Here is a 144179-nt window from a genome sequence, read left to right as displayed (position 1 = left end):
TCGTGGCTGGCAGTGTCTCATACCTGCGTGTGTTTGAAGGATTATTCTTCAGCGCCACGGCGTCTTCATAACGGGAGACATTCTCCGAAGTCTGGAGGTGCAGGGGGACTGAAGCGATCCCGGCGTTATCTTCCTCTGACGTGTGGCTACTTGCTCGGCTCTTGCTCGAATGGTTTTGCAAGGGTTCGCCAAGCGGGAGTTTTTTTCTTTCTTTTCTCCGCGTCCTGGGCAGAGATCAAAGCGGAGCTGTCATTGGTGCGTTCCACGGCAGCGTTGTTTGGAGGCTTCCGATAGGGCTGGATGTCATTTCAACGGGAGCGTGATTCTGTTGCTAGGTGATGTGAACGCTATAGGCTGCAGTCACGAAGAGCGGACTTCATTATGGTTGTGAGTTGTGTTTAGCACGGAAAACTGGAGGTTTCAGCTAATTCGTTGTGTCCATGATTTACTGTGTCTAAATACACGGCAGCGTTGTTTAGAGGCTTCCGATAGGGCTGGATGTCATTTCAATGGGAGCGTGATACTGTTGCTAGGTAATGTAGACGCTATAGGCTGCAGTCACGCAAACCGGACTTCATTATGGTTATGAGTTCTTTTTAGCACAGAAAACTGGAGATTTCAGTTAGTTCGTTGAGTCCATGATTTACTGTGTCTAAATACATGATAGTCTTGGCTTCCTGCTTGGACAGATTGTTGTCTACATTTTGACCTTTTATTTGTCTAACCACAGTCCATTTCAGGTCGTCTGGTCCATGGTGTTTTTCAATGAAGTGGGACACCATGGGTGCATTTTCCTTTTTGCACCTAATTCTTGAGCGGTGCTGGGATATCCTTGTTTTAATTGGTTGACTTGTTTTGCCGACATATGCGAGTCCGCAAGGGCAGATGGCACAGTAAATCACGTTACTGGTGTTACAGTTGGTGAATGTATCGTGTTTGATTTGTTTTTGCCCATAGTGGAAAATGGTTCCTTCAATGGTACTGTTGCATGAAATGCAATTTCCGCATTTATGATGTCCCTTGACGGGCGGAAGGTTCAGGAGTGACTGAATTGAGCTGTCTTGTCTCGGTGATGTTGTATCGGCTCGAACCAGTTTGTTTCTTACACTCTCGTTCTTTTTAAGTGCGAAAATGGGTGGATTTTCAAGTGGTTTCAGGCTCCGTACGGTGTTCCAATTTTTAGTGACTATTTTCTTAATTTCTGTGGTGGCTCCAGAAAATGTTGTCACACATACAATTGGGGTCTCATCTTTAGTCTTGTCTTTTGGAGTCAGAAGGGTGTCTCTCGGTATATACCAAGCTCTCTTCATGCATCTCTTGAGCAGTTTCTTGGGGTACCCTCGGTCCAGCAGTTTGCACGTCAGCTCCTGCGCGTGAAGGAAATAGTCAGATTTCTTAGTGCAATTCCTGCGCAGTCTCAAAAATTGGCTGAGTGGTAGATTTTCTCGGAGGTTGCGTTGATGGAAACTCGAGAAGTGCAGAAAGGTGTTGCGGTCTGTTTCTTTGGTATATAGTGTAGTGTACATAGCGCCCTCTTCATGCTTGATCATGAGGTCCAAGAAGTTTATTTGTTTTTTACTGTATGACAGCGTGAATTGGATGTTAGGATTGCGATCATTGAGCCAGACGGTGAATTCTTTCAATGTGAGCTCGTCACCTCGCCACAGCATGAAGACGTCGTCTATGTAACGTCTCCAAACTTTTATATGTCCATCAAATGGGTTGTTATTGAAGATCCAAGTGGCTTCATATAGTGCCATATACATTATGGCCATTTCCGGCGCAAAGGGACATCCCATGGCCGTCCCCATGATTTGCAGGTATTGTGTGTTGTTGAATTTGAAAAAATTAAATTTCAAACAGGTCTCAGCTAGTTTAAGTAGGAAGTCAGTTGGGACGTTGTGTGGCCGTTCTCTCTTTTCGAGGAAGAGTTCAAGTGCTTCCAGGCCATCTTCTTGCGGGATGTTAGAGTATAAACTCACGATGTCCATCGTGACCAGAAAATCCATTGCTTCATCAAAGGGTTGGCCATCTACAAAGTTTATCGCTTCCATGGTATCTTTTATGAAGCTAGCAGTCTGGCCGACAAGCGGTTTGAGAAACGTATCAACATATTTGGCCGGTCGTTCCAGTATTGAGTTGACCCCCGATATAATCGGGCGGCCAGGAGGGTTCCTTGGGTCCTTGTGGACTTTGGGTAGTATATACATTAGGGGTGTGCGAGGATTTTTATTTATTAGATATTCACTCTCTTTTTTAGATAGCCATCCTTCTTTTCTGCCCAGGTTGACCAGTGTTTCTAGACGATTTTTCAATTTGTCATTCCAGTTTTCATTCGTTTTCTTGTAGTATTTTTCGTCCGTGAGTTGACGTAACACCTCAGCTTCATACATTTCACGCGGGAGGATAACAATCCCCCCGCCTTTGTCCGCCGGCTTTATGATGAGGCTCTTGTTGTCTTGAAGTCCCTGTAGTGCTACTTTCTCTTCTAATGTTAGATTCCATTTGATGTATCTTTTCTTCTTTTTCTCTAACGTGTCTAGATCACGTAGCACGTTCTTCTCGAACGTAAGTAGTTCTACGGGCATCTGGCTGGAATACGGAAAAAAGGTGGAAGGGTTTTTCAGTCCAGAATAGTTTCTGGTGGGTACGTCTTGCTGGTTTTCAAAGAAAATTTTTAATCTCATTTTTCTAAAAAGTTGGATCATCTCCAATTTAGTTTGGCAAATATCTGGACGGACAGTTGGAATGAATGTGAGGCCTTTCTGAAGCACACTTTTTTCACTATCGGACAAGGTATGGTTGGACAAGTTGAAGACTGCGTTTTCATTCGGGTTCACCATCTGTAGACTCGTCTCCTCGTTGTGATCTCACCTTAGTATTGTTTGATGGGGCGATTGTACCACCTGTTGCCTCTCGGGCGGCCACGGGATCTGCCTCTGCCTCTGTCGGAAAAAGGTGCCTGGTAGAATTGGCGGGCTTGGTCGTCTCTATTACTGGTGGAGGCGTCAGCGTCACTTGAGTTGGTTGATGCGGAGGAGTCTTCTGAGAAAGTTAGAAATTGTCTTCTACTTCTGCCCCCGTATGTACGTAGGGCACTGGTGTTCTGTTGTTGTTTGTAGTAGTCCTTGTCCAGATAGGGGTAAGTTTTTTTCTCAGAGAAGTTGGTAATGTCTTTCAATAATTTCTGTTTTTTGAAATCTTCTGTTGTCTTCTGGAAGATTTGATTTTCTTTTTCTAGTTTCGTTAGTAGGGCCTGGGCGTTCTCAATTGCTTTGTTGTTCTTAAAGGCTTCTTCCAATTCTTTAATTAGCTCCTATGTATGTAATATGACATTTTAGGCTGGCGGTTTCCTGCAGATTTTGCTAGCTAGGTGATCACCCTAGGAATATGTTTGGACATCAAAAAATGCAATATAAGTTTGGCTAGGAAAAGTGAGTGATTCTTAAAACAATGTTCTTACAATTGAGATATGTAAACAGATCTAATAATGCATTGGAGTCACTATCCAAATCACAATGATTTTGTCTATGTACCTTCCCCAGTAAAAGATATTATCTAACATGTGCAGTGCAGTTCAATAGGTAGTGTTCTTCAAATGGGCCATATACAAATTGCATCACTTTGGGTGTGGCGTGTGACCACTCCCTGTTTTGAAACTTGTAGGTAGCAAGGATGTGGTCCAATGTCATACTCACTAAAAGATATTTCTGTATCACTACACAGTGCGCTTTGTTTTGTACAGACTTACAAATTATTGGATGTGCGGGGCATGGCCGAGATGGAAAAGGGAGTGGTAGCATAAATATGAGCTCTGTCCTTTATCTTGAAATCTGCCTCGTGTTCAACACCCCGTTGCACTAGTGCTGACTCCACTTGGGCTGCCTGCTTGCCTGGAGCCACTGAAGGGGACGTTACCCACCAATGCAAGATACCTGTGGCACAGGAGATAGCGAGTTGAGGTTATAGCTGGAAATCTACAGCCCACAACAGGCAAGCTGCCAGAAGCCCAGCAGCCCAGAAGTGCTTCCCAGCAATAAAGAGACCTGTGAGGATGTGCTCTGGCGAACAGAACCCTCTGCAAGATTGGATTAACCCTAGATGGCCACCAGGACCCATGCTGATCTTCGGTTTGAAGCTCGCTGCCGCAGCTTGGTCGGCAAAGCCCATTCAAACCCTGAAGGGTTCGAGAGGGAAATTATTGCCTTTTTACTGATTGGCAGCTTCATCTTGAGAGGTTTCTGGTGGGCGCTTGATCCAGAGAACAGGGACCTCCACTGGAATCATTTGACCCTCGAAGGTGGGGGCGCGGCCTGCAGTGCTGCCCTGATAATTATGGCTGCCATTTCCTGCGGTTGCTGTGCTGTGCCCCAGCCCTCGGTGTGCAAAAGACAGGCATCAGTAACAACTGCACTGCTGCTGGAGGCCCCAATTGTGCACCTGGGGGTCATCTTTGAGTCCCGCTTAGTGGATATTTGCAGAGTGGGTTACGATCTAGAGGTAAGCAACCCCTCCTATTTCCTTTTCCTGCCCAAGTTCTGTTCACAAGGATCCTGGCCTGAGACTCTTGCATCACTGAGACGCAGACCCACAGCATTTCCAAGTCCTGAGCAAGGTTGGCCTAGGGTCGCTACCTGGGCCACATTGCTTTGCCTCACATCTTGCGAGGACCATAACAACAGTCAGTGGCCACATACGGAGCAGGTGCGATCCACCTGTGCATGCTGAGGTCTTTTATGCCATGATGGTGCACCGTAAAGGATCCAAGCCTGGAGATGCCCAGCAGGCTCCTTCCCTATCTGATTCGGGGACACCCCCAATGAGTATATTCCTCCGTGTTGATCATGTGTTAAGGAAACTAATGCTAAGTTCATTGAACTTTTGGCAGCTCTACAGGGATTACAAGCGCCACAAGAATCAAAACTGGATTCTTTGATCATTGGCTTGGGTCACATGTGCGAGGAACATAATAAACTGAAGACCATAAAGTCGCCACTCATAATGTGACCATAAAAGTAGATGCAACTGGCTCTAGCGGATACACAGGCTGAACTGATGGCTCTGCAGCAAGAGATAGACCTGCTGAAATGAAGGGCTGAGAATGCTGACGGAGGTCGAGATTGAACAACATGTGGGTGGCGGGCCTGCCCGAGAATACTGAAGGCCAGAGCATGGACCTTTACCTAGAACAATGGCTAGTACAAACAGTCTTGGAGGTAGGACATCTACTTTTTCCCATTTGAGCAGGCTCATCGAGTTCCGACCCACCCACCGTCGCCAGGAGTGCTCCCACATCCGATAGCGGCTCGTCTTTTCAATTACCGAGACAGCGATAACATACTTCAGATTGCTCACACCAACAGCCTATGGCAAGTAGCTAATCAGACAGTCACTATATTACCGTATTATACAGCTGACATCCAGAAGTGTAGAGCATCCAACCACATGGTAAATCTCAAACTTATATAATTGAGGATCAAATACTAGTTAATCTTTCAGGCTACAATCTGTGTTGTGGATGGTGATGCAGTGCTCTTTTTAAATCCACCCATTAGACCTGGAACTGGCTGGAGTATAAAGAGGAGCATCTTCAGTCGGATTGGCAAGCAACTGAAGAGAGTTGGCATCCTGTTCAGAATCAATGCCGCTCAAACTGTGAATACTGCTCCTGCCCCTTCCGGGACCAGACCCCGCGGGAAAGGGCACAGGTGGTCGTTGCATTGGTCTGGGCGGCATCCCCCACCTCAGGGGTCAGAATTGGTGCAATAGATGTTGCAGACTCTCGGTCCATCAATGGCTTCCTGCGGGACAACTTGTCAGAGGCACTGCTGTAGAGTCCTGTAGGTACTCGGATGACTTCTGATTACATTGGTTGATTCTCTTGTGTCCATATCCTTTTCTTTCTTATGTGGGCGTGCGCTGGTTTGGTTGATCTGCTTTCAAATGTAAGGCATACTTCTAGGAGGGCGGTGGGGTGAGTAATGACTTATCTTTGTTCTGGCTTACAGTATATGCAAAGGGATTTTTTGGGTAGTAACAACGTATGGTGACCACGTATGACCCCCTATGGTCTGATGGACTTTTTCCTGATATGGTTCACATGAGTTGTGGGGTTTTTAGCCTGTTGCTGCACTGTTGCGTAATGGCCTAGGGAAGGGAGTTTGAGACAATGTTGGTGATTGGGAACATGTGTGTGTGTTGCTGGGTGCTGTTCTCTTCTGACTGGCTTCTTATCCTGAAATGAGTACACGTACAAAATATTACTTTGTTTCCTCATGTGGAAAGTGAGAGGAATGAGTTCCTATGCTAAGAGCCACAAGAAATATGCTTACCAAAAAAGACAATTATTATTATTTATTGGACCCGTTTTTTCTAATTTGTCCCATATTAACTGCCCATCTGCACTCCCTTTATGCTGGTCTGATCATTTTTCTGTCAAGTTTCAACATACAACTCCACTAACTTCGGCCATATGGTTACCTGATATCTCTGCCCGATCCAGGAACTGGGGGAAATTGGATATAGGAAAATGTAATCAATTATTGTTAAGTAATGTTCCCAGTCTTAATTCTATATCTCTTTCTTCCTTAGAAAGTATTTACAATTGGATTTCTACTGCAACTAATGCTTGTTTCCCACCTTCTGCGAAGAAATTTAATAACCACCGTCCACCTGCCCCTGGTTTACAGAGCAGTTAAAATCTCAAAAAAGTAAAGGCAAGGCTATGGAAAGAAGGTGGAGAAGGAATTACTCCTCTGAATCGAAATGTTGTTATAAAGCTACGTTGAAAAAATATCACGCTTTATGCAAAATAGCTCGAGCGGAGTATGTTTCTTCCACCATTTTGGGGCGAAGAATTGCCCTCGTACCCTGTTCTCTATGGTCAAGAAGTTAGCTGGCTCAGGTACACAACCTAGCCCGCTTGTTCTTGATGAACTGAAATGCAACACTCTCGCTAATTTCTTTATAAATAAAGTAGAGCAAATTTACATAACATTAGGGGGTACCAGTGTGGAATCCCCTGCTCAGCCTATTCCTTCTTTAGAACCCACTGCAGCAGCTGGTTCTTTGATTAAACTAGAGATATTTAATAAAAAAAATTAGCGAGCATCAAATCTGGCTCGCCTTGTGATCCGCTTCTGGCCTCGGTGCTTCTGCTAAGTGAACAGCCTCCTCTGAGAGTTGTCATGGAGTTACTTAATGCTTCGCTTAGCGAGGCAGTGATGCCACCTGTCTGGAAACATGCTATGGTCCTGCCTTTGTTGAAAAAGCCAAATGTGGATACTGCAAAGCTGACTAATTTTAGGCCTATTTCCTCCAAGGTTTTGGAAAAACACGTGAACTCTCAATTGTCTACACTTGTGGAATCTTCAAATTTTCTGCGTTCCTCCCAATCGGGTTTTAGAGCAGGATTCTCAACTGAGACAACCCTGCTGGTTGTTACTGAAATGTTATGCCAGCATTTGGATGCAGGTAATACAGTGGCCCTTATATTATTAGACCTAAGCACCGCATTTGATACGGTTTCTAATATCGTATTAATTAAATATCTTTACTCTTTGTGCATTTCTGGTTCGGCACTTGGCTGGCTGTCCTCTTTTTCATCTGAACGGACTTTCCAATTTTTTGCCCCTGGAGCGGCCTCAGAGTCTTACTCTTCCCAGTATGGGGTGCCACTGGGTTCAATTTTAAGTCCTCTTTTCTTTAACATCTATGTGCAACCGTTGGCAGTCATTTCTGAAGAGGCAGGGTTGGCGCTCTTCTCGTATACGATGATACCCAGATCATTTTTTCCTTATCGGCTGACAAGAGATCTGGTCCTTCTACCCTGCAATTGGGCTTGAGCAATATTGCATCGTGGATGCAATCAAACTTGCTCAAACTCAATGGGGAAAAGACGGAAGTCCTCATTCTTGGGAAAAACAAAGATCGTTGGCGCCCTCAACATTGGCCTGCTGAAATGGGGCCTTTACCTATGCCCTCCTCTCAGGTCCGCAATCTTGGCTTTATCATCGACAATAAACTGTCAATGAAACAACATGCAGTACAAACTGCAGCCACCTGTTTTACCATCCTCAAATGGTTAAAGAAAATCATTTGGATGCTCCCTGTTGCTACCCAAAGTACCGTAGTTCAGGCACTTGTAACATCTCGCCTGGACTATGGAAACGTCCTCTTTCTGGGTGCAAACAGGGATGTGCTGTGTAAGCTCCAGGTGATGCAGAATTCTGCAGCCAAATTGTTGTGTAGACTTCCTAGAATGTCCAGCATATCTAATGCCCTGAGAGAACTGCATTGGCTCAGGGTGGAAAATCTTACAAAATTTAAAGCCCTGAGCTATATGTTTAGAATCAAGAACGGTACTGCACCCAAACACCTACAAGACCTGGTATGTCCATATCAACCCTCTCGTCTGTTACGCTCTTCTATTGAAGAAAAATGTGAAATTCCGAGGATTAAATTAGTGAGAATGGGTACTCGCTCCTTCTCCTACCGTGGTCCTATCTTGTGGAATTCTCTCCCTGATGTGATGCGTAAAGAGAGAGTTTAGTCTGAATTTCGTAAGCAATTAAAATCAATGATTCTAACCTAGGTTTTCAGAGTTTCTTTCTGGGTCTGCGCTGGGAAAGCCTTTTTGGGTAGCTGTGCGCATTACAAAAATAAATTAACATACCATAACATAACTAGGGCCCATTTTGCTTGTCTACCGGAAACACGTCTTACATAGCTCAAACTCACTAGACTGGGTAGACGATGGTGAGTTGGGCTCTATAGTTCAAAATATTCTAGTTATGCGAGGGGGGTACTGATATGGGTGTCCCCAGGGTAGCCCTTTACAATGTCACACACTAAGATTGACCCAGATGGGCACCATGTCATGATGAGGGATGCTTGATGAAATACCTAAAACACTTGTAGCAGTTTACACCCCAACTGCGGGTCAATCCACATTTTACTCGACCCTAACACCCGTCCAGCTCCCAGACTTTGGTGCGGGGACTACAATAGGGTGCTTGATTTAGAGATGGACAGATCCACTTCTCCCCTTCCAGTGGCTCACCCTTGCTCCATCTCACAACACCTGAACATGTGGACTCATTATCTACAGATCGGGGACATTTGGTGCTCATTGCATCTTAATGATAGGGAATATTCACATTTACCCAGTGGTACACAAGCTTCATTCCAGACTAGATGTGATCTTCGCTCCTCCAGTGATAATTACACTATAAAAGCAAGTTGAGTATTTTGGTAAGACCCTGTCGGACCACAATCCCTTACTGGATTCAATCAGGTGGGGGAGGGCCAGACCCAGGATTCCCACTTGGCACTTACACACTGATGCCTTAGTCGACAACGGGTTCAGCTTTCAGATCAACAAAGCAATTGACACTTACTTCTAGGACAATGTAGGGACAGCATCAACTGAGGTGGTCGAATGGGATGCAATCAAAGTTGCATTGCATGGCTTATGTATGAAAACAGTATAAGGGATATGTAGGGGGCTGAATGAGGACATGACTGCTATGTAGGGTTGCTTGGGTGAGTTGGAACGAGACTATCTAACAGACTGTAACCAGTTCCCAGCTATCTCAGCCCTACGAAATGGATATAGGTAATTAGTCAGTAGGTTATCCAAGTTTGATATTAAAGTATATACACAACAACAACACGAATATGGGGATAACGTGATTCGCCTATTGGCGTGGCTGCAACGTTCAAAATCCCCCAGATATTCAATCTCCATGACCCAACAACATTTGTGGCAGATATTAAAACATGCAGGAGGACATTAATGGGGAATTTTAAACGTATTACCAGGGTCTGTATAGTGAGCCCTCTGTGATACATCTGGATACACTTACTACATATTTGACAAATGTTCATACTTCTTTAGTTAACCCCCTTCAGAGGCAGGAGCTCTATAGTCCAATCATATTAAAAGAAGTGCAGGAGGCGATAGCCCAGAGAGCTCAAGGAAAGGTTCCGGGTACCAGTGGGTTCCCAGGCAGTAGAGCATATAACAGGGTAACAGAGTTACACATAATTAATTAAAAAAGGGCATATCCCATGCACATACCCCACCTATACATTATAAAAGATGGCTTTGGGAGTGGCGACCTATGTTCATTACATCTATGAGCAGAGAGAAAGGGAGCGATTGCCCAGGCTGACCAGAACTACCTTGCGGGCATGAGACAGAGCCATAGTTGCCCTGGGCAGGAAGGGGAATCACACCCAGGTCACTCCACCCTGAACAGGCACTATACTGAAAAAAACTGAAAAGCTAGCAGGCGACCGTTCTGGGAAAGCATTGGGATCAAAACACTAGGAGACATAATCATGAGCGGCAGCATCATACCCTTTCAGGCAAAACAAAATATGACCTAGCCTAGATACAATGATTTAGATACCTTCAACTGGTACATGAGCTGTGAGGAAATAAATAAGTGCTGGAAATGTGTGTTAATGTATTGGAGGTAGTGATTAAAGTGGTCATTCCAGGACACCCCACTCGATTATCCTAGGCACACCCAATAATGCAGAATGCCCAAGGAAATAATTACTGTTACATGCAGGGTTTTGTTGCGGCTAAAAGAGATCTGGCTAGATTTTGCGGGGGAGTGGTGTGCCCACGAGGGACCTTTGGCAGGAAAGAATGAATCATTGTATGGAGGCGAAGAGAGTGATTTATGAAAGCAGAGGCTGCACCAGGGAACTTGAAACAGTTTGGGGAAATTGGCAGACATGCCAAGGACTAACGGAAGCGGGATGAGATAATAACGTAATGCTGTACATTCCACTGACAAATGGTGAGAGACATACTGGGGGTGATTAGCTGTGTGCCGAGCACTGTTTAGAGAGAGGAGGGGAAATGGGAACCGCTGCTAAGGAATCACGTGTGTACCCGAGTGTGTAAAGCACTGTATTAATTGTTGTTTTGTAAACTGAATATATATCTTTTAAAAACACTGTGAAAATAGCTTTTGGGGGCTTCCCCTGCAGAGAAAAAGTCAAATTAAATTTCTACATGTTCCACCTTTAAATACATATGTACCCTAACTTGTGCGGTATAAGGAATACATAGTGATGAACTATTACTATTTAAAAGGAAGATTTTTCCTAAGTCAAAAAGCTTTTTTTGGCAGGGCAGGCCGCAGATTTAACTGCAGCAACCAGGCTAAAATTGTAGGTTTGAAGCCATGTTTCCTTGCCACACAGGTAAATGGCATAATACGTGCTGTAGTCCAAAGGTGACATTTAAAGATCCATGTCATGGGTGTTCATTCAACACCATATGCAATCCTTTACAGGAACGTTAAATATGGCAATCAAGGATTAGCTAATTTTCACATTTTAAGGTTCAGAGCACATACCCTGGGCGCAGGTCAGTAGTGCTCCCGTGTGTGGAGTCTAAAAACAAACCATAAAAATTCAGAAAAAAATGCCAGTGACTATGAAAACAGGTACATTTCCTTACACATAGGTAAGCAACGTCTAGGGTGGCAAAATGGGCAATAACTATGGTTTTCCTAAATAAGGTTTAAAACTAGCTTTGTTCTTCTAAGTAAAGTATCTGCGCACCAAGGAGTTATATTTAGTGTGGAGAAGTGTGCCTCACTGGTTAGAGCAGGCAGACCCTGAAGCAGAGGTCAGACCCGGGACCAGGGTTCAATTCCCGACGCGGCAGGGTCTTGAGCTCAAATGTCCATGGACTCGATAATTCTCGCTTCGGTGCCTGACCAAATCATGGGTTCACACTCTGCAACTCTGGGCATTAAGCTTGCTTAATCTCCACAATGGCCCCCCTGCGGCGGGATGCCTGGCTTGCACCCTGGGGATGCCCTGTAGGGGCTATCTCACAGGGAAAAGCCAGGACGGGTTCCCAAGGCAAGCGCGGAGATAGCCCTTCGGGGGTCGATTCAGGCGCTATATAAGAAACATAATAATAATAAGAGCTTATATACATTTGGAAAATCCTTGATAATACCAGTCACATTTACATTAGTAAGTGTAGGGGTATCCCAGAGCTGTTCACATCTTTGTACCCTAAGATTGTTTTCATATGTGACAGCCACCTATTTTTAGTTTCTCCCTCAAATTACACCATTTCAGACATAGCTTTAAGATCAAGAGCCTCTTGGACATTCCTGTGCCTGCTGTATCATTACAATAAATGACAACATGCAATAACACCGAGCTGAAAGAGCAAAAGCACAAAATAAGATGACTCAGAAAGTTTCAGGAACTAATTTAAATTTTCTGTTAGAACATAAAAACTGAGAGTCCCCACGTTCTGTGCCATAGATAGTTGCCTCCCTTTCTTCCGTCCATAAAATGCAATATTGTACTTAGTGACTGGCTACCAATCACTTGTTTACATCTCAATGATGCAGCTGCATCAGTTTATCCCAAGATATAACATTGGTCCAGATTAGTTTGGCATCAAAGCAAGTGCCCAGGTAGTCAAATTAAGTCACATGTTCTAACTATTGCCCATTGATGGAAACTCATGTATTAAGGTAACTGAACTTGAACTAGTGGCTTCAAAATCCAAACCTTTGTTTTGATACATTGATGTTGAGCTGTTTCAAGTTACAATAATCATCAAATCTTTAATTACATGGTGAGTGGACAGCTCCATCAGCTACAGCAAGATAGCGTTCTTTGTGAACAGGAACAGGACTAGTGTTTCTTGTTACACAATCCTCAATTTTATTCAAAAACATAGTACATAGTAAGAGGTCAAGAACACACCAGGAACATCCATGCGAGGATTGTGAAACCCTATATATATTCTCCACATTAGACATATCATACTCTGGTGTTTATTTAAGTGTTTAAGACTTGGAGAGTCAGGCGTTAATCTCTATTAGCCAGATCGAAGTCCAGTTTTAAATCTTTCAACATCATACATAGTGGAACTCATCCAGAGATGGCAATTCTTTTAACAGACCAAGCGTAACCCTCAAGGCCTGATCAACCATACAAACACCCTTCCAAAATGCCACCTGCAAATCAATAAGGAAGGATATCTAGAGAGTCGACCCAGATCTTTACTCGAATGTGCAGGTCCCAGCCATAAATGCTCCTAGTGCTGTCCAGCAATGAAAAATATATATAAATGGTTCCATTGGCTTTTCTATCCTTCAGCACATTACACTTGGGAGCTACAAAAAACAGATTAGAACTTGTAGCTCTTTGAGAAAGGAACACCGAGCGAGGAGTAGATCCCACAAATGCCTTTGAATTATCCTCACTAATTAAAAATAACTGCTTAATATGTCTAATCCAATCAAAACCTCTTACACACAGATAGGGACAATTTGCATGGCCGCGGTACCCCCAATTTAAAAGCCCCCAACGTTGCTGTAATTTGATTTATGAGTAACTAGTATCAAATCCTCCCACAGTCTTTACTTCATCTGTCGGTTTTTGTCGACTGATAACTATTCTGGTAGTTTCGAAGCTTAAATAAATCCTTTTTCACTTCAGCAGAGATATGTCGTGCGTATAGAGCTTGTGACAGTTCGACTTCATTAACCAGCATTCATCATCAAACCAGTAATATTTATCAGTACTGCCACTTCCCTTTGGATACTTGGATGTTGTCACTTAATGAGACCTTATAAATCATTTACTCGGATGGCACAATTACCCTTCCCTTATCACCTCCATCTGTTAAATGTATCCTTTCCAGGTTATCATCTGTAGCTCTCATTAGAAACGAGGCGAGGTTGCCATAGTTATAAGCTCTCATGTGATCTCCCTTCTGTTGTTGCTTGGAAGAATTTCAGGTTGGATCATATTAAACTTTTCTGTTGTGTTACTGAATTTGGGCAATCTAGGGTTTTAAAGAAATGATAGGGTCAGGTTTGTCTGGCAACCATAGCACTTTCTCCCATATCCAAGAGAGTGACAATATTAACAATGATATATTCAAAAGGACCTAGGGCCTGATTTATGTTTTTGCAGGCAAAGGGCCACATTTTCCAAAAAGACACACAATCCAGCACAGTACAGCATTCAAAGAGGCTTTACTGTGTTTTGTGAGGGGAAGGGAGCAGGAGATTGCCATATCTACAGATATATGACTATCTCCTCCCATCTACCTGGCGCCTGCGCGGATTTCAGCTGCAGTTTGCCAGGCACATACCATAGTGCCACAGAGCTAGGGTGCATGCCTGAGTCTAGCATGGGTTTTGTACAGGAAGGGTACCCTTCCTGCACAAAATACTATGGCTAGACAAGTTTAAACACTTTCCCCACTTTGTATGTGTGCTGCGCAGTCACATGAAAAGTTGGAAAGAAAGTATAAACAAAAGCTTTTCTCCTTTTAATGCCAGCCTTTGAAGTGGCGTTAACTTTTGCAACTAAACCCTGTCTTCTATTGTTTGTAGATTGGGTTTCACCTCAAAAGACATCGGTGGTTTCATAGGATCGCCCATGTACCACCCATGTATTGCCCTCTTGGCACTAAGTAATGCAAAGCAAAGTTTCACTCTTCTTTGCATTACTTTTACAGTACTTTCTTACCTGAAACAAGTTTTGTGATGGAAAGTAAATTAGAAAAAAAACTGTGCTGGTTAGCGCCACTTTTTTGATGTTAATCCAGTGCACAATATTTGTAAATCTACCCAAGAGTATGTACCGTCTACATTGTTGAGTACTTTACTCCCGCTATGGTGAGTGTACTCTGCTTACCAAATATAGAGATGTCCCAGTGGACATTCCTTGCATTTCCAGGAACAGACGTCATGGCTGAGTTCAGCACACAACCAAATATGCTGTGCTCTGTTGAGTCAAAGGGTGATAGAACACTGGTTTTATATCGATTACTATCAGCCCGTCCCGACCTTGTCCGGGAGCAACAGGCTTCCCTGACCCCCGCCCGCCCTGACATTGTCCAGCAGCCCGGGCCCCCGCCCGGCCCATCCCCCGCCTGCCCCGACCCCAGCCTGCCCCGACCCCCGCCTGCCCTGACATGGGTCCCCTTACCTCAGCCACCGCTCCTCCCACCTGTCCGCTGCTCGCACCGCCGCTGGCCTGTCCGCTGCTCCTCACGTCACTGCTCCTCCCCCGCGCCATGTCCACCGCTCCCTTACCTCAGCCGCCGCTCCTCCAGCCTGTCAGCTGCTCGCAACGCCGCTGGCCTGTCCGCTGCTCCTCATGTCACCACTCCTCCCCCACGCCATGTCCGCCGCTCCTCGTCACGCTCCTGGACGCCGCTCCTCCCCGCGCTCCTGACGTGAGCATGTACGTCGTGGCCGGCGCTATTTCGTTGGACTACTTTTTTTTTACTGTAAATTTTTAAAATAACGTTTTTTTACATTTTATTTATATAGCCTATAACCATCCACACACCCTGACGATTCCAACGGTGTATCAGGTGTGTGAATTGGCGCTGTGGTTCCCGAGTTTACCCGCCTCAAAGTCTGAAAGTTCTTCCTTTATTATAGTAGTATAGATTATATGGAGCTGTTTTTCTTTCACACAGCTTTAGTGCACCTAAAGTTGCGTTTGGCCAATGCACACAACTTTGCACCATAGTCTAGGTGAGAAATTGAAACCAGAAGTGCACAAACCAACTTTCTAATTATCTGTGGAATATCCAGGTTTGCAGAGCTTTCCTCAAGCTAAGTATAGCAAGTTAATCAATAGACTATGGCCTCCACTTTCACTAGGGTCCTAATGGTTTAGCAATACCCTGGAAGGAATACTAAATGTTGTTCAATAAAGAAAACGGAGGAGGGTCCTCTCTTGTGAGACTTACAGCTGCATGTATCTGTAGCATCCCTCCCCGGCCCAGGAGCATGTAACAAACCACGCCACACAAGGAGCTCTAGTTTACACAACTTTCTTTGTCAGCATACAACTTTAACTGAACGCACTACATCACAAACCTAATTAACCACACTCAGACACACTCATCAGATTACCTAATACTTGTAGGGAGTCTGCACAGGGCCTCTAGAGTCTTCATGCTCATAAACGCAGGAAACAACAGTATCCAAACCTAGGTGCACTCTACGGTCTGAAGCGCATGATCCCCCGATCATCCTGCTTGGATGAGCCATTGATCAGAAGTTTGCTCGCCCACCTTGTTAGTACCAGCAGTCTATCACGTATGATTTTTCAAGGCAGCTTGAAACTGTCCCTAGGATGATCACTAATGGGGATCCCTCATTGTACATGCATTGGCTGTGTCTCCAACTCTGTGGATTTGTAAATGGGTACACAGTCAACATTACTGTGACTTACCTACATACATTATGAAATGATATTCTACACGTGTGACAGGGAAACTATATTAATTGTTATATTTATTGTTATTTCTTGATTTTATGAGCTGATATCATCTGTGTTTAACAGACTTAAACAAGAAATCACATACAATAATAAATATGAGATATCTATTTAGTGGCTACGATTCATATTCATATTTTATTTATATATCTCATAGTCCAAGTTCTTAAAAATATGAACATTACAAAACCACATGATTTTTTTTTTACTGTACAAATACAATTTTCAATTCCATATGCTACATAATTAGATTCCTAAACATTTTCGTAGCTGCTGTTTGAATAAAGCAATTGCACTTTAAAAACAAAATATAACACACTATAATCTGCTGTCTATTTAAAAATAGAATCTCTTCCAATGAAATATGAGGGCATGTAAAGGAAATATTTCTTTAAAACATACATTTTCAATAATTGCCCTCGACAATTGATATTAAATCGCCCAATTGGCAACCTAGATTAATCCCTACACTTAATCTAAAAAGGCCATGTCTAATGGATGAAGCAGGGAGGAGTGAATTGTTTTGACAGTAGCTGATGAGCCTAGGTACTTTTACGTCAATATTACCGAATACTTTTCATTTACTTATGCTCGATCGCAATTCAAGCTCTAAAAAGACAGGTGTCTATTAATGAACAAGTCACTTAGTGCAGCACAGCAAGGCATGACAGAAAGGGCAGGAATGAGCCATACTTAAGGCAATATGGCGCATTCCTGCCTGTGGTGGTGTTCTTTTGGCATCCTAGCACCAATGTAGGCACCATGGTGCAAGGGTGCCTACGTTGTATGCAGGATGTCTGTTGTGCTGCAAGGAACACCTTCCCCCACAAAAACAATCCTGAGAGGCATATTCCTCTGCAAAATTCAGTAAACATAGAAAGAGGAACTAACAAGGAGAAAAAGATATTCCTACTAGTTAAGCCTCTCCTTTTGGCGCTTTTCCATTTACCAGTGCTATTAAATCTGGGAATGCGTCAAAAACCATGGGAGTTGCATGGGAACACCCACACAACGCCCATGGAGTGCCTTTAAAGGGTGTCGTAAGGCAATGCATAGATTTGCACTGATTTGCCTTACGCCAGATTTATGGAGCCACTCAGGGCCACGCAAAGTGGCCTTGCATGGCTTCATGAATGATTTAACATTTGTGTCACTCTTGCCCCACGTTGTGTGGTGAAAGAGCGACGCAAACCTGCTCGTAAATAGGTCCCCCAGCGTTGTTTTCATCCATTTTTTCCTGTGAATAGAGGTCATGCCTAGGGTAAGAAGAACAACCAATCATGAAAATAATGTTTTTATACTCTTGGTCAATGTCCCGAAAACACCTCTCAATGATGTCTAAAAGGCAAATTTTGCAGAGTGTAATACCATCAAAATCCTTTACATTTATTAAAAAGATTAGCATAGCCCCAGCTCAATTCTGATAGCTTGTATTATCATCGAAATTGGAAGAGATAAAAAATAAAATCATCACCATTCATTCAACCTTGGAATGTTTTGTATGCTCATCTAACTTGAAAAGTATGCTGCCATTCAGCGCTACTGGTTATTTTTCGGTGCAGTAGCTTTCGGTAACGCACTAAATGAACCCTCGCTCCACACATGGGGGCTCATTTATGAAAAGTGATGCATCGCTGCGTGAAAACAGCGATGCATCACTTTTCATTGCGCCCTAATTACGACACCAATGGGTCATATTTACAGTATGACGCATCATATCGCAAGGAGTTACAGATACGTCAGTATTTCTGACGTATCTGTAGGCGCAAAAGTGAAGCATTGCTGGAGTGTGTCACAAAAGTGACGCAACTCCAGCAATGTGTCCTTTCACACGGGGCAAGCCCCATGTGAAAGGGCTTGCATTAGTCTTACGCCTGCTGTGAGGCAGGCGTAAGATTTTGACGCATTTGAGTCCTAGAAGTGGCGCAGTGAAATCTCATAGATTTCACTGCATCACTTCCATGACCCTTTCTTGCGTCAATACGCCCCCCTTGCATACATTATACCTAGCCGGGTATAATGTGGTGCAGGGGTTTACAAAGTGAAGCATCTACCTAGATGCGTCACTTTGTAAAAATGGCGCAACAAGGCGCATTTTTTACGCCACTGGTGCATCACAAAAGTGACGCGTGACGCACCGGTGGCGTAAAAGTGACGCACAGCCTCATAAATGAGGCCCCTGGACTTTATCAAAACGTAATAGGGCTGCACAAATAGTGGTGGCCATGAGCTTTTTTTTCCTCTAACATAGGGTCAAAGTATAAGTTGACCCTAAATATTAGTATTCATTAACCCTCTCCAATTTCCTCCCCACTGATCACCAGGAGCAAAGGTTTTCTTTTGGCCAAAACACATCATTTTCATTGTATTTGTGCCAATACCCAATTGATTGGCGTTGCAGCAAACAAATAAAGCGCTATTTTTTTATGGAGTCATATTGCGGTCTCGTCTATGACGACAAGAACATCAGTGAAGAAGAGTGAACCAACACGAGCACCTCTAATGTTGGATAAATTAGTGTGATTTGCCCGATATGGGTAAGAGAAGGAGGCATCTTGAAAAAGATCGACAAGTCTTGATGGAGAATATGTCACAAACCGTTTTTCAATGTCAAGTGTGGATGCATAGGCTCCAGTTCTCCTTTTGTGTCGACAGCATACGCTTCAATGACTATGCTATTTGCATCTGCAGGAGGCTGTAGTAGTGAGGCCAGAGGTCCAGAGTCTAAGGAACAAATATCTGCAACTATTTGGCACTCAGTTGTCCCATGCATGCCACGCCCTTCACTACATTCACCCTCTTATCGTAAATATTCGGTCAGGGCACAGTGCATAGCTTAGTGAGGTATATTCTGGGTGTTGTTAGTCTGGGAATCCCCTGCCATCTCGGCAGTGTAAACTTCTAAAAAGAGGGATCATTACATCTGGGTTGGGTTGTTGAATGACAAACATCGGGAGGGTAGAAATTTTAGTAGTTAAAGGGGGTCGAAGAAAGAATGGTGTCAACATTATTGAAGCCCTTCAAATCTGTCCATTCAGTTTGTGGAAGACCTTGCTGAAAGCTTGTACTAGACTGGCAAATTGGTCGCATGCTATTTGAAACCGTCATCTATGGGAAATTGTCACCTGCACTTCACAGTTTCCAATTAGACAGCTACACGTTTATGTGCCTGCTGCAGTGGTCTGTTTGTTTAACTTTTCAGGTCAGAGGTTCCAATGTCAGTAAGAAAATGTTATGGGCAAATACAGCTGCTGCACAAAATAAATGTCTGTGTTAGGTGTATGTGTGTGCACGCTCATGCACGTGTGTGTGTGTGTGTGTGTGTGTGTGGGTGTGTGTGTGTGTGTAACTTAAAGACATTTTCAGGTTAGGTATTTGATATATAGCATGAACCTAACTCTAAGGGGCAGTACACTGCTTTTCAGAGAACATTTGTATTCTAGCTAGAGCATCTCAAGTTTGAGATGCCACCCTCAAAACAGTATGCACTGCAAATGGAGGCCAAAAAAAAAATTGATGATGAGGTAGAGGATAGCAACATCTCACAGACTAGTGGGTAATTTGCATTCTATGTGTTCTACAACTCAACTCTCCTACATTAGTAAATGGTGTCTTCCAAAATTTGCATGAACATAAACATGCACATTTGCTGCTTGACGCCTGAAAGTCAGGATTTACGTAATAGAAAAAGAGCTAGGAAGTATGAACAGAAAAATGCATGGAATCTAAGTCTTGGTCATTTACTGCTTCCTGCTATAAAACATAAAAGTACAAGGGAGAATTTTGCCAACTTGTGTCCTACTAGTCCACTTCACATCGGTCTTCTCTCCAAAATACAGGAGTGCTTCTTGAACAGAGAACCATTGGTATCTACCCTGTTCTCTGCTTTGCCATCACAGTGAAGATGTTTTGACATTTTCTTAGAGCCCCCATGTACCTGGTAAAAATTGCTAAAAGAACAGTTTTAGACCTTGAAAGCATAAGCTGAATCAGATCATGTGAGAGGTAATCTGACGTCAATCACCTTTATTTATCTTTGACACAGTGTGTAGGACAGAAAGAGAAGGGCTGCTATACATATGTGTTTCCTCGCTTCAAAGAGACATGGGTCTCTGCTATCATGAGCCCAAGGAAAACCCAACAGAGATGCCACCAAACGCAACTTAGAATCTATGGACCGAACTTTCAAATGAACGTTCCATTTATTACGTGTTGTGACACCCAACAGACACCCCTTGAAGCTACGCCCCTATCTGCAAGGGCACTTCCTTGTCTTACCCGTCGGTTGCTTTCTTTTCTTGTTTCCCCTTGTATAAATTTGCCAGGTCATGTACACTTGCCAATCTAAGGTGCCTTTGATTCCAAGTCAAAGTATGTGACATACATGCGTTTTAGTTATGGTCACTTCCAATTCCTTGCTCCATTCAAATGCACAACCAATGGCTCCTAAAACAGCTTCTTTAGGCGTTAAATCACATCAAGGTATTTTTTGAAAGCATTATTACAGCTTTTTAACTTAATTAGTTCGACAGTCATTGTAGTATGGGTATGATTTAAGGTAGAACTGGAACTGAGGTTCACATGAATTCCATCTGCCCTTTCGCATTTTTTTTCCTTACTCAAATAATACATAGTATAAACAGGTTAATCTCCTCATTCCCCTTTGAAATGAATTAAAGTCAACCAATCAGGAATTACTTCATCATGGCAATTGGTCTTTGATCTCTAATTTTACAGATGGCAGCTCTGCTTACATTGTTTGGTCAATTAAGGCCACTGTGGGGAGCATGTTGGCTCTTAGATGGGTTAGGTAGACACCCTCCTGCTTAAAGGTATCACTTTAAATCATTTCCCCTGAACTTCCTCACTGTTCCTGATAAAAGCATAAAGGACAACAATCACTACAAATAAAATGTGGGCTACAGTGATTATTTGATCTTACAGATGGGTGAAGCCACGTAGTGTTCCAATTCAAATAGGGCCAGATGTACGACCCTTTTTTGCTGCCGAAAATGGGAGATCCTCCTATTTGTGACCGCACAAAAGGGTAATGGCATGTACAAATGCCATTTTGCAAGTCACTGACTCGCAAAATAGCGTTTGCGACTCCCGCTATTAGGAAAGGGTGTCCTAGTAGTGAAAGATCATTAAATTAGTTTGTCACTACTGCAAGGCCCATCTCTCCCATGAGATAACATTGGAGTTGCCTTATGACATTCTCAAATTGTAATTTCCAAATGGAATGAGATAACTGGTTTATGTTTGGTGTCTCTGGAATCCAAATTTTAAATATTAACTTATTGTGAAGTCAGATTTTAAATCACAATTGGGTTTGTGTAATTCTCATAGACAACTACACAAAATGGGAGCTTATATGTGACTGGATGGTCCATCAGTGGCTGGATGGGAGAGAGTAGCTGGGCCCAGCCTCACTTACACTTGTAAAGGCTGTGTCCTTTCTCCACAGTAATGGTCTGTATAAACCCAGTAGTTAGTCTGGAGCCAGGGCCCTTATGCAATAATTGTTAGAGGGTGGTATTTACCACATAATTTAGCTCAGAAATGTGCTATTCAAAATAACAAGACACACATGTGAAATTCAGGAACTGTGTCAAGAGTGGCACCATTTATTCAATAATTTAGACATCAAATGCCAAAGACACAAAATTACACCATGCAATCTAGTAAGTAACAAGTGTCAAATACACTTTGCAGATCAGGAAAAAGAACGTGCAAACATGCAATCTAGTGAGCTTAAAATCACAGCAATGCAAAGAAAAAGAGAGAGATTAAATGTATTTCAAAGTACAATGAAGCATTACAACCTAAATCAAAATGCTAAATAAAACGGGTAACTGGGAGCACCGCTGTCGTGAAAATAGTACACTGTAAGAGGTGGTCAATGAACTGGGGAGTAAGCAGTCCTTTTATACATTTGAAATGAGGAACCGTTGACCACGGCATTTTGGCAGGTGCTTGACCGCAGGAATCTTAAGTTGGAAGCTCCCGATAAGGCTATTGTTTATTTTAAGCCCTGTCGCTATTTTAGTTTCCAAAGCTGCGGTACGTACCAGTTGGCCCCCACTCCTACAGTGCGGATAATGTTAGTACAACCTGTCTATGGGCTGGCAGGGACGATTGAGACTCTCATGCTTCAGATGTGGACAGAATGGGTGTGGGGGGCTATGTGGTAAAACTAGACCCTGCTTCATAATCAAGATTATTGACTTAATTGCCCCACCTCACCAAGTTATTGATAACATATTTTGACACCTTATGAGGCGGGTGCCTGTTTGACCCTCCCATTTACAGTCTTTTAGCCTCTTAAAGCTTGATGATAGGCAAATGTGAGTTGACAATCTGATATGCGAAAGAGAAAAATGACTGACTCCAAAGCTGAAAGTATCTCAAAAAGCAGCCCCTGGATACGTCTTAGCCTGAGCTATTGGGTGATCTCAAAGGAGATTGATCTGGCAAAGAGATGCTTTTTTCTGGCTATTGAGGACTCAATCGAGAGCCAAATCGCCAGAGTGGCCGCTATGTTACCACTCGAGAAGGATGCCACTTCTGGATTGCCATTCCAGTCTCCCACTGGCTCCCCGAATTGCTTGCATCCTAGTGAGAATGGTGACAATGGCCTGTCGGCTAGAAGGAAAAGGAGAGATGTTAGACCTGGCACTGTTGGCGTGGGTCTCCCTTCCATTTTCTTCCCTGTTGCCTCATGTACGTGTGATGGTTATAGATGCTTTGGGCACACTGCCACTGCTGTCCAGTGCCACAGTGCAAGTGCTCCCTGTGGTAAATTGATGTATGGATTAGTGACTCCATTATTGGCTGGTTTGGTTTACTTGTCAGACCATAGTAAAGTGCACTGAGTGTGCCCAGGGCTTGTAGACCAATTGCTGCTGGTGGGCTTGCAGCACTGGTTGTACCACCCACAGAAGCAGCCTGTAAAAGTGTGTCTCAGGTCTGCAATTGCAGAGCCTGTATGCAGTCTGGTACTGCCAAACTGACTGGGCAAGTGCACCCACTTGTCAGTCCCTAAACCTTCCATTTTCTGGATATCAGTCACCCCTATGGTAGGCCCAAGGACTGAGTGTATTGTAGGTAAAAGGTAGGACATGCCCTGGTGAGTGTGGCATGGTGTAATAGTGAATTACAGCCATTTTCGTTTTTCACTATTGCATGGCTACTTGACCCCCATGGGCCAGAATGGGCAGATGGATTATTACATTTTATAATCCTAACTGACTCAGGGAACTAGGTAGAAATTCGAATTTAGTGTACCTGAACTCAGAATGATGAAATGCATCTTTTAGTTGAGTTGGTTTTAACATTCGGTGTCTGAAAATACACTTTTAGAAAGTAGATATTTTCTTGAGAGGAAATGGAAGGTGCACTCGTTGTGAAGTCAATATACAAGGCTCAGGGATTTGTTCTTTTTATTCAATACATCCATTTTTTTTAAACTGGCACCCAGCCAACGCGTTTTGTTCACGATTCTTCCCAGAGGGAACTTCATCAGGGCTCCTATATGTTCAGCTGGTCAACAAAATATAATAAGTATGTGTAAGAATTCTGCTTTGATCAGGTGTTAGGCATTGTTAACATGGGGATGTGGATCTTAAAGCTGAATCCACCCCCCCATATTATCAAGGTACACATTAGTGCATGACAACAATGCTTGTTTTCACACGCTAATGTTCCCTATTGCCGACTATCGCCGGATTTAATATCGCCTACGTGTTGCGCATTGATAATAACGCGCTATCACGGCGATAAAATCTGGCGATAAAATCCGGCGATAGCCGGCGATAGGGAAATGTGCGATGTTCGTTTTTTAACGCACATCTTGATAATATGCCCCTCTATTCTTTGCCTTGGATAGTCTAAGAAATAAATCATATCAAATTATGAAGAGCTTCATCAACAGCTTTGGAAGATTTTGACAGAAAGATAGGGGATAGTTTTTCCCTTTTGGATCCCTAACATCTTGAAGATTCAGGGAGATTTGTACAAGAAAATGCCGGAGAGGGTGTTGGGCCAAATTTAGCAACATTCCACTCTGACATTTTCAAAACATCAGGCATGTGCTATATTAATAAAAATAAGGTGCAATCCTGGTTTCCCCTAGTGCTAAAAAAGCAGTCTAGCGCCTGTGCTGGCACTCTTCCGCAATGTTGCTAGGGTGCGTGCGCTGCAGGGGTTATTGTTTATGTGCAGGAAGTGACACCTTTCTGCACATAAACATTCAATAATGGTAATTCACTCTTTTAATATGCGCTGCATAATGCAGCACACATAGAAAGAGTAAAAAACTGGGAGAAATTAAATCAGTGAGGGGACTGGCTAGCTTGAAAACTAATGAGTTTTGACCTCTGTAATACTGCTGCCATTATGGGGGACACAGGTAATCAACTGACCATTTTCATTGGAATTAGCAGTGGTACTACTATTGACAATGGGCCCGATTCACAGTACTAACTTAAGACAAAATCTTAAACTTACTACTTTTGGTATTCACAGAAGTTAGGATTTTGTCTTAAGTTTGTCTTAAGACAGACTTAAGACAGACTTAAGACAAAATCCTAACTTAAGTCTGTCTTAAGTCTGTCTTAAGACAAACTTAAGACAAAATCCTAACTTCTGTGAATACCAAAAGTAGTAAGTTTAGGATTTTTTCTTAAGTTAGTTTTGTGAATCGGCCCCAATATTTTTAAATCACAACAAATTAGCATGTGTATTTTATCTGGGGTCAATAGAACCAGCAGTTATAGTGATAATAATCCCAACAAATGAGTCTGTAGCCTACCAGTTAATTCCATAGATCATGGTGGGAAGGGGTTAGCTGCAAAAAGGGGGCTCAGGTGGTGAGCTGCTCATATTCACTGCTTGTTTCTAAACATTGAGAAAGATCATTTGTATCGGTTTCACAGTAGTCCTCTATTTGAATCCTGTCCTAAAACTTCATTTGTTGATGCATGTATTTCAGTAGGCCTCTGCATCATTAAATCTTTGTCAGTCCCTAGTAAAATGATCAAATCACTCAATCCTATGGCTACAGCTAATCTTGATACATCGACAAAAGTCCCTCCTTAGTTGTCTGCCGAATATCAAATTAGATTTACATAAAGTTATCACTGCTATCACTCTCAGTTCAGCAAGGAAGGTACCTGGCCCTGATTGGTTTCACATGGACCTTTATCAGAAACAAGTTGGGTTCTCGGTTCCGGTTATCACTTATGTCTTAAACTCAGCTGTCAACTTCAAATTACCACCTCCCAGGCATACTGCGGTTATCGTACCTGTTCTGGATACACAATCCACACAATGGTATTGGCCAATGTATCTGAAGACTGAAGATACCATTTGACTATTTTGTAAAAGTTATGGATAACATTGAATTTGAGACTTACATCTCCAAAAATATTTTATGGCCTGTGATACTATTTGAGAGTAAAAGAGTGGATCAGGTAAAAAAATTTCCCAAAGGGCCACTTTGACTCTGTTAGAACTTGGTCTTTTTATCTTCTAAATACACATCCTAAGTTTAACCAATCAATTAAATCCTTGTTCAATTTTGCAAGAGCAGGAGAAACAAATATATTCTGCCAACCTTAGAAATATGCAAGCGTAAGGGTCTGCTCCTATTCATGAACTGGGCCGCTATTTGGGGCTACCAAAGCATCAATAAATTACAATTAGAAGGGAATAATTTTGTAGGTGGTTATTAGGCCTTCCACCATGTAGCCATCACTACTTCCCCCATGAAGAATTGGGCCACTCTTATGTTTAAGATCTTATCAAGCTGCCACCAATGCTCTTATGAATATGTATATGGTACAACACTTATACCACCATCAATTAAGAGAGTGTCTAGGTTGTGATATAAGTCACAAGATTCCTTGTGTTTGGCACATCAAGGAGATGGCATGTGCCCGAGGCACAACTGACCTATTTACTGCTCCTCATCTGATTGTCAAAGGGGAAGTCCAAGGGGTGAAAAAATATATTTTGGACTAACATGCATCAACAAAGAAGCCGAAGAGACGAGCAAAGTAACCCTCCAGGACAATGCAATTATTAAAACCAAAAACAGCATTGATTCTGAGCAAATCCCATAATCTCCCTATGCCAATGGACAGTGACTGGATACCCTCACAGGTGATAAGATGTGCTGTATAAATCTACAAACTTTAACTCCATTGTTGTCCAGATTTTGTCTGGGCAGTATCAAAAGTCTCCTGTGTGTCACATTGGGACAATACAGCATCTTGTCTATATTATTATGCCCTTGCGATAAATTCTCTGCACAAACTCTTATGCGCTTTGACTGTTTTTGTAATTTTTTTTCAAGCTTTTCTGCAACACTACTTATTACCATTACTTAAACCCTATGGATTTTATCACTGTAAACCTGTCCTTTATTTTCTGTGGATATATCATGTCCAGTGGTTTGCTACTCTGTGGGGCCCCTTTTAAAGTCTGCTATAAGGTACAGTAAAACAATTGTATTTTAACACAATTTTAACATGTATGATCAATGATTGCTGCAAGCTGTGGTTCATCTTGTAGGACCTTTTATGTAACTGAATTTCAAGTGTTCACATGTTTTTAATATTATTGTTTAATCTATGTCGTTTTGCATGTGCATTTCTGATTATCTCTGAATAATCTAATACATTTCAGTTCAGTTCAGACCATGCTTCAACAGTCACCCTCGAGCATTTGCCCTGTTCCATTTGCATTCAGCCAATTCTGGGTAGCCATCCACTTCTAGTAGCCATATTTCAGGCAGTCAGGAGCTCTGGGTGGCATTCCACATCCAGTGGCTGTGCTTTACTCACATTCACTTCGACAGGGTTGACCTTTAGCAGTAGCAACCCCTATCAATGCCTGCCCATTCCTGTAGTTCTTCCTCTGATAGTGTAATTGGGACTCTTTCTATATCTGGGGTCCCTCGGAGTGACATTTCTGCCTGAACTGATGACTGAGCTTCTTGCAATAGTGCATCAGCTTGTATGTTTTGCCATGTCTTGATGTTGACCCCTATCACAGGCCTTTCACACTGATCCCACAGGTTACCAGCAACAGGTAATCTAATACCATATAGTCACCCGGGCCCATAAATTCATTCACAACACACTGGCAATAACCGCTGGGGTCATGTTTGTGTAATGCTCTAGTTTAGTTATCTTTAGTCCTTAACTAAACTTTTCACTAATCAAAAGTTCTTGAGGGGGCTGGCAGAGACAAGGTATAGGGTTAAAAAAAAGTTTTAAAAATACCATACTATAGCCTAATGGCTCCTATTTGGGATTCACCTAGCTCACTGAAGTGGACAAAAGATTTATTGGCTCGACCACTGAAAGAGGCAGGTTTAACAAGATGGGACCATATAATGCAAGACAGTCACTCAATAACCTGGGAAACATGTGAACATGTTTCGGATCATAACGTGCCCAGATTTAAATACCTGCAAATGCAGAGTTGGTTCCAAGACCCAGGTACGATAATAGGAAAACCAAAAGAACTTGAAGATGGACTTTTGCATGAGGCAGTACTCAAGAAGGAGCTTGGAACAATCTACTGGTTGATGGTGGAATTGGAGGATGGTGCCTTCACATTGCCAATGGAACTGTGGGAAAGATGCCTGCCGGAGTCATCGCTGGAATACAAGCAGCAAGTATCTATATCTATGTTGTTTAAAATAGTGAAACCCACACACCTAAGAAGAAACCATATTTTCTCCATCCACGTACCCTATTGGACTCCCTATATGTTGTAAAAGTATGGGAGAGGAGGGGATGTAGCTTGCCCTAAATGTGGCAGTTTGAAAGAGGACGATGTGCATATGTTTGTGGACTGTCCAGAGATCCAGCCATTCTGGAACGCTGTGAGTAGGGCCTTGTCTATTATGCTGATGATTGACATTAAGGTAAGCATTTTTCTTGTTATCTTTCTATGTGTGGATTCGTTGTCGGTCTATATACAGTTGCGGTGCAGTCCAGAGCTATCTGTGCCCACATTAAAACAGTGGTACCGGCGAGGTTTCCCTAATTCCCTAGGGATGAGGCCCAGATTAAATGGGCTGAAATGCGTTGACTTCCATTGAAAAGAAGCCCACATCATTATGATTTGGATTTATAAAGAACATTTATAACACTAGCCTTCAATAGAAATAGGGTTGAGATATATGTGTCCCCTAGTGAGTGTTGTTGAGAGGGCAATCTTTCTAAATAAGCTGCAATTCATAGTTGTTTGTGAAATAATCGGTCACTTGCAGCCACACAACTAGTAGGGCGGTAAGGACTCCATATTATGAGAAAGAAATGTATCGATTTTGTTTGTATCATTATTTGTGTTTGTATGAATGTATTTGATGTAAATGTTCGCAATTGTTATGTTTCTAAAAACATATATTTGTGCATATATGTGTAAAAAATGGATGTAGATCAATATGCCTCTAATTTAATAAGCTAGTGTAAGTGCCATTACAAATAAAATAATTGGCTCCTCGAAAAAGTGAATTGTTTCCTTTAGACTAATTTAGGTTTCTATCAGGTTGAGAATTTAGTTTGTTGGATCTATTCCGCCACATCATACTTTTTTGCCCTTAAGATACGTGGTTCAGCAATTCGATTCTTCTCAGCATCTCTGTCTGGGACTTCTCCGTGCTCTCGGATAGCATCCCGGTCTCTCGACTCTGCAATGCTAAACTAACTAACTAAAGCTACCTCAATTATACCTTTCTGTGTGCTTGTACCACCCATTAATGTTTCAAATTTATGGAACTCCTAACTCTGATTGGACAAGCAAGGGGAGGTAATCATCACACCATGCTTATTTTCTAATATTTTCTTTCAGTAACTGTAGTTGTCATGCATTTCAGTGGATTGTCGTTCTGGTTCCCATGAAAGTAACCACTTTCAGCCTTGGCCAAAGTTCAGGTTGACATCGCGTCTTTCAGTTTGGGTTCACTGCGCATGTGCGGTAGAACGAGAGGGAACAGACTGTGGTTCAGGACTTTAGGCCCACAACAAGCACTATTGAAAGAGTCAAAAAGACAAACGTTAAAATAAAAAAAAATGGTTTCACTATATACCACCTATCTCTACTCTAATCCCATTTACTTATTAATATTATTCCAGTTTTAGCATTTGTATAACAACTAGGTTTAGTTTTATCAGCAAGCAGGTGGCAAGCATGTGAGTTTCAAGCGGCCATTTTTTTAGCTACTGAACAAGTGCAGAAAGTTTCCCTCCAAGCATAGATACGTCATACTACGTAGTTGCAGTAGACGCATGGGCACTAAATAATTCAAGTTAGCGGCCATTTTAGCATCACTCTCGAGTTACTTCTAAGTAAGACACATAGGCAAGCTTCAATCTCATACTTAAATGTCATGTAATTGCATGTTATTTCCACAATACAAGTTTTAATACGGGGTTAGCAGTTACCGGAGAGGATTGCATTCCACAAGTCTCTTTTTCAAAGGTCCTTGCTCAATCAATTCCCTCTCTGATGGCATTTTAATGCCATCAGAAAATTTCCCATCCCTCATCAGATGCCAAATTTAGCATTCTTCAATTTCTTTTCCTTTACCATTCCTGTTCTCATCTTTGTTCTTTATTCCTTTCACTTGCTCAAATAACTTTCCTTACTTTTCTTCCAACTGGATTTCTTAATAATTTCTCTTATTTGCCTTTCCATTTATTTCATATCCTCTCTTTCTTAATTTATTAGTACAACACTTACACCATATTATTATTGATAACACTATTATTGCTATACCTACTATAGGGAGTACTACTTGTCCTAAGAAACATTTCCCTATATTTGAGAACCAACTCCTGACTGAGGATATACTTTGTGTTAGTCTTTCCCATACATTATCAACTTCCAGTTGTTTCAGTTCTTCTTGCATTTTTGTAATATTCTTCATATATCCTTTAATTTCAGTACTTTTATGGGGAATATAAGTGCAACAATGTTGCGCCTTCAACATTTTACAGACTTTTCCCTCTTTGGCTAATAGTATATATAGTGCAAGCCTATTTTGCAAAACCATAGACCTAAACGCAACCATGTCTGTATTAATCATCTAGAAGCCTCCAGCAGTATCAGTGGATAGACGATCAACTACTGTTGACAATTGACAGATTCTACAAGAATTTAGTACGACTCCCACAGAAGGTATCACTGCACTGCACATGTCACCTATTATTTCTGAAAAACTAGCCCTCTCGTTCTACGTATTAGTTCATTAGCATTTTCATTGCTTCCAGTGATTCCTTTTACATGGTAGATCATTGGAAAAACAATTCCAAAATGGCAACTCCCATACCACCTGGCAGGCAGCTTATAATGAGCCTTATTCCCACACACGTAGTAAATTCCGGGAAAGACTGGATTGGTTCCCCCTTTTAGTCCCCAACCTCCCAAAATTAGGAAGTTATGTTCACATTCACTGGAACCAATAAATACGTTATTATAATCTGTCTATAATCTATGCAGGCATATTTTCCCTTTCTTCACAAAATCTAGAGCTATCGCAGCATGTTCTTGCCAGCTGTATAAATTCCCTCTTTTTCTGCCCATGATGGAATGTGATGTTTCTATTCAGTAGTTTTTCTTTGGAAATCTTGCCTCCTTTTCTCAACTAAATTCAAAAACACTTTCTCTTCTTCACGTAATGAATGTTAGATTATCTTTATGTGCCTTTTCTCTATCTAGTGACTTCATTGTTAAGATAAATTCACACATAATCTGAACTAGTTTTCACTGGATTCATATTCTTTTGAACAGGAATTTCTGTAAACACTACATCTATATTAGAATAATAATACTGTAATTTCCCTTTTCTATAAAATAAACTTGACAGTACACTACAAGAAATGCCATATGTTAACGGTTAGTGATGAAATATTACTCCTTCAGCAACTGAAGTAGGTAATTTCATACAAACATAACAATCACTCATCTCCATTGTATCTACATACTCAAATAATAACTTTGGGGCATATTATCAAGGGGGTTTATCTCCGCTTTTTTGGCTTTAAAAGCCAAGAAAGCGGAGATAAAATTATCTCCCTATTACCTAGCTGTCGCTAACACCAGTTAGCAACAGCTAGTAGGAGATAGCGACCATCTTGGGCCCCGCTTAGCATGTCAGTGATATTTATCACTAATGACATGCAAAGTGGGCGTGCCAAGATGTTGGCGACTGGAAACAGTCGCTAACATCGCTATCTCCTATTACCAACTTTTGGAGATATTCGCGCTAAGCTCGAATATCTCCAAAAGCTAACACCTGCCCTGAGCAGTTCTTAGCCATGTTATCCAATGGGAGGTGGATAACATGGCTAAGAGCATTTGCTCGGTAATGCATGAATATTGCTGACTTTTCAGCGATATTCATGCATTTCGGCTGATTTTTATCGCTTAGGAGATAAACCTTTATAATATCAAGGCTCCTAAGCGATAAAAATAGTCGCTACACGGCGATAAAATTATTGCCGCTAAGCCAACCTAGCGATAATTATCGCTAGTTGTTGGTAATATGCCCCTTTGTGAATACATTTAAAGACGTATCATTGTCAGTTACTGTGTGATGTAAATGTATCTCATCTGATGCTTCTAATTCTACTCTATCTCCATTCATGTTAGCTGTTTTCTCATTAACGTTAGTGTCATTCTTTTTTACCTGTTATTAACAAATAAGGGACTGCTATTGTCAAAAATAACCAAACTAACATCACTAACAATAGACTATATATACAATTGATGCAACATTTTTTTATATTATTACTTTTCGGTCTTTTAGTAACTCTGGTCCCAGCCATTTTGATTCAAGAAGATTTCTCTTCTTTCTTTCAATTTGGAATCAGTATTTTAAGTACTTAAAGGAGGTCTCACTTCCCATTCGTCAATCTGCTCTACATTTACTTCTTCTACCGATTCTACATTTAAGTCAAGATTTTCAAATTCTATTAGAATCACATAGGTCCACTTGGGTCGTTTGAACTTATTATTTAATACTTTCAATCTTGGACATTTACAAATATTTTTAGCAATCAACTGTTCACACTGAGTCTGATTTGTAACTTTGTTTACATGTTCTGGAGCTTCATTTATAGTTTTAAATAATATTTTAACCTTTTGACCCCACTTGGCCAATTTTCACCTTTTCTGACCCTTTTGGCTTGCACAGCACATTCACTGTCTTGGTCTCTTTCATGAGCCTTTTGTTTTTCGTTATGTTGTGGCACAACCTGGTTTTCTTTGTTTTCTGAGTCCCTCTCTACATTTCCTTGTTCAGGACTTGTCTGGGGGGCTATTTCAGCCTGAACTCGTTCTCCTGTTCCTACCTGTTCCTGTTCGGGTTTTCTGTCAGATTGTTCTTTTTCTTCTTCTTTCCGAACTTGTTCTTCTATTCCTAACTGGTGGAGAAGTGTGGCTCAATGATTAGAGTGGCAGACCCTGATTCCACGGACCTGATAATTCTCGCCTCGGTGCCTATTCCAGTCATGGAGTGCAACTCTGGGCAATAGCTTGCTTAATCTCCACAACGGCCCCCACAACGCTAAGGATGCCCGGCCTCCACCTTGGGGGTGCCCAGGAGTGGACGCCTCACAGGGAAAGCCAGGATGGGTTCCACAGCGGTATTCGTACAAGCACCTTGAGACCCTTGCGGGTGAGTAGTGCGCTATACAAGTATCAATTTATTCAGGTCTTATTGCACCTTTATCTTTTGCTGCCTGAACGTGTTCTTCTACACCTGTCTGTCCCTGCTCAGGTCTTTCAATTTCTTTACTTGCCTGAGTATTTTCTTCTGTCCCTACTGGTCCTTCTCAGAATTTTCAGTTTCTTTGTTCAATTCTTCCGAGGCTTGTTCTTCTAAACATATCTGGTCCTCACTATTCTCCTGTTCTTCTAATTTTGCGTTTTAATGAAGACCTCGGGTATTGGTATCCAGTCCTCCTGACTTGCTCCAGGCTTTTCGACAGTACAACCTTCAGCAGCTTCAACTGTTTGTGTCAGTTGTGGTCTTTCCTCATCAGGAGCTGGCGCCCTTTTTGTATGACTAGCATGTACCCAATTTGGCAAACCTGCACACTTCACTACTGTGGTAGTGACCAGTATTACTTGCCGTGGCTCATCCCACCTTGGTGCTAGGCATGACTCTCTGGTGTGGTTCTTTATCACCACCCAATCTCAAGGACTCAAATCATGAGCTTGATCCGGCTGCCTGGACCTTGCATTTTCTCCAACCTGGTGAAAGAGTGAACGAACTAGGTCAGCCAATCCTTTGCAATAATCTAGTACCAAATCATCAGTTATACTCAACAATCTATGTCCTGGTATAAATGCCTGTCTCATTGCTCTTCACATGATAATTTCATGGGGACTCAATGCTGTTTTCCTGTCAGGAATACTTCTGAGTCCCATCAGAACAAGAGGCAATGCATCTGGCCAACTCATTGAAGTGGATGTACACATCTTTGCCAATCTCGACTTTATTGTGCCATTAGCACTCCAGAAGCCTCTGGGCCGAATGCACAGTTCAGTTTTAGTTCAATCTTAAATGCTTCACAGATTATTCAAATTATTTCATTGTTAAAGTGAGTTCCTCTGTCTGATTCCAAAGTTACTGGAAAAACAAATCTAGGGATTGGTTTCCTCAGCAATAACTTAGCAACAGTTATGCTGTCATTTATTCTTGTGTAGTATTCCTCCACCCTCCGGGAAAACAAACAAACAATCACAAGGACGTACCTCAACCTCCGGCATGGTGGTAGTGCTATGAAATCTAACTGTAGCCTCATAAATGGTCCTTTTGCTGTTCCAATTTTTCCCCAACTGACCACTGTTTTTTTTTCCTGGGTTTATCTGCTGACAGGTTAAACATCTCTGGCAAAGACTCTGTGACTGCCCTAAATCTTGGAGTGTACCAATCTTGTCTGAATAATCGAATTATTGCGTCCCTGCCTACATGTGTGTCTCTATGGTGCATTCTTGCCTTTTGTGAGAGTAAACAATCTGGCATAGCTGGTCTGTCATCATGTTACACTCACACACCATCTGCTTCTCTTCGTTCACAACCCTGTTTTATCCTATTTTCCTTTTCACTTTCTTCCACATGTTCCTGCAACTGTCTCACCTCCTCCCACGTCTCAAAAACTGAAAATGACATACGTTGGCAGCTGATTCCACTAGTTTCCATTTTCCTATTTATGGAAATATTGTTTCTAGCACAATATTGAGCAACTTGGTCAGCATAATGATTACCATCTGTCACTCTGTCATTTCCTGACTGGTGAGCAGCACACTTGACCACTGCTAGTTTCTTTGGCAATTGCATTGATTCGAGTAATTCTTTCACAAATTTTCCATTTCTAATCGGGGATCCAGAAGAATTAATGTATCCCCTTTGTGACCATAATTGGCCAAAATTATGCAGAACCCCATAACCATATTGGCTACCAGTAAATATGATCACTTTCCAATTGTTCCCAATTTTGCAAGCTTTTATTAAAGCAATCAATTCGGCTACTTATGCAGACTTTACTCCAGGTAAACAAGTTGCTTCTACAACCATAGTTAATTTGCATATAGCATAGGCTGCACTCAGTCCACCTTCCTCAAGCCTAAGACAGGAACCATCCGCGAATAATTTGTGTTCTGGTTCTTTCAGTGGTTCTTCTTGTATGTCAGGACGTGGTTAGGTGCTCATGTCGGTAACATCTAAGCAGTCATGTTCTACCTCATCTTTTACTTCTTCACATTTGGGGTCTGGTAATAGAGTAGCTGGGTTCATCACAGAATATCTCATTACTGTCACATTTTCTGATCCTAGAATGATTCTTTCATACTTAGTCATCCGACCAGGGGTAAGATGCTGTGTTTGAGTTCTTGTTAACAAAATCTCTACTGAATGTGGAACATACACCTTCACTGGATGTCCCATCACAATTGACTCACTCAGTTCTATCCTCATACAAGCACCGGACACTGCTTTAAAGCACCCTGGTAATGCTGAAGCCACAGGACCCAAAGTAGTTGAAAAATAGGCTAATGGACATCAGCTTAACCATGTCTTTGTGTTAAGACTGATAGTGCACAACCTTCTCTCTCACAACAGAACAGTGCAAACTCTTTTGGATAATCTGGCATTCCTAGGGCTGGGGCCTCACGTAAACAGCTTTGCAATTTCACAAAGGCTTCTACACTTTCATCATCCCAAACTATTGGATCTTTCACTCTTTCCTTGTCAATTGGATTAAAGGCTTCACCAGTAAGACAAGCCCAACAATCTATTGTCTATCCTGTCCTACAACCCCCAGAATAATCCTGATTTCTCCCTGTGTTTGGGGTAGTTGCATCTGTCTGAATATTCTGATTATCTCTGTGGTCACTTTCCTCACTCCTCTTTCTATTTGCTGTCCCAAATTTTTCTCTCCATCTTTGCAAAATTGTAATCTTTCTGGAGATACCTTGTGTCCTCCATCATCCAAATGATTTAATAGTGCTATTGAATCAGTGACACAATCATCTCTACATTTTGATGCCACAAGCAGGTCATCAATGTACTACACTAAGACTGAATTTCGGGGCATAACTAACTTTTCAAGACACTTTTTAAAAATCTGATAAAAAATAGATGGACTTTCAGTATACCCTTGAGGAACACGATTCCATGCAAAAACACGATCCTCAAATTTAAAGGCAAAAAGATACTGACTATCAGGGTGTATAGGAATCGAGAAAATGCTTGACACAAATCAATTTTAGCGAACCAGCCAGCATTCCAAGGTATCTGATACAAAATCACAGCTGGATTTGGTACCACTGGACAACATGGTACTACAATTTTATTATTTTTCCTTAAATCTTGCACTATCCTGTACTTCCCACTAGGCTTTTGAAGACCTATTATAGGCGAGTTACAATGACTACTCATTATTTCTTTTAGAATGCCTTGCGTTTTTCATTCGATCAATTTCAGAAGATACTCCTGCTTTAACTTCTGTACTCATTTTGTATTGTCGGGTGTACAGATAAGCTGCACCATCTTTCACAGTCACTTTTACTGCGTCTACATTCGTCATTAGACCTATTTCTTTTCCAGTGAAATCCCATACTTCTGGATTTATTGTAGTCTTTAGCTCTTCTAGTAAGTCATTTTCTGTCATTAATGAATACATCTTGTCAACTTCAGTACCTTGTTAGCTAGCATTATTCTATAAATCATGTCTTCATCAGGGGTTTGGAAAGCAACACCATCGGGTGTGCAATAAATTGTACAATTCGTTTTGCACAAAAGGTCTCTGCCCTAACAAATTCACTGGACTTGAATTGCATACTACAAATTTATAAATATCTTTGAAGCTTACAATTTGTACCTCCATGGGCTTTGTAATTAGGGTTCTGATCAGCTGGTTGGTAACTCCAACCACTTGGATTGAGACTCCCGAGAGGGGTAGGTTTGGGATGTCTGCTGTTCTCACAGTGGAACCAGTATCCAATAGAAAAGTGATGTCATTACCTTTTACTTTCCCATCTACAAATGGACCTGACTGATCTACCGGTAAAGATGTGCCAAGTACGCATTCCTCCCTCAGGCACTGTCATTGCATACACACATCTTCCTCAGAATTATTCTGCAAAAAATATTGTGATACAACTGAATTTTTCTTACTGCTTCCTGGAAATCTGGTGTCCACACTGTACTGTGCCTGATTCACAAAATTTGGCATAGGGACAGGTGGCAACTGATACTTCTGATTAACTACCTGCTGCAGTTGATTCACAAATACTTCATTGTCCCTCTGTGGATTTAAGGTTGGATTCTGGCCATTATTATTCTGGATATTTTTTTCACTTGTTTTTCCAATGTCCAAGCTTTCCGCATCCATGACAAGGAAACTTTATCTTTTGCATCCTCTTTGCTTATTCGTCCCTTTTGTTTACCATTACGTGCCATATTATCACTCTGACTCTGTTCCTTAGTCTGTCCATCTGTTTAACCATCTAATTTTATTCCCTGTTGTTCTGCTAATTTCACTTGTGCCCACATCATCTTTTCTTTTAGTTTCCTATGTCTATCTTCAATGCCATCACCACAATACTTTGCATACTTTAATATCTCATCTATGGTTTTACCAACAAATCTTATGCTGTTGAATCATCTGACTAATCTCAGGTTTTAGTTGTGTAACAAATCGATACACAAAATGTCCCATATCCTTATCTCCAATACTCTCGAATCCACTATACTGCTTAAATACCTGCAATAGCCTTTCGTAATGGGCATGAACAGATTCATTTTGTTCTTGAGTAGTTCTATCTATTTTTATCTTATCTGTTTCTTTTGGAGGTATCTTTCCTTTAAAAATGTAATAACTTTATGATATTTCTTCATCACTTCATCTGTGGGCGCTCCTGTTTTTAAATCCCTTGGATATTCTTCACTAGGCCAATCTACTGTAATTTTACATTCTGACCATAAATCTGCAGGCACCACTATGTCAAATAAGCCATACAAATCTTTCAACAATACTTTCGAAACTTTCACAATCCTTTTAACTCGCCTATACCATTCAACTGGTTTCTCTCTCAATTTTAGGGACTCATATGTAAATGACAAAATATCCTGCTGAGTTCATGAAACATGTTCGTATCCTCCACCAGGTACCTCTCTCATAGGACACAATCTTTTTACTTTCCCTGTTTCTTTCATTAGCTATGTAGTCGATGCTTACTTTGCCTGTGCTTCTTCCTTTTTCTTTTGCCACCTCACTTTCCACTTATCAATGTCTCCCCATTTCTGCAAGATATTCAGCAACTCTTTCACTTGCAACTTTCTTCCAGACACATTCATATTTTCCAAATCCTTGTCAGTAATCTCCACTCAGTAAGGCATCTGTAATAACTTTGATCTCCCTATATCTATTAACATTTCAGAGAATAATTCTGTCAATATCTCATGAAACAGCCCTGCATTTCTTGCTATACTCCTACATACAAACAACAATTCATCTTCATCATAAGTGTTTAGTCTATCTATTACCACATTTCCAGCAATCAATTCTTCCAATTCTTCTTTTAATTTGTAAATATCTAATATTTTAAGAGGTGAACTCTGTTTTTAAATCCCTTGGGCCCATCTCTCTAAATCTTCGGGGGTTACTGATGCGGCACTCCCTCAGGATGTCACTGTCCTTCCTTCTTTTCAACTTCTAAGTATAGCTCGCTTTGGGGTTTTGCTTATATTGTCTCTTATTGGTAGATCCATTAACACCATCAGTGCTGCAGCAATTCATCCCGGATGCTGCACTTTCTTGAATCCCATTGTTCATGACGAGCTCAGCTCGTCATGAGCACACGAGCAGTGTACTGCATGACGAGCTGAGCTCGTCATGAGCATCGAAGGGGTTAATGAAACTGCTGAATCAAACTCACTGGCTTGGTCATCAGTTATTATGATTTCTTTTCTTGGATTAATTAAAGGAGTTGCTGCAACTTGTGGCTTTGGACAATTTACCTTGTCTCCATACAAACGAACAACAGGACGTATGGTTACGGGTATTGTCAATGCTTCAGGATTTACATTTAATTGGGTAATTTTCTGTATTAATTCTTCTCTATTTTTATTCTGAGCTTTTTTCTTTTCATATAGTATTCTATTAGCTGTTGGGTCATGTATAACCTGGGGAATCAATGGAGTTCCTAATACTGGGGCACTTGGGATAACTTTACTTGGTTCCTCTTGATATGGTGGAGGGTTTTTATTAATAACTCATCTTCTGATTCTCCACACCCAGTTGTACTGAAATTTTTTATTTTCTCTTTATGCTTACTCCCTGTTTGTTCTTCAGCCATCAATACAGGATACAACCCTTCAGATACCATCTGTTTCATTAGTTCTTCACGTGTCCCATGCATACGTCTGGTATAAAATCCAGAAAATCTTCCTCTTCAACCCTTTTCTCTCTCAAATGACTTAGTCTCCTATTCTTCTAATACCTCATACTGAGTTAATCTAGGTCTTGGGTCTAATTCATACATCCGCATTCTCAAATTCTGTAAAATTCTTCCTTTAAAGGTATCATGCTCTGGAAAATCTAAAACACCATCATCTTTTGAGTTTTCCATCCAATTTTCCATCCATACACATGTGTGATAACCTCTCTCCATCATCATAAATGAAGCAGGCATTTTAGGTGACGGCATAGGAAGTCCCTTCCTAGTCAAAACAGGTTTATCTTTCTTTCGTCATACATTTTCTAGACACATGGGGCCAGATGTAGGTAAATATCATTTACCGATTCTAAAATACCGAATTTTACTGATTCAGTATTTTAGAATCAGTAAATGATATGTAGCTAAGGATTCTGTAAATTTTACCGAATCCGTAAAATTCGGTAAATACCGATTTGGTATTTACCGGGTCGGTATTCCCCATTCATTCCTATGGGCCTGGAGGCCCATAGGAATGAATGAGAATTACCGATTCGGTAAATACTGAATCGGTAATAGGGGGTAGACCTACAAGGGTGGCAGGGAGTCACATTGACACCCTGTTGCACCCCTGTATAGTGCATGGGTGCCCATGTGGCAGACATACATGCCCTAAGGGCATGTATGTCTGCCACATGGCACTGAATAAAAGCACAAAATTGCTTTTTAAAAGGTACTCGGAATTTACCACCAACTAATAGTGGGTGGTAAATAACGAATCCTTAAATGTAAAAAGCACTCACTTGAGTGCTCTCTACATTAAAGATTCAGTAATTTACCGAATCGGTATGTTAAGAATTCAGTAATTTAACGATTCCTTAAGTTACCAATTTGGTAAATTACCGAATCCTACAATTTGGCCACCTACAACTGAAAAGCCTAATTCCTGTCGATAACGGCCGAAATTGGGTAATTTCGGCCGTTACCGACCGGAATTAGGATTCCTACATCTGGCACTTGGTGAATAAAACAATAATCCGTAAAATCTTGATTTTCCCTGGCAAGGCTTCCCGCACCGACAGGCAAATGTAAATCGAGCATGCAAATTTTCACTAGCCAACCATAATCTAGTTCATATTCAGGCTTCCAATCAGGTTTTCAGGTCACACTCCTAATCTGACCAATGCTAGCATGGCCATTCGAATGACGTCATTTCTCCTCCTTACTACTGACCCCTCCTTTACAATCTGCGTTTGTCACACACCCGCTGTTTTCTGCAAATACCAGCGCAGCTCACTGTGACGTCAGTGCAAGCTCCGGCCACTGACCCTCCCTTCACAAGGTAATGCATAAACTTCTTTCTCTATTTTTTCTCAAATAAAAATCCTTTAATAACAACATGGAAACATTTGCTACTCTGTCTGTTCCACTAAATTCAAAGGATAGAAAACCTTCCCGTCACCCTTCTTTGAGTAAGACCTTCCGTTTACTTTTCATATACTGCGAGTAAAACTTTCCGTTTATCCTTCAATGAAGCTCGAAAGAACCTGCTACTCCTTCTGCGTTATGCTTACAAGGTGATATAACACAAATTTGCACCAGTGAACTCTTTGCTTCTCTATCACTTTCACTTTTACACAAAATACTCCATAGTTCAACACTGCCAGCCCTACCTAGCTTCTCAGTGTTATTCCAACTGACAAGTAACCTCACTGCAGTGTGGTTTCTATTGCGACCCGCTATTCAATTTTCCTGGGAATTCTGGACACCATAAACCAAAACATAACACAAACAAATATTAAAAAATCAATACCTATCACCAAACCAGTCAATAATAACCATAGCTCTGCTATCAGAAAACGAATCCAGCAGGTTCACAGCAACAGGTAACCTAACACCACTTACTCACCTGGGCCCATAAATCAATTTACAACACATAAACAATAACCGCTGAGGTCATGTTTTTGTAATCCTCTAGATTAGTTATCTTTAGTCCCTAGCTAATCTTTTCACTGATCAAAAGTTCTTTCCTATGGTCAATGGACCAATTTTCGGAACTAGTTGATGGTGAAATGACATAGGATTTCAATATACTTATTTTTTATAAATGATCACAGAGTCGGGAAGTCTTTTAAAATTGTATCTTAGATTAAATTCAATGTGAACCACTTACACAGCACAAAACAAACCTCATCGCTCACAGGAAGGAAGATTCAAATAATCAATCAAATTTGCATTTAATTATATTTTGTAATGTAACTGCATGAAAAGGGAGAGGATAGAGAGAAAAGCGCAAAAGCGCATATACAAATATAGATATAATTACCAAGTATGGTGTGGAAACCAACGCCTAGGCCTAGGATTTGTAAAGGGTCCCCTAGGAAAAGCTTTGGCGAACAAAAACTTTAGGACGGGAATTTAAGACAGGATTCAGGACAGGACAGATGACCTTCTTATCACGGACGCTTGCGTAGCTCCCCTCTCTGACATTCTCTTCCTCCTCAAGATTCTTCCGCGATCTTCTTCTAAATTAATTTGCCTAAGATAAGTGGTTCAGAAATCCGATTCTTCTCAGCATCTCAGTCTGGGACTTCTTGTGCTCTCGGACAGCATCCCGGTCTCTCGACTCTGCAATGCTAAACTAACTAACGAAAGGTACCTCAATTATACCTTTCTGCATGCGTGTACCACCCATAAATGTTTCAAAATAATGAAATGCCTAACTCTGATTGGACAGTCAAGGGGAGGTGATCATCACACTATGCTTATTTTCTAATATTCTCTTTCAGCTCTTTGTTTAAAATCCCACAGCTTAAGTTTTATACATCAGTCTTTATTCCCATCCATAAATCACAATGTAATTGTCACATATTTGAAGAAAAAAACCCAGGAGTTCTCATGCATTTCATTGGACTGTCGTTCCGGTTCCCATGAAAGTAACCACTTTCAGCCTTGGTCGAAGTTCAGGTTGACATCGAGTCTTTCAGTTTGGGTTCACTACGCATGTGCGGCAGAACAAGAGGGAACAGACTGTGGTTCAGGACTTAGGCCCATAGCAAGCACTATTGAAAGAGTCAAAAAGACAAATGTTAAAATCAAAAATAAATGGTTTCACTGTATACCACCTATCTCTACTCTAATCCCATTTACTTATTATTCTTCTTCCAGCATTAGCATTTGTATAATGAGTAGGTTTCGTTTTTTCAGCAAGCAGGTGGGAAGCATGTGAGTTTCAAGCGGCCATTTTATTCGCTACTGTGTAAGGGCAGAAAGTTTCCCTCCAAGCATAGATACGTTATACTACGTAGATGCAGTAGACGTATGCACACTAAAAAATTCTGGTTAGTCGCCATTTTAGCATCACTGTCGAGTTACTGGTTAGCTAGACACAAAGGCAAGCTTCAATCTTATACTTAAATGTCTCGTAATTGCATCTTATTTCCACAATACGAGTTTTACTACAGGGTTAGCAGTTACCGGAGAGGATTGCATTCAGTGAGTCTCTTTTTCACGAGTCCTTGTTCTATCAACACTTCCTAAGTCTATCTATAACCAAATGCGGTTAGACCATCCGTATGTTCTGGATAAACAGTTCCATTTCCATATTGGAGAGGTTTGCTCCACCAGGACCATCGTTTGAAAGGACCCTCAGGTTAATTCGGCTATGTCTCATGTAACCCATACCCACATTGATTAAAAATGTAAATATGTCCCCATTTCAGTTTATCCTGGACTCTAATGTTTCTTGTGATTTTGCCCCTTGCCTATGGGCAATCTAGGGCAATAATAATTCTTGAAGCCCAGGTAATCTTCTCACTAGGGAGCGTTTCATCTTCTGCAGCAGTGACCCTGTCTTCAGCGCAAAGTCATTGCCACCCAGGTGTATTACTATATTAGCAGTTGCTATGGAATGTCCTAAGTGAAACTTGGTTAATCCCTACAACATGTTACACTGCATACCTAGCCTATCCATCCTTGCCATTTCCATGTAGATTAAATCATGGTTTCCATAACTATTGAACACCTAGGCACGTTGATATTATCTGTTACTCATATTCTCCTAGTGACTGCAGGCAAAGAAAAATAAACTGGAAAAAAAAAGTTGAACAAATCCCTGTTTGGTTTGGTTACATGAATTACTATTACCAATTTAACCCATAGTGAAGATAAACATTAGGATACTACATACAATGGCACTATAAACCTACCAAAGTCAAACATCAGTTTGATTACGCACATGCACAATAGCGTTCCAGACAACAACTTTAGTTACGCTGATTGCAAACAGCTTGCCTCTACGTTGTCCTCTGACAAGCCTTCTATCACTGTTATAGTGACTGCCACAATCTGGAAGGACTGAGGGGCATAATTACAAGCCCTTTGCGTCACTTTTGTGATGCAGTGTCAACATTAAAAATGCAGCCAAATTACAACATGACACATCCAGCGACAAGCGTCACGTTGTAAAGACCAGCGTCACATTCTAACTTTGTCAGGTATAATGTATGCAGGGAGAGCATTCCCACACAGGAAAGCCTCGTAAAAGTGACTCAGTGAAATCTACAAGATTTCACTGCACCACTTCTAGGATGCACCTGTGTCAAAACCATACGCCTGCTTGAAACAGGCGTAAGGAGTGATGCAGTGTAAGGAGAATAGGCCTTAACATGCATCATTGGAGTTGTGTCATGCTTGCAACACGACTCCAGCAATGTATGACTTTTGCGCCAAACGATGAGTCTGAATTTCTGATGCATCTGTCAATCCTTGCGCCATGGTGCGCCGTATTGTACATACGGCGCATCCAGGGTGGTGCAAGGGTATCGCAGGCTGGCGCAGGGAAACTGAGGTATCTCTACAGATTCATCAGTTTCTTGTAAATTCTGCCCCTGAGTGATTAATCACACTTGCACAGTAATCTCAACTTTTTGATAGTACCATGGTTCAGTGCTCAATTTGTCCGGTGCTTTCCGGTGCTTAGCACCTGCACTTATTTATCAGGACCGGGTCTACACTGCCACTCAGCAATCTCTGCACGTCTTATCATATACGTCCGCTCCTATCCTAGAAGTTTCACGGTGATTCATCAAGCGGGGGCCGAGAAAAAAGGGGGTCCCAAAACGCGTTTTCCCCATGCAATTTCCCATAGGAACTTTAGTCACAGCTACAGCTCGAACTGCTGAACGGAATTACGCCAAATTTGGCAAAGATGTAGTCCTCAGTTCAGACTAGTGCTTTTTGCTGAAATGGTGTCAATCTGTTCAGTAGTTCCTGAGTAAATGAAAGTTAAAACAATTTATATATCTATGGGAACGGAGGATCCGCGGACTATCAGCGGACCATGAGTGTATCGTAAGCGCACTCTTCTGATTACGCACTGAATGCTAATTGGCTGTCAAGTGGTTGTCAACATTTGAAACCAGGAACTGTTGACAGCCATTTTGTGACTCTTTAGAAGCGAGGCTGAAGAAGTCAGTGGAATATATGTGCAAAACGTAGAAAGGGGGCAGGGTAGAAATACTTTTACCCTCTTGACCTGCTTAGGGGGTCCCAGAAGGAGATGTCATCAGTGATGTCATCAGTGATGTCACTGACCATGTCATGAATGATGTAATATGCCACATCATCAGCAGTGCATTGCGGGTGCGTGAGTTATAGTTAGTAGAACTAACTATAACAGAGGAATTTCAATGGTTGTGTATGAGTGAAATGTTGAGCTAACTCTAACACATGAAACTTATGTTTTTTCAGTGAATTTCTGAGGTTTTTTAAATGATAATTCCTAACTATAACCTGCCTGAAACATATGTTTTTTTCAGTGAATATATATATATATCTTAAGCCGATATACCAGAAATGCAATATTACAACAGTAAATAATCTACTAGCATTATGTAAACGACCGACGGACGAATGGGTTTGCTATAATTTCTACAAATTTTTAAAAACTTTTTTAAAATTGTATTGAATATGCCTATATTTTGTAAACTGTTTTAAATTTGTGGTCCTCAGCTGAGTACCAAAGCAAATAAAACTTTTTGACTTGACTTGACTATATATATATATATATATATATATGGAGCAAAATTCTGTTCCCAGTTTAGACCACAGAAGTAACGGACCACCACACGGTTTAGCGAAGTGTCACAGCGAACTTTTATTATCCATTTGTAAGCAGTTCAGGTAGGCATATATGTATATGTATATATATATATATATATATATATATATATATATATATATTACCTACTGGCTATCGCCAGTAGGTATATATAGTTAGAATTTTTTCTCTATGGGACTTTTGAAAATTCTATGTCTAATAACTTTGGCGTTTGTGGACGGAATCGGCTGAAATTTTCAGGAAAATGGCACATTTTGATTCTGAGCAGCCCCTGAAAATTTAGGGGGGTTTCATCAAGGGGGGGCTGAGAAAAAAGGGGGGTCCCAAAACGCGTTTTTCCCATTCATTTTTCCATAGGGCGGTTGGACTCACTTTTAGCTCGAACGGCTGAATGGATTTGCACGAAACTTGGCAAAATTGTAGGGACTGTTAGCCCGATGTGCCTTTGCTAGGTCTCAATATATGTGCTCCAGTAGTTTTTGAGAAATTAACGTTCAAACCAAGATATATATCTGTAACAGCGCTCTGGGCAGCGATCCGGTCCGCTTACTTTTCGCTTATCGGAACTTTGCGCGCAGAAAGCTGATTGGCTCTCCGGTGTCTGTCAACATTCTAAACAGTCCGGAGCGGACGCCATCTTGTCTCTCGGTAGGATCGAGAGAGAAGAAGAGGTGGAAAACGAAAGGGGAATTTAATGAAAGGGGGCAAGGTATCCCCCTCTTGACCCCCTAGGAATGTTGTTGGGGTTATTAAAGGGTCCCGTGGGGAAAATAAAAAAAAAATGATTTTTCACGGTAGAAGCGCGGCCGCGAACTGGTAGCGAAACGGGAATTCGCCATTTTGTGCTTCGTTAATTAAATTACTAGTTATAAGTGGGTGCGGGAGACGTATCCTAATCCCCTATGTTTCCTGAGGGTGGCTGAGGAGGCTGATATATGTTGATACATCTCTTCCAGCGGCTGTGCGTGAGCTTTTTTTTTTTTTGCTGCGTGACAGTCCGGAGCGGCCGCCATCTTGTCTCTCGGTAGGATCGAGAGAGAAGAAAAGGTGAAAAACTAAGGGGGAATTTAATGAAAGGGGGCAAGGTATCCCCCTCTTGACCCCCTAGGAATGTTGTTGGGGTTATTAAAGGGTCCCGTGGGGAAAATAAAAAAAAAATGATTTTTCACGGTAGAAGCGCTTCACGGGCCGCGAACTGGGCCGCAAACTGGTAGCGAAACGGGAATTCGCCATTTTGTGCTTCGTTAATTAAAGTACTAGGTATAAGGGGGTGCGGGAGACGTATCCTAATCCCCTATGTTTCCTGAGGGTGGCTGAGGAGGCTGATATATGTTGATACATCTCTTCCAGCGGCTGCGCCATCTTGCCTTTTTTCGAATGCCACAATTTTGTCGTGCACGGCAGCCATTTTAGATGCCAGGCTGGTCCCAGGCTATCACCTAACCCTGCGGATGTAGTTTATGGCCCCAGCTGTAGAGAATTCAGACATGCCAATCCTCCTGATTCAGGCGTGTGAGTACTGATTTCAGTGCTAGTCTCCCGCCTCCCGATTTCTGCAAGCAAAAACCCGGGGGCATATTACGAACAACTAGCGATAATTTTTGTCTCTAACTTGTTTAGAGACAAAAATTATCGCAGCACTTTGGCGATTTTTATCGCAGATAAACCTTGCTATTATCGCAGAAAAGTCAGCGATATTCATGTATTATCGATCTAATGCTCTTAGCCATGTTATCCACCTCCCATTGGATAACATGGCTAAGAACTGCTCAGGGCAGGTGAAAAGTCAGCGATATTCATGTATTATCGATCTAATGCTCTTAGCCATGTTGTCCACCTCCCATTGGATAACATGGCTAAGAACTGCTCAGGGCAGGTGTTAGATTTTGGAGATATTCGCGCTTAGCGCGAATATCTCCAAAAGTTGGTAATAGAAGGTAGCGATGTTATGGACTGTTTCCAGTCGCTAACATCTTGGCACGCCACTTTGCATGTCATTAGTGATAAGTATCACTGACATGCAAAGCGGGGCCCAAGATGGTCGCTATCTCCTTTTAGCTGTCACTAACTGGTGTTAGCGACAGCTTGGTAATAGGGAAATAATTTTATCTCCGCTTTCATGGCTTTTAAAGCCAAAAAAGCGGAGATAAACCCCCTTGATAATATGCCCCACGATTCCTTGGGGGTTTCAGCTGACAGGGCTTGGTATTGTGTTACATGGTAATTTTTCCATGAAACGTCAGAGGGTCGATGCAGGGGTTCTAGAAGAGGTGATAAACCATTTAAGCCTCATGAACAAGCGCATGGTCTTTTAAAGATTTGTGAAGTACTCGGGGCGGCGGTGTGTGTGTGCCCTCTTTCAGGAGCGGGCGGGGGGGCACTGCCAGCAACTTGCCAGGTCAGGTAGTGTTCAACACGTGCATCACCCTTTCTCTGCCTGCTATTGCGCTCCATGCTTCGGAAAGGTAAGAAAAAGAACGTGCATTTGAGTTTGAAATGTCCGATCCTGCAGCAGCACACTTCCAAAGCCCACACATGACAATAACCCGATTCAAGGCCCCATTCACCCGTTTTAAAAAAAATAGATAACACTCCAACAAAGTAAGGTTATAAAACTTTATTAACAACTAACTTTAACGAACGGAACAAAAACTAAAAACATTTAAACATTTCTCAACACAAAAAGCAACAATGGTTAGAAGCTGTCTTTTGTGCGAATAGTCCCAAGGCAGCACAACGTGCAGAGTTCTGGACGGCACCCAGGTGATGTCGCCTGGGTGCCGCACTGGTTTAGGGATCCTACAATGCTGCTCCGAAAATTGGCGTGGGGCGTCCCGGGTGGGGCGGGGGGAGGCCTCGTCAGTAGCGGTCTGTTGTGCGAATAGTCCCAAGGCAGCACAACGTGCAGAGTTCTGGACGGCACCCAGGTGATGTCGCCTGGGTGCCGCACTGGTTTAGGGATCCTACAATGCAGCACAGAAAAACAGCGTGGGGCGTCCCGGGTGGTGCGGGGGGAGGCCTCGTCAGTAGCGGTCTGTGTCCAGTGTCACATGGCTGACACAACATGTACGACAGGCACCCAGGTGATGTCCAGTAAACTGCCGCACTGGTTTTGGTATCCTACAATGCTGCTCCGAAAATTGGCGTGCGGCGGCCCGGGGGGGGGGGCGTAGGGGAGCCGGCGTGAACGGGCCTCCCCAGGTGGCGGCCATCTAGCTGAGTTGCGCTCGCTCTTGCGGCCACAGCGTCTCGCTCACCATGTTGTTGAGTTGCTCCCACTCTTGCAGTGCAGCGATAGGCGGCTGCCACATGGCTCTTAAAATGGCGGACAGCTCCTCGGTTTTAGGCCTGGTCCACTGAAATGGTCCTGGGACACTTTGGAACTCGGACGCTTGCCTGCTAGGGCTTGGGCTCCATTCTCGAAAAGCGTCCCCTCAGCCGTGAAGATTGTATAAAAGTCTTGGGGGCCCCCGACTCCCGCAGGCTTCCGGTGGGGAGCGGCTGCCATGATTGCTCGCGGAATGACCACGACGGAGCCACGAGATGGTGGTGCTCTCATGCTGACGCCAGCTTCAGTCTGAATGATCCAGAAACAAGGTGGGGCTTTCATCGTTTGGGAAAAAAAAATGTTCTAAACCAATGAAAAGTGTTATTTTTAGGTCATATGACCAAGCCTTCCATCTTTAGGAAACCAAAAGTAAAATGAACCAATGAAAAGTTTTATAAACAAGTCACATGACCTGTTATGCGGCATAGGGCTACAAAAAGCGTAGAAAATCCGTTGGCACGTGAGGCGGCGTCAGTAGCGGACCGATGTGCGAATAGGCCGAAGGCAGCACAACGCGCCGAGATCCGGATGGCACCGAGGTGTTGTCCAGCAAATTGCCGCACTGGTGTGGCCATCCTACAATGCTGCGCCGAAAGACGGCGTGTCCAGCTGAGTTGCGGTCACTGTTGCGGTACAGTGACTCGAACGCGCCGAGATCCGGATGGCACCGAGGTGGTGTCCAGCAAATTGCCGCACTGGTGTGGCCATCCTACAATGCTGCGCCGAAAGACGGCGTGTCCAGCTGAATTGCGGTCACTGTTGCGGTACAGTGACTCGAACGCGCCGAGATCCGGATGGCACCGAGGTGGTGTCCAGCAAATTGCCGCACTGGTGTGGCCATCCTACAATGCTGCGCCGAAAGACGGCGTGTCCAGCTGAGTTTCGGTCACTGTTGCGGAACAGTGAGTCGAACGCGCCGCGATCTGGATGGCCCAGATGTTGTGTCCAGCAAGTTGCCGCACTGGTGTGGCCATCCTACAATGCTGCGCCGAAAGTCGGCGTGGGGTGCCCCGTTGGCTTATGAGGTGATGTCAGTAGTGGACCGATGTGTGAATAGGTCGGAACCAGCACAAGGCACCAAGATCCGAATGGCAAGTCCTGGATGTTGAGTGCCTCAGTTGAGAGTTCTGAGCAGTGCTTGTAAGACTATCTGAAGTTTATTATAAGAATCAGAGTAAGTTGAAGACTGTCTGAAGCTTATTTGCACCTGCTGCAGCTTCACTAGGTCCGGCGGAACTTTTTGCCTTTTCCTTTCTGCTTTTTTTCCTACAATGCGTTTCATCTGAAGACACGACCAGGTCCCTGAATGTGTGCAGGGGGACGCTATTGATTGAATGAAAATGGCGGCTTGACACAAAGCTGATTCAAGCGTTACTGTTGGTGCTATACAGACAAAAATTGGTTTTCAGTTTGTACATTCTTCAGGTTTTTTTTTTCCATCCAAGTCTGATTGAGAGTTTGTAGAAAAATGGCTTCAGATTTTCCACATACTACTCTTCAACATTCTTCCTAAATGTAACAATGTGAAACTCACTAGGAGAACGGCTGTTTCTGTTTCCTTTCAAAATGCTGCCAACAATATTTTCTGAATGGAAGACACCATCTTGTAGAATAAAGGGCCGAAAGGGGTTCTGGTCTGGCCGATGGTTGGTGGAGACATTTTGACTATATCTTGGACCTGCCCGGCCTCGCCCAAAATGGCGCCGGTATAAATGGGACTCGTAACTCCTTGCCCGCAAATGTATATCTAGAAAATGTTATTGTAAGTGGCCCTGTCGTATTTTAATTACAAAATGTACGCCCACCGATTCCGCAACTGTTAGACACCTTTGTTCTTGTCACCTAATGGCCCGCTCGTTACGTTCTTCTACAATGTAAATGTCTCCTCATCATATACGATTTCAGTTTGCTCCGTGGCCGGCCCACGTGGTTATAGGCCCGTATTTGTATACTGACATTTTCACAATAAAGGTTTTTAAAACAAAACACGGTAGTAGTATTTACATTTGTAAAGTTTTTACTTTTAGTGACTGTTTTCGAATCAGTAAAAGGCAAGTGAAATAAAGCAGTCCAATTACACGACGGATAAAAGGTATAATATGTAGGAACGCAGTAAAGATAAATGGTCAAGGGCAGTTGTGTTTTTCATGTCTGCAACATAAAGTGATCGATAAGAATCTGATAATCAGGCGTATCGGCGACTAAGACAGCAGGCCGAATCTCTTTTACTCAACGGCTCCGTCATGGAAGGAAGAAACGCCCTTTTTCTCGAAAAAGGAATATATTTTACTTGCAAGACAGTTGTAAATTTTCCGGGAAAGTACATTAGCCTGGAATATTATAACATATGTTTGAAAAAAAAATATTGTTCGAAAACAATAAAAAGCGTAATTTTTAGGTCATATGACCAAGCTTTTCATCATTAAATTAACAAAAGTAAAATGAACCAATGAAAAGTTTTATTAACAAGTCACATGACCTGTTATGCTTACGTTACGCGCTGCGCGCCGCGCCTCGGATCACTTCCGGGTGCGCTAACGCGGCGTGTCATAAAACGCATTACGCGACAACGTAGGTCAAGAATATAGTCTAAATGTCTCCACCAACCAGCGTTCAGAACACAACCCCTTTCAGCAGTCCAAAAAGTTCTGTTAAATGACAACAGAGGGGACAGGCAACAAGAACCATCAGTCAAAGAGGGGAGGGCAAGTTCTTCTCTTCCGGGTCATGTTGGGGCGCTACCGGAACTGATCGAATTGGTAGTCTATAGTGTTTCTGGATGTTTCAGACTAAAGCTGGCGTCAGCATGAGACCACTACCATCTCGTAGCTCTGTCGTGGCCATTCCACAAGCAATCATGGCAGCCGCTCCCCACCAGAAGCCTGCGGGAGTCGGAGGCCCCCAAGACTTTTGTAGAATCTTCACGGCTGAGGGGACGCTTTTCGAGAATGGGACCCAAGCCCTATCAGGGAAGCGTCCGAGTTCCAAGGTGTCCCAAGGCCATTTTAGTGGACCAGGCCCAAAACCGAAGAGCCGGCCGCCATTTTGAGAGTCCTGTGGCAGCCGCCTATCGCTGCAGCGCAAGAGCGGGCGCATCTCAACTACATGGTGAGCGAGACGCTGTAGTCGCAAGAGCGGGCGGTAAACAGCTGAATGGCGGAAGAGGCACAGTGTAGCAAAAGCGGGCGGAATGGCAACTAAAACGATAAAGGGGCGCCCCACTACAGCTTGTCTTCAGGTCAAACGGATTGTGGGACAAGGTCCAGAATTGAAGAGTCATCAAAAGGCAAAAAGTTCCGCCGGACCCCGGGAGCCGGCCGCCTATGTCGGGGGCGATCTCAGGCTACACCAGTGCTATAAGACTTGGGGAGGGTGTCGGAGCCAAGCGTCTTCTCCGAGTCCATGGCCATCACACCGCCCCTGAGGGGCCTCCGTCAAGCTGTTTAGGAAGGTAACATATCACATTGTTTTCTAATGCAGTCAGGTCCACAAACGACACTCACTTACTTTGAGAATAGTGAAGCTGCAGTAGGTGGAAATAAGCTTCAGACAGTGTTACAAGCACTGCTCAGAACTCTTAACTATGGCACCCAACATCCAGAACTTATGCTATTTGAGAATGGTAGTGACATCGAAGCATCTCAGGGACCAAAACCATTAACGTACTTTCACGTATGAAAATCTTACTTGGGGAGGGGGCAGGAGCGAAGCGCCCCCTCCCAGTCAGCGCCACCACACCGTATGTTGAAAATCTGAAGCCATCGTTCTACAAAGTCAACCAAACTTGGATTGAAAAATCTAGAAAAATGTACAAACTGAAAACCAGTTTTGGTCTGCATAGCATCAGTAGCAACGCTTGAGTCAGCTTTGTGTCAAGCCGCCATTTTGATTCAACAAAGCACAGGCATTGAAAAAGGCTGAAATTCAGAACTCTAAAATATGGCACCCAACATCCAGGAGCTTGCCATCCGGATCTTGGAGCCTTGTGCTGTTTTCGATCTATTCACACATCGGTCCACTACTGACATCATCTTATAAACCAACGTTATGTAAATAGTTTTTTAATAAAATGTTTTACCCTGTTTCTTTGCTGGTGTGTTGTCTATATTTTTAATATTTGCATAGGGTTTGTCGTTATTTTGTGCGGGATGGGTGATGGAGCCGAGCTGTCTTGCAGCCCTCATGGTGTGGAGCTCAGTTCATCTCACTATTTTCGTATTTCTCATGAAGGGTTGTTCCTAATATTTCTATTTTAGCGAGGTCAAAAAGAGATCCAATTAGTGGCCTACTGATTTTGCTCGATTACTTTTATTTTTTTACACGATTTTTCACTATCTGCAAAGACTAAACAGAGTATTGCGACTTTGTGCTTGTTTGTAAATAGAGAATGATCCAAAGAGAACCAATTCTAAAACAGTAAATGCTTGGACAACAATCAATCAAATGGAGAGACAAGCAGGCACAACGGATTACAACGGGGGTAAAGGCCTGCGTTAACTACCCTTCAGTATCTGCAAAGAGAGAGTACTACTAAGACAAAAGAGGGGAGGGGGGGGGGGTGCAGCGTTCAAAGCACATCAGCGTGCATAAATACGAAAATGTTTTTATCTATCACGTACTTGACATTTTAAAGCTTTTCATATTTGCTATTAAAAAACCAATGAAATTCACAGAAAAAACCATAGGTTATAGTGGATATATAGTTAGGAATTTGCATTTAGAAAACCTTGAAAATTCAATGAAAAAACCATTGGTTTTAGGCCATATATAGTTAGGAATTAGCATTTACAAAACCTTATTTTACTCGCATAAAACCATTGAAATTCCATATATAGTTAGAAGCGCTAACTATATATCGCGCACCCGCAATCCACTGCTGATGATGTCACATATTACATCATTCATGACATGGTCAGTGACATCACTGATGACATCACTGATGACATCTCAAATGACATCACTGATGACAACTCAAATGACATCACTGATGACATCTCAAATGACATCACTGATGACATCACTGATGACAACTCAAATGACATCACTGATGACATCTCATTTGTCATCACTGATCACATCACTCATGTGATAATACAATGAAACTCTTCAGACTCTAATATAACCTTACATACACTCAGTATAAACAGACACTCACAGACTGTCACTCATCCATGGAGTTACTCACACACCTAGTCAGTCATGCAAAGAATCAATCACACCTCCATTTCCTCAACTATAAAGTTATACACATCTTACTTATTGAAACATATAATAACACATATTTATTCTCTTATATAATCCCTGATACAAGCTCACAGTGATCGATACAGCCACTCACACATTCACTGGCTCTTATGTTCAGTTATTTATATATCTCAACTCTCACATGTATTGTGTTTTACATACGTACTTACTTGCACATGTAGCAATGAGAAATCCATTCACTCACCAACACACCCATGCATAGTCAACCGCCCATATAGCTATTTCCACATGCACTCTTGAACTCATACTCCTAGTGAATCAACTGCTTACACATCTATGCACAGAGTCACGCACCTCCCAGCCACCCACACACACACTCAGCCTCCCATTCAAATACTTGGGCAACCAATCAATAACCCATATGGCCACTCTTATAGCTACTGATCAACACATGCAGCAGCTTACACAACAACAAACATACTGATGCACAAATTAAGACAGTTTAGTCACTAACCCATGCACTCAGTGAGACACATTTAATCACTCACTCATACAGTCAGTCATGCACCTACTAAATTCTTCATCCAGACACTTATACATCCACTCATTCTTCAATATGTGAAACATATTTAAACTTTACAGACACATACAATCACTGGATGTTGTGATCAGTGATGTCATCAGTGATGTCATTTGAGATGTCATCAGTGATGTCACTGACCATGTCATGAATGATGTAATATGTGACATCATCAGCAGTGGATTGCGGGTGCGCGATATATAGTTAGCGCTTCTAACTATGTATGGAATTTCAATGGTTTTATGCGAGTAAAATAAGGTTTTGTAAATGCTAATTCCTAACTATATATGGCCTAAAACCAATGGTTTTTTCATTGAATTTTCAAGGTTTTCTAAATGCAAATTCCTAACTATATATCCACTATAACCTATGGTTTTTTCTGTGAATATATATATATATATATATATATATATATATATATATATCTCCCCGCGTTGGCTCACAGTTCCCCGGCCATTGAGCGCTCGTTATGGGTGCGTACACCTACGGCAGAAGTGTTGAGATATATATATATATTCACTGAAAAAACCATAGGTCTCACACCAGTTATAGTTAGGAATTAGCATTTAAAAAACCTATTAAATTCACTGAAAAAACCATAGGTTTCACACCAGTTATAGTTACCTGGAAATTTTACTGACATAAAACCATTGAAATTCCACGTTATAGTTAGTTGGACTCACTATAACTTGCTCGTGTAATGCACTGCTGATGACGTCACATATTCTACTAGCATTATGTAAACGACCGACTGACGAATGGGTTTGCTATAATTTCTACAAATTTTTAAAAACTTTTTTAAAATTGTATTGAATATGCCTATATTTTGTAAACTGTTTTAAATTTGTGGTCCTCAGCTGAGTACCAAAGCAAATAAAACTTTTTGACTTGACTTGACTATATATATATATATATATATATATATATATACATATATATATATATATATATGGAGCAAAATTCTGTTCCCAGTTTAGACCACAGAAGTAACGGACCACCACACGGTTTGGCGAAGTGTCACAGCGAACTTTTATTATCCATTTGTAAGCAGTTCAGGTAGGCATATATGTATATGTATATATATATATATATATATATATATATATATATATATATATATATATATCTCCCCGCGTTGGCTCACAGTTCCCCGGCCATTGAGCGCTCGTTATGGGTGCGTACACCTACGGCAGAAGTGTTGAGATATATATATATATATATATATATATATATATATATATATATATATATATATATATATTCACTGAAAAAACCATAGGTCTCACACCAGTTATAGTTAGGAATTAGCATTTAAAAAACCTATTAAATTCACTGAAAAAACCATAGGTTTCACACCAGTTATAGTTACCTGGAAATTTTACTGACATAAAACCATTGAAATTCCACGTTATAGTTAGTTGGACTCACTATAACTTGCTCGTGTAATGCACTGCTGATGACGTCACATATTACATCACTCATGACATGGTCAGTGGCATCACTCATGACATCACTGATGACTCCATCCTTGTGACAGAGTGACAGACCTCCTTTCAGTGTAATGTAACCCTTTAAACACATATTCAAAAATAGAAACTAACATTTACAAAAAAGTGGAGATACCTATACCAGTTACAACAACCAATTCAGTAATTCCACCATTTATATACACATCCACTCATTCACCAACAGTTCTATATAGTCATTCATACATACACTCACTTATCATATGTAGTGAGACACCTTTACATCCGTTAATACACCGACAGTCTTCCAAAAGTTACTCACACACATACTCACACATGCAAATAAACTATTGAACATCCATTTATTTGCATATACAGCTATACACACACTACCACATTACTTCTGAGGAAACTTACACATACTTACTCTCTTAAACAATCACTTATAGAAACACATACTTTTTTAAACAGGAACTCTTTCAATCTCTCACTCTCATATATACTCACTTATATACATCAATACTCACATATACTAGATTAAAACATATGTACTTACTCATAAAGACACTAGTGAGACAGTCATTCACTCACTAACACACACATATACACACTCTTCCACACAGATAATTCGGAAATCTGCAAATCGTGGCTGAATACAAGGCATCGTCTCACTTTCCTCTGGTGCCGACGGAGTGGGTTTCTTTCTTTTTGAGGTGGTGCTTGTGGATTGGGGAGGGTTACTGGCCAGTTCCCTCATCTCTGCAGCAGAATAGTTTATTGGATGATTGTGCTGCATGTGGCGAATCATCGTGTTGTTGCCAAATGAATATTTTTTATTAGGGTTACCCCTAGAAAGTTCCATGCCATAGATAAGGCAAGTCACCTTTGCCGCATTCACTTTTTTCTTCCCCTCTGAGATCGAAAAAAACTCCCAGATAATGTGTGGTCTTGGCTGGTACGGTGTATTTTGTTCCTCAAGCCATCTTCTCCTCCCCTCTTCCTCCTCCTCCTCCTCTTCCTCCTCTTGTTGACCACCAATGAAATGTTGTGGTGGGCCTCTTGGTGGTTGTGGTGGTGGTGGTGGTGCAGATGCACCAGCTGCTGCTGCTACTGAAGCCATTATAAAGATCAAAAAGGTACAGAGAGGTACAAACAGGTCTTCCTAAGTCAAAGGACAAAGTCAGAACAAGGAAAAAAGATGGGGTCTTTCATCCTTTTGAAAAATAAATGTATTGAACCAATGAAAAGTGTTATTTTCAGGTCACAAGACCAGGGGCTTCATCATTATGAAACCAAAACTGTTATGAACCAATGAAAAGTGTTATTTTCAGGTCACATGACCCGACGCACTTACGCTACGCGCCCCGGGGCGCGTCGCGTAAGCGCGTCGGATGCCTACGTTGCGCGATCGTATTCGCTCGAGTGCTTCCGGGTGCGCTTACGCCGTGCGTATCACGCAGACGCGGCTACGCGATACGTCACAATCATGTTTTCGTTCGCGATATTGGCGCGAATGGGACGCTCCCCGGTACGCGCCCCGGGCGCTTCATAATACTACGCTTTCCGGGGCGCTCACAGGGGCGCGCACCGGGAGAGCTCCAAGGCAAAAAAAAAAAAAACAATATACAAAAAAAAAAATTGGCAAAATTGTTAGGACTGGTAGCCCGATGTGCCTTTGCTATGTCTCAAGATATATGCTCAAGTGGTTTTTACGAAAATTACCTTTGAATAAATATATATTGGGCTACAATGGGCTATATATATGTTAGAGCCCAAATGTAGCCCAATGTAGCCCAAAGATGGCCACCAGAGACAAAAAAAAACAAATGTAGCCCAAATATCAGCCAGATGTAGCCCAAATATAGCCCAATGACAGAATGTCCCAGAGTGTTCTAAAGAACAACTAGAGCGCTAACAGTCTAACTTACAAACTGAGACTTACAGTTAGGAATTAGCATTTAAACAACCTTTGAAATTCACTGAAAAAAACATAGGTTTCACACCAGTTATAGTTAGGAATTAGCATTTAAAAAACCTATTAAATTCACTGAAAAAACCATAGGTTTCACACCAGTTATAGTTAGCTGGAAATTTTACTGACATAAAACCATTGAAATTCCCACGTTATAGTTAGTTGGACTCACTATAACTTGCCCATGCAATGCACTGCTGATGACGTCACATATTACATCACTCATGACAGGGTCAGTGACATCACTCATGACATCACTGATGACACCATCATTGTTACAGAGTGACAGACCTCCTTTCACTGTAATGTTACCCTTGGAGATAACCATATCAGTTACAACAACCAATTCAGTAATTCCACCATCTATATACACATCTACTCATTCACAAACAGTTCAATATACTCACTCATACATATACTCACTCATCATATGTAGTGATACACCTATACATCCTGTTACACACCGACAGTCATCCAAAATTTACTCACACACATACTCACACATGAAAATAAAGAATTGAACATCCATTTATTTGCATATAGAGCTATACACACACTGCCACCTTACTTCTATTGAAATTTAAACATATTTATTCTCTTAAACAATCCCTTATAGAAACACATACTTATTTAAACAGGAACTCTTACAATCTCTTACTCTCACATATACTCACTTACATAAATCAATATTCACATATACTAGATTAAAACATATATAGTTTCTGATAAAGACACTAGTGAGACAGTCATTCACTCACTAACATTCACATATACACACTCATTCACCCATACAGTCCTGCACATATGCTGTCTTCAAAACACATACAAACAGAGAGTCACTCAATCATGCATCTATGTGCTAAGTAATACCCCCACCAAACCATATAGACACTCATACTGATACTAAGAAAAACATCTAATAACCCATGTACATACACATGTACTACTCACCAACCCATGCAGCCAATTATACACAAAGTGAAACACTAATACATATATTTAAAAATTTAAACATTACTGACTAATATTTATTTTTCAGAAAGACACACATTCACTGGATGGTGTCATCAGTGATGTCATGAGTGATGTCACTGACCATTTCATGAGTGATGTAATATGTGACGTCATCAGCAGTGCATTGCACGCGCAAGTTATAGTGAGTCCAACTAACTATAACGTGGGAATTTCAATGGTTTTATGTCAGTAAAATTTCCAGCTAACTATAACTGGTGTGAAACCTATGGTTTTTTCAGTGAATTTAATAGGTTTTTTAAATGCTAATTCCTAACTATAACTGGTGTGAAACCTATGTTTTTTTCAGTGAATATATATATATATATATATATATATATATATATATATATATATTACCTACTGGCGGTCGCCAGTAGGTAGTTATAGTTAGGATTTATTTCAATGTTAAATCTCAAAATTCTATTTGGAATAACTGTGGCGCCGGTTGACGAATCTGCCTGAAAATTTCCTCAAAATGGCCTCGTCGAGCTCCGGTCCTTCCCTGAAAGTTTGGGGGGATGCATCAAGCGGGGGCCGAGATAAAAGGGGGGTCCAAAAACGCATTTTCCCCATGTTAATTTCCATAGGGCGGTCGACCTCACTTTTAGCTCGAACGGCTGAATGGATTTACACCAAATTTGGCAAAATTGTAGGGACTGGTAGCCCGATGTGCCTTTGCTATGTCTCAAGATATGTGCTACAATGGATTTTGAGTAATTTAGGTTAAAAAAAATATATATATATGTAAGCGCGCCCTGGTACGCGCTCCGGGGAGTGCTCCGGGCGCGACACGCGACTTGCGCACAGAAAGCTGATTGGTTCTTGGGTGTCTGTAAACATTCGAAACAGTCCGGAGCGGCCGCCATCTTGTGTCTCTGTAGGATCGAGACACAAGAGGTGGCCAAAACAAAGGGGGAATTGACCATAAGGGGGCAGGGTAGACCCCCCTGACCCCCTAGGTTTGATGTGGGGGCTATAAAAGGGTCCTGCTGGGCAAAAAAATAATAATTTTTTTTTCGATTTGCGCGGGGGGAGCGCCCGGTACGCGCACCGGGTAGCGCACCGGGGAGCACACCGTGGAGAAAAGAGAATGGCAGAGTTTAAAAATTTAAGTCATTTTATATAAATGGGAGGTAGTTCTGAAAAGAACTGTTTTTTTTCTTTTTGTTTTATATTTTTTGTTTTGTTTTTTGGAACAATTTTTTTTTTTTGTAGTTTTTCTTGAGTGAAACAAAAGACAGGGAATTGCAAACAGCTCAACTGGAGCAAAAAAATAGAAAAAAATTAAGGTTGCTTGCTGCAGTGATGGTTGTCTGTAGCTCGATTAAGTAAAGTGATGCTCTGCTCACCATAAGATATAGTTTTGTTGCAATATATGCAAACAAATTAAAATTTTGAAAACTTGGTTTGAACATTTTGGGCCATCTCCCTAGCCTTTGCACCCGATGGAGTGGGTTGGTTGGAGGTTTGGGAGGGTTCTTGGTCAGTTGCCTGACTTCTGCTCTTGAATAATTGTTTGGGTGCTTCCTCTGCATATGCCTTATCATCGTGTGGTTCCCAAACGAATATTTCCTGTTTGGGTTCCCTCATGACAGTTCTTGGTCACAGATGAGGCAAGTCACCTTTGCTGCATTTACTTTTTTGGCACCCCTTGGCATTTTGAAAAGCTCCCAAATAAAATGTTCTTTGGGTTTGTATGGGGGAGTGTCCTCAGGCAGATATTGCCTCTCCTCCTGCTCCTCTTCGTCCTCCTCTTCTTCATGACCACCAATGTGGTCTTGTGGTGGTCCTTGTGGTGGTGGTGGAGGTGGTGGTGGTGCAGATGCAAACTAAGTATATTACCTTTAGTTGTCACAATGCAACCCACCTGCTTATCCAGTTGGTTCTGCTGGGAAACTGAAGACTGTTCGACTCACCCTCAAACCCCTATTCCTGCCGCCACTGAAGTGAAGACAGTGGGCCAAGAAGAGGAATTCAAGGGAAGGGGAATGTGGAGAAAATAATAAACAGAGAGAGAGAAACACTGTTCCTTGCTTGCGTCTAAGGCGATTCTCTGGGAACTGTTTGGTGTACCTAATATCACATAGCATACAAAATGCAAACAACAATTACCAAACAGTCATGGGTTAAATGAGCAAACAAAATAACGATGTATCATCATCAATAATACCTCTCTTGTTCTGGTTCTGAGTTCACCAGAGTTTAGCGTCCAAGGTGCTTGTCAAACGAGCTGTATCCTTAAGAAAAACAATGAACAGTTGTAAATAAATCATTAGCATCAAATCTGTCTTGTTGAATTAACTGTGCTATTAGTATTCACACTTACTCCTTAGCGCCTAATGAAATACTGTAAAAATTTTCTCAAAATCTGTTTCTCTGCAAGTGGAGCACAAAGGGTTAACAATCTTGGCTACAGTCTGTCTTAAGAGTTTCTTATGTGCTTTGTTCTTTGAGGTTAAAACGATTTCCCAAGGAGTTGAATTGAAGAACTTATGCCTGCAAAATGTCTTTCTTGTTCATTGCACAGATAAGTTATTGCAGCGTTCGGTTGAATTCCAAAAGAAATAATTCCAAGAAGTTTTGTCTCACTTACTTGTGTCTTTATGCCTTCGTTAGCGCGCTAACCTTTTTGTCTTTATTTTCCTTTTCAGTATTTCCAGGGAAGGTGTTGCAGGCAGAGAGTTCCGACTGGGAACCGGAAGCTATGGAGCCGGACGTGACAGGACGGAGTCTGGAGACGGACCGGGAAACCGAGGTTGATGACTTCTGAAAAAACCGGAGCTGGAAGGAGGGATGCTGGAGCGAGTGAAGGATAGCAGGTAAGCTGAACAGATGCGACGAGCACAAGCATCAGGCACAGCGTGAGGAGCACTTTTATAGGAGCAAGGCGGGTGGGGGCCAGGCGCGCTGCACGTTGCTGAGAAGTTCGTTTTTAAACGTGCAGCGCTTCTTTATATATGCAAAACTGATCTCCTAGGCAGATTTTTCTGGAACTGAGGCACACTCGAATTGGGAGACATTCAGAAGATAAATAAACAAGCCTTGCTAACAGTAAATGCGAGACAGGTTCATTCTCAGGCCTTCAGAGCATTTTACATTAACAAGAATGCAGGTCATTAAACAAAACAATCTTTAACCTATTAAAATAAGAAAGGGACCAAATAAAACTGATTAATGAGAGGAATAAGGACAACCTCTTGGCACTGCACAGACCCTAACATTAGTCCCATTCTCTGGTTCCTCAGTTTACAACTCCACTTTGGAGGGGGAGGGGGCCTGCTCTCTCACCTCAGTTGAGACTATTATTGGGAGGACGCGCCACAGCTGTCAACAATTTTTACCTTAAGTGTTAGACCTCAGACACACTTGGGCAACAAGACAGTAGCAGGCTCACAGAAACTAACATCACTTACAGGGTTTGTTTGAAAGTCACACAAAATACACCGTGTATAAACAGTGCATGAGAAGAAGCCCACAACAATTTAACAAAAACAAACTATATACATACTAAGTACAGGAGCACAACAACATGCAGGTAAGCTCAAGGTTACAAAACATTGCTGTGCATGTCATTGGGAAGCCCCCATGATCAGACCACACTCTCCTTGTTCTTGGCAAGTAGTACAAAAACTGGCATGCACATCCTACCAAAACCCTAGGGTGCTGGTGATGAATGCTCTATCGAAAACCAATGTTGTGAAATATAATATAAAATCCTAAAACGTTTGCTTATTTCTGCATTAGTGTACCATTCACAATCATTAAATCAGTCAAAGTGTCGAAAGTGAGACTGAAATATGTGATATTTATTATTTGTTCTCTTAAAAGCTTGTATATGGAGAACAGAAAAATGTGGGCATGGCATCATAGACTATAACACCATTGTGATTCCTACATTGTCTTATTTTTATCAGTTTAATATGATGAAATGAAACCAATCTAAGGTATACAAGATTATTCTATCTAGTTGAATGCTTATATAGTTCCACTCAAACCAACCACAGGTCATCTAAAGCTACAGGTAAGAACTGTCATTGTGCACTAAAGCACTCTGATTAAAGATTTCAGGTCAATGATATGCTATGCCATAAGAATGACAAATGGGATTGTCTGTTATCTTTCAGAAAAATACGTTTCATGCAGTGCCTAATTTGAAAAAATGTAAGTGCCAATGCCCATCTCAGGAGGCCACTGCAGCCTGCACCACCCATTGTCCCTGTCAGCTCTGCCAATGATAGTACCAACACACATACTTACCATCATACTCCTACAAGCATGGCAATTCAGTCTATTGCTGGCCATCCAAAGCTATCAGTATGGCGAGGGAGGCAGGTATTATTCAATTTTAAAGTATATTGACGTATTAAACATTGCCGCTGTGCTCATCTCAAAATTAGACAGACAGCTCCGCTGTGTGGTGGACTGTCATTAGTGTCGGTGTTGAGAATTAAGTGCCACTGCTGAGCATCAGAAACCACCGCCTCAAAGTTAGCACTGGTTTCATGTAGTTTGTAGAAAGCATCACCTGATTACAGTCATGCATGATGCAGTACCAACACAAATACTTACCATCATACTCCTACAAGCATGACAATTCAGTCTATTGCTAGCCATCCAAAGCTATCAGTATGGCTAGGGCAACAGGTATTATTCAATTTTAATGTATATTGACATATTAAACATTGCCGCTGTGCTCATCTCAAAATTAGACAGACAGCTCCGTCGTGTGGTGGACTGTCATTAGTGTCGGGTTTGAGAATTAAGTGCCACTGCTGAGCATCAGAAACCACCGCCTCAAAGTTAGCACTGGTTTCATGTAGTTTGTAGAAAGCATCACCTGATTACAGTCATGCATGATGCAGTAAAGTTTAGAGTATGTAAGAAAAAGGGGGCTTTGTGCCTCATGGGCAGAAATCATCACATATGCTATAGCCGCACATTCGATGAAAAATCTATAGAACGCGCAAACAGGTAATCAGCTATTAGCACTTCCCCATTCTTTGCATGCGACCAGACTGCCTTGCTGGTGCTGTTAGACCTAACTGCGGCTTTTGACACCCTGTCCCCTTCCATCCTAGCTAGCCGCCTCAGTAAGCTGGGAGTGGCCGGTCCAGCACTTAGCCTCCTCACATCCTTCCTTGAACAGCGGAAGCAAAGGGTGAAACTGGGCGATTTTCTCTCGCCAGTCAAGCCTGTGAAGTGTGGGGTCCCCCAGGGCTCCTCCCTGAGCCCCACACATTTTTTAACATCTACGTGGCCCCACTTGCCAGACTTGTAAGATTCTTTGGGCTGGAAGTTCTTTCCTACGCCAACGACACTCAGATTGTGGTCTCCATATCACATCTGTGAACATAGCGGCCCTAAACTTTAAAAACTGTATGGAGGCAGTCGCAGGCTGGATGGTTCAGAACTTCCTCAAGTTGAATGTGGAGAAAACTGAGGTTCTCAATTTCGGAGGCAAACACGAGAACTGGTCGATGGAGTGGTGGCCCTCTGCCCTTGGCGCCTGTCCCACGCCCTCCACTTCGGCCTGCAATCTGGGTGTTATCCTGGACACTACCCTTACCCTTGATAAACAGGTTAGCAGGACAGTTTCTACCTGCTGTGGAGCCCTAAGGATCTTAAGAAAAATCACCCACTATCTCTCCCTAGAAGCACGCAAACAGGTCGTGGTGGCTCTTGTAGCCTCGCGGCTGGACTACTGCAATGCACTATATCTAGGTATTAACAACGGCTTGGTCCAACGCCTTCAGATCGTGCAAAATGCAGCGGCCCGATTTGTCGTAGATGCCCCGAACCGCTCGTCAGGCTCTGCCATCAGGAGGAACCTGCACTGGCTCCCCATGCAGGCCAGGATTAACTTTAAAGCCCTCTGCCTTACACACCGCGCCCTTAACGGGACTGGGCCGGAAGACATTTGTTCCCTTGTATCCCATTATGTCCCTGGCAGGGCTCTTTGTTCTGCCAACAAAAATCTGCTGACCATCCCCCCCAGTCTTCAAGGCCAGATGGGGTGGAAGGGCCTTCCGTTCCCTTGCACCCATACTGTGGAACACGCTCCCTGACGACCTCAAGGGTCTTGCTTCTCATGCCCTCTTCCGCAAAGCACTCAAGACCTGGCTCTTCCGAGAAGCCTACCTGTGATCTGCCGACCTCTGCTCAAACAGTTGTACCATCTTTTAGAGCCTTGATGCCTATGGGTTTAGTTGCGCTTTACAAATTTCTAATTCATTCATTCATTCATTGGTGCTGAAGCTTGCATAGGAGATCAGTGAACACTGCTGTGATTGTAGAGAAACAGGTGAGGGAACACACTAGCACTTACATTGGAGCAAGTGTGGAACATCTTTGATGAGGGACGTTTTGGGCCGCATTCAATTTACTTGACATAAGAGGATTATAAATATCTAATCCAGGCAGCATTTGGGCCATGTTCCCCTATGAAGCCCATATAAGGATGCAGAAGAGCAATAGAAGTGCAACTGAAAACAAGCCCTGTCTCTCTTGCTCTCTTGTTCTCTTTCTTGTAGATACACATTGCCTGCAGTTCCTCAGGTTTATATGAGACATGTCAATTCAACAAAGACAAATGTATGGATAGATGGCCCTGCTTGCAATTCAAGTCATGTGGTTGCATTGAACAGCACAGATAAGAAGAAGTGTGGCAACTATACCAGCACTCATTAGAAAGTGTCTACACGCACATTTAAGTACTATATTCAGCCACCTGCATCACTGGCCCAGTTATTGCCCAATGTAGGAATCTACATAGGCTGGCAGGAAGGCAGAGCACCAGTGCAGCTAGCAATTACTTCTTTAACAGCAACTGACTGCTGCTCACTTACTTCCCTCTTGTCAGAGGAAGGAAAGGGATATTTTAAAGTCAGATAATATTTTGACATGGAAAGGATGGAGTGCCACCATCACTATTTTTACAAAGGCTATCTTTAGCCAACCCACACACTCACAAAGATAGTATCTTGATTTTGTTGTGGTCAAAGAGAGCTGGTGGACAATGTGTGGGGATGGAGAAGATGTCTGGCCACTGTCTCACCTTCAGCAGCATGGCACCTATACATTGCCAGAGATTGAACTATGGAGTTTCAATTAAATCACTTCTTCCATTTTTACCCAATCAACACTTACAACCTACATCCACCCACCCATCATGACCATGTAGATAGATGGTATTAGAGAAAATTCAGGGACAAGTGCTGAACCATTATTAGCAATATCTAGCAAAAGGCTGGAGACACTGTACTATCTTGTCAGCAAAGCACAGTATTTCGCTATTGTACTCCACACACGTGTGTTGGCGCATTCCACATATGTTAATGTTTAATATCTTCTTTCTGCCTTTGCAGGTGGGGTGGGCAGTGAGGGTGGAGGATGGGTAACACTCATATTGGAATGGTTTAGGTTTGTGGGTGTTTGTATGTGAAGGGCACATATTTTGAATCTATGTCAGTCTCAGTTGCCATACTTCATTCCTGTCCTTGGTCTTTGCCACTGAGTATGTGCAACACCTTTTTATTGGTATGTTTGTGCACGCTGCTTGCGTCCTCTACAATCCACAAATTTAATATGTCTTTTAGTGCACATGTGCCTGCATACCTACAGTTATCCTTGTGTGTGTCTGTGTTTGCATGTCTCTGCTTTATTCAGCCAACTGAACAAACATCACAGACCAAGATATTTTATGACCTTGTGGCCCTGGATGGGTTGTTATTAGGTGTGATGTTTGGATTTTTCACAATCCTCTGACTTCAGTGATATGTAAAAGTTGTATCTTTGAACTCATGACACACAATTAGACTCTGTTAAAAATGGCTTAGCCCAGTATTGTTCTTTCCCCAAATAGGCACTGGAACATTTCATGTGTCCCTTTTCAATGCATTAGTAATTGTAGCTAATTTATTCCAAACTTGTGCTGTAAATGCACTTTTGATTTACTCTTTTGCAAAATTATTACAGGGCAGGGGAACCTCCTATCATAACCTTACTTGGAGGATGGCTCCCCTGCTGGAATTCAGATTGGGTATTACATCTGAGTTTCAGCAGTGCAAGTTGTAGACGTGGGTGGAGTCAATAGAGCAAGTGGGTGGAGCAAGTAGAGGAGGTGGGTGGAGCTGGGGGAACAGGGGTGTGGCCTCCGACAAACATTTGAGCACCTGCACTTCATATTTTACAAATTAAGCACTGCCATGGTTAGTACCTCTGGTACATCATCAGCTGAGCTCCGCCCTTGTGTTCAAGCTAGTAGCAGTCCCCCTTATCCTGTGCCTTCTTGTGTGACTCTGGCACTGTTAATGGGCAATAACAGTAATCATAACACTTCCTAGGCTGTTGATTCTTTTTTTGACTGACATTCTATTAAATTGATGCAAAGTTTTTTCATTCTAATGTCATTGAGACTCAAGGTCCTGAAATTGCTGTCCTCCCTCCAGTTAGCCACCATCTCGTTTGCCACGAAGGCCCAAAAATGGCAATATAAATGGTGCCAGCAAGGCAGAGAGGGTTTACATACCCTCTGCCTCCCCAAACATCCTGCCAGGGGTATGACAAACAATCTTTAAAGCGGCCTAACTACACAGGAGAGCAAGTGCCATTACTCCCTGTGCCTGGGGGACAACTTTGCCCTCCTGGCTGGTTCCAGTTCTTTTCTAGCCTGTGGCAGCCCTGCTCGCCCTGGTTGACTCTTAAGTGTGAGGTTGTCTCCCCCAGTGTACATTGTTAATTAAACCTGGCCCTTTGACCTCCTCTGTTGTGATGGGCGAGAAGCGTAGTTTTTTTGCATATTTGTCTGCACTTTATCTTTGTTCCCCTCATTTTTTTAATGCAGTTTTACTACTGAGATGATGGATCCTGTGTGTAATCGTAATGAAAAAAATGCTATGTACAATTAAGAGTTTCACAATTTCCGGTGTTTGATAGCTTTGACAGTATTTGGAATACTATTCCTAGAAAACAAGACTGTTTTCTGATTTGTACGTTGCAGATAACATTTGCATTGTTCCCGTGCTCATCTGAGGAGGAGAGGGGGCAAGTTGTGGTGAGAGTTCATATGTTGCTTTCTTTTAGCATCCAAGTATGTGCAAACAGTGATTCCTGCAGTCTGATTATGAGGAACTAATGAGTTTATTTCTCCTATTATAGACAAAGCTTCAGGCATGCGTCAGCCCCCAGCACTCCCATGGCTGGCACACATGCAGATTTGAAGGGCCCACAGCTGCATTGTAGTATACGAAGAAACTAGACACTGAATGAACAACATTAGTGGGTATTGGGAATGTTTTCAAGACCTCCTGTGATTGCACTTATATGATGAGTGCTGATCATGTTCCATAAGCAGCAGCTGCAGAGCCGTTTGGTTCTACAAATGTGCTGCAGGTGTCTCACCAAGTATGTCATTTTGTGCGAAAAAGCATGCCTAATGCATCAAGAGGAACTGCAATAGAAGACCACATGTTAGCCTAAAGAGAGTTTGTTTCATGTAGCACTGCAATACACCCTAGCTGACTTTAACATATCTCCTCTGATCAGAAGAATCAAATGTAAATTCCATCTTTTTCGTTAATGCAAATACTCCAGCAAGCATTCTGATCTATTTCCTTACAGATGTATAACCCCCCCACGATTTCTTTCAATAAGGAATGAGGGTATGTATTCAATTCGCTATAGTTCCCTCTTAAATAATGTGCAGTATTATGTCATTTGCTTCCTTAATTAATTTAACAGAACAGAACTGAATATAGGTTGGTGTATTGTATTGTATTGTAATTGCATTTATATAGCGCTTACCACCCCACACTAGGCATCAAAACGCTTTTTGGCGAGTAGCACGCTACTCCAGGACCCATAGAGGGTTAGTATAGTGAAACATGCAAGTACATTTTAAGTGGTGGATAGGTTAGTCAGTTATTTGGATTTGGAAGGATAGCAGAAGGATAGAGGAGGACAAAGGTTTGTATTTATATAGCGCTTGTTGACGCACGCTATTCAGGAAGCCTACAAAGGATTAGTGGTGAATTAATATGGTGAAATATGAAGAAATTTCAGTGGTGGATATTAGTCAGTTACTTGGAGTGAGAAGGATAGCGGAGGGATAAAAGGGAAAGAAAGATTTGCACTCAGATAGCACTTGTTACCCCTGATGGGTGTTGAATCGCTTTTCTGGTGAGTAGCACGCCACTCCGGAACCCATAAAGGATTACTGTTGAAAACTAGTATAGTAAAAAAAATTTGAAGTAATTTGAGTAGTGGATATGTTATTTGGTTATTTGGGTAGTATATTAGTATAGTTTAATATGGAATTTGAGAAGTGAATATGTTAGCCTGTTAATTTCGATTGAAAAGGATAGTGGAGGGATAAAAGAGTGAATTTTTTTTTTTAGGTCTTAGGAATAGGAGTAGGCTTTTGTATGAGTAAAAGGAGTTTTGGAGGGGAGGACCTGGAGGGAAGGGTTTAGAAAGGCTAGTTTTAGGGGATCAGTATAGTAAAAGAGGTGTCAGATGATACAAGGAGGGGTAGAGTAGGAGAGAGTCTAGAAAGGGTTATTTCGGTAATCATAGTAGTGGTATGGGTCTTGGGATAAATGAGAGAGTGGATGTAGAGGATATATTGATAGATGTATAGGATGAGAGATAGGGTAGTGCATTGGAAAGAGTAGTAGAAGAAGTTTGAGATGAGTCAGAAGGTTGGGCTAGAAGATATATTGAGCGAAGTATAGGCTGAGAAATAGGGTAGTGCATTGGAAATGCTAAATTAGAAGAAAGTGATAAATATATAGATCCATAATTACAATGAAAGTATATAGATACATACAGGAGGTAAGAATATGAAGATTAAAGATATTGATAGAGGTACAGGATGAGAAATAGGGTAGTGCATTGGATATGCTTTTTCAGGAGAAAAGTAACAGACACACAGATCCAAGTACATGGAAGGTTCATAGATTCACAATGGAAGTATGTACATATAGACCAAAGATGATTTTTATTTATTTATTATTATTATTTTTTTTCTCAACAACATAATTATTTTACATGTTTATACAAAGTGATACACAAAGGTAGGTACATATCTATAGTGGAAAAAAATGTTTGTATACAGAGGGATATGCTATACATTTTTGTTTGCCTATGGTGCTTATGTGGGGAAGAGCCAAATCTTGAGTAGTTTTCTGAAGATAAGGTGGGTGTCCGTGGACCTTATGTTGGGGGGGTAAAGAGTTCCATAGTTTGGCTGCTTGAATAGAGAAGGATGTGCCACCCATGGTTTTTTTCTTGTATGGTGGGATTTTGAGGCGAGATGCTCCTTTAGAGCGGAGGTTCCTTTGTTAAATGTGTTTGGTGATTTTATTCCTGATGAAGAGCGGTCCCATTCCATGCATTACTTTGTGGGTGATACAAAGCAGCTTGAATGTGGATCTTCTGGCAACCAGTAACCAATTCAGGGCTTTCAAGGCAGGGGAGATGTTGTCTCGTGGTTTGATACGCAAGAGTAGTCTGGCAGCCGAGTTGTGAATCTGTTGTAGTCTTTTCATGGTCGTTAAAGGTGATTCGTCGTAGAGGCTATTGGCGTAATCGAGTTTGGACAGAACAAGGGAGATGGTAGCTTGGACCTTGTGTGGAAATCCCAAATGAGGGAAAATTTGTCGCAGCGTTTTTATGGTAGCAAAGCTTGATCTTGCTAGTTTATCCACTTGGGCATTCATCGACAGCTTGGAGTCCATGGTCATTCCGAGTTTTCTTACTTCCTTCGATACTTTAGGCAGTGATCCCAGTTCATCAAGCCATGCGGCAAGTGGGTTGTAATGTTTCCAATCGCCACACGTGAGTATTTCAGTTTTTGAAGCATTCAATTTGAGATGGTTCCAGGTCATCCACTGATCCACGACTCTGAGACAGCTGAAAATTGGTGATTTTTCAATGTCTGTGGGGCATTCCAGTTAAAGGAGTATTTGCGTGTCATCTGAATAGTTATAGCACGTGAGTTGAAATTTATTTATCAGTACTGGTAATGACCTCATGTAGATGTTGAAAGCATGGGCGAGATGATAGAACCTTGAGGGACCCCTGCTTTTGTGGATTATGGTTTGGACGAGAAAGGTGGGGTATGGATGACATTAGATCTGTTTCGAAGGTAGGATGCTATCCAGTCTAAAGCAGTTCCCTCTATTCCGGCTTCATAGAGTCTTTGTTTCAGAGTGTCATGGTCAACCGTGTCAAAGGCAGCTGAGAGGTCGAGGAGGAGTTGCGCAGCAACCATAGCTAATTTAACTTAATTTTTATAACACAATATGTTGCAATTTGGGCTGGCAAACATTCGTTTATATACGCACGTATGATATGAAGTTACAGAGCCATTTGTAAAAATTTTCCTTGGCTATGAGTCCAGAAGGGTGTCACCTGGGGACAGGTCGAGGGATGTGTCTGGCACTGAAACAGGCACACCACCCAATCATGATGTAATGCACCAGGTTCTGCCCTCTCGAAGGGCTCAGTTAACTTGTGCTGAATTCATACTTAATATGTGATTTATAGTACCTAACTTGAGCTGGTGATTTCCACACTCGGCACCGCTACTTAATTGTCTACACCGGCACTTTTGACAATCTGCCACATGGTAGCGTTTTTGTCTGCTTTGACATGAACACAACAATAGTTGTTTTATTCATTCAACATACATTAAAAGGACCAATAATTACAACTCAACCCTTTGGGGGCCTGGAATACTCTGAATCATCACACTTGTAGGATTGTGATGGTTATTAGGTGTATCGGTACTGTCACTGGTAGCGCTGTCCGGAGCAATAGGTTTTGCAAGCTGCAGTGCCCTCCTGACAAGGGCCCCTACACTTATATTTTTACAAATTAAGCACTGACTTACACAATCAATAGGGGACACCTCTCTGCTTTGTTAACCTTCCACACCAACACTCAGGGAAGACATGAGTATAGGTGTATTTATTTTTTCTTCTCAGGGAACCCTGTCAAAACTCCTATAACTACTCAGACACTCTCCATCTTTAAGTCTAGCATGGCGAGAATAAAAATCTCGATCTCTCTCCATCTCTTTTTTTATAAAAGTTTGAGTTTAATAAAAACAAGAAAAAAAACAGCACTGTAATAAATAAAATAAATCCTATTTGCATAGAGATCATAACAAAAATAAGGATATACAACAGTTATAACTAACAAGCTATGTGCAAAAGGAGATAAATTTGATATGGGACTATAAAAGGGGGAAGAGGAGGGGGAAGGAGGGGTGAGGGGGGAAAGGGAACAGTATACCATTACTCTAGAACGTTGAGAACAAAAGAAATAAGAGATTAAACACTGTAGGCATAATAATATGAACAATTAAATAACATAGTATAAATATATAAGCATAAAACATCTTCTAGTTTGTTAACGAAAAGACAAGATGGTGATGTTATGGTGGCTTCCACACATCGTCTGATGCAGTAATAATTCCGTACATCATCCGATACAGTCATAACTTTAACAGCAGGAAGAAGCGGACAAAGATAAATATACAATAAGTGGAAGCTATAAAAGATCTCTTTTAATCGCTAAAGAAATAGGGGAAACGAAATTGGTTTCAAGTCTACGATGAAAACACACAGCGTTCCACCAAGCTCTAAAAGTATTTTTCTCTTTGCTTCCAATTTGAGGTTATCAAGTGGAAAGCAACATCTAACAATAAATCTAACAGCTTAAAATTCGATGATGACAGAGGTCATTGGGGTGACAAGGAGCATAAGAAAATATGAGTAAAGAATAGGGTATATTAACTTTATTACCATTAAATATCTGTTTAATTTGAGACCACACTAACTGCCAAAATTGGTGGATATTAGGGTATTCAAATAACATGTGTTTTAAATTGACAATAGAACAGGAACAGGACCAACATGTGGAAGATGTGCTTGGTGACAAAGATGCTTATGTCTTCTGGAGAAAGTAATAAGCGCTGATAAACAAAATAAAGGGTCTGAGTAGTATTTGCAGCTCGTGAGGTCTTATGAGGTTTAAGCCATAATTTATCCCAAGTAGCAGTTGGCCAGCATTGTATTAAGTCTTTTTACCAAGCCACTTCAGTATTCGACTTGAGTCTATCTGAGGGTAGTAATAGGCACTTATATAAAGTAGAAGCTTAGGGGGAACGATCTAATATAGGAAAAAGTGTAGCACGTGTTGTAGGAGGGATGGAAGTGTTTCATAGTGAAAGAAGATATTGATTAGGGAAGGAAGTAGAATATCATATTGTGAATTGAAGGTAGCAGGCAATGAAAATTTTGTTTGAAGATCAGTAAATGATGAGGGATGGTTATTTGTTATGAGTTGAGATATCCAAAGCAAGCCTTTAGATCTCCTGGATCTCCAATATATGGTATGATTGTTAATTCGTAATAATTTATTTTGCCCAATGGTTTGCTGGTGAACAGAAATAACAGAAGCATATGAAGATGGTAAGAGAGGAGCTAAACGGTTACTGGTATGAGATATAATGGGAGAATGCAATAAAGAAATATTAATAGTGAAAGCAAGGATTTCCCGAAAGTCAAAGGGCGAGATGAAAAAATTCTCTATATTTATCCACACTGGAGGATGTAGAGTAAGCTCAGAAAGGAGCCAACGAATAGCCTGTTTTGGGAAAAGAGTGATACGTTTTGAAATCAGGGAACTTAAGGCCTCCATTAGATGTTTCTTCTTTTAGGGGGGACAAAGCTATTCGAGGAGGTTTGTTCTTCTATAGAAATTTTGTTAAAAGTAAAGCAATTTTCTTAAAATAATATCCGGGACTATGAACAGGAATTATGAAAATAATATATAAGATTAGAGTGGTGAGCATCATTTTGATCAAATCCATTTGTCCCCACCATGAGAGGAAAAGAGGATGCCAACTTGCAATAGTATCATTTAACATTTTGATAATGTGATCAAAATTGTATTTTAAAGTCTCAAGGAATATCGGAGAGAACCACAAGCCCAAGTATTTTAGTTTTGAGGATTGCCAGGAATAACCAGTGTGATTAAAGTATTGTTTGTGACATAGAACATTTATTCGTATTAAGCCGATATCCTGATAACTAAGAAAATGTATCAACGTGTTGAAGGAGAGGAGGGAGAAAGGTTGCCAGATTAGAACAATATCACAGGATATCATCAGCATATACAGACATTTTAACCTAATGAGGGCCAAATTGGAAACCAGAGATATGAACATCCTGTCTGTTTTTGTTTGAAATGGTTCCAACGTTATGACAAACAATAAAGGTGATAAAGGACACCTTTGTCGTACCCCTCCAAGAAGAGAAAAGTAATCAGAAACGTTACTGCTAACAAAAATTGAGGCCTAGAGACCCAAATATAATAAGGAGATTAAAGTGATCAGTTTAGGAGGAAAACCTATCCATTTTAAAGCATGAAGCATAAAAACCCATCTAATCGTATCAAAAGCTTTTTCTGCATCCAAAGCGATACCAGCAGTAGGATATTTAAACTAAGAAGCCTTGCCAAGGATATTAAAAAAGACTTGAGAATTATCATAGGCAAGCCATCCCTTAACAAAGGCAGATTTTTCAAGACCTATAGGGTCAGGCAAGACTGGGTCGATGCGTAATGCCAGAATTTTGGCAAATATCTTGTAGTCAGTATTGACTAAGGAGATGGGATGTTAACTTTTACAAAGGGAAAGGCCTTTATTATCTTTTGGAATTAAACATATCATTGGTTCTTGGAATGTACCTTAGGAGCCACCATTGGTAATAAAAGAACTGAATAAAAACAGAAGATTGGGAAGGAGGAGATTAGCAAAGTGATCATAGAACTCAACAGTAAACCCATCAGGCCCAGGAGCATTCCCTCGTCGTAGCACTCAGACTGCATGAGTAATTTCCTCTAAGGAAATATCAGTTCCCAGCAAATCAAAATCAATGTGGTGGGAGGAAGGAGAAGTATTGGATTGAAAATAAGAGGATATATCTGATTGGACTGGTTGTATTTCTGGAGTATATAGATTTTTAATAAAGGACCAAAGTCATTTAAAATATCATTGTCTTTAAAAAGAGGAACTCCAGCATTATTCGGTAAAGATTCTATTCTAGTTCTTTCTCTCCTTATTTTTAAATAATTAGCCAATAATTTCCCCATCTTATTTTGACCTCCATAATCGCGAGTGCTGCTTTTCAATAAATAGAAAGAAGCGGCTTCCGTAGATAATCTGTTAAAAGTGAATTTAGCGTCAATATGTTTGAAAGGAAGATTCATTGTTGGAATGGTAATAAGTATAATTCTAGCTGTTTAATTTTAGTAAGTAGTTGAGTAGTTTAAATATCAAAAGATTTTTTCCTTTGCAAAAGAAAATTTATTAGAAAACCTCTAGCGGCTGATTTAAATTAGTCCCAAATCATTAAAGGAGAGGAGTCTGGTAATGAGTTAATAGCAAATAATTAAGAAGCAAAGGAACTAAATTGCTGAAGAATTTAGGGTCTGAGAATAAGGAATTGTTAAAAAGCCATCTACCTGCATTTGGAGCAAATGGTATCAGGTCAAAGTCAATATAGACTGGGGCGTGATCGGATGTTAAAATAGACCCTATTTCAGATTGAAGAACATGTTGTGCTAAGGATTTACTCAGAAAGAGATAATCAATACGGTATTGTGAATGGTGTGGGGCTGAGTAAAAACTTTACTCCCAAAGGTCTGGGTGGCATAGTCTCCAAATAGCAACTAGTGATTTACAGCGTATTGTGGGAGTGAATTGTGAGTGTATTTTATTACGAACAATCTTAACTGTTGAGTGTCTGTCTAATATGGGGTCAAGAATTTGATTGCAGTCACCACCAAATATAATATAATCATCGTCATATAAAAGCAGTTTGTCAGAAATTTTTGTCCAAAATACCTTATCAATGGAGACTGAACCATATACATTAAAAATAACTATGGGTGTTTTATCAATAAAGAGTTTAACAATAAACCAACGGCCTTCAAGTCAGATTACTGATGAACAACTGAAACATGAAATATTTTATGACAGAGAATCAGGATTCCATTTTTCTTTCCTAAAGCCAGAGAGGTGAGCACATAATCTACCCAGCATTTCATCAACTTGGAAGAGTCAGATTCCATAAGATTTTATTCCTAAAGTAATGCAATATCAGTTTTCAATTTAGTTAAATGAGTTAACACCTGTTGTCGTTCAGTAGGGTTACCTAATCTTTAATATTCCAAGTAGTAACTTGAAATGTAACATGAACATAATAACATGATCAATCAATAAGCTTATAGTGATACAATTAATATTAGGATAGAATAAATATCAGAAGGGAAAAAGATAGATATAAGACTTTTGTTTGATATGAAGAGGAAGAGAAAGGGGAACAATAGAATAAGTAATAGAAAGAAGAAAAAGATAAAGAGGAACCGTATAAGGAAATGTTAGGAAATGGAAAACACAACAAGAAACAAAAAGACAGTACAGGTCATACAATTGATGACTGAAAACATACCTACAAATCACAAAGACGAATGGGCTGGGTGACACCAGGCGATGATGATTACAACATCCGAGGCCACCCGTCCACAGGGCAGCCTTGGACTGAATAATGACATCAACATATTGATGAGACCATATGAGGAACAGGGAGCAAGAGATACACCAGCAATTAGAAGTAAGAGAGACAACATAATATGAGAAATAACAACATAAATATTAAACTAGAATAGAACATAATTCAGAGAATTATGCATAAAAGAGAGCAGCAAAAGATAACAAAATAACAGTTAAGTAGGTCTCGAAATGTCCATGAAATCTGCTCCATCTTATTGAAGAAAATCTTTCAGAGCTGCTGGATCCTCATAGGTGGTAGTCTTTTCCTTGTAAGTGACCTTAAAAATACAAGGATGGATTAGGCCATATCTGGCATTGATGGTTCTTAATTGAGTGCAGAGGTCAAGACATTTCTTCCAACGATCTGCAGTGGCTCTAGCTACATCCTGCTTTCTTTGAATTTGAACGCCGACATGACTTGTAACATATCAGTATATTGCAAGAAAAACAGGATGACACCACAAGTATTTGTTGAAACTCTGGGACCAAGCCTGAGAGCCCATTGTATATTAAGTGGGACAGAGGTAGACATGTCCAAAAGCTTAGGTAGAAAGGATTGAAAATAAACTGTTGGGTTAGAAACCTCCATATGTTCAGGGTGACCATAAATAAGGAGGTAGTAGTAGCTTTAGCTTTATTCGATTTAAATATAAAATCATAAAAGCACATTGCAAGATATATACACAATTACAAATCAGATTATTTCAGTTCATTTCAAATCATGTCACGGTAGATAACATAAAATAAAACCTTTTTTTTGTTTTTAAAAAGTCAGGTAGCGAATCAATGGAATGTCCAGAGAGGGTCTGTATATTAAAAGCCCTTCACCCCGGAGGTGTATTGGCCCAACCAAAAGTTAATCTCGGCGATGATCTTGTATGAGGGTGTAGTGCTTCTCTAGGATAAAAATCGGATAAACCCCAGGTGTGTATAGGTCCGGCTCCTATCTGTGGTTTCCAAGATTGGAGGTAAGGGACAACATTGTTATTAATGAACTTTATTAGCACCAGATCACCGGATCTCTCTTTTCGGCGCGGGCCTAACCATCCCACCCTTCTAACACATTTTATTCTACCATCAATGTATGGGGGTAGGGGTCTATTTTTTGTTAGCCAAAATAGTGTCTTATTTCTCAGCTCCTGTTCGCTTTCAGATTTACCCTTTGGGAGTTCCGGCACCCCAGATAGGACACCCACGAACGGAGCAGCCTCCGGTGGTAGATGGATGTGATTAGTTTTCCTTTGCATGTTCCGTATCGTGGGGAGTAGCTCTTTAGGTGGCATTGTAGCATTATTCAGCCCCGTTGTAAAGGAACAGCTAGGTATTGTTTTTGTTTTGATGGGGGCTTTCCCGCTAGATTGAGTTGGCGTACCTGCGCTTGTCCGTTGGAGTTGGGATACTCTATTTTTTGAAGTTGTTGAAGGCTTAACAGTATTACGTGGAGACTGTGATAGATTGGGGTCTGCCACGTTATTTTGGGGGAGCGAGTTTATCTTGATCTTTTCCTCTATTGCCGTGATCCGGACCCCGAGGTCCTTTATTTTTTCGATTAGCGGGTGTATTGCGGCATTGATCATAGTCTGTATCTGGGCCAAGAGTGTTGGTGTGATTGAGTGGGCAAACAATATCTCCTTAGCATGAGTGCCTATATGTTTGTCCGCAGCATGATTCCTTTCACCAGAGGGGTCCTGGAAAGACATTATTGGGTTCATGTTACTTAATTCTGGTGGACCGAGAGGAGTATCTAAGCGGTTTCCATAGGGTGAGGATAAAGAACTGAGGTGGGGGCTTGTAATGGCTGTAGGACAAAAGGAGGCGTTAGTGTGCTCTGATGTCGACTTAACGGCCGCATATTTGGTATGGCATAAGCTGTTAAGTTCCTCCAAGAAGGATAAGTTTGGAGAGGCGACGATAGACTGAGGGGGAGTAATGTCATTATTGGGACGGTCGGTAAACAATTGATCTTGTGCTATTCTTACTGGTTGTTGGACAGTGGACGATGCAGTATTTATTAGGTATTGTACCATTGACCCCTTGGCCCGGTCACTAGACCCAGTATGCAGTTTCTTGGCCCCTTTACAAGACATGTTATCAGTAGCAGCAGGCACCTGAAGGGATTTGAAAGACTTAGCAGAAGAAGTCTTACCTATTTTAACATGCACGTCCAGGGGGGGTGGCCCGTCCCGGCCTTCTCTGGCCTATGATGGCCTTAGATGGTCCCGCCTTGTCCCGGCCTTAGCCCGGCCGCTCCCGCGCGCGACTCGTGGTGCAAGAGTTTCTCCTGTTTTTCTCCCGCACCTCCAGGCGCTCCGCTGACGTCACCCGACCGCCGGGGCACCTGGGGGATGTAGTCCCTTGCCCTCGCGGCTGTCGGGTTGCTGGCAAAAATTTCGTGCTTTCCAGCCGTTCCCCTCACGGCACCAGGGTCTCACAGCAGGCCTCCCCAGAGCGTTTTGCCTCCCTGGGCGTCTGGGTTCCCGGTGGCAGCTTCCCCCGCTGCGCTCACCTGCAGCGCTCGGCTCTCCTGTTTTTCTCCCGCGCCTCCGGGCGCTCCGCTGACGTCACCCGACCGCCGGGGTACCTGGGGGATGTAGTCACTTGCCCTCGCGGCAGTCGGGTTGCTGGCAAAAATTTCGTGCTTTCCAGCCGTTCCCCTCACGGCACCAGGGTCTCACAGCAGGCCTCCCCAGAGCGTTTTGCCTCCCTGGGCGTCTGGGTTCCCGGTGGCAGCTTCCCCCGCTGAGGTTATTCCTGCAATTTTGATTTTCCAAGTCAGCAGTGTGTTTCTTGAAAATAGTTATTTCTGACCGCATAGAGGAAATACAAGAGCATGTAGACTGCAGAGTTTCCCTAGATTATTCTGTAACGAGAACGGGTCACTCCAAAGAAGACCGTTTGTTATCCAGATGTTGCAGAGTCCTAATAGTTTCCTCCATGAAAGGTTTTAATGCACAAATTTCCTCAAGAATCTGATCCAGAGAAAATTAAGACGACTGCATTGGAGACAGAGGGTCTTTTTTTGTTTAATTGGTGGAGCTCGCAGGTGTTTCGGTTGAAGGGTGCAATTTTGAAGTGGTACCTGATAAAGATTCAGGTTTGTGATGGGGGTTGTCCTCCATGCCGTTGCAATTAGAGTCAGAGTCTGAATATGTAATGCACTTAGAAGAAACTGACAGCTTGAGATTCCTTAATCTCCCCATAAAAGGGAAAGGAAATTTATATGGAGCAATATATATTTTGAATCTGCAGTATAACAAGGAAAACTCCATCTTGCGATGAGAAGTATTCAACCACAACTCTGAGGAACCGAAGCAGTTAGGAAAATATTTTAAAAAACACAGGACAGCCTCTCTCTCAAGTAATATAGTGAGGTATCAAAAACTGCCTTCAGTGTTCATAAACCTGGTGCCAATACCTTCTTAAGTGTAATGAAGAAAGTGCTCCATAGAGGGAATGGTAAGGTAAGGTAAAATGTATTGTTCAGTTAATTAAAACCATTACAAACAATCTCTGTTTTACAGTTTCATGCTAAAAAAGAGATAACAACAAATTACAATATTAGTTCAATGCTAAGAGGCTATTTGTTCAGAATACAAGATAAAAACTATAAAACATGAGGTTAATAATTTATAAACCTCAAATAAACATGAAGGCTAGCCCAGAAAGGCCCGAGCAGCTGCTCCTCCCTCCCTCTCCCCCTCTTATGGAGGCTGCAAAGCGGGCGCGCCTAAGCCAAGCCCGTCTGCGCCCATCCATGCCTGGACCGCGCCCAGCGCCAGAACCCCTGGACCCCGCAAATGCCACAACACTAGACTCCGCTACGATGCCAGCACCCTCTGCGCACTCAACGCCGGCCGAAGCCACACCTGCTTCCAAGCCACACCGAAACGGACTCACGGGCCTTTCACCTGCCACACCTGCAGCTTTACCTGCGACAGAACCACCAAACTTCCAAGGACCGGACCCAACCACCTCCGCTGCATACTCCTCAACACCTGCTCCGCACACAAACATGCCGTGGAGCCCCGGGATCTGCTCGACACCTCCGCCCCTGGTGGAACGACTCCTAGCCACCCGACATCGCCATGGCCATGCCGGACGGCTACAAGACCATCCACAGGGATCGTATCAATGGAATCGGAGGAGGAATAGCCATAGTCCATAAGTCTACCCTCAAGGTCGCCACCCAAGCAGACGACACCCTCAACATCGCCGAATACCTGCACTTCCTGATCCACACCGACCCCACCACCACCCTCAGAGGAACACTCATCTACAGACCAACCGGACCCCGAGCACAACTCAGCAACTCCAGCGTCGACCTCACCAGCACCAACGCACTCCCCTCCACAGACTACATCCTACTCGGGACCAGAATTTCCACCTCGAGAACAACAACAACGCCAACTCCGCCACCCTGATTGACAACCTCGGCCTCAGAAAACTCACTGCACCCACCCACGCCGCTGGCCACACACTGAACCTCATCTTCTGCACAGGCACCGACATCCCCTTTGACCACAGCACCAAGCTCCACTGGACCGACCACCACTGCATCCATTTCACCTTCAACAAACCAACCACGCACCACCGCACCCAACAGCTGTCTCGCCGCTGCTGGAGCAAAGTCACAGAAGACCAGCTGATCACCACCCTCGACCAGAACCCACCCACTGACCCCACCAACCAAGACACGTAGCCCGCAACCTCAGACAGTGGATTGACGACTGCGCCAACACCCTCACCCCACTCAAGAAGCCCTCCAACAACCAAGCCAACAAGAGAGCCACCTGGTTCACCGATGAGCTGCAGTCCTCCAAACGCGCCTGCCGGAAACTGGAGAAGATATGGCTCCACGAACGCACTCCGGACAACCACGTAGCCCGCAAGGACGCGACTCGCAGACATCACCACCTCATCAGAATAGCCAAGAGATCCTCCTTCAAAGACAGCCTAGATAACAACGCACACGACAGCAAAAAGCTCTTCAGCATCGTAAAGGAACTCTCCAACTCCAACAACATACCGCCCTCCCAAGAACTGTGCAACTGACTAGCCATCTTCTTCCACCGCAAGATCTCCGACATCCATGACAGCTTCAACACCATGACCGCCCGACTACACCAGACCCCACCCCCCCTGTGAACACCACCAGCTCCAACTGCTGGACCTCCTGGACCAACGTCAACGACGACGAGACACGCATGGTCATGAACTCCATCCACTCAGGATCTTCGTCAGACCTGTGCCCACACAACGTATTTAACAAAGCTGATGCTGCCATCGACCCCAACTACGGAAGGTCATCAACATCTCCTTCGAAACAGCGGCATTCCCGGAAAGCTGGAAACACACCAAAATCAACACCCTCCTTAAGAAGCCCAAGGAGGACCCAAGGACCTCAAGAACTTCCGGCCCATCTCCCTGCTCCCGTTCCCGGTGAAGGACATCGAGAAAATCATCAACACACAACCGGCCTGCCCCCTGGAAGACAACAACATCTTAGACCCGTCCCAGTCCGGGTTCAGACGAAACCACAGCACCGAGACAGCCCTCATTGCCGCCACAGATGGCATCAGGTGCCAACTAGACAATGGCGAAACATCAGCACTCATCCTCCTGGACCTGTCAGCCGCCTTCGACACGGTCTGCCATCGCACTCTAAAGACACACCTCCTAGAAGACGGAATCCAAGAGAAGACCCTTGACTGGACCATGTCCTTCCTCTCCGGCAGAATCCAGAGCGTCCGCCTCCTGCCCTTCTGATCAGAGGCCATCGACATCATCTGCGGCGTACCCCAGGGCCCATCCCTCAGACCAACGCTGTTCAACGTCTACATGGCCCCCCTCGCACAAGTGGCCCGCCAACACAACCTCAACATCATCTCCTACGCTGACGACACCCAGCTTATCCTCTCTCTCTCACCAAGGATCCGCACACCACCAATACCAACCTCCACAAGGGAATGAAGGTTGTCGCCAACTAGATGCAGAACAGCTGTCTGAAGCTGAACTCGGACAAGACAGAGGTACTCATCCTCTGACCCACCTCCTGGTTGCTGACCACACTGGGAACAGCACCGACACCCACCAACCATGCACGCAACCTAGGATTCATCCTCGACTCCTCCCTCTCCATGTCTAAACAGGTCAATTCCGTCTCCTCCTCCTGCTACAGCACCCTCCACATGCTCCGCAGGATCTACAAGTGGATCCTGACTGAAACAAGAAGAACGGTGACACAGGCCCTCGTCAGCATCAGACTGGACTACGGCAACTCACTCTACACAGGAATCCCAGCCAAACACCTACGACGACTACGACGCATCCAAAACGTTTCCGCCCGACTTATCGTCAGCATCCCCCACCACAGCCACATCACCCCCACCTGAGAGTCATACACTGGCTCCCCGTTGACAAGAGGATCACCTTCAAGCTCCTAAACCCATGCACACAAAGCACGCCACAAAGCCGGACCAGCCTACCTGAACAGCAGACTCAACTTCTACACCCAGACCTGCCAGCTCCGCTCCGCCAGCCTCGCCCTCGCCGATGTCCCCAGCATCCAACGAACAACCTCCGGTGGCAGATCCTTCTCCTACCTCGCCGCCAAGACCTGGAAAACCTTCCCTACACACCTACGGCAGACCCAAGACCTACTCGCCTTCAGAAGAATCCTCAAGACCTGGCTCTTCGAGCAGTAGTGGTACCCCCTCCCCTCAGCACCTTGAGACCCTCATGGGTAAGTAGCGCGCTTTACAAGTACTCTAATTGATTGATTGATTGATTGAGAAATTCCCCTATCAGAACCTATTCTACTGCAGGGGATGTTGGGAGGGGAATAATGTACAATTCGTACAGATTATTAAGAGCCTTAGTAAGGCGACAAGGGGGTCGTTGGAAAGATTTCATTACTCAGTGCACAATGAGGTTGTTCTGGTCTTAAGAGCAGTTGGCCAGATCAGTATATGCCAGATTGCCTTGCAGATATATTAGTCAAAAAAGATAGGGCATGATTTACGTTTGTGCTTAGATGCTTAATTTACATATATCTCCGAGGTTAGTTGTCATGAAAATCTCGACCCAGCATGGGCTAAGAAATAGAGAGTACTTAATTCCCAAATTATCCTTAAAGGGGGGTGCAGTGCCTCAAAGGTTGGCACTTGGGGCTTAGCTCGGAATGCAAAGTGTACGTAAATTGCGGATATTTCTAGAAACAGAGCTCCTTCCAAGAATAAGCCTGGCAAAGGACTAAGAAGTGAGAAGGACTTATTACGAAGAAAGGACATTGACAGTGGTTGCAGAGCAGCTAGGATTAGCCCCCCACTGTAGTAAATCTAGCTTGCTCTGTCTCCCTTTCTGCCCTGCTAGTTATTAGAACCTTTGGTGCAAGGGGACAGCATGAGATAGCCCAACACATAATCTCGAGCTATCCTTGTTTCGGACCATCTAAAGTTTAAAACATGTGATACCAACAAATATTCATTAAAACAGAGTACTTTTAAGATCGCAACAGTCGCCCCTTCAGATATTGTTTCTTGGATCGAAAAACTGCAATTGCCGACGCTGTTCTTCCCGTTTATTCGCTGGGGCATTCAGGAGCTTTTCTTCAAGTGGGTCATAAAAGTGTGTTCTCCTCTGCATCCGTACTCCTGTCTACATGAAGTTCTGTTTATTTTTTGAGTCGAGCTGCATCAGCTGCTAAGAATTTTACAATTGGCAGCTCAATTGGATATCATCGCCGCAAAAGCATGCCTGCACCGCTTGCCTTCAAGAACATATTCGTTTTCTGTTGAAGAATGGTTTCAGTATGGCCCGTTGATCTTTAAGTGGTTCCCTGCAAATGGCTATCTGGTGCACTATATTTTCTTTGCCTTCGTTGCAAAGACTATGCTTTACTGGTGTCTGGGCTCGTAGCCAAGGCGTTAGATGATTTGCCAAGGGTAGCAGCCCTAAGCGCAATTTTAAACATTTCTCTTTAGTTTTTTTTGAGAAGCCAGTCTGGTGGTATCCTTGAGGAAAGGGTTTTATGTAGGATTGTACCATAATCCAGCCATGTGCATGCTCTACCAGGGACGCATTATCCTGCCAGTGGGATTCTTTCCGGATAGTCTTGTTTACTACTTTTTGGAAGCCTGCCAGGGCCACTGGGCATTCCCAAAGCTAATGTAGCCACAGCTGGTTGATGGCAGCCTCCAAATAAACAGAAATTAGTGGTGGGAGAGGCACACCTTGTTAAATCAACTATTGAAGCGTGAACAGGACACGAGGAGTTGAACGGGTTTACTTTTCAAAGCGTTCTGTTTGACAACAGATCATTCAGTTTCATCCGTCGGTCAAGTCTTTCATACAAACACGAATGGGTTGTCCTTAGACATCTAATTATCATTTCGGCCAGAGCTCAACAGGCTTAAACCCACCGCACTCTGGTGTTAGATTTGATACACGCTCCCGTTTCTCATATCCGTTGGGTTTCATTGATCTCAACACATTGATGCGCTCGACTTTTTCAAAAACTGAAACACTCACCTTCACATTTCATTCCCCTGCCATCTCTAAAATCCACCAAAGTACATCCCCTGAAGAAGGGCCGTGTGGCCCGAAATGCATTGGGCAAGGGCAATTCGTGAGACAAATCAGAGTTCTTGATGTGAAAATAATACTTTATTAATTCAGAAAAATGATCATTATGACGTAAAATAATGTGGTGATGAATTTTTGAAAGTAAAGAACGTGTACTTATTGAAAAATTCAGTGTGATGGTTTTTTGACGTATGTGTATATGACTAAATGTTCTATATCCAATTTGGACTAGCAACAGTGCGCAGAGGTCAGGCGGTTTCCCTTGATTATATCAGCCTCCAAATAAAGCCTTAAAGGGCAGGTCTCTTTGGCTTGTAGCTCCTTCTACAGGAGAGCATTTAGCGTTTTCGATTCTCCCCTGCTTATTTTGTGCCAGCTTTTTATATATGATTCTTTGAGTGCCAGCTCTTCTCGTTGGAGCCTGAATTCAAGTCTCATCTGTGTGGGAGATGTGTGACTTAGAAAGCCAAAGATCATGCACAGTGCTCTTGCTATGGTCACAGAAACTGTAGCAGCGTCTCTCCCTCTCATAGCCTCACTGCCAAAAGTAATCGCTGGAATTAGTTTTGCTTGGATTACCTTAATAAGTGGAAGGAGGCTTGGACCAGTGTTATTGTTTTTTTATGTTTCTTAAAGCTACTGCAGTAATTAGACCTCTCTTTTTATGGCGTTGTATTGTGGCTTGAAATTGCCCTTGTCATCTACAATGACCCCTCAATATCTGTATTCACAAACGATGTCCAGCTTCATTGATGCCAAGAACCAGTTATTTGTTATTCTCTTTTTATGGATGTTAATGCACATGACTTTGGATTTCTCTTGGCTTATGCTAAGCATATTTGTTGCAGAATATCGTGATGTTATGTTCAACAGCCGCTTTAGGCCTACCAGGGTTCGGCTAATGAGTACCATGTCAACTGAGTAGAAAAGGTTGTACAGCTGGGTAACCCCTGGCTTGGGTACGGGCGAGTTGCTTTCTTTCAGCAAAGTTGATAGCTCTCACATAAATAGATTGAAAAGTGTTGGGGCTAGGACACAGCCTTGTTTAACCCCTGAGTTTGTTGGGATCTTCCTCGATAGATGCAGGAAGATTAGGTGATTTAAGAGCAGTGACAGGATGTTCAACTTTCTTAGTATTTGCCACAGAAGGTTTCTGTTAACCCGGTCGAATGAGGAGCTGTAAATGATTTAGCACAGGAATAGGGGCTGTTTTGCTGCGAGAGCGGCGTCAATCATTAGGGATAGAGCTAGAATATTGGTAGTCGTCCCTGTGTTTTTGCAAAAGCCGGTTTGATTGTATGGAATTGCAGTAACTTCTGTTGCCCATGATGTTAATTCCTGGAGTAGTAGGCCCGCAAAGTATTTGGCCTCGTTGTCCAGTAAGAATACTAGCCGGTAACTTCTTGGGTCATTTATATTTCCTTTTTCATAGATTGGGAAGATGATGGCCCCCCTCCAGGATGTTGGGATTAATGACGTTTGTAGGATCTTGTTAAACATTGGTTTGAGGACAGCGGCCTAGAATTCAGGGTCTTGTTTGAACAAAATGGGGGGAATCCCATTTGGCCCTGGTATACCCTCTTGTGTTCCTTTTGAAATTCTTTTACAGATCTCCACAATCATAATTGAGATTTCATGTTCCAATGCCTGGATTTCATTGGATTGTAATAGCCGGACTTTGGAGTCATGTATGGGATTGTGTAGCCCTTGCCTGGTTTCTTGAATTTCGTTAAAGTGTGAGCCAAGAAAAGTTGTCCAGGCTTCTTCTGTGGCAAAAGATTCAATACTCTGACTCTGTTTGCTTGTCAGAATATTAATCTTCTGCCAAAACTGTGCACTGTTGCCTGTTTTAATATCATGTAATAGTTTTGCCCACAGAGTTTTTTCTGCTTCTTGTTTACATCGCCAAATCAACTTCCTGCGGTCTCAATTCTTGTTGAGCGGCAGGGTCTATCCTCAGTGTTTGATTTATGAAGGTCTTAAGCTTTTTTATGTAAGTGTTATTTCTGAAATTTAAATTTAAATTACTCTTGTGCCTCATAACTTTGACCACCCCTTCAACATGGCCATTGCCTTTTTTTGCTCCTGTTTTATTTTGTAATGTTCTTGTAAACACCTCTCAGCTGTCAATCAGATCTGTTGTTCCTGTTTGCAATTCGCCTAATACCAGTTTAGCATGAAATAGGAGACTTCGTGGGTCATCTGTTCTGCATTTTACCCGCCTCTCGTTCGCAGAGTATTCTAAGCTATGTGCGTTAGCTGTTCGTGGGTTTAGTATTGAGATGGTATCAATTGTGACTTCCTGGGGCAGATGGTCGCTGTAGTCTTGTGAGCCAATGTGGAAATGCCTTGCCCTTTGGTACAAACTGCATGAAAGGAATGTAAAATTAATTGTGGATCTGGCCATTGTAATGTGAAAGGTTACTGCTTGAGGGCGGTCCCCTGAGAATCTGCCATTAAGTGCTCGGAAGCCCAGTCCTTCTGGTGATGAAAGAAGAAGTCTCCGTTCGGTTTTCGAGCTTCCACCTCCAGAGGTGTTATGTTATCTTGAGAGTGTGGATCCCAAGCAAATGGATCCTCCTCATAGGTGATATCTGTAGTTGGGTTGCAGAGCATATTTAGATTGAAGTCCACACTGATAATGCAACTGTTTGTATCCTCAACATTTAATAGTTTTGTGAGCTCTTCCTTCAGCTGCTGTGCTCCACTGTTTTTTTCTCGGGATGTAGATAGAGGTTTATCAAAATTATATCTTCCTTTTTGGCCCTCCCCCTAATAGAAATTCGTCTCACTTGCATTGCATTTGGCGGGGTTAGTTTATTTGCATAAATGCTCCCTATATACCTATATATGACAAGGCCTCCCTTTTTATGGCCAAACCGTGCATTTTGCGTGGGAGGAATGAAGTTCAGATTATAGCCAGGAAGTGCCGGCGGATAATCGGACCACAATTCTTGCAATGCAATGATATAAAATCTTGTCTGATAGGTATGGAGTTCAGTGACACTGAACTTATCACTTAGGCCATTGATGTTCCAAGAGAACAGGTTAAGAGTGTTGGAAGAGTTCTCGTCATTATACTTATTTCTTCATTGATTTTCTGTTTTGACAGTTATAGTCCTCGAGAGCCAGCTCCAGTCTTGATATGCAGGGCTGTGGTGGTGAACTTCAGCAAGGCCACCAGTGCAAGGGGTTGGCCCTTCGCTGCACAAGTCCTCAGACCAATAGGAAGAAGTTGGCACAGAAACTGGAATAGAAAATATAAAATGTATTAAACCTCATGAGGTGGAACTACATTCACACAATACCCTTCGCCAATGTAGGAAGTAGCACACTGAATGGAAGGAGCTTGGTCCTTTTATACCCACACAGGGGCTCAAAAGAAGGCGGTGCAAGTACAAGAAGGCACATATAAGGTCATACAGAAATTGCACAGTCAACAAGTGGGTGGAGCTAACAGTTGCTAATTCTGGTGAACACATCCTACCATTTACAGACTAACAGCAGCTGCATGGACAGCTGCAAGCTCAACTGAGCATGTGCGAAGCAGAAGAGGCTAAATATAACCTGTCTCTAGACAGATTTCAAGAGCAGACAACAGCAAGGTAGGACAGAGCACATGGCAAACAAAATGGCTGCCAGAAATACAAAAATTGATTCCACAAAACTGACAAGATAGCCTCTAAATACAGGATGGCTTCTGCTAATGCTAAACCAATCGCTGCCAAATTACAACAGACGGCCCTTTTAGCATTAGCTGAAGACATTCGTACATCTGGGGCAATCTAGATATGCATCCTGTACATCAATGCTTATCAGTTCAGTGACCTCTTTATTTAGCATTTGTTGGCCTTTCATTTCTGCAATATTTCTCTTGGCAGGTGTACAAGCAGTGATACAAATGGAGCACAGCATGGGACCACATTGTATACATATACAGCGTGTAAATAGTATCACCAGTAGTATACATAGAACAGTCAGTAGCTTCCAGCCCCAAGTAATAAAGAGTGTCCACATCCAGTTCAAAAAAGTCCATGTACCAGTCTCTGGGTAAATCTCTGCAGCAATTTTATGCAGTTTAGAGATTGCATCATATACTGAAGACGAGTGATCCTGTATAAAGACACAATAACTGCTACCGATGATGCGACATGCACTACCTCGATCAGCCAAAATCACATCAAGCACCATACGATTCTGGAGTGCTACAATCCTTGCAAATTGCAGCTCTTCTGTAATGTTCCCAAGTACCATTGCTGTCTGATTGGTAACAGCTTCGACAACACGAGTCAATCGCCTTATCTTTCTGCTGTTCAATGCAGCACCCACAAAAAAGAATAAGCCTAAGTTGAAGTCGACATATTGTTGCAAAGCGGTGTCAGTTTGATCAACTTCATCCATACCTATTGTCCTCTTATTTCTGTTCTTGGAAATGTCATTGTATAGCTTGAAGTTGAGATGATAAGATACAGGTGCCAGAAACACAGGGGGCAACAAAAAGGACACATAGCAGACCCCAGACCACCCCACAGGTGGTTGGTAGTATCCCTTATTACCGCAAACAAAGTATGTATTATGCGATGAAATAAAGCTGCTATTATTGGTACCTTCAATTATCTGAAATATAGTACATTCACTTCTCCCCACTGGAATTCTCCCAGAACTACTAATACATAAGTCTGCTTTAGCTCTTGTCACAGAAATTACAAAAGGTCCATTGTTCTTCATTGTCCTTGTATTTGTGAACATATGTGGCATAGAAATATTGTCAAGTTGGTACTCCTCCCATTCCCTTTTTGTTCCTCGAGCTTGAGGGTACCCATTCTCATCAGGATAACATTCTTTATTAAGGTGATAAATAATCTGTACTACTGTCATTTCTGTAATGTTGGCCCTTTCAGAGGCACACAAGAGAGCAAACCATGCTTGACAAGAACCATTATGAGAGAATGGAAGAGGAATGAAAGGTGTACCTCCTTTCTTTTGGTGCGCAGGTATCATCCCACACACCCAACAGTTGGTAGTATTCGTGGCATTATGTGTATGATGCAACATCTGGATGAATGTATTATTCAGGTAGGATTGTCGATGCTTCTGCTCATGCTAGGGAAGCGTAAAGTAGTGGTGCTCAACTGGCACTGGAGTACTGGCGATCAAAAGCTCTCGAACAGGAGCCACTTTCTCAACATACCAGGTAATTGCTACCATAACCACCATAGCACCAACAAACCCTACAGCACAAATGATTTTCTTATTGCAGATCTTAGCAACTTTTGATCTCTCGGCAGACATGATCACTTCGTCTTTAAAAAAAAACAACTGTTGGAGCTCTTATCCCTGGGCAGTCGTTGATTTCTTCATCAAGGGTCAAAACGGGTGTCACTTTGCAGGACTGATCAACCACCTTGCCACATCGGCACTCCGTTTCACCAACCCAGGGCGGTAGCTCAACCAGTCCTTTTCGACAATGCAGGCTCTTTCCGTGGTCTCAATTGGTATTGCAATACTCCAGAAATTGTGTGGTACGGGAAGACTTCCTCAGATTCGTCAGGTGGGATGACTTGGTTTTGCTCTGTATCCAGGATCTCTCGATGGTCATTCAGCACAGCAGGTTCCGCCAAGGTAGGCGACACCCGTTTGCAGTGTGTAATGGACCCAGTTCTTCCTGTTCGTCACTCGAACCGCTGTCCTCATAGCAAGGAGCTCTTGCTCTGGTCCTCGCCACCTCGGCTCCAAACTGTTTCACCGCTCAAAGACCTTGACCATCACATGGTCTCCACAATGGAGTTTGTGGGACTCACCTATAGATCTGTCTGGAAAAGCTTCTCGAACCTGTTGATGAATAGAGATCAAACTGTTGGTTAACTGTGCCAAATAATCATTCATCAGAACACAAGGTACATCATGTATGGGGCGTGGCTTAGGAACTCCTCAAATGTTCATCGGTCTCCCAAACACCGCTTCTGGTGTAAGTCCAGATCGTGAATGTGGCACCAATCTTATGGACAACAATGCCAGAGGTAGTCCATCTGCCCATTTCAGAGACATGGAAGCCAGTATTTTCGCTAATTTAAGTTTCAAAGTAGCGTTGTACCTCTCCACTAATCCTGCTGATTGTGGGTGGAAGACTGCATGGATTTTCTGTTTGATCCCAACCCTTTCAGGACATGCTCAACAACTTGCCCAATAAAATGAGGTCAGTTGTCACTCCACAAAAGTTTGCAAGCACCATATCTAGGGAAAAATTCCTTTAGAAGCACCTTTGCTGTAGTGAGAGCTGTATTAACCTTTGTCGGGTATGCCTCTATCCATTTACTGAAGGCACATAACAACACAAGGACATACTTTAAGTTATTGCAGTGTTCATCCGTGTTAATCCATTTGCAAAACTTCAAAAGGTGCAGTCGATGTAGCAAACCCTCCTGTAGGAGTTTGTGTCCCTTTACCAGGATTATACTGCCAACAGATCAAACAGGACTGTACTATTCTCTTAGCTGTGCTGGCAATTTCAGGATGCTCCCAAACTCGCGTAAGCAATTTCGTTATTGCTAGAGCTCCAACATGTGCCAGCCAATGTGCCATTTGAAAAATAGGTTGCAAATAGACTGCAGGCAGTTCCACTTATCTATGTCTTTGTTGCACTACCACCCTTCATCGTCCAATATTCCTTCTTTGGCCTATTGCTGAAGTACGGCTACCGAAGCAGATCTCTGTACATCTAGCACTGCCTGTCTAGCATCATGCTAATGCTCAGCTTGTGACTTCACTACGTACATGGAAGTAGTGCTTTGTTGCATTGCAGTCTCACGAGCTACGCGATCTGCAAAGGCGTTGCCTTGTCCTATCTTATCAATGACTTTCTTGTGCGTGTTACACTTAATAATAGCAATTTTCTTTTGATATGTAAGTGCAGTCAAAAGATTATGCACTAGTTCTCCGTGCATTATCTGCATCCCGTGGGACGTAAGGAAGCCTCTTTCCTTCCAGAGTAGGCCAAAATCATGGGCCACTCCAAAAGCATAGCGGCTGTCTGTACAGATGTTCACACGCAAGTCAGTGCTAAGTTCACACGTCTTGTGAACAAAAGCTATTAGCTCAGCTGCTTGAGCCGACTTCTGTGGTATTTGAGCTTTCTCCACTACTGTCTTAAGTGTCATAATTGCATATGCAGCTTAGGTCGTGCCATCTGGTAACTTCAAACAGGACCTATCAACCCACAGTCCCCCATCTACATCTGAAAGGGGCGTATCTTGCAAATCGACGCAACTCTTTGTCTGTTCCTTAGTAAGGAATATACAATCATGAGATTCTTGTGACTGAGCCTGAGTTGCTCGATATGGCAACAAAGTAGCTGGGTTTAGAGTCGCACACCTCTTTAGGGTAATGTGAGGGGCCAAAAGTGTCAATTCGTAACCTGTCAGGCGAGCACTAGTTAAGTGCTGCGTTTTAGTCTGATTCAAAAGGGCATCTACTGCATGGGGTACTAGCACAAACAGTTTATGTGACAAAACTGTCCCTTAACTCTGACGTATGGACACAGATGTTGCTGCAACTGAACAGAAGCACCCAGGCAATGCACGAGCAACAGGAACAAGAACTGTTGAAAAATATGCACAGGGACACTGCTTGTCACCGTGTGCCTGTACTAAAACTGACACTGCACACCCATCTTTCTCGTGTACATAGAGTGTAAAGGCCTTCATGTAATATGGAGTCCCTAACACTGGTGCAGAACAAAGAGCTTGACATAACTGATGAAAAGCATTCTGACATTCATCTGTCCATGGAAGGGGCAATGGAGTGTCTTTAGTCAAATGCGCTAGCAGGGGTTTAACAATGTGTGAAAATCCTAATATCCATTGCCTGCAGAACGAAGTCAAACCAATGAATGCACGGACATCTTTCTGAGTAGACGGTACTGGTGTGTCTAAAATTGCTTGTAAGCGATCTGGTGTAAGTGCACGACCCTCCTTAGACAGAAGGTGACCTAAATATGTTACCTTCGGTCTACAATATTGCAATTTCTTCTGTGAAACTTTATGATGCTGTGTAGCAAGAAAAGAAAGTAGAGACAAAGTACATTTTTCACACTTCTCAGGTGTATCTGCTGCCAACAAGATGTCATCGACATACTGTATGAGAGCCACTCCTTCAGACAAAATAAAGGAATCAAGCTGTCTTTTCAATGCTTGACTGTAAATGCTAGGACTCTTAGTGTACCCTTGAGGAATTCTACAAAATCTAAATGATCGATTATTCAAAGTAAACCCGACATACATCAACTATCTGGATGAATAGGAATCGAGAAGAAAGCATTCTTCAAATCGATTACAGAAAATGTAGTTCCTGTTGGAGGAGCTAGGGTAAGTAATGTCGTTATGTCCGAAACCACAGGGTACTGCGGTACTACAATCTTGTTGACTTCTCGCAAATCAATGATGAATCTGTAAATCCTAGTGTCAGTGTCTTTTTTCAAGATAGGAAGAATAGGACTGTTGCAAACATTGTAAGGAACTTCCTCCACAACCCCCACGTTAATCAAATCATGGACAATGCATATGATTGCTTCTTCCCCTTCTTAAGAAATGTTATATTGCGGCAATCATGGCAATGAAGCGCCCTCCTTGACACTAATATGCACTGGTGGGATAACTATTTGCCCTACATCTGTGTCTGAAGTAGCCCACAAAGTACTAGTGAGTGAAGCTAACGCAATATCCTCTTTAACAAGACAGGATCTCTCAATCACGGGGTAGTTGTCATTCAAAATAACACGTACACCTTCAGGAGAACATCGTATCGTAGCCCGGAAATATTTAAGCATATCAAGACCCACAATATTATCTGGTGTGTTTGGAGAAAGCAAAAACGGACATGGAGCAGTAAACTTATCTATTATGCCCCAATTACGACCATCTGATAAAGGTGATGCGAGCAAAATTAGTGCCCTCTTTGGAATATTGCTCATTCATCTTTAGGGGCAAAGACGCGAAAGTGCTCGACGATATAGAGATTAGAATATATAAAACTGTTTTTAAAATCCCCAAATATATTAGTCGAGCAAACATAAGTCTGGAATTTGGTTTGAAAAACCAATCTCTGGTGCGTTAATCTACATTTTTGAAGTCTCTTTTAACATTAGTGCGTTCGGAGGAAGGTTCACTGGCAAAGTTATGCTGGCTTGAAATCTCAGAAGGGGAATATTCAAAAAATTGGCAGCTGTATTTTAATGAATGCATAAGTAATTTTGACTGCTCTAATTTGGCTGATGAAATGAGGAGCAAGATAGTTTTTAAAAAAGAAATTAATCAAATGGCCGCATTATTAACGACTATAGCGGACAAGGAGGAATTAAGGAAAAGAAGTCATTTCTGGACAGTTGCTAACTCTTTCGGTAGGCTGTCACCTCAATCTTACTTGTCTTACCATTTAAAACCTAGGCTCAAGAATAAATTTATGTATTTAAGGCTGGGAAGATATCCGACAAAGGATGGTATACCAAAATGGGAAAATCAATGGGTATCGAGCAATTGCAGGCTTTGTAGTCAAAGGGAGGAAACACTAACACACATTGTAACCTTATGTCCAGCTTTGGCAGAGGCTCGGAAGTTGATCCTAAAACCAATTTTTAATGAACTAGGAATTAGAACATGCAGGCAAGCAATTATTACCTGTTTGAGTGGGGCCAATATTAAACTTATTTATCACTTTGTTAAGTTCATTATTATTGCTGAGAAGAAACTCCAAGACGAAGAACAAGTTAATAACTATTTATCGTGATCCAAAATAACTAAAGAAACTTATTTTAAGAATTGTTTAGATCAAAATGTATGCCAGTTGAAGGGTCTATTAGTATAATTTATTATAGTTATGCACATTGCACTTTACTATAGCTTGCAAATGAAAAACAGCAAAAAATTTATTTATACTAGTATTTCCTACTGCTAACACTTGTCACTTTAGTTAAATGCTGCTATAACAGTGATTGCTGCTAATATATTGTACTCTAGCTAATACCTGTAATTTAATCAGTGTGTAAACATTTAAAAATTATTATGGAATTGACTGTATTAATGCAATTTTAGATGATCATTTTAAGATGATAATAACTTTGTGCATAGTATATGTTTGTTTATTTAGGTTGCTTTTATCTATTCTTGTTTGTAATGATTTTAATTAATCAACAAATAAATACTTACTTACTTACAGTAAACTTATCAACATGAAATGCAAGTGGTTGTGATAGTGGGCTAAGGGAAGGTGTTCCAATGAAACCTATGATGTAATAGTTAAGCCAGACAGGGGAGACCTTGGAACCAATTGTTTAGATAAGGCGCTACGATTAGCTCCTGTATCAACCAGAAACTAATAAGTAGATCCCAAAACATGTGCTGTAATATAGGGACCCTTCGGATCTACTGGAACTTCAACTGATTCCTTACCCCATCCTAGGCAAACCTATGCTTAAGCAGAATATTTCAAGTCAGACGGCACATAATCAGACATTTGATATTGATTTTGGCTATCAAAAGTGTTAAACCCATCTTGTCCATGTGTATTAGCATCAAACCTAGCACTATCATCCATGCTTCCTCTAGGCCCTGAATATCCTGAACGATTTCTCATTTGTCCCCCGTCCACGTGGATACTGCTGAGCACGCAATGCTGGACAAACAAAAGCCCAATGTTCAAATTTCTTGCGGTACGCACACTGGTCAACAGACAAATTCGAACGAGTATAAGAAAGAAAAGACGAACCATAAGATCCATGTCCACCTCTATCATCACTTCTATCATTTACTCTAGAAGGCTGACCATAGGCCTGAGCCAACATAACCTTTGTTTTGAATAATTTTGTCTTTTTATCCTCATTGCCTTTCACTTCTAATTCCTGTCGTTCGTAATACTGAGCCATAGTTAAAAGAGAAACCGGGGAAGAGGTAGTCCATGAACTCTCGCTGGCCTTTAGGCGACTAGCTATTCCTGGCAACAGGTTTGCGACATATTTATCAACAAACAGATGCCTGCCTGTGGCATCTGTCAATGACTGGCCACTAAAATTGTGGAATGCCTCCTCAAAGCGTGTGAAGAAGTCAGAAACCGATTCATCTGCCTTTTGCTTACAAGACTCTAATACAGTTCAATCTATCTTTTTAGGGGGAATAATCGTTTTTAACTTAACTAATATGGCTGCGGGAAGATGTAAAATTAACTGATATGGTTTCTGTGCAGGTTCCCTCTCTACATCCAGTTGTTCTAAATCTTTTCATAATGCCCCAAAAGTCACATGATCATCAACCTTACGTACAGCCCTCCACATATCAGGGGGTAATATCAATCCGAAAAACAGGTTAATATCAGGCAAACTCATAGTGCAAGAACTAATGGCACCCTCAACTTCCTCATAAAAAGCTGCTGGATTTTTCCGCGGATCAGGTAATGCAGTTTTAAGAGCCATAACATCCGCTCTATTCCAAAGAGTGTAAACCCAATCATAAATAAAATAACCCTTGGAATCAGTAGAAGCCTTATCATCGTTGTACTCGCTCCTTTAGTAGGAACATACAAAGGTGCGGCTACATGCATAGGTTTTGCATGAACTATCATAGTCTAATCTGTTCCGAAGATAAAAGCTTGGAGTACGCCATTCTGAGATGTTTGTGCAGCTGCGCCTGCTGCCTTTTTCTCTTCCTGCAAATTGACTGTCTCAACACGTAATTTAACCAAACACCTGATTGAGTCAGCCACCTGAGAAAAGACAAAAAGACCATCTTGCATTTGCTTACAATCATTTGCTATATCAACACGCTCCAAATCGTCAGAATGTTTCCTAAACTGTTCAACAACTTCTGCGGCAAACACCTCTGTAAAATATACTTGCTCCCTTTCCTGCCAATCCTTCATGTCATCTAAAAGTTCAGAAGCAGGAGCAATATTATGGGCGGCTTTACGAGCAGTAGATCTAAGCTGGGACGCACGCTCAGCGGACAACATAGAACGAGTTTCCCGTGCTTTCTCCTGGTCTGCAGGAGAATCCTCATCTGACTCATGAGGAGCAGAAGGAAAAACATACGGAGGTGGAGAACGATCTAATAACAAGAAATCATCTTGAGGTTTATTAAGGATAGGATAGAGTGGTGGCCGAAAAGCGTATTGGCCAGCTACCTGTAAATGTTGTTCCCTATCTTCCCTCTCTTTTAGTTCTTTTATTTCTTTATTTTTCATTTCTAACCCTTTCGCATGGATGTCCTTTCGCTGTTTTTTTTCAATCTAGGCTTGTTCACGCTTCATTCGTTCACGCACTTCTTTCTCCCACATTCGCACACACTCAAACATATTTTGCCTAGTCTTTTGCTCAAACATACATTGCTCCACATACTGAATCTTTCGTAAATCAAATGACCCATGATTGGGCCAACGCAACTCAGGATCCTTATGAGTCTACTTATTCCATAACGTGCAGTACATTATAGAAGAAATACCATATTTAATATACATGTCCCTATTAGGCGCCCCCTCCGGGGTGCCGGTTGTGCTTCATCGAGTCTCAAATTGGTACCACTACAAAAGCAACACATCCTACGAAGTGTGCTAGAAATAGGCATGCCAAAAATAGTGCAGAATATGCAGTATTATAACCAAAGTAGCACTTAAAGTCCTCAGACCAATAGGAAGAAGTTGGCACAGAAACTGGAATAGAAAATACAAACTGTATTAAACCTCATGAGTTGGAACTACATTCAGACCACACCCTTCGGCAATGTATGAAGTAGCACACTGAATGGGAGAAGCTTGGTCCTTTTATACCCACACAGGGGCTCAAAAGAAGGCGGTGCAAGTACAAGAAGTAGGTTTTTGCCACATATAAGGTCATACAGAAAATGCACAGTCAACAAGTTAAAAGTTGCTAATTCTGGTGAACACATCCTGACATTTACAGACTAACAGCAGCTGCATGGACAGCTGCAAGCTCAACTGAGCATGTGTGAAGCAGAAGAGGCTAAATATAACCTGTCTCTATGCAGATTTCAAGAGAAGACAACAGCAAGGTAGGACAGAGCACATGGCACGCACGTGGTAGCACATGGCAAACAAAATGGCTGCCAGAAATAAAAAATGGATTCCACAAAACGGACAAGATAGCCTCTAAATACAGGATGGCTTCTGCTAATGCTAACCCAATCGCTGCCAAATTACAACAGGGCTTTTCTTGATAAACAATCTTTTATTGCGTCACTCTCTATGGTCTGGGATGTTAAAGGTATTGCTGCAAGCCCCACGCAGTACTGAAAGTGATTGTGGATTTGAATCGGATTGACCCTTCTCTTTCCGTTGTTCACTGCCTGGTACCAGTGGATCAGGGTATTTTGGTTTTGAGAATGGTTGGAGCTTTATACCCCAGGTGTTGACCTTGGCTTGTTCTTTTAGTACTCTCTGAGCCACTTCTGTGGTTGACCAAACTGTTTTTGTTGCTTCGGCCCCTAGGTGACCCAATATTTCTAAGAACTCAACTGACTCCAAGTCGCTGGTGGACATATTTTTTAGGTTGATTATAGAATTCAGTAAGCATAGTATATTCCCCCTGTTTAAGATGTTGCATGGGCACCGGGAAGAACACAATTATGAGGCTGTATGCCTGCCTCATCTAGGGTGTTGGACTGTCCTGAGTGATGGTGGGAACATCCCCTGAGCCATGGTTTTCCTCGCTCAGAGTTCCTCGACCCTGAGTGCTATTTTCCTTTGCCTGTGTTGACTCTAAATCAGCTATAATTGCTGATGTTATTATGGCCCCTTGTGGGTGACCCTTTTAATTTCTCTGAGCGGGGCTAGAAACAGATCTGCTGTTTCAAGTGGTATATTTTTTCTTTTTGCATCTCTTCCTGGCTCGAATTTTCCATAAGATCATGGACCAAATCTTTTTGTGATTCAATATAGCACTGTAAATAGGGAAACAAAATTGTATTATATTGTACTAATTTTAAATGTGTATATATATGTTTTTTTTGGCTTGGTCTGGCTACTTTCACTGGGTGATATGAGAGATTGATTCAGATTAAAATAATCATCAAATGCAATGTAATTACAATCATGTGAAGAATGAAAACTTTCTATTATACTAATGATATGTATTTTTTGTTTCTCAGGTAATATAATTGTGCATGAATACAGACTTCCTGAAGAAGGCTTACGCCGAAACGTGTTGAAATGGGAATGCACTTCTGTATTTTATAAAAATAATTCAACTGTCTGTCTTTTCATATTCTATTATATGTATTGGAAATTTTGTATGTAGTAAATTCAAATAAGACCAAAAATTCTTTAAAAAAAGATGATATAAAAAGTTAATAAAACATAAGAGTATATCAACACAATTATAGTGTGAGTTTAGTCATTAGGTTCAAGTTTTCTTTCTCTAATACAACAGGCACAAAACCCGGTGCAAATTTGCCCCCTTTTTACCCCAAGTGTTGTTTCCTTGCCAGGGTTCATCCCATTAGGCAGGGGCCCCTCTTTTTCAAAAACAGGTTGAAGGTTGATTATGCATGTCCTTCTGTATTGTCTGGCAGTCCCTCTCCGTTGTCTAGCAGTTCAGCTGCGCCACAACTTGCTCGACCAGGAAGGCTCATCCTCTGGTAATTTTTCTTTTCCGAACCAGGGCTTGTGGGGGGGGGTACTTGGCACTTGCTTTTGCACATGTTTTTGCTTCCCCTCCCATTGACCATTGGCATTGCCTCTAGATGGTCCTGCATTTTTGGGCTTGTGGGACCAACATTTTTTGATCCCCTATTAAGCTTTGCTATGCTTGTGTGGGCTGCCCCTTCCATATTGTTCCCCTCTTCTCCAGCTTTGGCTATTTCTCTTTTAGCATCCAACTTCATCCCCAGATACCTTTGCTGCTTTAGAGGAAGGGCCTTGCTGCGTTCCAGTGGGGTTGGCAGGCTACTTGCATTGTGGCTGTTCAGACATATGACTGAGCCGACGTCTTTAATAAATGAGAAATTTGTATACATTTTCGGTTGGTAGCCAGGCTTGGGCGGGTTAGGTACACTTGCTGCTCCTCTCAATCTGCTGTTTGGTGAAAGCTGTGGACTTGTAAGTAGAGGGGTCCGGGGGGGTCAAGGAGATCAAGAGAGTTTCTTCCTTCTCCGCCTCCCCTTTCCTCCTCAAGTAGTCCTCATTGACTTTCATAAGGTCTTATTTAAGTTTCTTATTTGTCCTCCTTTTTCTTTTGATAGGATTAGCAGGTGGTGGTTGGTCCCTTGACTTACCCGACCTCATTGCTTCTTTCCTCAATTGGCCTTGGCCTTCTTGATCCTCCTAATCATCTCTTTGTGCTCTTTCTCTCTCTTTTGGCCCTTGCTCGTCCTCGTCCTTTGCTCTTCCTTTGCCTCTTTTCCTCATTTGCTCTTGCTCGCTCTCTTTCCAGTCTGCTCTGTGGCATCAGTTACAAGTTTTTGCCCAGGCTTAGAGGTGCAATGGGTGGGAGTGGGAGTGAGGAGTCTGAGTTGGAGCCACTTGGAGTCAGTTGGAGCTGTTTGGAGCTGATTAGAGCTGGTATTAGCTGGTACAGTGGCGGTGCAATGCAAATTCCTTGTGAACGTTGGTAGGTAATTAATAATTGGTCGATGGTGGAGGTATCTGCTGTCAGCAGCGAGCAAGCAGTGAGAGCAATGAAAGCAGTAATGAGCAGTTTAATTGTGATCATAGGATTAACAGCTGATTTTAAGTTTCCTGGTTACCGATAGACCAGTAGTCCGGTAGGTCTATTCTCCACTCCTGAGAAAGTGAGGTATCAGGAGGTACCCCTGGGCCAGTGGGGGCAAGGGCAGTGGGCAGTAGCGCAGTGACAGCCAATACCAGGACAGTCGGCCTTGTAGGTTAGGGGAGGATGGAGGCAGGATGGAGGGGTGAAAGAAGAAGAGAGGGTGTCAGAGAGAGAGTGGGGTGGAGAGCAGGGCACACTGGAAGCTGCAAGTCGACCCTGTTGGACTTGGCCCTTTTTGCAGGGTAATCCCTGAACTTTTTGCCTTCCTCCTGAATTTTGTCAGACCTGTTTTTGTTGGTTTTATGAGACTGGGCACTTTACTACTGCTGATCCGTGCTAAAGTGCATATGCTCTCCCTATTGTAAATTGATGTATGCATTAGTGATTCCATGATTGGCTGTTTGGTTTACTTGTCAGATCCTAGTACAGTGCACTGAGTGTGCCCAGGGCTTATAAACCAAATGCTGCTGGTGGGCTTGCAGCACAGGTTGTGCCACCCACAGAAGCCGCCTTTAAAAGTGTGTCTCAGGTCTGCCATTGCAGAACCTGTGTGCAGTCTGGTACTGCCATGTTGACTGGGCAAGTGCACCCACTTGCCAGTCCCTAAACCTTCCCTTTTCTTCATATCAGACACTCCTATGGGAGGCCGAAGGGCAGGGTGCATTGTAAGTATAAGGTAGGACATGCGCTGGTGTGTGTGGCATGTCCTAATAGTGAATTATTACAGCCATTTTTGTTTTTCGCTGTTGCAAGGCTAACTGTTCTCCATAGGCCAGAATGGGCAGATAGATTATTACATCTTATAATCTGAACTGACTTAGGGAACTTGGTAGAAATTAAAGTTTAGTATACCTGAACTAAGAATGATAAAATACATCTTTTAGTGAAGTTGGTTTTAACATTCTGTGTTTGAAATTACCACTTTTAGAAAGAAGGTATTTTCTTATCAAACTATCCAAGCTTGCCTCTGCTAGGCTGTGTATTCCTTGTCTGGAGTTTGAGTGACAGAGCTGGGGGATTCCAGGAGACAGGGTGAGTCCGCCCAGGAGGGAATAGAGATCTGCATCTAGATGGGAGGGAGGAGTTGCACCTGGGACCTGAATAGGACTCTGCCTGCCTCCCAGAGTGCTGGCTCCACCTCCTGTGGTGCTTCTGATGTTTCTTCCCTGCACTGCAAAAGGAAAGAAGGAGTCATACAAACAGAGTGTTCCAGAACTTGTTTGGAATAGGAAAAGGCCTATCTGCCCTCAGAGGACAAAGGCTTTTGGGGTATAAATATTGGGACCCTGATCCTAAGAAATTAGATCACTTTTGGACAACAAGAAGAAACCTTTGTTGAGGAGTGGAACCAGAAGAAACTGAGGAGAGACTATTCCTAATCTGAAGTGCTGCTTGGGGATTGGCCTCCAGTGGTTGCCTGACTGCCGAACAGAGGAGAAAGGGACTTTGTGTACTTTCATCAACTTGTAAGGATCTCCAAGGGCTTGGAACAGAGCGTGCCTCCTGCTGAAGTCTCAGGGACAACAGACTTCAACCCCCAGCTCTCGAGAGTGCCTTGGGAAGTCCCTGCTGCTGTTTGTCTGAGGGACTGTGTGTCACAAGGAGATGGAAGCGTGACTCAAGAGGAAGAAGCGTGTCGCCGTCGCAGCTGCTGCCGTCGCATCTCTGAACAAGGGTGTTGCCGCTGCAGCTGACACATTGCACTGCATCGAGAGAAGCGTCTCACACCGAAGGAGAAGTGTGTCACAGCCGCTGCCGTCACATTTCTGAACAAGGATTTCGCCACTGTAGCTGACGCGTTGCATAGCATCTAGAAAAGCGTCTCACCCCGAAAGAGAAGTGTGTCGCAGCTGCTGCCGTCACATTTCTGAACAAGGATGTTGCCGCTGTAGCTGACGCATTGCACCACATTGAGAAAAGCACCACGCATTGCCAGAGAAGTGTGCTGCCATTGGAGCCGCTGTTGTCGCATCTCTGAACAAGGGTGTCGCCACTGCAGTTATCGCATCGAGCTGAAGCATCTTGCATCGAGGTAGAAGAGTGTCGCTGCCAAAGCCGCTGTCGTCGCATCTCTGAACAAGGTTGTCGCCGCTGCAACTGACGCATCAAGCCAAGACTTCTCGCAACATTGGAGAAGCGTGCCGCATCTGGAAGATCTTCACGTCTTTATTTCTTTGCACCTGAGCTTTGCCGCATTTCCATCGCTGCAACACTTTTGTTGTGGAAGCGTCACGCATCGTAAGGTACATTGACCCAAAGTGTCACATTTTAAGAACTGAACAGAGCTAAGCTAAAATTACCATTTTAAGTACAGTATTGTGGATTTTTGTTGTTTGTGGTCTTGTGTTAAGTCTATATAAAGAATACTTATTTTTGATATAAAACCTGTGTTGGGTCCATCTGTAGTGTTGTCACTTGATTACTGTATGTGGTCGCAAATGCTTTACACACTGCCTCTGAGATAAGCCTGTCTACTTGTGCCAAGCTACCAAGGGGGTGAGCACGGGATATTTTAGGAGTGTACCCCCTTACCCTGACAAGAGTCAAGGGTCCCTATTTGTCACAAGCACCTACCTGTGCCAACTAGATACACCCAAATCTAACAGAACCCAGCCTAGTTGGTTCGCTTTCTGCACGCTTACCTGGGCTTTTCACTTAGCAGCCGCTCCTAAGGGTGACCGCGCTCCTGCACCCCCACACCCGCCGCTCACCTGCAACTTCTGCTCCACACAGCTCACCAAACCGTGCCTCAGTACAGCCCGACTCTGAGCTGATATTTCCCTCAGCCTTAACTCCTGTATCACTTGTCACCTGGTGGGCCTTGGGAAGCCTTGGCAAAGCCTTCTCGTTACCCAGCGTTTGTCCCCCACTGCCGACCGCCACTTCCCTGAACTGTGGAGGGAATGGTAAGTAAAAGTCTCTCAGAAAAATGAGGAATAAGGCTTGTTGCACAGGGTCACTTTAAAACATACAAAAAGGAGAGAAAAAATTTGAAATAGATGGAGCTTGAGGCATAATGCTGTTGCAATAGTTCATAAAAGCACAAGCTTAATGCCATTAGATAGTTTCAAAAGAATAAAAGTGGAACTTGCCCACCATTCAAAATGGCAGATGCAACCTCTCTTCTGTGTAGAAAACCCCTGAGGCCATTGTGGCCGGAAAAACCACAGAGGGGAAGAAACTGCAGCAATCCAAGCGACTCACTATGTCAAGAGGGTGAGATGCTGTGAAGTCTCATCCCTCTGCAATGTTGGAGACCAGAGTGGTCTCCAACATTGAATAAGCTTCCCTGTCTGTCAGAGCTCAGCACGTCCCCGCCATCTTGAAGCAGCACCTAAACCACTCCCCCCTCTCTACATCTCTAACTCTTCTCAATTGTTATTTTGACGCGGACAGAACACAATTCTTGCACCTTCTCTATCACAATCCCTTCTCATTTTGTAACTGCTAGTGCTAGAACAGAATTCACACACAGGAGGGTTCACAAAATGGATGCAAGCAAAACCACCTTAAGATAGAAATAGAATGTCAATCTGCTGTTATTTATAAAATAAAATGTGAAAGACAGTGGCAATCACACTTGTTACTGTAGCAGCAAGGTAACCAATCCATCAATTTACTGCTCATGTACCTCAGAGCTCCAGATGTCGAAAAAGGAGTATGCACATGTACACCTTTTCTAGTAAGTGTCAGTAAACATATGCCAATAACATATTGTTTCTCCTGCACAGCGCCCGGACACTCTTGTGAGTAGATGTATGCTGTATAAATGTTTATACCAGAACAAACATAACAAAACAAATTTACTACTTTCACAAATCATTCCCAGTGTTATAATAATACACTTCCAAGTAGTTTTTATGGCTCTGAATGTGCCACTTCTAAGAACTGAATCACGTTACATAGCATTAATACAGTGCTATAGATGTACATTTGTCATATTAGATGGCAGAATATAGGGCACAGGGCAGAGTCTTTGTGATGAACACAATGGTTGCTTCTTCTTGAACTCCTGGTATTGATCCTTTCATCATTCAAAGATGCTACATACACTAGAAGGGACTCAGCTTTAGCCAGCATAGAGTTGTCTTCATGCCAGACCATGCACCCACACCCCCTGGTGCCCAACCCCCATTTGCACGAGTGGGTAAATATCACAGGGGTCATTTTAAGTAAGGCAGAGCTTCTGACTTTGTAAAAGGGTCAGAACACCAAATAAAAAATAAAAAATAACTTATTGGCTTTATGAAGGGATAAAATATCAATACAAATGAAGCACATGTATGGTCTTGTCAAACAAAAATCTCCACTAATTACAATAAACTGCATATTTCTTTAATTCACACAGTTTAATGTTTAACAAAAGAGATCGCAATAAAAAAGCTATAGCTCTTTGAGTCTTTTTTAAAGTATTTTTCATGTTACTAGTGCAGCCATAAAATCAATCGCAAGGAGGCTCTACGCTCCAGCTGAGGAACATAGAGCTATAGCTAGGAGAGCTTTAAAAAACATGATAAGCGCTACTAGGTTCATTGATATCATGGCCCAGCAGACTTACTGTTTTTTTAAATGTTGCTGGGGGCTGCTGCACTCTCTGTAGACCCTCACAGCATAAGAACAAAACGCTGTGGTGCCCCTTCCTTCCTAGGGCCACATACAGACTAAATGAAAATATGGCTATAGAGCCTCCACAGGGCATTATGATTTGATCTTGCAAGAAGCAGTGAATAATAAATGAGTCCCATTTGTTTAGGGTGTTCCGGTACCAAACAGGGACACACAGGTCCATATCTTATGTTGGAGGCAGCAATTCTTTGATTTATTTGTATTTATTGAAGAGGGGAGCATTAAGCTCCCCACTTTGAACAATACTGGCCCCAGGGACCCCATCCCAGGGCCGAAATACATATAAAGTGGAGGGGGCATCCAGCCCCACCCACGAGCCTTTACAGGCCTTGAAGCTCTGTCCTCAAGGACCATATTAATTTTTAACGGTATGGGGACTCGCAGCCCACCTTACTGCACCTTTACAGGCATCTGGGCCACCACCAACAATGCTGGGGCTGAGGTGGGGAGCCCCAGGGCTCCCATGTCCTTACTGGCTCTCCTGCATGACCCTACCCTGAGTGCAGTGGGAGCAGGTATTTCGCTCTGCTACCAGTGGGCAGTAGTAATCTCTGTTGTCGTGCCACAAGAGTGTGGGAAGAGCAACAATCGTACACACTATTTTTCCCTGCCCACATTTTTGTGGGCAGGGAAACTTTCCCATTTTGTTTTAAATGGAGGGGCCTTGGTTTTTCTCAAAAACATCTGCAGATTTGTGGATCCACTGCAAATTTGTGGCAAAATTAAAAACAACATGATTTAAGCCCCCCATCCACCTACCAGTGCTAGGGGGGCAAGGTATCCCTAACCCTGTACCATTATATCTTTAGGAATTTTTTTTTCTGAGACTTAAGAGTCCAGAGTCATAAGCTGGTTGCCGCCATGTCATTGTGGTGGCAGCTAATCAGATCTCATCTTCAGATCTGTCAGATTCATGGTTTTTCCACAGTGTCATATATACAAAGTTTTTGAGGCTTAATATCTAAGAAATTACTGACCAGTTTTACACCAAATCACAAAAAGCATGCTTTCTGGACTATGATCATAAATTCTGTTCCGCAGTTTTCCATTCCGCAGTTGTTGAGTTATCACTGTTCAATTTTCCTCTAGGAAAATGATTGGGGTAAATATGTTTTGGAACCCCCATTTTTCTTGCCCCTGCTTAGTGGATCCGTTTGAAACATTCCAGGATGGAGCTAACGTAGATGAGGCAGTGTTAGTAACCCCGAAAATCCATGCCTGCTACTAAAATATAATTATTATATTATATTACATTATTTTATATTAGATTATATTACAATATATTATATTCATAATGGGGAAATGTTCAAAGTGATGCAATAGTTAGGTAAATATGTCAATTAAAAATGCCATTTTAAATGTACCAAAGCACTGAAATTCATCAGTTATAGTTATCTGAAGTAGCTATAACTAGTGCCCTACGCCTACTATAACTTGAGTCCACATCATGTACAGTTTTGTCATCAATGATGTTATTGTAAACTTGGGCATTCATTCACAGACGATGTCATGCACGATTTAATATGTGGGATAATAGCAGGGCATGGTGAGGGCATGAGATATATTTGCCTTAGGACACAAGTTATATTTATTTGAGAGAACTGTAACTGGTGAATTCCAGTGATTTTGTACATTTAAAATGATGTTTTAATTGTTATTTTCACCTAACAATAACGTCACTTTAACCTTTTTTTCCAGTGAATTTCTAGGATTTATTTTGTATTTAAAGTAATATTTTATGATCATACATAAAGCTAAACTTCCACCATGCATGGCCAAAGGCCAGACCCTGCATCCAACCTCCCTGCTAGCAGCCAGCACCACTCTGCACATGGCCTTTTGGCATACTCAGGTACTGGCTGCACACAGGTAGACTTACTGACTTTGCAAAGAATTACCCCATCAAAATATAAAAAGTGACTATATTATCATCATTCTCCAAACATCAGCAATATCTTTTAATCTGCTGTGCATTCCAGTAAGTCACACAATGCAATGTTTATTAATAGTTATTATTATGAAAATTGTATATTAAACTTATATCATAACATGTCTGTGAGTCTTTTAACAACACTTTTAATATTGCAATATGTGGGCTGAAAAGATAAAAAGAAAAACTCAGATTTTCATTTTTATATAAAAGCGATATGTTTCTGTTGTTCTTTTAACATTTTCTATCCCACAAATTGCAATGATATAAACAATCACAAAAGGGCCAGTTGAAGAGCTTATATCTACATTTAGGAGTGTTTTAAAAAAATATTTTAAGTTCTCTTGGGGTCATGGTTTTAATGACCCAAGTGACTGTTTTTTTTTAATTCTGATTGGGGTCTGAATCACTTTCTGCAGCGCCCAAACAACATTAAAAAAAATGCTAGGTGGTGCCCTTCAATATTCTAGAGCCACCACCAAACTTACAAATTATTGAACAAAAAAAACAAACAAGACCTTACAGGGCATTAAGGGGTGTTCCATGCTGAAGCAGTGAATACATAATGAGCTCTTCCTGACACACATTTATTATTCACTTTGGTGTCCAAGTGCCCACCTGAGACACACTTTTAAAAAAATGATTAGGGTGTGTGCTGCCCTCCTCCCGGAGCCTTCTTTGGCCTAAGGGCCCCAATGCCCTGGAGCCTGTTTTTCAATTAAGGGGAGGGTTGCGCTGCTTCCCCTCCCTGAACCTTAAAGGCCCGGGGAACCCCATTCCATGGGTCTAAGATGGGTGCCGTGTACCGTCCCGAGATACCACAAACCACTGGTTTGGAGCCAGAGGGAGAGCCCTGCTCCTGCATGGCAGGACTATTTTCAAAGTTGGAGCCCCCAAGGACCCCTGCCCACATCACATCTACCAGAAGGCTGCCACTGCCATCGCCCCTGAACTAGGACGGACCATCAACGCCTTCCTCCGGCACCTTCCCCAATGACTGGAAGCAGGCAGAAGCCAAGCCCCTTCTTAAGAAGCCCAAGGCCAATGCTACGGACCTGAAGAACTACCAGCCCATCTCTCTGCTCCTGCCCAGCTGATCACATTTATCGAAAGAGCACTCATCCTAGATGCCTCCCAGTCCGGATTCCACAGCAACCAAAGCACCGAGACAGCCCTCCTCACCACCACTAAGGACATCCTCATGCTACTCGACTGGATCCGATCATTTCTCATCGGCAGAACACAGAGGATCAGACTCCCCCTTTCATCTCCGAACCCACAGATATCAACTGTGGAGTACCATAGGAATCATCGCTCTGCCCCACACTCTTCAACATCTACATTTCCCCCCCGCCGCCCATCGTCAGACAGCATGGGCTCAACATAGTATCTTATGCCAATGACACCCAACTCATCCTCTCCCTCACGAAGGATCCATAGGACACCAGGCTCAGCTTTCAGGAAGGACAAGGAAAGTTGCGGCATGGATGAAGGACAGCTGCCTGAAGCTCAACACTGAGAAAACTGAGGTGCTCATCCTTGGACCCTCGACCACCACCTGGGACAATACGTAGTGGCCCTCCTACCTCTGGAGTCTTCCCATCCTGACAGACCACGCTCAGAACCTCGGCATCATCCTTGATTCCTGACTCACCATGATACGCCATATCAATGGTGTCACCTCCACTAGCTTCAACTGCCTCCGCATCCTCCGAAAGACCTTCAAATGGATCCCCCCTGAACACAGAAAAACAGTCACCCACGTACCCATAACCAGCAGACTGGACATAAGGAAATGCCCTCTACGCCTGAATCAACAGGACCCTTCTACACAAGCTCCAAACAATCCAGAATGCCCGCGGCCAGACTGGTCTTCTGGACCCCACTGCACAAACGCATGACGCAACACCTTCAAGACCTACACTGGCTCCAGGTTGGGAAAAGAATAACCTACAAGCTTCTCACTCACGCATACAAAGCCCTCCACAACATCGGACCCAAATACGATACAGTCTGCTTCCCACGCACCCAAAGTAACCCTCCGATCCACCAATCTCGCCCTAGCAGAGACTCCCCACATCCGCAGAAGCTGAACAGGAGGAAGGGCCTTCTCCAACATTGCAGCCAAAACCTGGAACGAGCTCCCGGTCAGCATAAGATGCTCCCCTATCCTGCACATCTTCAGGAAGGACCTCAAGACCTTGCTCTTCAACTGAGCTGGAGCCACCCCCGTGCCTTGAGACCCTCATGGATGAGTAGTGCTCTTAATAAACTCCTGATTTATTGATTGATTGATTGATTGAAAGTTACCAATGGGTGATAGCAGGCCTCTGTTTCCCTGCCCATGCTCTTGTAGCCAGGGAAACTCCTGCATCCAGGGTTTGGGCTCGCAAGGACTCTGTGTGTGAGTTGGCTCCAGGGTATGGGATCCCCAGGGCCTTAGGAGACTCAGGGATGGGGGACTCTCCACTTTTGTGAATAATTTGACCCTTGGACAGGGCGTCCCTTAGACCTACTAAGGCTCGGACTGGGGCCACATGCCCCTCAACTTATTTTACAGTTTAGCCCCATAGGATTGGCTCAGGGAGTATGGGCACCACAACCCCTTCCAAAATAGAGCCTTTTGGGTTGACCCCAGGACTTCGTCCAGCCGAGGGGTTGTTCTTAACAGTGTAGGAGCCTCCACTTTCTAAACAAAAATTGCAGCAGATTTTCTGGGGCCTTTCTTTTCAATTAAGAGGAAGTGCTTGCAGTCCCCTTCCTGTCCAAGCCTTGGGCCATGGGGAATCTATTCTCAGGGGATTTTATTTTGAACTAAGGAGTGGAGCGCTTGCAGCCCCTTCCTTGAGCTTCCTTGAGTTCCGGGGAGCACATGCCCTGGTGCCTTTCTTCAATATCGGGGAGGGATTTGTACCCCCCTCCCCTAGCTTTCATGGGCCAGGATGGCGGTTCCCCGGGTCTCAGGTGGGTGTCCTGGTGTCTACCCAGTACACCCACAAAATACTAGTTGAGGGCTGCAGGGAGCCCTAGGGCCCCCATGGCCCCTTTGGCTCCCCACAGGCAGCAATCCTTGGTACTTCAGGAGCCGGCTTTGCTCCTTCCCAGAAGGAGCCACTGCTAGTGCTTGCTCCATCCTGGCAGGAGCAGAGTGTGTTTCTGTGCCCGCAAGAGCGCAGGCAGGGAAACAAAAGTCTGGTTCTACCTGGCAGGAGCATTATTGAAGCCCCCTCCTGCTGGGAGCAGACATTTGCTTTCCTGACGGCTCTCTTGTGGGGATGTCAACTACTGGGCCCCAGGGTTGGGCTACCCAGGACATAGTGTTTTACCCAGCCCAGGGGCCTTAAGAGACGCAGGGATGGGGGCCCTTCCCCTTTTGTAAACAGTTGACACTTGCAGATGGGGTCCGCTAAGCCTGTTAAGGCTTAGGGGGAGCAGTGCCCCATCTTTTATTTTACAGAATGGCCCTGGGGAATGATGACCCCATGCCCTCCTTGAGACTTGGGGGGGCACATGCTGCCTCCCCAGAAAAAGAGCATTGTGTGGTGCCCCCAGTACCTGGCCCACGCTGTGAGGGAGATTTCTAAATAGCACAGCTTAGCTATCCATTTTATGAATGGGGAAGCCATCTCCCTCCCTCCCTTTTAGTTTAGCTTATGGCCCTGGGGGATGGGGTCCCCAGGCCCTTTTGTAAGGCACAAAGAGAGGGGCTTTGGGGTCCCCTCATCTTTTTTTTACATATTACCCTGGGGAATGGGGTTCCCTGGAGTCTAAGTAGGCTCAGGGAGGTTGGCCGCAAAGCCCCCCTCTCTTTAAAATAAAAGAATCATCACCAGGGGGATTGAGCCTGGTAGCCTTAACAGGGTCGGGGAGGGGTGCAACACAGCCCCATCCCTTTTTTTTGGAACATCGGCCCAAGGAATAGGGTACCCTGGGCCCTAAATGTGCTACGGAGGGGTGCCCTACTGACACCCCCTCTCTAGATTTATATTTAAAAAATGGTCATTTTTTTTATTGCACTCCCACAGAAATCCAGTGGAATTGTGGCAACGTTTCAACTTTTTAACATTTTTGCCCTCAAGTGGCTTCCTTTGGGTCCCTCACATGGGTGCAGGGTATCACTACACTGACACCCTTATATAATTTTTCCTTTTCACTTCAGGATAGGGCAACTAAGTTTTTGAGTCAGCAACATTTTTACTCATGTTGCTGGCAGCCAATCACAGTGCTTGCTCCAGTGTTATTCTGACTCTCACAGGAACGAGAGGGCCCAAGGGAAAAAATACCCCTGAGTCATTCAGAAACCAGAAGCACAACTGTCCAGATTATTTTTAAGCCTTAATTTCTCAACAACTACTGAACAAATGTACACCAAATCACAAAAAGCACAATCTGTGAACCAAGGTCTATATTTCTGCCAAATGTGGTGTAATTCTGTTTAGCAGTTTTTGTAGTAGTGCTGCCTACAGAAATCTATTGAAAATACATGGGGATTTTGTGTTTTAGGACCTCCATTTTTTCTTGGCCCTTCTTCATGGATCACTCTGAAACTTTCCATACACAAACTGGTCACATAAGAGCACTAGTTTCCTGGTTATTCATCAAACAGTGCCACAGTGATAAGCCAAATAAAAAAGGAATTTCCCATGGAAGCGCTGACCTAACAATAACTACCCAGTGGCAAACTCCACTGGGTAATATGTATATAATAAACAGTTGCAGTTGCCTCTCTGTAGATATAGTTATGGTTCCCAATCAATCAATAAAATGATGTTTGAAAAGTGATTGACTGCTTCGGCAGAAGTTTCCTGGCCATAGATATTAATTCCTCAGATTTTTCACCAATAATAGTTTTATTTTCATTTGAAGCATTGCCACAAACTTTGCAGACTATGCTCTTTCTAATTCGTGGAGTATGCAAAGTTTGGGGAAACCACAGCAAAGAAAAAAGGGAAATCCCAAAACGTGTTTGGCCACTAATACGCTTCCCATATACGTTCTACTCATGCGTAGTGCAAGAATGGCTGGACAGATTTGAATGAAATTTGTTCTTATTACACATTATGATGTGCAGCTCATCCTTTTGGTACTACAACTAAGTAGGTTAAGTATTTTTTAATTTATAAAGCATTTCAACTTAGTGATATCTGTAGTTGCGGTACTTATGTGAAATGTTGCAGTATGGAAATTCCAAAGTACGTAGCAATGACAAGTCTTTATGTGATTGTCTAACGACTGCCTTTACAAAAATTAAAGGAAGCCATGTTTCTTTTAGTTACACTTTGCCTGTGTTCTGTAATTCACCTCCAGATATAGGAATTATTTTAAATATTTTTCCCCTACTTAATACCCCTTTAGTAAAGTAGTAAAAGGTATGTGTTTTTATAAAAAAAAAATAGTGATGCATTACTTGAATTAAATTGTTTAAAAAAATTTAAAAATACATTTCACAACACTATATTTTACAAATGTAGTGTACAACAGTGTATTTTCCATATTTAACATAGTTATATACGCACAAAAATGTCTACGGAGTACCTTGGTAATACCTACAAATGACTGTGCTACTTCCATTTTATTTCAATGCTCAGTTCTCCTTATACCACTGTTAATATATATAGAAAAAATATACATAAATTCCTCTACCCAATACCACTTTAATAAAGTGGTAATAGGGAGGGAACAACAATGAAACTTAATACTTACCTATATCTCAAACCGTAAACCAGAATGCAGCAAAACACAGAACACAGCCTATATGGCTGAGATACCCGCCACCCCCTCTCAACACAATCCCCAAGAATTGGGAAACCGGAAACAGTTCTTGAACTTTTGGAAGGCGGGAAGGGAGTTACCCTTCCCGGCCGTATTTATTAAAATATGAAACAAAATAAAACATTAAAATAACAGTTTCATATTATGTACAATTTCATTTCCACATTACGATGTTTGGCTAACCTTAACAGATCTCTAATACAAAGGTTCTCCTAGCCGAACTAACATCCTACAAAACATTTGACTTGAAATTGTACATCCTAACGTTAAGGGCCAACGGCAAGGTCGTAACCGGTGTCAGATCCCTAAACCAGAAATACCCCCCTCACTTGTGAGAGGAGCGACCGCACAGAGGCGTACCTCAAGTGCATCTACCAATTTCCCTTTGTACTTGACAGGGGCCCCAATAAACTCGACGCCATTTAACGGTCGTTCGAGGACTCGTGTGAGGTGTCTAAAAGGTAGCGTAAACCCCCTCCTGCACTCCACACAACTTACCCATCTGCCGTCGCAGATGTCCTGGCCCCGGGAAATTCCCCAGGAGGGGCCGTAGCCCCTCCTATCCAGGAAGGGGCCTTGACCACCTTTCCTTTCCTTCCGGCGGCCTCTCCTTAGACAGGACCGCCTCCCCGTTGAGGGGCCAATTGGCCACCTCCCCCGAGCGCTCCCATCCGTAATGGGTGACGCCCCCTCATAGGGATCTTCGAATTACTGCTCACCGATCATGACCTTACCGCCCGACCAAAATAAATACGACAATTCTACCTAAGTTACTAAGATTACAAAGCAAACATCACTTCTTACCAAGCGTAAATACTGATCAATCCTTGTTCCAAATTTTTTTATTTGCAAAACATACTGAAAATAACCAATCTTTATTGCATCTTAAGAAATTTCACGACAATCATCACAACCTGTAAGAAAACAGAGAAAACAAAAAAGATACTATATCAACTGTATTCACAACGAATCGCTGTCCTCAGGGGCTGGTGGGTGGGTCAAAATTGGCACTTCGTTCCGTCTCGAGCTCACGTGCAGCGGGGAGGTGCAGCTTCAGAGCACAGGAACAAGAGGATGCTTTCATGGCTTCCGCTCCTTTTATCCGTCTTCAGGGCGGGCGTAAACCCGCCCCCGCCTGCCTCCGAGGGCGTGGCCGGCCACGTCGGTGTCTAGGCCAGCCCACTCTAGGGCGGGAAAAAGGCGCGCCCCGGCTACGCCGCTTCGGGCATACCAGCCGAGACTCGCCTCCCGCCCAAGATGGCTTCCCGGGGGGATCGTGGTACTCCACCAAACGTTCGGGGGGACCGAATGGTCGCCCCTTTCCATATGGCCGAGATACCCGCCACCCCCTCTCAACACAATCCCCAAGAATTGGGAAACCGGAAACAGTTCTTGAACTTTTGGAAGGCGGGAAGGGAGTTACCCTTCCCGGCCGTATTTATTAAAATATGAAACAAAATAAAACATTAAAATAACAGTTTCATATTATGTACAATTTCATTTCCACATTACGATGTTTGGCTAACCTTAACAGATCTCTAATACAAAGGTTCTCCTAGCCGAACTAACATCCTACAAAACATTTGACTTGAAATTGTACATCCTAACGTTAAGGGCCAACGACAAGGTCGTAACCGGTGTCAGATCCCTAAACCAGAAATACCCCCCTCACTTGTGAGAGGAGCGACCGCACAGAGGCGTACCTCAAGTGCATCTACCAATTTCCCTTTGTACTTGACGGGGGCCCCAATAAACTCGACGCCATTTAACGGTCGTTCGAGGACTCGTGTGAGGTGTCTAAAAGGTAGCGTAAACCCCCTCCCACACCCCACACAACTTACCCATCTGCCGTCGCAGATGTCCTGGCCCCGTGGAAATTCCCCAGGAGGGGCCGTAGCCCCTCCTATCCAGGAAGGGGCCTTGACCACCTTTCCTTTCCTTCCGGCGGCCTCTCCTTAGACAGGACCGCCTCCCCGTTGAGGGGCCAATTGGCCACCTCCCCCGAGCGCTCCCATCCGTAATGGGTGACGCCCCCTCATAGGGATCTTCGAATTACTGCTCACCGATCATGACCTTACCGCCACAGGCCGGATAGTTGACCGGCTATCCGGACCCCCCACAAAACACTCCTACCTAAAGGTCATGCTGTAAACCCCTTAACCAGGCTATGAAGTCTCCTATGAGTAACTCGTTCCCCACCCGGGACAAATGAACCCCGTCCCCCAAATACATACTGTCCCCTTTGATACAACCATGCGAAACAGAATGCAGTGTATTTGAACGAAACAATCTACTCACTTTGTTATTTATCTTCCTTACTTAATGATTCAAAGCAGTAACCGAAATAGCCCCCCGCCACACTTTCCGTGGGATCATGTGGGACCATGCAATTGTGCACCCTGGAACTCTTCTTGCCAACCAACTTACTGTGGAAAGCATTGCCTCAAGAAGAAGTCGTCTACCAGTGGCCACGAGATCGTTACCCCCAAGATGGACTATGATTATAGACGGCGGTGACCTCGTCCGCTCTAACAAACCCTCAAAAAAGAATTGAAACTGGTCAATACAGAGCCCGCCCTTTCCGTAGAAGGACACCCTGTACCCGTATTCCCCAGCCACGTGACTCATATCACCTGCTTTGAATACGTCCGCGGCACGCCTCACATATGAGTGGCCCACGACCCACACCTCCTTATTCGCAGACGGTGATTTCTGACCGCTGGTCCCCAGGAGTCGGGTCGACTGTACAGTCTGCCCCGCTTCGTAAGCTTGCGTAACTGAAAATCAAACAGAGACAAGAAGCGTGAGTATATCATTACAGCTTCACAACATGTGCAACCGCACATACCTTTTATAACAGTTAGAGGACCAACGCCCCACACGTTTTACTTGCTCCACACTCAGACCCCTGGCTGTAGCCTCAGTAGCAGCCCCTATCCGAAAGGAATGGGTCCCGAACTCGCCGGGGTTCAAGCCCGCGGCCGAAATAGACATCGCAAGCACCCTCTGGAACTGAAACCTCGTCAGTGGGGTGGCGTCAGCGTGTCTCAACAAGGTCCCCCCCATGCTGCCACCCTCTGCGCTAAATATTCCTCTACGCACACCACAGGGCACATGGAAGACCCGGGGATCCTCTGAATGATTACGCAGTCCCCGATTGCACCCTGATCGGATTTGGACCTAACAAACGAGACCATCATCGTCTCCTCCCTGACCTGAATGTGTTCCCGGCACAGTCCCCCCATCGTATCCCGCTTGTTCTTTGCCACTAATTCGCTTACCCGCATAGCCCCATGGAATGCTAGTGCAAATGCGGCTCGGAACAACACTGCTTCGTACTGGGATGAACACGTTGCCGGTAGTACGGACAATAACAGGGTCAACCTATCCAGACCTATCGGGTGCCTCTCGTCTACTCTGCGACCCTCAAGGCGTTGCCACCCACGTAGCGCTTTCTGCACAACGAAAGACGCTGTCGGGTCCTGGATCCCATGAGCCTTTGCCATAAAGGAAATGGCGGCCCGATGCCTCTGAGCCGTAGCTACTGATTTGCCTGCCTGATGTAAAGAGAGCAGGAATTTCACTACAAACTCTTCCTGACCCCAAAGCTCCCCCCAGCAGTACCCAAAAAGGCCCAATAGGAACGGAACGCCCCTTCATATGCCTTCCTCGTCCTGGGTGCTAAACTCTCTCCCACGAGGTTTTGTAGTTCGGGGCACCGAGAGACCAGAGAGCTTCGGGAAAGGGTGCCGCCACCGGGTCCGCTGTGGGCAGAAAACCCCAGAAGGCCTGCATACGGAAACGAGAAAGCGCATCAGCCGCTTGGTTCATCACCCCCGGCACATGTCGTGCCCTAAACAGTACATTCAGTTGCATGCATAACAACACAATTTCCTTGAGCAGTCTCAGGATCAATTTGCATCGTGCTGCCTGACCATTGATACACTCAACCACGGTCATGTTATCAGACCAGAACACCACAGAGTGATCCCTAAACCCCTCAGGCCATGTTTTCAAAGCCACCAGAATAGGGAACAGTTCGAGAAAAGCAATGTTACTCGTCAACCCGCACTCATGCCACCATGACGGCCATTTTTGAGCCGACCATTGTGTACCCAATATGGCGCCAAAACCCATACTCCCCGCCGAATCTGTCCAAAGCCCCAGCTTCTCGGAGGACACCGCTGGTTTGTTCCAGACAATTCGACCATTGAAATCCACCAGAAATGCCAACCAAATGCGCATGTCCTGGCGAACCTCTGCCGAGAGTCTCGTGCGGTGATGTCCTTCCTTCAAGCCGACCATGGATTGTGCAATCGAGCGGGAAAAGGGGCGCGCCATCGGTATCACTCTTAGGGCAAAATTCAACTGACCCACCACCTGTTGTAATTGATGCAGGTTTACTTTTGTTGCACGAATACATGTCTCAAGGGATAATCTGAATTTCAACACTTTTTCCTTGGGTAATCGAAAACAACCTTCCACCGAGTCGAGCTCGATCCCCAGAAACTCGATCAAGGTCGAGGGACCCACAGTCTTACCTGGCGCCAATGGCACACCAAATCGATTCATTAAGACACAAAATTCCTGTAAAGCCTGTCCACACTCAGGACCCCCGGCTGCCCCCAAAAACAGAAAGTCATCGAGATAGTGCATAACATGTTGAAAACCTGTCTTCCTTGTGAACACCCACTGCAGAAAACAACTGAACTTCTCGAAATAGGCACATGAAATCGAGCACCCCATTGGCATACATCTATCCATGTAATAGCGACCCTGAAACATGAAACCAAGAAGACGCTGATCGTCTGGATGTACCGGGAGCAACCGGAACGCTGACTCAATGTCTGATTTTGCCATCAGCGCCCCGGGCCCCAGGCGATTCAACATGGCTACGGCCTCATCAAAAGATGCGTACCGCACTGAACACACTTCCGGGTCTATCGCGTCATTCACGGAAAGACCACGTGGGGCTGACAATTATGTATCAGCCGAAACTCACCCGGGTCCTTCTTGGGGACCACCCCTAGAGGGGAACAAACAAAGTTAGCAACAGGTGGCAAATCGAATGGACCGGCAACACGACCTCGAGTCACCTCCTTCCCAATCTTTACCTGTACCACCGCCGCGTGCTGCAAGACCGACAGTTGATTCTTACAGTTTGCTACACCCTGAAAATCCCCCACTGGGATGCGGAAACCATATGAGAACCCGTTTCGCAACACCCCAGCGGAAGCATGATCCGGGTATTCGTTGAGCCAAGGAATCATTGCCATGGTATCAATCGGGGTAGGTAAAGGCGCCCCTCGGACTATATCAGACCTGTTTGGCGCCTCCTTTACCACCGTTATCACCCGTTTTGGCTCTGCACAAGGACTCAGGATGGGATGGCTGCCCACACCCCCCACACTCGTGTCTGAATTTGCATGACCCCTGGGGCCTCGTGCATTTCCCTCTGTTAAAATTCCAACAGATCCCCCTTTTCCCTGTGTTGCCACTCAGCTTCGAGTGGTACTCATTACCTGCACCCGTCCGAAAGGGCGTCCCAGAGTTTTGGCGGGAAGATTCTCCTCCGTTACTCCCTACCAATGGTACCTTCAACATTCCTGTACTCTCCATTTTTTGCCATGACACGGAGTCGTAACAATCCCAAGTCAACAATGGGTTGTGTTCCTTAGCTTTTCTAAAAAGATTGTCATAGCAGAACCACTGATTGCCCCCATATGCCACAAAATACTCCATAATACGCGACTGATAAATGGGTAACTCGGTCAGCAACTCGGGCCTGTGCTCGCCCATGATGGAGGTAAATATGCCCCACGCTCTGCCCCAAGTACCAATGTTCTCGTCGACCTTAAAGGCGGCCATTTTTGCGCGCCATACACTCGGATGCATGAGCTCCTTTTGGCTCTTCACATGCTCTATCTCGTAATGGTCGGTAAGCAATGAAAACATGTTTACATACTTATCCGCCCAAATCAATTCCTTAATTTCTAGTGGGACATGCTGGGCAATCTTCTCCCTTCGAGAAGGTACAGACCCCTCCCCCGCAATCGGCAATGGCCGCTTACCTGAAGTAGACCCCGCGCTTGTCACCGAACTTGGGCCTGCTGTACTTCCAGCCGCCGGAACCTGTGGGGGAACAGAAGATGTTGCCTTCGCAGCCTCCCTAGATTCCCGCAGTTGCCTCATTACTGCCCGGGCGTCGTCAGCCGTGGCGCCCTCGCAATCGTTTCCCAACCACGCTGCCAATTGTGCCGCTAACTCGGGGGGCATATCCTCCCTGTTCACGGGGTTGACCACCACAGGGATTGGATTCCCCTCTTCCGGCACCGGGATTGGCTCCTCACGTGGGGTATCGGGAACCGGGGTGTCTCCCCCTAGTGCTCCCCTTCTGGGCCTCTTGCTTTTTCCACCGGGGACTGCTCCTTGCAAAGGCCGTTTCGGTCCTCCCTCACCGTCCTTAGCCTCCACCTTTTTCTTCAGATCGGCTATCTCCTTCATGAGCATGCGGAGCATCTGCTCGGTACCGACCCGCTTTCCGACTTTCTTGGGCATTCTCAGACGGGATATCTGTAAGACAAAAGAAAGATTACAACGCTCAAAATTGGCTCTTCGTTCCGTCTCGAGCTCACGTGCAGCGGGGAGGTGCAGCTTCAGAGCACAGGAACAAGAGGATGCTTTCATGGCTTCCGCTCCTTTTATCCGTCTTCAGGGCGGGCATAAACCCGCCCCCGCCTGCCTCCGAGGGCGTGGCCCGCCGCGTCGGTGTCTAGGCCAGCCCACTCTAGGGCGGGAAAAAGGCACGCCCCGGCTACGCCGCTTCGGGCATACCAGCCGAGACTCGCCTCCCGCCCAAGATGGCTTCCCGGGGGGATCGTGGTACTCCACCATACGTTCGGGGGGACCGAATGGTCGCCCCTTTCCAATTGTGCTTAAATTGGAATTAATTACTTTTACATTTGGCTAATACAGCTGTTAACCAATTGCATACTGACTTTTCATCCACATGTACCATAGTATACATCAAACATATCATGGTATACCACAGCATCAGTATTTATGTATGTTTTTAAAATTATAACGTTAACACTACTTACACTATTCACACATTACCAAAAACGACAATTTACACCTTATAATGCATATTCCTGATACATTACATCAACGTCCATTCACACACTGTCAGACTACATCTGTTTTAATTACCACAATCCACTCTACGACACTACACTCTACTCCAGTCCACTCTATGCCACTCCACTCTATGCAACTCCACTATGAGCTATTGCACTTTATGCCACTATATTCTATGACACTTGAGTCTATGCCACTCCACTGTACACTCCTTCAATTTATGCTACTACATTTTAGTTATTCCACTGTACACTGTATGTTTCTTAGCAGTGCAACAGCTCAAGGAGTTTTGGTTTGTAGTAAGCCTTTGTCAAGTTATGTCACCTTCACCTATGGAAACAACTTATACAGAATAGAACGAACAAAAAAGACAGGCTTTGGCAATACAACAAAAACAACAAGAATGTTGGATACATGTGAGTAGTTTCCATACATTTGTTACAATGGATTATTGGTTACAAAATGAGTTTCAAAGATGGAGGAAAAAGTAATATAAATGGACGCTACAATACTTTATGCAAACAGTTTTAAAAAACTTTAATAAAACTAAGTTGGCCATACTGCCATTGCTCCTGTAGGTGTAACTTAAAGCAGAGCCACCATTGTAATCACTTAAAACCTTATTACACTAACCTGACAAAAAGTCAAATGAAAACAAATACAGGGCAGGTTAGGGAAACCTAGTCCCCCTAGGCCTGGTCGAGGGTATTTTTAGAGAACCCCCCCTTCCCTGGGACCAAATCCGGACAGAAAAAAAAACAATTTGCAGAGGATTTGCAAATTCATGGCCCAGTTTAATAAAAAATGTGGGCTCCCCCCATTTTGAAACATTAATATTAATACATTAAAGAAATATTAAGAGTGAATTATGACTGAGCGACCAGAGCTACTCCTTTAATATTAACTGCTGCTAGAAAAAGAAGGACCTCATGATGCCCTTCATGGGGTAATTTAGATATATTTCACTGCTGATAGTGCCACCAGTCTGGTCATGGGCCCTGCAAGCATGTTTTTACAGTGTTGTGGGGGTGGGGGGACTGCAGGAAGTCCTCGTTTTTCCAGGGATCTCTATATTTTTCCAGGAAAAAGTATCTATATTTTTAAGTGTTCCCAGTATTAGACATTTTGCTCTTCATCTTGGGGACAATGGGATACCTTGCAGTTGGTTTTCTGGCTACATCTTCCTGAGGAGTGCAAAAAACGACTGACACATTTTTCTTTACCAACAAATGCTTTATGGAAATGTATATTCACAAAACCAATAGACTTGCCTTTTATTTATCGACACTAACTTATGTTAAAAAAGATTTCACTGCAAACACAAGTGTGTCAGCTATAGTTAGGTATCCAAAAAACCCATACAAATTCACTGGAAAAAAATGTTAAAGGTGTGTTATTGTTAGGTGCAAATGTCACTAAAAATATGCCTTTAAAACAAAAGAAAACCCACCAGTTATAATTATGTGAGGTAGCTGCAGCTTGTGCCTAAAGTAACTATAACTCATGTCCTCACCAACTCTGCTTATTACCTCACATAATACATCTGTCTTAAGATATTCTATGACGTAAATTGATAGCACCACTAACATCACTGATAACAACACTGTGCATGGCTCATCAGCGAGATATAGCTTAGTGCAGATACAAGGAAACAACCAATGTAAGTCAAAACATTTCCTTTTCCGGCCTAGGGTGCTGCATAAATTAAGCTGAGGAAGGCCACTGTTTTGACTTATACTGGTTGCTCCTTTGTGTCTGTACAGAACTATACCACTGTGAGGAGCTCTAATAAGAGCACAACACATGTGTCAGAGATTGCTTTTGTTTATTCCAGGTTGGCTAAGATTGTATTTCACAAATTCAAAGCTGTAATACTGTTCCTGAAATGGTAAAATGTTTTTGTCATTTATCAGCTCAGCATGGAAGGAACTTGCCAATCCCATGCTTAAAGATTTTGCTGTAAAAATGGTAAAATATATTTCCACTTTGGAGATCAGTGTGGGTGGCATTGCGCTAATTTTATGCTTATGGTGAACCACAACAGTCAGCAAATTAACCTGTGCTTAACCCTCTGTTAGCTTGGCACAAAGCAGTCAGGCTCAAATTAGAGGCAATGTATAAAGTATTTATGCAGCACAAGGACCTTAACAAAGTGAATATAACACACAAGAACAATCCTAAACCAATTTAGAAACATAGAGTACAGTAGAACTAGGGACATTACATTTTAAAGTTGCTGCATTAATCCCGGATTAGCTGCACCATCAGCAGCCCCCTTATGTACTTGACTGCTTACCAAAGACATAATCAGCTAGATTCATCAAAGAAAAATGGGCTTGCAAAGGGCCAGATTCTGAGAATCTGGCCCTTTGCGAGCGCAATTTTTGCATTTTGGATTCATCATCCCAAATGCAGAAATAGCTAATTGCGAAATCGCTAAATTGCGAGGAATTGCATTTAAGGAATCTCTATTTGAGATTCCTTAAATGCAATTCATTAACCATTTTTAAATTGCGAATTCACTATTTTTGGCCGCTATTTATCGCGAAGTCAGACTTCGTGGTAAATAGCGAAAATTTAGAAAAATGCACTTTAGTGCATTTTTCTAAGTTAGATGTTACACACACACATGTCCTTTGGACATGTGTGTGCGCAACATCAGTCTACATTGACATTTCAGGGGTGCTACAGGGTGTCCTTTGGACACCCCTGGCACCCTTGAAATCGCATCCTTATTTGCGATTAGCAAATTGCTAATCGCAAATAAGGAATGACTCCCCATTAATTCCTATGGGCCTTTAGGCCCATAGGAATGAATGGGGTTATTCCTTATTTGCGATTAGCAATTTGCTATTCGCAAATAAGGAGGCTGTAGGAATCACAATTTATTTTGCGGTTTCTACATGAATCCCGATTTGCAAGTCCTTAATAGCGATTCCTTAATAATCGCTATTAAGGACTCGCAAATCGGGACATTGATGAATCTGGACGAATATCCCTTCCCATCTTCATTTCATTTCATCATCTACCCATCTTCTACATAGGTTCTCATGTCTCTGATAAATTTTTAACATCGACTTTGCACCTTACTAGACATGGGTCCTTAACTCCTTAAGCTATTCCTATGCTTTTCAAGATCTCATATCTGCAGTCTCCTGGTAGTGCTAATCCATCTGCCATAATACACGCACCATTCTGGAACTCATACCAGCTAGGTTACACACACTTTAGCTTGCTCACATACTGTCATGCCTCAATGTTACAATACCTAACGGCATACATTTACCCCATCCGGACCCCAGATGGATCGTATAGATTCATAATGGATCTCTCACTATTATAGCTTCACCCTCCAAAACACTCAGTAACTACACTTGCCACTACCTAAATGACTGTGCTGCCATTAGTAATAGAGACACTGAGGTTATAAGAACTTTGCCAAGTAAACCTCCCTTTTATTCACGAACTACAGTTGGATCATGCAGTTTGCTGAATGTTGCGAGGCCACAATTGCAGGTACCACCCCACTGTCACTTCTTCACATTAATTGTTCAAGGTGAGGTGGGTGGGTGGTTCAGGAAGGCGGAGGGCTGGTTGGCTTATGGGTTGTCTTCTTCTTCCTTTCTTGATTGCATTCAGTTTTGTCTTATTGTACTTTTTTTGCTCTACACCTGATATCCTTTTTGGCTCAAATAATAATCAATACTCCTTGCCACTGGCTTAATCCCATGGAGTTGTTTCTCTCCTAGACATTTGCGGAGGGTCTTCAGGTGCTACCTCCTGTCAATGGTTGGAATTTACTGATATTGTACATACACCTTATAAGCTTACATCAGGATCATGCTCATATATGGCCTCCCTCTTTGAGACGCAACACAAAATGTATGTGCCATCAGCTCATAGCCTATCATATACCTTTACAACATGATTAGATACAAATCTAAAACTTGTCCCCCTAAACATTAGAGGTCTTAACACCCCACGCAGTTAAGCACATACGAATAGAAAACTCTTTTTAAACTCAAGCGCGGTATAATCCTGTTACAGGAAACAAAAATCACCCGTAAAGAATTGAAAACATTTTTGAGAAGTTGGGTCAGTGATGTTCTCTGACAATAAAAAGGGTGGCTTAGTCACTTTGCTGACTAAAAACTCATTCTTGTCCATCGAGTTGCACAAAGCAGACAATAAAGGTAGATGGATTTTCTCAAAATTCTCCATAAATTCGAACTCCTTCCATGTTCTTAATGTTTATGGCCCACATTTCGACGACCCCAAATTCTTGGACTTCATGTCCTCTCCTTTAAACCAGATCCAGAGTGAAGATTATCTTGGGCAGAACCTTAATCTCCCCTTAAATGTGAACATTGAGAGACAGTCTAAGTCTCCCCTACAGCCCTCTTGGTCCCACAAATCACTCCACAAATTATGCACCAGATTTGGTCTCCATGATACCTGGAGCTCACAACACCCTGACACTAGGGATTATATCTTTTTTTCTAACCAACCCAAATCTTTCTACAGGATTGACTACCTACTGATCTCTAAATCTCGCATTGATTTAATAGACCATTTCAAGATTAGTCTTTGACCATTCTGCTATTACCCTCTCTCTCACCGGCTCAGGTACAAGAAACTCCAGCAATCTTTGGAGAGTCATAATGAGTTAATTATGGATGCTACATCCAGAGACACCATTGAAAAGACCATTCGAAAATACCTGGAGGAAAATGAGCTCTCCGATATTTTCCATTGTATACATTGGGATCCACTCAAGTCCACTATCAGTGGTGCTCTAATCGATGTTCAGTCCAAAAGAAATATAGCTCATAATAGGGACCTAGTGGACCTGGAAATAGATAATAAATTACTAGAGGCTGCCCATATCTCTGATTCGGATGCTCAAACCCTCTCCACTCTCACTATTAAAAAATGTAAATACAATAGAATCTTAAGTGAGAGGGCTGGAGTCTGGACTAATAAATATAAAAGTCTAAAGTTGTGTGAAGGTAAAACAAAGCTTGTAACATTTAGCATCCATTTTAAAACATAAGCAAAACCACAAAGGTATTAACTCCCTCAAAGATAAAGTGAACGTCACCTACACCAGCCCCCAAAAATGTTTAGACATTCTCAGAGACTTCTATCAATCCTTTCACAAAGATGACTCCAATGCCTCGGTAGACACTTGCGAAACTTACTTAAAAAATATTCCCTACTTATCACCGACCAAGAAAAGTTGGAATTCAGAACCTCATTACGATGGCAGTCAGATGATCGGCCTACCGCCATCGCAGTGCGAATGAGACCAGCCGACATAGAGACAGAAGTCCCACTTGCCATATTTTGATAAAACCACTGGGGAGATGCCCAATGGATGACTTACAACTGCATGCAGCTTAATGCAGGCAAAACAGAGGTTCTGTTTGTAGGGAAGAACATCACCCTCTGGAATGAGCACTGGTGGCCGGCCTCGCTGGGCATTATGCCAGCGTCTAAGTCACTAGTTAAGAACTTGGGAGTCTGGATAGATTCCTCGCTTAGTTTTCAGACTCACACTAAGAGAGTGGCAGCTACTTGTGTGGGTTAGTTAAGAGGCCTTAATCCTGTTCTGAAGTTCTTTGACTCTAAAGTGTGTCAGCTCATTGTCCAAGCCACTATTCTATCACGCCTGGACTACGCCAGTGTGTTGTTCCTGGGCGCAAATAAAGCCGAGATTGCGCGACTCCAGCGAGTCCAAAACTCGGCAGCAAGGACCTTGATAGGACTTCCTCGTAGGTGTTTGGCCAGAGCTACTATCAGAAAGCTGCATTGGCTTCCGATTAATTCCCGAATCCAGTTTAAAGCTCTCTGTTTGGCGTTCAAGTTCCTTAAATCTTGAAGCCCAGATCTCCTGTGTCCACTCCTGACTTAATATCTTCCCCAGGGTAGTCTGCGTTCACTAGGACAACATCCAGTGAATGTTCCTCGGACTAAACTCTGCCGCATTGGTGGCCGCTCCTTCCGGGTTTTGGCAGCTAAGCTCTGGAACTCCTTGCCGGTCGGCATCCGCGGAATGGAGAATTTGCTTGCATTCCGGAAAGCCATCAAAACCTTTTTGTTTCTGTCATCATAGGGATGTATGACCTTGGTTGGCTAGCCTTTGTTGTTTAGTACTTTTTTTGATCTAGCAGCGCCGGGATGCCTCTTTGCTGGGGCAGCTTTTGCGCTTATAAAATCATTAACATAACATAACATAACATGAAGAATTGGCAATCAAATGATAATACCCACCTCTTTTATCACATCATGGAGAGAGTCTAATCTGCAACCAGCAAAATAATCTCTGTTACTCTAGATGCAGAAAAAGCTTTGATAGGGTCGCCTGAACATTTTTGTGAGTACCTTTAGAGATATAATTTAGGCAAAACCTTTACAAAAATGGTCATGGCTCTTTATATGGTCCCTCTGCCAAAGTGAGATCTGGCAGTGTACTGTTCCCTGCCTTAAATCTAGAAAGACTTACTAGGCAGGGTTGCCCCCTTTCTCCTTCCCAATTTATCCTGAACCTGTACCCCACAAGATTAAAAGTAATCCTTCCATCGCTGGCATTTCCTTCAATAATATCACAGTGAAGATAGCTGCTTACGCAGCTAATATTTTAATTGTGACCCATAATGCATCCCAATCTATTCACCCATTACTACTGACAATAGAGGAATATGCCAGAGTTGCAAACTATAAACTTAATTGAAAGAAGGCTGAAATCCTGGGCCTGAACAACCTATGCACTAACGATCTCTTCAAAGCTACAGTACTGTCCTGGCAAACACATTTTATAAAATATCTGGGGTTTCAATTCAAATCAGATTTCTTAGAATCACTCCACCATAATGAAGACTTTACTCTGAAACAAATTGAGAATTTCATAAATTTCTTACTTGGTGGGGTTGCATCGAGACCATCAAGATGATGGTCACCATGATAGTCAACTACCTTGCAAATATGTTACCTCTAGTCTTCTCCAGCTAATTCCAACGGAAACTTGACAGGCTAATAAACAAGTTCATTTGGTAAAACAAGCACCCTAGATTCTCCATCCAAAAAACTACACCTGCCTGTACAGCTTTGAGGAGTTAAACTAGCAGACTTCAAAAACGACCAAACCGCCTTCTTAGCAAGACACAGGTCTCTTTGGTTCTCCCAACCACAGGATAATACCCCTACATGGTTACTAATTGAAAAAGAAATGCTAGGAGATCTCCACCTCATAACACTGTTAACTAGCAAAACAAAACCTACTATGTCGGCCAAATATATCCTCAACAATACCAAAAGAGCTTTGTTGAAGTTTGACAGGCTTCTTCAGACCCCGATTGCACACTATAACATGAGCTGTCTTTGGAACAAACACAAAATCAAAAACCATGGGGAACACATATTTTGGGGCTCATGGGCATCTAAAGTCCTTAAATTCCTAAAAAACTGTGGCTCTTTTGTTTAGAGAATTATGACAACAATACTATCTCCTAGACATAGATATGTACAACTTTCATCAACTTAAAGTCAGTTTATCTAAGATCAAGTGCCCTGCAAGAGATCCCTCTCTCCTTTGGACTATTTTGTCCCTCAATAAAGCTGGCCACCAATCCTCTCAGTTCTATCACCCCTTAAAACCAGTCTACCTACTTCACCTTGAAACTTCAAAAGAAATGGGAGACCACTGAGGCTATCTTTTCAGATTCTTGGCATTTAATGTGGAAGTCTGTTGTTTCCTATATAATTACTCCCTCCACTCCCAAACACAATTCTGGCTCCTACATAGGACATTTTGGGCACCTGCACGTTGCCATAAGCTGTCTCTTAACGAGAACCCAACATGTTGGAACTGCAACAAAGATAGTGGGGACCTCCTCCACTTACTTTTCCACTGCAACACAGTCTCCCCATTTCGGAATTGTGCACTTGAATACATTTACACTATTATCTGAGTTTGTCTGAATAGGAACTTTTTTGGCCTAATTCAGGAATTCCTAGACCCTCAAATCAAAAACCATGACAGCCAGTCTGGTAGACATCCGTGCTTGCTAACTGAAAAGACATGGCTACTGCCTTGTTTCGATCCTGGCTAAACAGAGTTACTTACCTAAGGGGGGTGACAGCGTTACTCTTCAAACTTCCCCCTGCAGATCACGTAATAGCTCTATATGGAAAACACTTGACAACTATTTTCACATTACCAAACCTCCATAAACTTACTGCCTGACCACACAATGTTCTCCTTCTCTTACCCTCTGCCAGTCTGTTACCTTCATAACATGTGTATATAGACACTATATGCCTGATTACGATGTCGGTCAGAAAGGCTCAAAATGGGATTCGAAATTGCCTAACCTGTGTCGGAGCCCAAGTTTCCGACGGACTAGGAAACATTTCCGACTGACCAATTATGATAGAAGATAACCGTACGGTCTTTTTGATTCGGAGACTCCGAGTTGGTCAGATCTAAATCGTTCAGGTCTATGGATGGTGTTTCTGACCGACGCATTACAATGTCAGATTCGGGCAGTCTTTACGAAACGGTTTGTCCAACACAAAATGCCTGTTGGAAACTGACTTTGGGGGCCCCTAGAATGCCCACCTTCACCCAGAGGCCTCCGGTTGGCACCAATAGGAGTACCTAAGGGACCCTTCTTTACAACCATGCACAGTGCGGCCGGCACCATGGGGTGCCTGCAACAGGTGCAAGGTTTTCTGCAATCACCCTTTTTTAAATGAGAGCCTGTGTTGCCCATCAGTACACAGGCTCCCATTGAAGTCAATGGCAGTCTGACTGAATGGTGTTCGGAAACATTGTAATTGGTTGGTTGGACTCACCAAATTCAAAATCGGTCGGAATGCTTTCTGACCAACATCGTAATGAGGCCCTAGTTGTTTTAAAATGTGTAAAAATATATGTCTTATGACATGCATTTGGAAATATTATAGTATCCATTTTAAAGAAGCCATATTGACAGTAAGTACCAAACTATTTTTGCTGGAATCCACATGAGCCCACTGCTTGTTTAGTTGTAATTTAATTTGCTCTTCCAATAAGTATGATTTGATTTGATTAAGTTGATTTAATTAAATTTGATTTGATTTGCATGAGTGAATTGTCCATTGATATTGTATATTTGGCCATTTATTAGCTATATTGTTTCTCTTTTGTACTGTTAAAAGGAAACATAGGACCAGATGTACATAGCTTTGGGTTTGCGATTAGCTAATAGCTAATGTTTCGATTTGCTATTTGGTAATCACAAACAGCGATATACAAATGTGTATATCATTTAACAATTCCCAGTGAACTGCAAATAGGCCTACTTCATTGGTTTTCATGAGGTAGGTCTCTGTTCGTCACCAACATGGAATTGCAAAAATCACAGGGATGGTGGACTGCTGGGGTCATCAGACCACCATGTCTGTGATTGCTTTCAAATGAATATTTTTTTTATGCAGCCCATTTCCCCAGTTGGAAAAATGGGATGCCTTTTTCAAAATGAAAAATTAAATGTTTTCATTTAATTTTTTTGAAAGTAGGCAGTGATTTGTCACCTTTTTTCTTATGAGGTACTCAACTGATGCCAGCCAAGGGTTCAGAATATGGGGAGGCTCAGGCACACACTCCAGCAGAGAACAGCAGAGCTCAAGCAGGTGCAGTCGTAGGTCTTGATTGTTCCAGTGCTGCAGGTCAAATGGGCAGTTGCGGGTAGGTCTCTGGAGCTTGTATTTCTGACCCTTGCAGTCCCTCAGGTTAGCCTCGGATGAAGTGAGGTGGTCTAGTCTTCCTTTGCTGAAAGCAGGGAAGTCGTCAAGCAGACGGGCAGCCCTCTGATGCCAGGGCATGACTAAGGCAGTAGTGAATCCCTTTGGTAGCAGCAGTGCAGGCCACCTTCTGTAATGTCCACAAGTCTTGGAGTGTACTTAAGACTTGTTCTGAGGGGCCCAGGGTTAAATCTGTACCAGCCTTTGTGTATTGGAAATTGGAAAACATCCTGCCCTTCCCCAACATCAGCTTCTTGAAAGTTCTTCCCTTCCCCTGTCAGATCTCCAACAACATTGGGGTCAGAAAAGGCTGGTGTCAGGTTCCTTTATGTTTGCTGGAGGCAAGTCAACTTAAGTGCAAGTGGGGCAGGGAACAGTTCCGTCCCAGCCATCCTGGCAGGAGTCCCACTTTACTCACTTCTAGTCCCCTTTGTATCACTGTCTCAGAGGAATACACAGATCCCAACAGCAGAGATATTAACAGTCTTATGACCCAGGACACTGACAGAAGGCACTTAGGTTAGGACAAGAAAATGACATCTTTCTAAAAGTGGTATTTAAAGAATATGACTTAAAATCTCACTGTAGTATTAGAGAGGATTTTTTTAATTAAAGTCCCTATTTGTATTGGTACCATATCAAAAGTTATTGCTTATTAAATGTAATAAGATAACCCAGTGTTTGTCTAAGGGAAATGTAGGCCTTACAACAGGGAAAAGTGAATTTATGAGTTTTTCACTACCAGGACAAGTAGAACTTAAACCTAAGTGTTCCCCTTTTTACTTACAATGCACCCTGCCCTACGAGCCTTTAGTACTTACCTTTTTGGTGACATATGGCAAAAGTTAATTTTTCTAGGTCGAATAAGCATTTCAAAACTACTCTACAGACTGCAGTGGCAGACCTCAGACATTTTCAAGTGCTACTTTAGTGGGCAGCACAATGAGCTGCATGCCCACTAGTAGCATTTAATTTACTGGCCCTGGGTGCTTAGAAGTGCATGTAGTGTTTGACATTGGGGGCCCGCTCGGGGGGTGGGGGGTGCACATGGGGGGTACCTATGGTACCCCTCAGCAGTTCCATGCACAACATGGCAGGCACCGCGTGGTGCCTGCCATGTTGTGCATGGAAGTGCACAACATGCCTTCCTGGCATTGTGGCGGGCGGTGCTGAGTGCACCGCTCGCCACAATGACAGGAATGCAGGATGTGCCTGCCACTGTGGGGTGCACATCCTAATTGCCCCCACAGGACCCCGCCCTTATGGCGGGCGGTCCTGTTTACCGATAGGGTTGTCCGCCCGCAATCTTAATGACCCTTTTTTATTAATTTTTATTGTTAATTAAAAAAATAATTTAAATTCTTGTTTTTTTAAATGTAAATTGTTCTTGTCTTTTTTTCATTTTCCTAACATCCATCAACCCCATGTCTGCCATAGGTGCAGAGCTCACAACAATATGACATTTTTAAGAATTATTCAATTTTCACCTGCACTTTCCTGAGTGCCACAACCCAACTTGATGCACTAAAGCAGTTATATATGTATGTTGCTGCCATTTCCTATACTTCCGGAGGGTACATGAAGGTTTATGTTGGTAGGGTTTTATGAATGGATATGCTGTATTGTTAAGCTAAGTAAACACACTGAATGATATTGTTTTACTACTAATTCAAATGCAACAATGCCATATTACACTGATGTTCTTCTTGCTTGTTTTCTTTTTGGTGCAGAAGAGAAGAGAAGAGACATCACCCCAATACTGCCACCAGACAGAATGCCTGTGCACAATGTGACACACAACCAAAAACAGGGACATTTCTTCAGCTTGTAAAGCTAAGTGCCACTGCAAATTGACAGCTTCAAGATGGCCCCAAAGAAGGTGCTACCAAGAAAGTGGCCAGTGATAAGAAGGAGCTTACCACCAATGGTATGTCACCCCACACCATTTGGGCAAAAACATGTGCCAGCCACAAAGGCCTCTTGGGAGCAAACTTAGAGTAGCACTTCCGCATTAGTGTCCTCATCCCAACTAAGCATGAGTGAATTTTGCGGATCTCGCGTTCGCGAATTTTGCGGATTTGCGGATTCGCAATCCGCAAAATCCGCGAATTCCGGCGAATTTGCGGATTTTTTTTTTTTTGTGTTCGCCCGTGTTTCTGCCAGTTCGCGAGGGTTTTGTACACTTTCGCAAATTGCGAACTTACCTGTCGGGTCGCAAGTTTCGCGAACTTGTTGTTTCTACGTGTCCAGCCTGTTTGGGACACTCTTCTTCATCACTGCCACTCTCTGTCACCACTGCCACTCGCTGACTACTCATGCCACCCTCTGGCCCACCCATGCCACCCTCTGTTTCGTCACCACACCCTCTGGTTGTCCAGTGTACATTATTTTCGGCAAAGCAAAGCACACCTTCCCTGCCTCAAGTGACCTGAATTAATTTGGGGCTGATTAATGTGTCACAGAATATTTTTTTAGCTGGCACCTGCTTCCTTAGTGCGCCCTGATTAGTGATCTTTTGCACTTGCTAAGTGCTTTCATTGTTGCAAAATTAGTTACAACACCTGCCCTGCCCCAACTGACAATAATGAATTAGGGGCTGAATAATGGATTTTAACTTCCAGCCTGGCTCCTGCTTGTCTCCCTTAGCTGTAATTCAGGACCTTTGTGGCATATGTGTAACTATTCTGAGGTTCAGAGCAGGGTCACATAATAGTTTCAACTGGCAACTGAACTCTGGAGGGGCCCCTCAGGAAGCACTACAGGAAATGGCTACTAATGATGAGCCTGAACTTTTGAACCTGGTAAGTAGTTACTTTCAGTTTTGCTAAGATCGTATTTCTGCAATTTTGCACTTATTCGCGGGTTGCGAACTCACGCGAACTCACGCGAACAGTGCGAGCAGTGCGAGCAAAATCCGCTGCTCGCGGATTTGCGGATTTTGCGGGAGATTCGCAAATCTCGCGGATTGCGGATTTCCCGAAAATCCGCAAAATCCGCGTGCGGAACGGATTTTCCGCCCATGCCTAATCTCAACCTAGCACCAAACCCATGTCTGGCACAAAGACGGCCACTCTAATCACAGCAACACCGATGAGCAGTGACGTTGAATTGGAGTTATCTCTTTTGCAAAGTAGTACCCAATCATTTCCGGAAACCCAGCTACGTCAACAACAATAGCTGCAGCCAGCAATAGTAGTTCATCCCAAAGTAGGAGCACTTCAGGATATTGAGCTTCATGTTGAGGATGTATAAGAACCCCCTCTTTCAGAATACAAATTGTATTCAAGATCTCGTGCAAGAAACAAGAGTGGTACTACAATATACTCTTCTCCAAGTCCCCTCTCTGATGATCAAAACTCCACTTGGATGCCACCTCAGTCTGAGACATGCCAGGAAAGGCTAGTCAAAAGGAAGATTCCTGAAAGCTTTAAAGTTATGGTTGAAGAAGAGGAGGAGGATGACAATCTAGTCAGCATGAATAGTAACCCAGCCCTAGTGGAGACTAATATTACCCCAGCTCAACCTGCTCTAAGGGATGAGTCACATATACACATAAAAAGGCTCCCGCTGCGACCTACATCCACAACCACCTCAGAAAAAGAAGGTACTGCAGAGAGGTAAACATCAAACACCCGCCTACTGCCAATTATTCCAACATTCACGTTGGCACCAATGTCAGAAAGTTGACCTCCTCAGTTTGGCCCTTCTTTACGGTTAGCATTAAGGAACCAAACATTGCCATATGGTCCATTTGCAGAGCATGTGTTAGTCAGGGTTAGCTTGGAACAGACTATGGTACCAGAGGCCAAACTACCCATTTGAGAAAACACCATGCAATCAGCTGGGAGGCTCACCATAACTGCCAAAATACACTCAAGTGGTGTTGGTGAAGGTGGCGAGAGCAGAAAATCTGATCCGATCACAGTGGAAGGTGATTTGCATTTCATTATGCAAATCTGCCCTGCCTACAGCAATGTAGAAGTATCACCCACATCAGCAACATCGCAATTGCACAAGACTCAAAGTCAGGTAGAGACACTTAGGCAAGTGCATACAGTGACTGCCCTGCTGAGACACATATTGATTTAGTGAGGGAATATTTTCTCCTGCGGAGTGATAAGCAATATTCTGATAGAGTAATGCACAATGGAAATCCACAGGGTCAAGGTAATGTAAGAAAGGACACTGGCTATACACATACAAAATGCAGTCAATTGATGGAATAGTTTATATAAGAAATAAGGAAGTAAAACAATACATACAAAAGGTTGAAAAATATTCTGCACAACAGCTAAACATTAGACAATAGTGTATGGTAGTGAAAAAACAATTGAACCTAAGCAAAGGAGTGACAATTGAGGTGACATATGTACAAGGTTTTAAAATTTCAGCGACCATGCGAAATATAACACTGTGGTCCGCAGCAATCTATCTAATCATAGGTTCTGTGTTATGGTTCGCCTCTGTGAACTGTCGACAGCGTTTCTACCCAATTTGGATATTGGGTCTCCTCAGGTCCTAGCAATGATGGGACACCTACAAGAAGATATGAGGATACTATCAGTGTGTGGCCCTAGTGGGAAACTACCCAAATGTCAGCATAAGGTCTGCATGTCAAAAAACCTGAAGGAGGGCCTGTGCTTCCAGGTGTTAGAAGGAGTGGCACAGTGAAAACAGTAAAAAAAGAAGTCACAGGGGACCAGGCCGGGTGCTGTGAAGTATGAGCTGCATGGGGAAATGACAAATGGACGCTCAGCCTCACGAAAAAGAATGCACATATACACAGCGTCTGAGAGTTACAGACATGTGTGAACTATACCTTCATAAGCAGTAGAAGCACTGTGTGAGCCCCTGCAGTGCGGTTGTTCAGATGAGAGAGCCTCTCTCTGTCTGGTACGATGACAGCGAGTAGCAGACTGACTAGCTGTAAATAAGGGAAAAAGTGCCGCCCGATGAGCAACTACTAGACCAAGCTGTGTGCTCCACAGCATCGATCCAATCTGTGGATCTGTGGTCAATAATGGAAATCAACAACAGACTACCCTGTGTCTATTTCAAGTTGACCATGATAGGTCATACGTGCATATTCAGGGGCACGCAGAAAATGCATATCAATCAAACAGGGTACCGCGTAGTGGGCCGTTAGTATGAATGAGGGAGCGTCTGCGTGCCCATACAATAAATAGGTGCATTTCAATTCAATGTCCACGGCAAATAACGTGTACCTAGAGTGTGGATAATAGAAGCACCTCTGACTATGGTGTCCTCATTAGCAAAAATCGGTGGTGTGTACATGATATATCCTCAGTGACTAGCATGTCGGGTTTGATGCAGATAGAAAGATATATAAGAACAATCATGTGCATGGAACTTCTTGTTTACAGAATAACTTAAAGTGATGCACATTATGCCCAAGGCATTGAAGGTTAACAACGTTTATAAACATGTGCAGTGTTAGCCGAGGGAACATTGCTGTAAGTAAATGGCTACATTGGCTTTTGGTGTACAGGCAGATGAAATACATGTACGTTCCTTTGCGGGTTTTGCGTGGGGCAAAATGAAAATAATCATGCAAATGCATTACCAGATATTGACACACCTAGATACAGAAATCAATAACCAAGCATGAAACAATTGTATACATTAATAGTGAGATTGGCGGTCATCGCATAGAGGAACATCGATGACATGTTTATTGAAAATCTGTGAATGATGTGTGTGATCATATCACAGAATGTGGCTATTCCTGAGTGTGTATTAGCAGAGACAAAGCTAGAATTGGTTGTGAGCCCTGATTTTAAAGAGACATGTTATCATAGTGTAAGACATGGTTCATCTATCTTATTGAGCCCAACTCGTGGAGTTAGTGCACCACTACACGCTGAGTGTGGTGACAAACCCACGCCTTTTTTCGGCAGGGTTCAGCCTGTGAGTGATCGAGTTGGTTCGTTCAATGGTTCGTTCAACCCAGCGACATTCCAGTCGTTGCAAAATTTGGGTGAGATCTCCCCTCCTGGGTGGAGAAAATACTTTGTCTATTACTTGACCCTTTATATCGTCTTCTGTGTGATGTTTCTCAGAGAAATGGTTGACCAAGGGAGCATTGGGTACTGAATTTCGTATTCTGCTGGGATGTTGTTCTATTCTTGCCTTCACTGGTTGCTGGGTTTGCCCGCTATAGGGCAATCCACAGGAACATGTTATACAGTATACAACATTTTTAGTGTTGCAATTGGCAAACAATTCCAGCTTCTGTTTTACATTTCCATGTTCAAACATCTTGGTGTTTGAAGTGAATGTGCATGCTACACAATTGCCGCATTTGTAATGACCTTTAACTTCTTGGAGCCCCCATGTGGACTGCAATGATTTATTACTTTGTAGCGATGTTTCTAGAGAGGATCTGATCAAGTGGTCTTTGAAATAATTTCCCCTCTTGAATGCAAACATGGGGACTTCGATATTAGAATCTATGCTTTTAATCATGCGCCAGTTCTTAGTTATCAATTTGCGGATTTTGTCAGTGTGTATACCGAACGTGGCAACGCAGATGAGTCTCTTTATTTTAGACTTTTCTTAAAGGGTAAGTAGTGTCTCTCTTGGTCAAAACCATGCCCTATTCAGGGAATTTTTTACTAGCCTGTTTGGATATCCTCTTGCCACTAGTTTCTCTCTCAGCATGTTTGCTTCTTTCATATAGTCCTCTTTCTTGGTACAGTTGCGAAGTAAGCGTAGAAACTGTCCATAGGTTAATCCATGTCTGAGTGAGCGAGGATGGTGACTGTTATATGCAAGTAAAGTGTTGCGTTCTGTAGGTTTTCTATGTAGGGAGGTGGAAAGCTTCCCTTCTTCATATTGAAGGTTTAAATCAAGGAAAGCAATTTTTGGTTTGTCTATTGTGGAAGTGAAAGTGAGATGTCGCTGTGCTGAGTTTAAATACACTACAAAGTCATTGAACTCAGACTCAGTGCCTGACCAGATGAGGAAAATGTTGTCTATGTACTGCTTCCAACTTGCGATATTGGGGAGGTACATATTCGTGTTGTTAAGGGTCAAACGCCGTTGACAGTTTACAAAGGCGAACCATAACACAGTACCTATGATTGGATAGCTTGCTGTGGACCACAGTGTTATATTTCGAAAGGTCGCTGAAATGTTCTAAAAAATTGAAACCTTGTACATATGTCACCTCAATTGTCACTCCTTTGCTCAGGTTCAATTGTTTTTTCACCGGGACACTATACACTACTGTTTAATGTTTAGCTGTTGTACAGAATATTTTTCAACTTGTAACCTTTTGTATGTATTGTTTTACTTTCTTATTTCTTATATAAACTATTCCATACATTGACTGCATTTTGGATGTGTATAGCCAGTTTCCTTTCTGACATTACCTTGACCCAGCATATTGCATTAGTCTATCAGAATATCGCTTATCATGCCAAAGGAGCCATTGTTCCCTCACGAACTTGCGTTCCCAGGCTCCCCGTGAGTAGGGTCCCCTTGTTACTTTTCCCAGAGACACATATTGAGCCTACCACATTCTCCTCTCTAGAAGTCACCTGCATCAGTGGCACCAGAACAGAAGAAAGTTCAGGCTACTATTCCTGGCATGTTTAGGCAGAAGGGGGAGTATGAACGCAACTGCCCAAAGCATGTTTGTACAAGTGGAAACTGGCTAAAATATGAAGGCTGGTCCGTCTCCCTTTTGTGTGTGTAAGAAGTGGGTTTTCTAGCATTTGTGGTAGCCATCTGTTCGAAATAAAAGGCTTCCAGCTGGACCTATTTTGCCAGCGCTGATGTTCCAGTGCTGTATTAAAATGTGCTGGAATTGGCTGGACAATCTTTGCAGCAGAGTACTGTTCACACTGTCCACCTGACGTAAGACATGCAGACCAGTTGTCAAGCCACAATTACATGTGTATCCCTGCACACTGGATCACTTTTGTGGAGGTTTAGAAAAATGATATCTGCAGGTGATGACACACCTTTAATGCCACTTGGTAGAATCCAACAGTCGCCATGTTTGTCAAGGAGAAATCATCTTGGATGACTTTAACAACAAGGTCTATGAATGGCTGCGACTCAGAGGGCTTAGCATTGAATTTGTTGCCACGGTCAATGGCAGTATTATAGTTGAGGCCATGACCGATGGTGGCTATTTCAGGGCGCTGCGTTTGGCGCACTGCATCAACATCATTGTACAGGACTTTCTCAAAAAGAAGACCAAGTCAGCAACTTACTCTCCACCTGTAAAAGAGTCTGCACTCAATCCAGCCATTCTTTTAAAGTCAAAAAACAGTTGAGGATCATTCAGCATGATAACAGAATGCTAAAAGTTCAGTTAAAGCACTCATACAGGAGATGCCAACACATTGGAACTCAACTTATTACATGTTGCAACATCTGTTTGAGCTGTACAGACCAATCACTGATTATGTCATGCAAAGAAGGGATGCACCTGTGAAAGGCATTATCATTGAGATGGACCAATAGGACCTAGTCAAATGCCTGGCAGAGAGTGGAGAAGTGTGGCTCAATGGTTAGAGCGGCAGACCCTGATGCAGAGGTCCAGCCCGGGACCAGGGTTCAATTCCCGCCTCGGCAGCTCTTGGACTCAATCTCCCCGGACCTGATAATTCTCGCCTCGATGCCTAGTCTAATCATGTGTCCCTCTCTGTGACTCTGGGCATTAGCTTGCTTAATCTCCACAACGGCCCCAGCAGCGCTTGGATGCCTGGCTTCACCTTGGGGGTGCCCAGGAGTGGACATTTCACAGGGAAAAGCCAGGAAGGGTTCCACAGCGGTATGAGTGCAGCGCCGGGACGCCTCGTCATTGGGGCAGCTGTGTGCTTTACAAGTACAACACATTTACATTTATATTTACATGCTGCTTTCTTTTGAGGTTTTCACGCAGGAAGTCAGCAAAGAGGACAATACCATGGGTCAAGTTATCCCGTTGTTGCATATGGTACAGAGACAGGTAAAGGAGGTGCCTAAAATGTACACAGGTGTGGGCGAAAAACAGATGGCCATTAGTTGGTAGAGAGCTTATAAGGTAATACAAGGCTGCAAAGAGACATTGTGTCATCCAAACATTACATCTGTGACACAATTCTAGATGAACGGTACAAACAATTACTCACCGTTTTCAGTCCTTTTTTATAAGGGGATGTTTCAAACTACAAGACATGGATTGCTAAGCAAACCAGTGACCTAGAAAATGAAAGGCTGGGAATTAGAGGCCCACTCACAGGCAGATGTTCTAGGGTGCAGCTGTTAATTCCATAGAGCCTGATGGTGGTGCTGTTGGCTCAGAGTAGCCAAAACCAACAACAAGAACACCAGCAACAACAACAGGAACAGGAGCATTGGCCCCAAAATCGCCATTTGATTTGTTTCTAAAGGCACAGCTTAAGACAAGTGCAGACACAAAGGCAAAAGAGGTCGAGCAAAGTTGAATACCCTTGACTATTGAGAGGATGGTCCAGGTCTGGATGACCGAACAGAAGTCAATGTGGATTGAATATCATTGGTTTATTGGTATGGGAAGAGGCACCAATGACCAGTGTTCAGCAGGCTGGCAATAAAGTATCAGTATTGGCCGGTAGTCAGTGTGTCTGCTGAGCATGGGTTCAGTGCATCTAGTCAAGTTGTCACAGTGACAAGGACCAGTCTCGCGCCTCAAAACGTGGACAGATTTGCCCTAGAATAAGTTGCATATTATCGATGAATTAATGGTTTGCTCCTGTTAGGCTTAATCTATTATTGAATCCTTAAATCTCACTTGTTTTAACAATATTGTATATATGGATTTTAATATTGGCTCCCTTTTTATAATGTAATTAGAATGATTTTTTTTGTTTGTGATTGTATTGTATGCTTTTATGAATTGTTTTAACATTTTGAATAAAGCTTTTTGAACTTGAACTTGACAGATTAACCATGATCAAAATGAATCAGCACATTATACCATTAAATTACATCATACCTGAAGGATAAGGGTGATTGGTCAGACTCAGGTCATGGTAGCATGTTAGCTGACCAACTTCTGGGTAAACCACCTGAGTTTGAGGACAAATTGTACTTCTCTGACTACTAAGTAGGCCTGAGCTACCCTAGAACTTTCTATCGCCAAACTACATTGACATAAAAAAGCTGAAAAAAAGGATAAAGATAGGGGAACATTACATTATTTTGTTTTTTTATGTCTCACTGACTAATACAGCACCACCATTTTAGATATGTGTATGGGCGGATTGGAGTTGGACCAGTGTGCATTGAAAAAGCCTCCCCCATTTCCTTCATGGACATTGGAGAGACAATGCCTACCTCCATCCCAAGACTATCTTTTTCTTTGATCCCCTAGCAGGACTGCCCCAGAATATTTACAAGATTGGCCAATTTGTGTTTCATTAATCAAAGAGGATAGGCAATGTACCACAATGTTTGAATTGGAACAGGTAGGTAATGCACCTGTGAGTGATATATGAATGATTGTTGTTTGTGAGTGTTGAGGTAATTCATGTGCTAACAGACAGTGAGAGTCAGTGTTTAACTATAATTATTAAGCATGATTGTGGTTTTGATGATGTGCAATGTTGGTGACCTAATGGGTCATCATTTTTTTCCTGAAGGTGATTTATTCCTTCCCCTTTGACCCTTCACCAGATTTGTTTGCTTGCTGGGTACACACCACTTTGTTTTCTGGTTCACATGCCTCAAAGACCCAACCAGTCTATTCATCTAACAAACAGTAATCTAGTCTACAGAAAAAAAATTACTCAATGTTTCTCTTGTTCAACAACAACATTCCACTGCAGGTCAATCTCTTTCATTTGGGTCAGGACTGGAGTTGGCACGGAGTTGGAGATATTCATTACTTGGAGTCAGGAGCAGGATGGAATGAATCAGGACATGACTACTTCAGCAGCTGCCAGAAGAAGGAAGTTATCAACTTCATGGAAACCAACATGGTGATGACTCTAAGAGGCCTACTCAACTCTGTGACTGGTGAGAGGTGTGTTGACTACTTGATTTGGGAAATGTAATGCTGCTGAGTGTGTGTGCTGGCTGGCATAAATTTGAAACTATGTGGTTGGGTGGGGGGCATGTAGTACGTAACTGGAGACAGTCATGTGATGATATCACATCTTGATATTATGCACGCTCTAGGCTAAATGTTTGTCAGGTTACTACGTTGTCTCTTGCCTTCTCTTATTGTCGTCTCTTATTGCAGAGATGCAAGTGACCAACTTCCCAAATAACTAATCTCCAACCTATGAATTCACTTTACTACAAGCTAAAAATTAGAAATTTGGGATTAGGTCCGGGTACTGGATGTGGTAGGAGTCTTGCTGTCGTACACTACGGAAACTCGCTACAAGTCTCCCTTTGATCCTTTCTTTTAGCACATGTGGCAAAACGGCAAAGCTAAACGCGTTACTACAATGAAACGCGCTCTTGCAACTAAGCAGTGAATTCATGCAACAGCGAAAGTAAACATGTAAAGTACAATGAACAACACACGCATCAATCACCCTCATTGCCCACCCACAACAAACATTGATAAAAGCAAATTACACAAAGTGTACAGAAACACCAGTAAAATATGTTAGCCATATGAAGTCACCTTTTTAAACAAATGTACTGATAAAGGAGTGCTGGAGCATGGGAAAGGGGTGGGATTTTTATAATCTGAGATACTGCTGCTTCATAAGTCTAGGAGCCAGTAGGTTGAACTTTCTGACAATGTTATGATGATGATCATGACAGTTGTGAATTTGAACTGCCCAAAACTTTGTGTCACTTGTCTGTGATCATTGGCTGTTGTAATTGCTCTCACTAAATTGATCACACATCCTTCACAAAATGAATGATTGCAAAGGACTATGCTCTTGCTCTGCCTCTGAGTTTTTTTGGTTCACTACTCCTCATGAAGCTTGCCTTCTGTCTTTCTCCTTGATTCTACAATATAATTTCTGTATAACAATCCACTGGCCTTCTCTTCTCCTGCACAAAAGGCAAAAGCACTATAACTCTCATGCATACCTTACCTAACCGTTTCATTCAGGCAGGCACCCAAGATTGATGAGCAATCCAAGAAGAATGCAATGCACCGCCCAATTTGTCAATACAGTATACATTTTCTTTTGATAATCATTTTTTAGAACTGTGTGTGTTTGCTTCACTCCTTAATAATTAGCATCTACTGTTTTGCTAACCTTGGTGACGGAACATTTGGATAATAATATAATAACTTGGGTCTCTCTGGGGCTGACGGACTGTTTGAAAACATTTAAGTTAACTATTCAGAGTTATTCCTTTGGTTCCTCCCACAAACGATTGATGATTGTTGGCTACTCACCGCCCAGATGAATATTGTCTATGTGAAGTGTTTGTCTTTGTCACACCTCTATCCAAATCCTCTTCCCTATCCATTCATCAAACCCTTAACCTTCTCCACCTGATAATGCGCGGCTGGAGCAGGTCAGAGAGTATAAGTATCTGGGTATCATTTTCTCGGATGATCTGAGTTGGGATAAACACATGGCGTCCCTCAGAAGGTTATTATCATCAAAAGTCAATGGCTTGAAAAGGTTTGATAGATATAGCAGCTTCGAATAAAGTCATACACGGCAAGCTAATCCCCATACCCTAGATGGAACAGAGTTGCCGGCAATCGATAGACTGGAACAGAGTTGCTGGCAATTAATAGACTGGTCTCATGGGAAGGCTTAGAAGGCAGCTCCTTGAAATTACTCCTTGACTTATCCAAAAGTGTGCTGATCCAAGCTGTGAGGAGGGAGTTGAAAACTGTGGCCTGGAGTGCTCTGGAGGATGCAAGAGCTTTGCGATTTTATTTTATTAATTAAAAATGGAGTCCTGTGCAATAAACTATTGGTATTAATTTTTACGTGAGGTAATGTCAATATTTCCCAGTAAGAGGAACCCTGTGACACTAATATTGAAGCACCGGGAGTCCCTGACATGTGCCTCAAAGTAGGTGAAGCACTACAAATTAGTAAAATTAAGAGTACCCTTAGGCTATGTGCCATCTAACCTAGCTAGAGGAAGGACCTTCTTCCTCCCTACTTTCTCAAGAGCAAGAGCTCAGTTACTCCCTCCATAATTTCTTAGGAGAGCATGGACCTTTTCCTGTACTTAAATTGCATCCAAAATCAATTTCTGCGAAGCAAATTCTACACCGTAGGGTTGGAATCAACCCTGGATTATGGATGCCAGGGCTAAAAACAAAAATGGCTGAGTACCATGGCTAGTGTCCTTGTAAGCAGGGTAGAAAGTACTCAGTGAGCCACCTATTGATGGAATGGGCATTCTTCCTCGAGGAAAGGAAGAAGATTCTCTGGCCTGTTTTTTAAAAATATGTGATAAAATCAAGAGAAATGGGCCTAAACTTGATACTTGGCATTAGATTTCAGGAGGTAGCCATTGCCATTGGCCAATACCAGTGCAACATCTTACATTTATGCTAGGCTTTCTACGCCTTAGTGTTTTAGACCCAGGTTGGTACCCCCATCGGGTCGACAGTGATGTGTTTCTAACTGGAAGGTTCATGTTGACTATATTAGGAGGATGCCCTGACACTGGTCTTGAGATGGGAAATCTGGCTGCGCTAGTGAGGTTGACAGAACGAGTCACTTGTGATTGCGATAATTTGGCTTTGCTAACTGCACTTTATAATGTTTTAGTCTGCAAAATGATTTGCAATGTGCTGGTAAAACTTTTCCTGGATATGATGTATTGTTCAGCCAAACCCTTTTCCCATCCCAAACTGATTTTCATGACCTTCTCTACCATTTATCACACATTTCTAATGTTCCTTTTTAGAAAAATTGCATTCCAGCCCACTGATTACACTTCATTAGGCCCGAGCAGGAGAGTATGACTCGGGTGCGGAGAGTATGGCCAAAGCCGGAGATTCCGGCCCGACTGCGGACTTAAAGATACAACTCTTAAATGACCTCTGTGAATACCAA

The sequence above is a fragment of the Lissotriton vulgaris genome, chromosome 8, assembly GCF_964263255.1.
Source record: "Lissotriton vulgaris chromosome 8, aLisVul1.2, whole genome shotgun sequence".
Classification (NCBI taxonomy): Eukaryota; Metazoa; Chordata; class Amphibia; order Caudata; family Salamandridae; genus Lissotriton; species Lissotriton vulgaris.
The sequence above is the reverse complement of the archived record's forward strand: the minus strand, read 5'-3'. Positions refer to the sequence as shown.